Raw genomic sequence first — 144,179 nt, forward strand, 5'->3', positions numbered from 1 at the left:
TTTTAATAGTGTTTTTGTTATTCCTAAACATTCATTTACTCAAATGAAACTCAAAATCATTTTTATCAAATTTTGTGAAAATCCATTGAAAAAAATCATCTTACATTTATAGATTAATATAGGTATAATTTGCTTTTAGTAAGATTGAGGCTTCTCATTAAATAGTATGATAATTTGAAGATTGATTGAAGTCTTCTTTATAGCGTTGCTATGATTTAAGACCTGTCATATATTTATTGTTTGTTCATAATTTTAAATTTGTTGTTTTCCATTTTAAATGGAATACTTTTTCATGGTACCTTTTTTAAACTAGGTGTTATTATGTAGGAAAGCTGTGGTTTTAGTACACAGACTTTTAGAAATGAGCAACTTGTTTAACTTTTTTATTCATCTGTAGAGGTTTTTCTCTTGAGTTTTCCTGGTAAGAAAGAAAAGAATCTGAAAAGAGTGATAATTTTGCCTCTTTCTTCCCATCCCCACTTCATCACAGCTGTTCTGAAATACTTCTGCTTCACCTAGAGGCATGGCTTCCTAATGCTTCTCCCTTCTTCTGCTACTCTTCTCTGACTCTGGTCTGTCCTGCAGATTGCAGACAGATCCAACTACCTTTCTCTCTATTCCAAAATATCCAGGATGTTCCCTTTTTCATTTATTTGTCTATTGAGAAAATCCTTATGAAGCATCTGGTGTGTGCCCGGCAATGCCAGTAGTGAACAAAACTTCTGCCCTATGAGCTTCCTATAACATGGGAAAGTGACAGATTTTAAATACACCAACCAACCAACAAACATACTAATTGTAAACAGTAGTGAGCACTTTAATGGACAAGACCAGGCACTGTGAGCAGAGAATTCTAGGTCAGAGAAGCCTGTCAGAGGACATGACCTTTGGACTGCGACTGCCAGGATGAATAGGATTTGACCAGAGGAAGAGTAGGAGTCTTCCTGGAAGGTGGAAAGCAGGTACAAAGACCCCAAGGCAGAAAAGAGTGGCGCTTTTGAGAAATGGAGAAAGGCAGTGTTCTAGAACGTGGTGAGTTAGGAGAGGGGTGGTAAGAGGCTGGACTGATGAATCAAGCTTGATGTTGGTTACCTCAAAGCTTTTAAGTTTTAATTCTAAGTGAAAAGGAAACTTATGGAAAGTTTTAAGAGTGGGACTAATGTGCTGTAATTTGCACTTCAAAAAGGTCTCTCTGCTACTGAATTAATGTATCATTTAATCAGTCATAGATTAGTGTTTACAACTTATGCCCAGGATTGGTGGTCCTTCAGCAAATGTTCTATGTATCAGTTAGGGGTTAATACTTGTTTGTTAAAGATGTATTGACTTATGATCGGCTTCAAAAATTCACTGAACATTTATTGAGCCTAATCTTTGGCAAACATTATGATAGCTACTAGGGATATAAATATAAATATATATATAATATTAATATAAATATAAAAATATTTATATAAATATAAATATAAATTTATTTATAAATTTATAAATTTATTTATAAATGTATAAATTTAAATTTATAAATTTATAAATTTTTAAATTTAAATTTATAAATTTATAAATTTTTATATAAAAATAAATATAAAATTTATGTATAAATATAAATATAAATATATATATGTATGTATATATATATATATATATATATATATATATATATATATATATATATATAAAAGACAGGATCTCTCAGGGAGTTCATACCTAAAGCAGAGAGAGAGAGAAGTGAATGTATTTTGATACACACTCTAACAGAGTTACACAGTTTACGCTACAGAATCAGAAGAAGGGGGCCCTAACTCTGGAGTCCAGGGCACAGGGCAGAGAGAGGAGAGAGATCAGGGGTGGGACAGTGTTACAATGGAAATGATGCTGAAGTTGAATTTTGACACTTAAGTTCCTTAGGTATAAAATCAAGAGATAAGAGAACAGTATGTGCATTTCTCAGAGGCACGAAGGAAAGAATGATTCATTCAAGGCAATGATAACTACGTTAGTAAGGTAGACTTTAGAGAGCAAGTGGGAGAACAGAAGGAGATAAGGCTAAACATATTGGTAGGGGTATAAAGGAGAAAAGGGATTATATCATTGGAATGAAGTGCTTATCTGGGAGGAAGCGGCATCACTGAAGGATTCTAGGTAGGCAAGTGACATGATCAGATTTGTTTTCATAAAAGTGTAAATCTGGTGTTCACATAGGGATACCAGATCCTAAGATGAGTGAGAAATGGAGAGAGATAGTAGCAATGTCAGGTCTCTGGACAGATCTTAAGATGAGGGAAGTGAGGTAGAAAAAGGAACCAGAAGGTCTCCAAAGTAAATGGAGGGTTGGTTTGGGGGAGAAGAGGATGAGTTCATTTGGGAACATGTTTTAAGACAGAGTTTGGCAAACGTTTTATATAAACTACCAGATTGTAAATACTTTGGGCTTTGTTGGTCATGTAGTCTCTGTCACAACTGCTCAACTCTGCCTCTGAAGGGTAAAGGCAGCCATAGACAATATGCAAAGGTATGTGGCTGTGTTCCAGTAGAATGGGGTAGGAGTGTGGGTTGGATTTGGCCCACAGGCTATAGTTTACCAACACCTGGTTTAAGATATCTGGGGGACTTCTGTACAGATGGCTATTAGATATTCAAAAAAAAAAAAAATCTGAAACTTGGGAGAAGAGTTTACATTTAGAAAACAATGTTTTGGAAAAGTCAGTAGTTAGATCATAAATCACCCACTGGCACCCCAAATCCCAGCTGGTAGAGGTGATTTGTTGAACATAACTTTATACATGTGTATATATAAACTTAAACTTAAATTTGAATGCCTTTAGGCAGACAAAAACTCTTCATTTACCACAAGCCCCATAACTTCTTATTATATCCCATCTCTGGAACTCCTATTTTGTTATCTTTCCATTTTCTGTTCTCATTTGAGTTTTCAACCCATCATATTGATAGTGTTTGGTTTTGTGAGTAGAAAAGGAATATGGTCAAATACAAAACTTGAAGAATACCAACATTTAAAAGGGAAGGAGTAGAAGAATTTGCAAAGAGTGAGAAATAACAATCTTCATCTGAATCAGAAATAGCTTAAAGTGGAAGAATTTTCCATCTAAAATTGGTGAGCAATAAAATCCTTCAAGACCTAGGTCAAATATCACCTTTCTATAAAGTCTTTGGCAATTACCTGAAAGTTTCTGTTAATAAAAACTGTAGCCTTCACTGATGCATCCTTCTCCATAAAACTTAGTATTTGTCCTTGGTTACACTGCTTGATTGTATGCTCTCTTAAGAGTTTCTTGCTATATGTAACCCTTGGCTCCTCGATGAGTTTATAAATTCCTTGAAGTCTGAGACTCCTTATTTCTCACCTTTTAGTTTTTCTCACAAATCCTAACACAGTAATAAATGCATAGCAGACACCCAACAAATAAGTGTTGATTGGATATGACTTGCTTCCAAGGTATAAAAAGCTGATGCTTTAAGGAAATATCATGTTTGGTTTTATATTTAAGTTCCTGGAGCTTCAATTGTTTAGCCAGGTTTTCATCAATAGCCTGCCCATTCTTCTCCCCCCCACTGCCCGCCTCACAAATCTATTTTCCTTTGGCAATCCCATGTAACCCTAGAACCAATCCATCCTACCACACGTGGAGTTCCTGTCAAGTGTTCCACTTTCTATTCGACGACTTCTCTTATTTCATACTTATTTATCCTAATGCATTGTCCTTTTGACCCAAAGAATTATCTAATGGTTTTTACAGAAGGTGTGCATAAAAGTAGCCTTCCTCAATTTAACCACAGTGGTACTTAGTGTGTCTTCAAACCACTTTCCAGGCAATGAGTAATTCACTGCTTTTTAAAGAACCCCTGCTAAATAGTTAAGCAACTGAATCTCCACCAGGAAACTGGGGAGACTGAATCCATGGGTTAAGCATTGACCAACATCCCTGAGGAAGTCACTGCCTCAGACTCTGTGAAGGTTCCAAATGCTAAGCTCCTCCTGTCAGGCTCACATCATCCCTCAATGCCTGTAGCCATTTTGACTGATTCCATATTAGATACAAGACACAGTACAGGAGGAGTTGGTGCCAAGAGGCTTCTATTAGCAAGCTCTCAGTGGAATAATTCCCTCCATTTTCAATGGCAAATTTATCCTTACCAGAGTATAGAGGTGGCCCTTTCCTAATGAGCTCTCTTAGAAGTAGAATTTCATGTATCATGACATGAAAATTAGGGCACATGTCCAGAAGTTTACTTACCTTCCTATAATTGTTTAGTGATCTCCAGACATACAAATTTGAGAATAGAAAGCAATGATTGTTGCTTCATAGAGTTAACATGCTAACAAATCACTACTCCAAATTCTCCACCACTCAAGACCAGAAGCATCATCTTGCAGAATAAGGTACAGTTCACATGAAACACAGAGATAACTTTTTGGAACACAGAAGTCTATTCAAGATTTACCTAAAAATAAAGCTCTCACTTTGAATAATATGTAAATCTAAAATATAATGGAAAGAGAGTCATGTATTAAGAGACGTAAGCTAGCCTTTCAAATAAATTCATTTTACCATATACCCACAGCAGCTGGTAACCTTCTGACATTCTTATCTCCTAAACTTTTTGTTTTCTGTCCATCTGTTAAGTATTAAACAATGTCAATTCTTCCCTCCCAACTCTAGATCTACCCCCATCAAACTAGACTAAATAGAACTAAATTCAATTACTACATTAAGATATATTCTGCCTTACTGAAAAACAAAATATCTCCTTTTTACCTTAAATCAAAAGGCATGCTTGAGCTATATCTCTCCTGCTAACTGCAGCTTCTGAGATGGAAGAGGAAAAGCAGGAGGTATATGCCTTTATTCTTATGTACTTCCTATGAAATTTGCTCTTAGGAATTTAAATCCCTCCATCCAGGAGGTCATCAAAAGTAGCTTAAGACTCTCTTATCCTGGCCACATTTGCACCATGTGAAATCTAAGACAGAAAACTTGGGATGTGCTTGGACAGAGTTTGAAGGTCCCCAAGTAGACATTTTGGGAGAAAAAGCTTTGTTTCAGAAGAATGCCACTCTTCTGGCCAAAAAACCCCATTAGAGTTGATGCATATCCCAGAAGAAAGTAGGTAGAGTATATAGAGAGTGGATGAAAAGAATGGACATCTCTCTAGTGGGCACCCATCAAACACAAGAAGATGAGAATCCACCCGATATCTTAGCTCCAAAGGCAGCTAAGAAAGTGCTCTGCTCAAAAAGCTTCCATCCTATTCTACACAGCCTGCCATTGAACCATCAAAGTCATTCCTCCAAGACGAGGCCCTACTATGCCTATGTCATAAAAATCCTTAATAGGAATAAGCTACCATGGTTCATTAGCAATAGTAGTCTGCTAAATCCAGTTCATGCTGTTCAGGGGCCACCAAGCTGTGCCATTCCAAGTCATGACAGAAACTACAATGGGATGAGGGGAATTCACCTGTAAGCTAGCCTCTAGGGGCAGGGTGCTGGTTGGGGTGGGAATAAGTGACATTTTTAGACATTGCTGAAAGAAAGACAAGAAATACTTGCTTTCCACTCAAAGTATGGTATAGTGTTCTTGTAAATAATTCCTTTAAAATAAAAGATAAGGTTGTGCATGGCAATCTTGAAAAAATCATGGAAGTACTATATAAATTCCTGAAGTCTGAGGAAAATGATGTTCTGGAAGATGACATAATTTACCTTTACTCTCTTGCCAAATGATCTCCTCAAACCTTCCTCCAAGGCTGGCTTCCTGGCATTTGAGCGAGAAGCTGCAGCTCCTACTCATGTGGAAATCTGTGAGATGTCCACTTCCATTCACTCCCAATCCCAGCACGCTCCCAGGTGTAGGGCAGAAGAAAACAGGTGTCTCTTGAGCCATGGGACTCTGCCATGGTATGGCATGGTCCTCATGATAAGATCCCAAAGTTTCTCACAGAGAAAGTATGCTACAGTGGGAATTGTCTTATGTGTATATGCCCATGGATGGAAATTCCCAGCAAGGACTTTTATGAGGAGGCTAAGCCTCAAATCACAGACTGTGTTTTTCAGGCTCACGGGGTTACTCTCAGCTGGGGACTCCTGTCAGGGTGTATGTGAATCCAGGCTGGCTGCGGGAGGCATGAGCAGCAGGCACCCCCTGGGTTTCTGAATCACCAGCCTCCTGATGGTGATCAGAGCACCAAGAAGGGACTAATTTAAAAACCAAACAATGTGGTAATTGCCCCTGGTCACCAGGTTGCCTTGCTTTTGGAAGGCCGCTGTTTCCGATTAGTGGGGCCTGGATCTGATGAGGACTAACAAAGTGTAACGAATGATCAAAGCGACAGTTACAACAGTGCGAGTGCCCAGTGATTGATCTGGATGACATAATAATGATAACCAATGAGGTGAGGCAGGTGGTGGTCCCCTCCAGGTAAAGATGGAGGTGGGCCCCGGATAGGTCAAGACTTTTATCTGTTTAGGGAAAAAAAGGTCATAGGGTGGAAGTAGAGGCACATGGAAAGGAAAGAATGAAGCACTCACACCGGAAGCTTTTGGATGGAGAGAAAATGGGTCAGCCATGGCTGAGAATAAGATCGTAGTTCAGGGACAGAGATGAATATTCGCCAGTCCTGTTATATCACTAACCCAACTATTGGGGTATTGCGCAAAAGTTTTTATTGTGAAGAAACCTCAGCTCTCTGTAAATAGTTTTAAAAGGACTCATTTTCAAGTTACTTTTGAGGACTTGTCTTCTGAATAGCAGAGGAATTACCTCTTTAAAAAAACAATTAAAAGTAGGGTCTCAAAGGCAGGGTCTCAAAGAGATATTTGCATACCCAAGTTCATAGCAGCTCTGTTCCCAATAGCCAAGAGGTGGAAGCAAGCCAAGTGTCCATCAACAGATGAATGAATAAACCCAATGTGGTCTATAGGTACCACGGAGTATTATTCAACCTTAGAAAGGAGGGAAATACTGTCATGTACTACAACGTGGATGAATTTTGAGGACATTCTGCTAAGTGCAATTGCTAGTCATAAAAAGATACTGTAGGATTCCATTCTATGAAGTATCTAGAGTACTCAAATTCATAGAGGCAGAAAGTAGAATGGGGACTGCCAGGGGTTGGGAGAGCAAGGGAGGGGAGTGGTTTAATGAATATAGAGTTTCAGTTTTGCAAGATGAAAAAGTTCTGGAGATCTGTTTCAGCCAATGTGAATATATTGAACACTACTAAACTTTACACTTAGAAATGGTTAAGCTGGTAAATTTTATGTTATGTGTTTTTCACCTCAGTTAAAAAAAACAATAGAGCCTGACAGATTTATTATCATTTGTATAAAAATAAGTTTTTAATAACACAATACATTTCCTGTTTTCTCAAGTGGTGTGCACCGAATCTAATTTGACTCCAGCTTTGAAAATTCAAATATTGTACAGGCAGTAGGATAGTGTTGACTTTAAAGCCTTTCGAGGTATTCTTTGCCCCTAGACAGATGGCCCCAGAAATGATGAATATCTGTGGTTCTTACATCTGTGTCTTGTGTGTTCTATGCCACTTTTGTTGTCAGACTTTCAGCTCTTACTTTTTTCGCTGTGGGCCAGTTTCTTATCTCCTCCAAATGTGTCGAAATGAGGAAATGTCTTAGACATTAATTCAACTTGGACATTAATTTAAGTTTTATGGAAAATGAGGATAAAGAAATGCAGGATCAGGGACCTGAAGGTCCAGCTAGTCACATGAGCTTTGGTACCTGGTCTTGGGCATCCTGCTTTTCTCTTGCTGGAAGCCTTCTGTGCTTCCGATTGCCTGCCTGTCCATGGGGTTCTGCACAGGCACTGTTGGTATTGTCAACCTGATCCAAGAATCCTGTGCACAAATATTATTGAATCTAGGCTTCATCTCTGATCAAAATTGAGACTCTGTGACTAAACATAAGTTCAACTTCTCAGAAAAGACTGACCAGGTTTCTTCAGCACAGAATCAATGTTACTAATATTTCTAGTCTTTAATGCTACTTTGCTTCTTATTGAGAAAGGAAAAACATTCTATCCTTGGGGAAAAAATGGTATTTTTTAAAGGAGAGGCTATATGCTTAAGAACTCTTATAGTCTGAAGTGACGCTCTGTGGAGAAAAGTGGGATGCCTTCTCACTCTTGACCCAATCTACTGATGGATCTTCAGGCAGAGATTTTCTGTTTAATTTTATATTTTAGAAAGTTTATTCCGAAGCTCTGTTGAAACTGCCTCACCTAGTGTGAGCCCTAGGACCCCAAGTATCTCACACCATAGCTTTTTGATTCTTCCTCTGCTTCTGGGCTGAAGGCATGTCCCTCTTGCTCATTTCCATTTGGAGGCTGCAGGGGAAGGAAGGCAGGAAAAGAAATGGACAGCTGTGTCCTGATGGCAGGATGTTAGTCACAGTGTCACCTTCCCACCCCATTAGCTCACTGAGTAGCCCACACTCTTTTTTGGAGGCAGCCCAGCAGCCACACATGGTGTGCGGACAGGGACTGAGTGTGGTGGGTGGACCAGGTGTGAATCCTCACCCCACCACGTACCAGCTCTGTGATACTGTATGAGATCTTCCTCTTCTCCAAGGCCCTGTTTTCCCATCTTCGAAATGGCATTGCCTTCCTGCTTTCCCTGCAAGTTTACCATAAGGATCCACTAAACCATAGCTGTGAAAACACACTGCCAAGTGTTAGGTCCCTGCACAAATGTGAGGCCTTTTTGCTGACCACCATTTGGCAAATGCAAAGGCTGGTGCTGTTGACACAATTGTCCTTTATGGCACTTGGCAATTTGGACTTCGCTGACAAACAGGAGAGAGGTGTTACATTTGCCTCTAACTTCAGTTTTAAAACAAAGTTTAAAAGGTTTTTCACGAAACTTGCCACATGAATTTGTCTCAGGTTTTGCATATCTCTGGTTCTCACTGGCTCACTTACCCCAAGTGCCTTCTCAGGCTGCCCTGACCCTTCTCTGACCTCTCTTTCCATGCCAGCCTTCTTTCAAAACAAACTAATAGATAAGCCAGCAGAATTTCTCTTTTTAATAATCCAAAACAGTTTCCAGGAGACTGGTACATCTTGACAAAAGGACCTTTCATTCTGCAGCCCATCTCCCTGGAATCCCCATGTCTGGCCCGTCAGGGGCCACAGTGCTAGTGCCATACCTTAAACCAGGGTGATGCCGGGCTCACGGCAGTCACCCAGGTCTCCAGGCCATCTCCAATGGCAGTTTGGCATTCCCCTGAAGGGTCTTTCATTGTCACACTATTTTCCTGAAGGGTCTTGGAAAGTCATTAGCAGGCACAAAATATTTTCCAAGCTCTAAGATTTTTCTCCTCGGTGACTTTTAAACTTCCCTGAGTCTCCCTGTTCCATCAGTATCCACCCTTTGGAGCTCCAAGCATATTCGATTTAATTCTTTTTCATACTTTAACTGTTTAAATAGTTAACAGTAGAACTTAGACTTCGAACGCCCCCCGCCCCACAATTGCCTGTATGTCTGAGGTTGTCAGATCAAGATGGAAAAATACCTCTAATTGTTTCCAGACAATACACGACACTCTCACTCTGGGTGAAAATAAGTATAACTTACATTTTCACAAAGGATCTCGGGGAGGCCTATGGGAGATTCCTGCAAACTGGGCTTTTTTTACATTCTAGTCCACTGGAAAATAAAACCCAGTCTCAAAACTGAACCAGGAACTTTCAGTTCCCCTAGATTATTCCTAGATGAGTAGCTATAGCCAGTTTTATTTTTTCCAACAAACAGCATTTCTTTTCAGATCTTACTAGATTTTTATCTTGGCCTTGTATACCAGAAGGTAAATGCCTTGGCCCAGAGGAAGTGACAGCTCTACATTGGAGTATAGCAGACAGGAATTCTGCACTGCATTCAGGCCTAACAAACAATCTGCATGGTGTTCTTTTTCTATCTCTAGGAATCACTCCTTCCTCAAGAATTTCATGTCTGGGCCCGAAATTGCATCACTGAGAGATTCATTTATTTGTGTGTGGAGGATTTGTTAGTTTTCAGAACTTACACATTTGAGTACAGATACAATTATTGACAGTAACACCTTTAGTTTGACTCTGATTAACAAAATTTCCAAACTTTGTCAGAATGGGACTCTGGATTAGGATCTGGAAAAGGGAATCCTGGGGGATGAAGAGAAGAAATTGGAAAAGCAGGAGACAAACCTACACTGTACTCACACCCTGTGTGTGCCAGGCACTTTCTCAGGTTTATGTTATATAACGTTTGTTACAGTGTAGTGAGGAGGTATTACTGAGCCCATTTGAAAGATGAGAAGACTGGGAATCCAAAAAGCTGAGTAAATTAGAGTAAAATAGAGAGTACTTGCTTTGCTTTAACCCTGGTGATTTTTCTGTGAGTACATGCAGATTCACTTTCAAATATTTTTCTTTCAATCAGCTCACGTCTCTTGCATTAGCTATTAGTATCTTCGGGGTTTTTTGGTAATGAATATTTTTTTTAATGTTTGTTTATTTTTGAGAAAGAGAGATAGGGTATGAGCGGGAAAAGGGCAGAGAGAGAGGGAGACACGGAAGCCAAAGCAGGTTCCAGGCTCTGAGCTGTCAGCACAGAGACCAATGCGGGGCTCAAACCCATGACCCACGAGATCATGACCTGAGCCGAAGTCGGACACTTAACCGACTGAGCCACCCAGAGGCTCCTGGTAATGAATATTAAACTAATGTTTAGTTACTATGTATTAAAGACATTCTTATATATTGAATATTGTATGTTACATATTATGTTGAATATGTGTCATATACAATGAAGAAGGTTTGTCTGTTTGTCACCTCATCAGTTCATCTGCCATATTCCTGGGGACACCAACCATGATTTAGGAAGTAGCACCACACTAGAGAACAGCAGTTGTTGAGAGTAAGAAAGGGCCAAAAGCTCACTGGTGTGAGCCAGTGCTCCTGGGCATAGGAACGATTGGCCCATGGCTACTTCAGTCCCCTTTGGTGCCTACTAAGGGAGCTAGGGGGTGAGGGCAGTGAGAAGCTCAGTGGACAAGGGACATCAGCCATCATGACCTGGCCTTCACAGCTATCATCTTTGTTGTTTTCTTTGGAAGAGTTACTTGGTGGGAGAAGAGCCCATTTGTTTTTGAGTTGAGACTTGAGCAGTGGTCCTCCAAATAAGATTCTGACACAGGGCTCATCTCTGATGACACTTTCAGTGACCTGCAGTGAAAAAACATGGTGAAGTTTCCTTTTATTCTTCTTAGAGAAGATCCTCTTTATTCTTCCTGTAATTTTGTCTCTTAAAATATGTGATTGCCCTTTTATATTTTAGAAAATAATAGGGAGAGCAAATGGAAATTTGCCTTTTATTAAAACCCTTACTTGGAAAAAAGGGCAACTGTATACCTATCTCTGTACCTATGTGGAGGTACTTCTTACCCTGCACATAAATGGGTAAAAAAAGCACAGATAATCAAATGGAGTAGAGTCACATTATGAAATTAGGTACACCAGTTTAAAAAGAGTGAATAGAGCTGTAGTGATAGGGAAAAATCACCCAAGGTTAAGAAAAGAAAGAACCTGAATAAATGTAGAATAAATGTACTATTTGATGCCATCTATATAAATAAACCATGCAAAGTATATTCTTCTATATGGACTTACGTATGTATGTGAATATGGAAAGAAAATTCTGGAAGGAGGTATAGCAAACTGATAACAGTGGTTTCCTCTTTGGAAGACACTGAGATTAGATGGAGATCACCAGAGACTTTTGCTTTATCAATATTGTTTGACATTTTGTAATTAGGAAAACATGTTCAGCTATGGCTCATGCAATTAAAAAAATAAACGAAGAGTTTTAAAGTTCCATATTTTATGTCAGTTCCCTTTTACTATTATACCTGTCATACTTATTGTTGTTGTTGTTGTTGTTACTCATATTTAATACTACCAGTCTGTGAAAGTCAAAGTCTGGGCATCACTGGGCTAGAGTAGCATCAAGGCAAAGATTCAATGAACATGATAAAGTGCATAAAAAAGTCTTCTTTATTAATTATTTCCATAATAATCATGCAATTTAAAAGGGTAGTGTAAAAACTAGTTGTATTTTAAGTGCACTACCATGACTTTTATTCCCCTCATTTACACGAGTTAAGTTATAATTCTTTGAAATTCAGTATTGCAATATTTCATGTATAGTAAGGGTTTGCAAGCTGGTTTCTTTTTTACCACTGTCCCTCAAAGGTTCACAAGAGTACCTAAGGATATTATCCCATAGTTTGCATTTGGGGAAACCACGTTTTGCATTAGACACTGATTTGAACAGGATACCTATACTGCTCCTTGCAGCAGCACGTGCATTCAAGTTTGCAGGAACACACCTTAGAGAATCTGGCATATACTTAGTTTGACTTCTCCCCTCACCATCCACTCAGCCCCTCAGACCTCTAAAGCAAAGCCTTGCCCTCAGCTCTGCCACAGCCCCAAAAGGATCCAAGTTCACTTTTCATGCGTTTGTCTCTTACATCATCGTCAGCCCTGTACGTTAGACTTGGAATCAGCATCAAGGTAAGCCTTGGGGAGAGATCAGATTTGTGGAACTGGAAACTTCAGACCAATACGACAACGGTTCCTTGGACATTCAATCCAAAAGCCCTAGGTTGTGGGGGAGGAGGGAGTGAGGTGGTGGATCGGTGCCAGAGACCATCCTGCCTCTGGAGCTTTTCCAGGCCCTGATGCAACCAACAGCCATGGACTTTGGTAAAGGACAAATATCTCTGCTCTCGGTGTACATCAATCACTGAATTTCACCAGACCTGGACCAGAATTCTTGCACAGATGGGACAATCATTTCCTTTTCTTGCAGCCTTTGGAGTGCAGATGATTTGGGGGATCCTTTTGTTCCCTTGGACCTCAAACTCAGAGCCCCCTGAACTCTGTTTTCTCGTGTCCTAGAAATCTATTAAATTTTCACCCTTTTCGTTATTAACAAGTGTAAAACAGATGTTAGCTGGGTCTCTGATCCCATAGGGTCTAAAGGAGATCAGCTCAAATTATGGCTTGTGCTATTTCAAGTTATGTCTTATTTTTGTAGTAAGCATCCAAATACCACATAAGCAGGCAAGGGACTGATATTACTAAGGGAAACTATCTGAAGGCAGCAATTCCAAATAATCTTTTATTTTCTAAGTTGTGACCTGCAGTTAAAACCAGTCTTCCAACTCTTGCTAAATGTGGTGATAGTTCTCTGTGTAATAGTCAAAGGTTCAATTGAGTCAGATCATTACTTTCCTACATTAATGTCTTCTTGTATCTTTTGGATCTTAAACCATCACATTAAGGAGAAGAAGCCAATTACATATTTAATAAAGAAAAAAAGTCTCCAGATAAATTTAAAATTGCATCCCAAAAACTTTGTATGTATTCTCAGGGCACTTTATTAACTAAATATAATAACTGATAACAATAGTACTATTATGCACACATCAGTGGATAGTATTTTGCATTGAGACTATAACAGGTCTCAATTGTATTACTCAACGGCAGCTTGTTTAAAAGAAAAACAAAAACTTGAAAAAGAAGGAAAGGCCAGAGAATGTGAACTTGGTTTTGGAATTCCGCAAGTATAAAAAGACAAAATCACAAATACAAAATTCATTCTTCAACCATTAAACATTTTTGGTATATGCTATGGTAGAAAAAATGCTATAAGTGTAATGGTCTCAGCAAGTTGACTTCTTAGAACTCAGACCAATGGCTCTTGTACTTTGGCCATTAAAAATTGAGCTCACTGTCAAAGAAGAGTAGAGTAGAGAAAAGAAGAGATGAGATGAAAAGAGAAAAGGCCCCGTGGTTTCCCATGAGCATCATAAACAGAAGGACTCAGTTCCCACTTCTGCTTCCCGGCACGCTTCTGGGCCATGAGGTTAGCCAAGAAGCACCTGTTTGGAGAGGGTGTTGAGAGAACTTGAACCAGTGAAGATGTCCACATAAGGTTGTTTATGGTAGGACAGAGGTAGGATGGAAAGAAAAGGGGAGAGGTGTGAGATGGGATCACCCTCCAGCATAAAGCTCCAAGGAGTCCAGAATTTCTAAATTTAAACCAGGCTTTTTGGGTCTTTACAAAGGCAGCAAGATTGAACTTTTTACTTAACAGTTTTCATAACTTTTCAAGATGTAGACATGTGGTATGTGAGTCTCTATTCATACTCTTGCCTCAGACTGCACACAATTTAGGGGCAGGCCTGACACTGACCCCTTGATATATAACATTTAAAGACTTTCATACATGATGCCATCAAATTCTCCCAGCCACCCATTTCACAGAAAAAAACAACGTAGTCCCCAGAGGGGTTCAATGACACATCCAAAATCTTATGAACAGTAAGTACTGCTAGTTTATCTCTTCTAGGCAGGGAGAACTATGGATGTGAACTCAGTAAATCAAAATCATGAACTTTGGTCTCTCATTCAACCAGTGTAGTACAAGACTCTGGGAAGAGTCCCCTCCTTTTGAGATAGCCTGCCAGTGGATAGGGAAGAACGAGGGGGGCATGCAGAAGAGCTATGGAAGGCCTGTACAGGCGAAGGCCCAGGAACACTGAAGGAAGTCAAACTCTGAATATTAAATTCATTTCTTAACATCATTGTCCTTGGATTCCTAATCTTCTGTCACTTTAGCAAGTAGTTTAATGATTTCTTAGTTGATTATATTCAATATTTATACATTAGGTTTAAAATTATACCACGGGCCAGATACTAGGCTGAGTCTTAAGGTAGTCACTTAACTTCTTCTTGCCTGGGAAAATACAAAAGGTACAGTTTACTATACAGGGCCCCAAGCAAGTTCCTGATTACACCTGGGGCAGTTGTACATTCGTCAGTATCAGAACCACTGGAGCACCTGGTGGATTTGAGGTCATCAAAAGGAGTTATAGAAGAGAGATTGATGCTTTTTCATATGGGTCCAGTGAGTTTGGCGACCTTAGAGAACTAAATTTAAAACAAAGATGGCTTACAGGGTTCAAGAAAGAATAATGTTACTATTTAAAAATAAATCAATCAGCCCTTTAGAGATAAGAGTTTTTCTTTAGAAACTTTGGAACAAAAATTGACCTTGCTGAGCCAAGAAATGTCATAGACTTTAAAAGATTTCTCAAGATCAATGATATATTTTTAAATCACTTTCCTTAAGCAAATAAGTCCTATCTTATAACATGGCAGAAGGAAACCTATAGAAGTCATTCCAAAAAGCACCATTGTGAGTCAAGAATGAGATCATTGTGGAGAATCAAGCAAACTTTCATTTTGATCAAATTGAAGTCTGAGTATCCAGAGCAAGGATCTAGGTTGGACGCCTGTGACATCGTTTCCAGGTCCCACAATGTCTCACCTATGTGCTCTTGTTTAATGTTAAAATCTACTTCTAAGCATCACACACTTGAAACAAGATGATTTCAAGATGCTCATTGTGCTTTGCAACTGATTGAAATTGCTTAATCTAAGAGACTTGAGCAAGTTTTCTTTTTCAGTCTTATATTCAACTTTCTTCCTTGTATTAAATAGCTGCTTTGGTTTTTTAGGTTTCTTTCCTCTTTCCTTCTGTCTCTCACCCCTCTGCTTTCCATGTCATCTACTCTACTTTTGTTCACTTTGTCCAGGGCACTCTTGCCTTTTCTTTGACATTTCTAGCTCACCATGGAATTACCAAACCCTTCTTACCCCTGTCCCTTATTCCTCCCCATCTGGAGTTCAGTGTCAAAAGCTGTCTTACAGCCAGTGTTTGAAGATTTCTCTAGTCAGAATGACCCTTCCCAGGTACCTCCGTTTTGTGTTTGGAAAATCTCAACCCTAACTTACAGTCCTCTCAGGCCATGGCTGATGAAGCTCAAACCCTAAATTGTTATAAATTGGCATCTACTTTACATAGAGTCAAAGCTCTTTTTCTGAACTCTAAGAGCATTTATCATTTGCATTATTCTTTTTTTATTATTGAGGTGTAATTGACATATCATATATTAATTTCAGGTGTGCAGCATGATTCACTATTTGCATGCATTGCAAAACAGTCACCACAATAAGTCTAGTTACCATCTGTCACTGTGCAAAGTTAATACAATATTATTGACTATATTCTCCATGCTGTGCATTACATCCCTATGACCTACTTTACTGGAAGTTTGTACTTCTAAAGCCCCTTCACCCTTTTCACCCTCCCCTTACTCCCCTCCCCTCTGATAATGACCAATCTTTCCCCTGTATCTATAAGTCTGGGTTTTCTCTTGTTCTGTTTGTTTTGGTTTTTAGACTCTACAGATAAGTGAAATCATGTGGTATTTGTCTCTCTAACTTATTTCATTCACCATGATACCCTCAAGGCCCATCCATGGTGTTGCAAATGGCAAGATTTCATTCTTTTTTATGGCTGAATGATATCCCATTGTGTATATATACCACATCTTTATCCATTCATCCATTGATGGACAGTTAGGTTGTTTCCATATCTTGGATTTTGTAAATAATGCCACAGTAAACATAAGGGTGCATATATCTTTTCAAATTAGTATTTTTGTTTTCTTCAGGTGGATACCGAGCAGTGGAGTTGCTGCATCATATAGTAGCTTTATTTTTAATTTTGGTGGGAACCTTTATACTGTTTTTCATAGTGACCTTACCAGTTTGTGTTCCCACCAACAGTGTCCAAGAGTTCCCTTTTCTCCACATCCTTGCCAACACTTAATATTTCTTGTCTTTTTGATAATAGCTATTCTGACAGATATAAGGTGGTGCTTCATTGTGATTTTGATTTGCATTTCCCTGATGATTAGTGATGTTGAACATCTTTTCATGTGCCTGTTGCCTATCTGTAGGTCTTCTTTGGAAAAATGTCTATTAAGATACTCTGCCCATTTTTTAATTAGATTGTTTTATTATTCTGTCTCTTTATATATTTTGGAGATTAGTCCCTTATCAGATATAGGATTTGCAAATATCTTGCAAATATCTTCCATTTCATAGGTTGCCTTTTCATTTTGTTGACAGTTTCCTTCACTGTACAGAAGCTTTTTAGTTTGATGTAGTCCCATTTGTTTATTTTTGCTTTGTTTCCCTATTTTGGAGTCATACTCAAAAAAGATTGCTAAGACTCATGTCAAGGAGCTTTTTTTGGCTATGTTTTCTTCTAGGAGTTTTATGGTTTCAGGTCTTATGTTCAACTCTTTAATCCATTTTGAGTTAATTATTGTATATGGTGTGAGATAGTGTCCAGTTTCATTCTTTTGCATGTAGCTATCCAGTTCTCCCAACACCATTTGTTCGTGAGACTGTCCTTTCCCCATTGTATATTCTTGCCTCCTTTGGTATAAATTAGTTGACTATATTTGTGTGGGTTTATTTATGGACTCTCTAATCTTTTCCGTTGATCTGTGTATCTGTTTTTTATGCCTATATCATTCTGTTTTGATTACTATAGCTTTATGATACTGTTTGAAATCAGGAAGTATGCTTCCAGCTTTGTTCTTCTTCAAGATTGTTTTGGCCATTCACAGTCTTTTGTGGTTTTATATGAAGTTAAAATTATTTGTTCTAGTTCTATGTAAAATGCCATTGGAATTTTAATAGGGATTGCATCAAATCTGTAGATATGGGTAGTATGGGCATTTTAACAATACTAATCTTTCCAAGCTATGAGCATGAAATATCTTTCCATTTATGAATATCTTTCCATTCATGCTATGAGCATGAAATATCTTTCTATTTTATAGCTTCTTTCATCAGTGTCTTACAGTTTTCAGTGTACTAGTTTTTTACCTCCTTGAATAAAATTGTTTCTAGGTATTTTATTCTTTTTCATGCAATTGTAAATGGGATTTTATTTTCTTGATTTCTCTTCCTGATAGTTCGTTATTAGTATATAGAAATGCATCAGATTTTTGCATATTAGTTTTGTATCCTGCAACTTACTGAATCTGTTTATTAGTTCTAACAGTTTTTTTGTGGAGTCGTCAGGATTTTCTATATCTAGTAACATGTCTTCTACAAACAGTGACAGTTTTAATTTTTTCTTTCTGATTTGATGCTTTTTATTTCTTTTCCTGTCTAATTGCTGTGGCTAGGATTTCAGTACTATATTTTTAAAAAGTGGTGAAAGTGGTCATTCTTGTCTCATTCCTGATCTTGAGCAAAAGCTTTCAGCTTTTCACTGTTGTATATGAATCAGCTGGGGGTTTGTCATTTACGGTCTTTATTATGTTGAGGTGCATTCCTCCATAACCACTATGTTGACAGTTTTTATCATAAATGGATTTTGAATTTTGTCAAATGCTTTTTCTGCTCCTATTGAGATGAATATATGATTTTTTGCCTTTCATTTTGTTAATGTAGTATATCACATTGATTGATTTGCAGATGTTGAACCACTCTTGCATCCCTGGAATAAATCTCACTTGATCGTGGTGTATGATCCTTTTATTGTATTGTTAAATTCAGTTTGCTAATATTTTGTTGAGGATTTTTACATCTATATTCATTGGGGATATTGGCCTGTAACTTTTGGTGTCCTTGCCTGGTTTTCGATATCAGAGTAATGCTGGCCTCGTAAAATGAGTTTGGAAGCTTTTCCTACTCTTCAGTTTTTTGAAAAAGTTTGGAAAGGATAGGTTTTAAATCTTTGAATGTTTGATAGAATTCACCAGTGAAGCCATCTGGTCCTGGGCTTTTCTTTGTTGGAAAGTTTTGGGTTACTGATTCAATCCCCTTATTAGTAATCAGTCTATTTAGATTTTCTGTTTCTTCATATTAAGTATTAGAAGATTGTGAATTTCTAGGAATTTATCCATTTTTTCTAGGTTGTTCAATTTGTTGGTATATAATTAATTGTTCATAGTAGTCTTTTATGATTCTTTGTATTTCTGTGGTATCAGTTGTAACTTCTTTCATTTCTGATTTTAGTTATTTGAGCCCTCTCTCTTTTTTTCTTGGTGAGTCTCGCTTAAGGTTTGTCAGTTTTGCTTATCTTTTCAAAGAACAGATCTTAGTTTCATTGACCTTTTCTATTGTCTTTTTAGTCTCTATTTCACTGATTTCTGCTCTGATCTTTATTATTTCCTTCCTTCTACTAACTTTAGGCTTTGCTTGCTCTTTTTTTTCTAGGTCCTTTAGATGTAAAGTGCTTATTTGAGATTTCTCTTGTTTCTTGAGCTACACTTGCATTTCATGAAGTTCTCTTTTAGAACTACTTTTGTTGCATACTATAGATTTTGGTATGTATTATTTCTGTTTTCATTTGTCTCTAAGTATTATTTATTTCTTCTAAGATTTCTTCTATGACCCAGAAATTATTCAGTAACAAGTTGTTTAATCTGCATATATTTGTAGTTTTTCCAGTTTTCTTCTTCCTACATTTGATTTCTAGTTTTATATCATTGTGGTCAGAAAAGATGCTTTAAATGATTTCATGTTTTTAAATTTGAGACTTGTTCTGTGGCCAATATGTGATTTATCTTGGAGAATGTTCCATGCACACTTGGGAAGGATGTGTATTTTGCTTTTGGATAGAATGTTCTATATATATATATCTATTAATGTGTCATTTAAGACCAATGTTTCCTCATTGATTTTCTGTCTAGATGATCTATTCATTGAATGTAAGTAGAGTGTTAAAATCCCTTACTCTTATTGTTTTGCTGTCAATTTCTCTCTTTAGGTCTGTTAATATTTGCTTTATGTACTTTGATGCCCCTATATTGCATGCATATATATTTAGAAATATTATCCTCTTGCTGGATTAACCCCTTTATCATTATGTAGTACCCTCTTTGTCTCTTAATAGTCTTTGTTTTAAAGTCTATTTCATCTTGTATGAGTATAGCTACACCAGCTTTCTTTTCATTTCCACTTGCATGAAGTCTTTTTTTCATTACTTCACTTACAGTCTGTGCAAGTCCATACTTCTAAAATAAGTATCTTATTGGCAGCATATAGATGTGTCTTGTTTTTTTATCCATTCAGCCACTCTGTGTCTTTTGATTGGAGAATTTAGTCCATTTACATTTAAAGTAATTATCAATAGATATGTACTTATTGCCATTTTTTAAATCGTTAATTGTGATTTCATGACTTTCTCTAGTCATTTAGTGTTATGTTTAGATTCCTTTCTCATTTTCTTTTGTGTATTTCAGTAAGTTTTTACTTTGTGGTTACTATGAGGTTCACATATTTCATCCTTTGTATATACCAGTCTATTTTAAGTTGATAATTAACCTAATGCATTCCCAACTCTACATTTTTACTCCCCCCACCCCAACCCCAGCGTACATTTTATGTTTTTGATGTTACTTTTTACAGCTTTTTATTTTATGTATCCCTTAACTAATTATTGTTGTTTTAGATAATTTTGTTACTTTTGTCTTTTAACTTTCTTATAAGTGACTAAACCACTACTTTTACCATGTGTTTACTTTTTCCAGTGACATTTTTACTTTCGCATTTTTTCTTATTAATTAGTGCCATTTCTTTTCAGATTAAAGAAGATCCTTTAATATTTATTGTAAGGCTTCTTTAATACTGAACTTTTTCAGCTTTTGCTTGTCTGAAAAACTCTATTTTTTCTTAAAATCTGAATGATGATCTTGCTCGGTAAAGTATCCTTTTTAGAGGTTTTTGGGTTTTTTTTTTTTTTTCTTTTCAGTGTTTTGCATATATCATGTCACTCCCTTCTGGCTTGCAAATTTTCTAATGAGAAATCTGCTCATAGCCTTATGGGGTTTCCCTTATATGTAACAATTTGTTTTTCTCCTACTGCTTTTCAGATTGTTTCTTTATCTTTAATTTTGACATTTTAATGACTATGTTTCTTGGTGAGATTCCCTTTGGATTCATCTTATTTGGGACTTTTTCAGATCTGGATGTCTGTTTCCTTCCCAAGGTTAGGGAAATTTTCATCCATTATTTCTTTTAAATTTCTGCTTTTTCTCTCTCTTTTCCTTCTGACACCCCTATAATGTGAATGTTACTCTACTTGATGTTGCCCCAGAGGTCACTTAAGTTATTCTCATTATTTTTTTTTTTCTTTTTGCTGCTCTGGGGGAATGGCATTGCTTTATTTTCCAGCTTTCTCATCTATTCTGCTTTATCTGGCCTGCTGTTGAACTCCTCTAGTGTATTTTTCAGTTTAGTTATTGTATTCTTCAGCTCTGTGACTTCTGTTTGGTATTTATGTTTTCTGTCTATTTGTTGAAGTTCTCATCTATTCTCCCAAGTTCAGTGAGCATCTTTGTTACCATTACTTTGAATTCTTTATCAGATAGATAACTTATTTCCATATCATTAAGGTCTTTTTTCTGAGGTTTGTCTTGTTCTTTTGTTTGGAACATATTTCTCTGTTTCTTCATTTTGCTTGACTCTCTGTGTTGGTTTCTATGTAGTAGATGAACCAGCTATACTTCTCTCTGTCTTGGAAGAATGGCCTTGTGTAGATGATGATTCTAGCTCTTGATTATTTCTCAAACCTTTGTGATTGTCTAGACTGTCTGATTTATTATTGATATGGCCCTGTTGTTGAGAGTGTGCCAAGATCTGTCAGTGATACAAAGGGAAAATCTCATTAGCACCTACTTTCAAGGTGATTGGAAGCCAAACCCTCAGCAGCTTTTAGAATTATGCAAATGTTTACAGTTCATTGGGGCTGCAGTTGCAATCCCTGCTGGCCTCCAGACCAGGAGATCTGGAGGTAACCCACAGGCAACTGTTGCAAAAATGAGGGCTCCAGATGAGTGCATAAACTTCTTCCTGGGAAGTCTCATTGAGCTGTACCAAGGCCAAGGGGGTGTGCAAGGATGGTGTTTTCTTCCTTACCTTGGGAGCACCTCCTTAGCCTCTAGTTATATGGGAAGCCTGCACCCTCTCTCTCAGGCTGAAGCTTCAGCCTAAGTAAATAGGCCTTTATATCAGAAAACTGGGGTTGTGTTTGGAAGAAATTACGCTGAGTACTTTGAGTACTTTCCTAGATGTCAGGATTATGAACCTCAAACTAGCACAGGGATTTAGAAACTGTGGGAAGCCTGGGAAGAAAGGAAGTGATCCTGGAAAGAAAGCAGTTTTCCCAGTGCTGAGCTGAATTGAAGATTTTATGCCCCATTCTGCAATACAGAGTTGGGAAGGAAGACCAGGTGAGAGAGGACTCCTGGCCACTGAGCCTCTAGGGGCAGGCAACAAAGAAAATGTAAATCAGGCGCATACCTAACGCTCCAAAACTGCAACCGTTAGCTAATAAGAACAAACATTTCCTGGTAGCCTACTATATGCTGTGCTAAGTGCAGGTTATCTCATTTAGTCCTCACATTTATTAGCCCCAAGTTTCCAGGCATGGGAATCGAGGCTTAATTATTAATTTGCACAACGTGATAGTTGGGAGTTGGTGGAAGTAGGATTTGAACCCATTCGCTCTGACTCCAAAGTCTAAGCTGGTAATCACTAACATTACTTTCTTAAGATGGTTGAAACAGGTACTACATGTAGAATCTTCTACTCTGAGCAAGGGAGAAATGACAGCTCTTAGTGGAGCAGCTGGAGCCTAGGCAGGGAGGAATCCACGGCCTCCACAGGGGTTGGCTGTGGCAAAACAGAGAGCAGATGGGGAGCCAGAGCAGGGCCTGAGGCAGCAGTGGGGTGGAGTGTCTGGGGGAAGAGGTATACCGGTGGTGTTCCCAGCAGCAGCTGAGTCACCTGGGGAAAAAGAGGCTACACGTGTCCCCACACAAGAGGGGAGTGGGAACTAGCTGCCTTAGGGTGGCTGATGGCATATTTGGGAGCTTTAATAACTAAACTAGACAGGGATAGGACTCAGATGTCTTTATTCCTCATCTCTGAATGTTGACAGTATAGGTATCTTGTCTCCCCAGCTTTATTGTATACTCAGTGAGGGCATGAGCTTTCTACTTCTTTAGCTCTCTACAATGAAGACACCCAACATCAATTTATTTACTTAGAAATTATGCATTCACCCACATTTTGGAAAGAATGCAGCTCTGTACACTCATTATTTCTGCCTGCCAGGAACTGGTGCTTCAGAACAAAAGTAAGCAACTGTTTGAGAAACCCCCCCTTGAAGTATTATTCCAGGTGTGTATATATGTGTATCTAAGGAGAGAAACATGGTGTTTATTGTGCATCTACTATGAGCCAGGCACCATGCCAGACACATTACAAATGTTCTTTCATTTAATCCTTAAGTGGCTGGATAAAGTAGTGGAAATTATTAATATGCATTTTGTACAGATGCAAAAACTTAGAGACCCAAACTCATGTGAGTCACAAGTTAATGCATCACGTGAGCCCAAGTCATTCTGGCTCCAAAACCCATCTCCCCCACCCCAGCCCCATTTCACTGAGAAATTTGCCTCATAGAGAGCAGGTCTTTGTAGGATAAAATTTCCCTGCTCCTCTAAGTCCCTGTGGCCACTGGCTTTGGGCCTCCTTGAGTGGCTTTCCAAGCTCTGGCATTCCTACCCTGATGCCAAGGCTGCTGTCATTGGGACGGGGAGAAAATAAATCTTGGGCAACATGAAACTGGTCCAGACATACATACTGTGGATGAAATAGGACCAATGGTTCAGTTCCTCCTTTTCCGCATCAGAATAATTAACACTCTTAGAATATGTTTTAACATTAACTCTCCTCTCAATTCAGTAGATTTCCAAGACCCTTTTAACAGCTTGCTCCCCTTTACATAAAATGTATTTGATGACTCACCACACAACTCCTTCCATCCTGTGTTACTCCAAAGAGGGCTCCAAGCCATCTTCAGAGCCCAGCCCCATGTCATGCTACAGGATATCCTCAACATTCACAGAGGAGGGGAGTGGAACTTTCTGTCCATAAAATTAAATCATGGAAATAGAGCTTTCTCTGGAGCCCCTCAGCCTTGACCCCAAGTGCTATAGTAAGAAAAAAGGAAAATTTGGGCAATAAATAAACCAAGAGAAAGAGAGAGCTCTCTTCCTCTCATTCAGGAAAACTCTGAGGAGACATTAAACTGAGTTCGCTCAGCCTCTGTTTCTAACATCTTCACCAAAGAACTGTAGTCAGTGTGCCTAATGGAACTCAGGTTTTACAGCCAGCTGTGTTGCAGACAGTGATACTCAGAGAACCCAAGGTGAGACACTGCCAAATAGACTTTCCGTATGTGACAAGCGAGAGGATGAGTCGTCCTCAGTAAAGAAGAGCTGCAAGAGGTCACCCAGGCCAGCTATCTGCTTCCAAGCAGCCAAGGCCCACGTGACTTCTCTCCCCCCTTGTACCCTTCAGCACCAGGGTACCCATGACCCCTCGCAGTGACCTGCTCAGAGCTCCAGGAGCAGCACCAGCAGCTTCTGTGTAAAGGGATCACAATAGTTAGACCCTCAGTGTTCCTTGCCTTTTTCTTCCCTTTGCTTCCTCAAATTGGTTCTGAGCACCCTGGCTTTACAGTGTTTCCCTCCTTCAGCCCTCTGAAGTCAGTCCTGCCCTCTGAGGTGGGGGACACTTGGGCTTCCAGATAGAGATTTGGGTAAAACTGAGCAGGAGAAAAGGACCGCAGAAATTTAAGGGAGGTGTCAGGGAAGGGCCTGAGTGCTTCATAGAGCAGTTGTAGCTTGTGGGAGCAATAGATGGGGGGAAGAAGAAGGGAGAATGTGAGAAGTGTTGGGGCCTGTTTTCCGTTCACACAGGGCATTTGAGAAGTGCAAGTAGAGGACTTGATTTATTTTGAAATTGCTTCTGATTGCATGGGCTGTGTTCTTTCAGCCGTAACACTTCTCCAAGACGAAACCTCATGGGGCGTGACTTCATAAGCATTACGCTGGTGTTTCCAAGACCAGGTCTTGTGAGGTTGTGGGGAGTGTGAGGGGGCTCCGGGAGGGGGAGCAGAGCAAGGAGCACACAGCACAGCACGAGGAAGGCCCATGCCTCCCTTATCACCAAAACACCAAAGAGCTGTGTGGCTTTTCAGTGATTTCAGGGCAACCCAACACGTTCACATTTTCCTTGTGTTTGAGAAATGGGAAAGAGGTCATGGGAATCTCGGTGGTAGGGAGTGAAGAGAAGAGAATTAGAAGGTAAAGAAAAAGTGTGCGTAGTTGAAGTTACGCAGGCACTGTGTGTATTCCTTTTTGTGCAGACTCTCAGGTTCTAGAACTGAGAAGGACTTGAGAAATCAGCCGTCCAGCCCCATGACTTCAGGTACGGTAATCACTGTGCAGCAAACAGGCCGGTGGCAGACTGCACAGCTGCTGATGCTGTGTGCGAACTGGGACACCGGACCTGCTGCTGACACAGCGACGTGCCCCTCTTGTCGACAGGGGGCCTCAATTCTGCCCGCCATGCCCTGCTGGGGTCTCACCCTCACACACCCTGATCTAACTGGTCTGGCATGCAGCCTTGGCATCAGGACCGTAGAAAGCTCTGGAGGGTGATAAAGTCAGGCAGGAGAACACTGACCCGACTCTGACGCCCATTCCTGTGTACTTTCTGTGAGAGACGTGGCCACCTGGATGTTTGTGTCCTCCCTGCCAATTCCATAGGTTAAAACCCTGCCCCCTAAGGTGATAGTATTTGGAGGTGTGGTTTTGGGAAGTGATTAGGGCTATATGAAGTCATAAGGAAGGAGCCCTCGAGAATGGGATTAGTGACCCTGTAAGAAGAGTCCATAGAGCTTGTTTCCTCTCTGTGTCATTCAGCCATGTGAGGATACAAAGAGAAGAGCCCGCCATCTGCAGCCTGAAAGAGGGCTCTCACCGGAACTCAGCCACACACACTCTGACCTCGGATTGTCAGCCTCTGGCACTGTGAGCAGTAAACTGTCATTTTAGTCCTGCTGTCTGTGGGCATCCTGCTATAGCAGCACAAACGGACCAAGGTGGGGAACAACTGGTATGCACTGTCCCCCTCAGGAATCACACCCTCAGGCCCATATGCATCAAGGCACTGACAAGGGAGGCAGCAGGGGTGGTGGAAGGAGCTCTGAGTGAAGCGCCAGGGGGCCAGACCTCCGCTGTGGCTCAGACGGACTCCCTGCGTGACCTGGAGAAGGTGACAACTCCCTGGGACTCACAAATGCCTCCTCTGTAAAATGAGGGGGTGGAAATAGAAGACCTCTACTGTTGTTTCCAGCCTGCACATTCTGTAACTCCAAGTAACCCTTCCCGGCTCCAGGTTCCAGCTTCTTAAAACTTTAGATTTGCATGGCTTCATTTTTTCCCCTTTAATCACAGTTTCCCCTCTTTTCTCAGCTCCTGCTCCATTTTCTTCACCTCATTGACTAAGGCACTGCCTATATGAAAGCCAGTACCCCGCAGCTTGGCCATGCTGTAGGCACAAATAAGGTCATAGGAGCAGTTAAACCCACTGCTCAGTGGCAGAAGCCCCTGTATGCTCAAACAGGAAGTCCAGCCCCTGCAGACGCCCTAACAGATTTTGTTTCTGGGACCCCCACTCCCCCAGAAGCATCTTACAAACTCAGAGACCCCGCTGCTGGGAGCATCACAGCGGGCATCTGTTCTGTGCACTTTCTCCTGTGAAGGCTCCCTTCTTTTCAGGGACTAAGGAAGCCACCTGAGGAAGCTTTGCAGTTTTCACTACTGCCAGTACTAACTGTGAAAATAGTCGTGTCTAGGCAGGGATGCTGCCTGCCAAGGCAGCCTAAGCTGTCTGTCCTTAAGGGGCAAGTGGTTCTGTAGGAGGTTCCGTGCGGAGGTGGAGAAAATGACGCTCTCCTCCGCTCTGTTGCCTCGGCCTCCAGGCAGTGTTTCTTGTGCCCATAGAATTGCTAAGTCTGCCCTAAGGGCAACTCTTCCATCTTCTAGCCTCACTCTCTCCCTGCTGGAGCTCAAAACCAATCCCGGGTAAGTGGGGTGGGAGTAGAAGAGAGCAGAGTTTTCCTCCCCTCTCTCCTTTTCAGTACACACACGCACGCAGATATATACACTACATATACACTACATATATCTATATATGCATTTAGGATATACATATCTTTATAGATAAATCATGTAGAGATACATGTGTGTATATGTAGTGTATGTACCTATGTATACATCCACACTTGTGTGCACACGTGCACATATACACATAAGAGTCAGGGGGCTTTGGCCCACCAGTTGTGTAAGAAGCCATTTCAACCCCAGTTGGCTTCAGCCAGCATTCTTCATGTTGTGGTAAGAGCTCTCTCGCTCCATCCTTTTTAAAGAAAATAAATCCCTCATAATTTCAAAGCATAACCATCACTTCTCAAGAGTTCTTAAAAACACTTTTTTTAATCCAATAATTGTTTTTTTTTTAGAGAGAGAGAGAGTGCAAGTGAGTGAGGGACAGGGAGAGGGGAAGAGGGAGAAGGAGGGAGAGAGAGAGAGAGAGAGAGAGAGGATCCCATGCAGACTCTGCACTCTCAGTGTGGAGCCCAAAGCAGGCTCCAGCTCACCGGATGCGGGGCTTGAACTCATGAACTATGAGGTAATGACCTGAGCTGAAGTCGGATGCTTAACCGATTGAGCCACCCAGGCGCCCCTATTCCAATAATTCTATCCTAATGAAATACAAATGCAAAGACATTCATCATGATGTTTTAAAAAAGAAAGGAAGCTTAATCCTTAATTCCAATAAGTATATCCATACAATGGGATAAAATGTTAAAATAACATTTTTAGGCATTGCAAAAATAATATTTAATGACATGGGAAAATGTTTACAAAATGTATTATAAAATGCTTAGGGTATATAATAATGTGCCACTTTAATATTTCAAAACAAAATCATAGAAAAAAGACTGAAAAGAACTGTGTCAACATGTGAATAACCGTTATTTCTGGGTTGTAAATTAAAGGATATTCCTATCTGTTTCTACTCTCCCTTGAAAATCTCTAAAAGAGCCAGTCATTTTCTAATTGGCAAATAAAGGTCATATATTTTAATTTTTTTTTAATATGACAGTCTCAAAGCCGGTAGCATTTGTCCCTAAAAAGAACAAATTCATGCTGAGAAAACCAAAAGCTTTTCTGGCTGGCTCCTGGGTAGAGGAAGTTGCTTTGTGGGCTCTCTCCATCCCAATAGCAGCCAACATTTGTTGATCACATATGAATCAGTGCCTTGCAACCCAGAGTTGTAGTCTGTGCCTTGCTTATATTCACCACATGTCTTTGAAGTACCATTACAATGAGTCATCACCAGATGAAGAGCTCATGGTTTAGAGAGACAGAATTGTCTTGGTCACCAGGTACAGGGCCAGGGCCAAAGGTCCATATCCCAACTCCATGACTACACCAAGCTGCTAAATATTCCCCCCCAAGAGAAAAGAGTTGGCAATTAAGATCAAGAGGTACATCAAAGGTAAAACCAAACAACAAAGAGTAGACAGAGAATAGTGACTAGAGAATGCCCATCTCTCTGCTTGGCTCCTGGATCCCCAGTACAGGTGTTCCTAAAGTCCCTGGGTGGAGGTGCTGACTCCATTTGCTGATACTTATGGGTTGCTTTGCTTCTCCCACTCCTCAAATAAGAAACTAAGGGAGTTGGACAATTGCTTCCAGCCCCACATAAGCGGTAAGCACTAAAATTGGAAGTTCCTTTCCTTGAATCCTAAGTTCAAAACTGCAAGCCAAATCACTCAGTGTAGAGGGAGAATAAAAGGAGTCCCATCACCATTGCCAGCTGGAAGAGGCCCTGCATGCCCAAAGAGCACCATTTCTCTAACACATCCTCCTCCAATCAAGATGTCCCAGGGTTCCCTGCAGCTTGAACAGACAGAAGCACAATACCCTCCTTTCCAGACGTCTTGGGTTAATTTCTTTATTTTTTCTGGCCCACATTTTGAAGTCTTTCCAGACTGATGGACTAAAGTGGAAATTACAGTCCTATCAGCTCTGTCCAAAACAGATGCCACATAATCACAATCATATTAATAAAGCTGGCAAGAGTGAGTATGAAGAATGTGACGGAGGGGGGAGGGAGAAAAAAACCTAACAACTTCCAGAATGTCTCAACTGATTGAATGCTCCTGCCTTGAAACAGGTTTCCCTGAGAAATCTGAAGTTGGCTTTTCCCCATCTAAACTCCAAGTAATGCCTTTTATTTAATATATTTTACAGTTTGGATGAAGGGAGAGAAAAGGGGGGGGTGGGTATTTTCTCGAATCTTTTTGGACTTCACAACATTCGAGATCTTATTTATGCGTGAGTTTCCAGCTGTGCATGACATAAGTCATTGAAAACTGGCACATCTTTCCATCAGCAAGCACAGCACAACCACAAGCTTGGCAAGCAGTTCATGTTGCCAGATGCCTTCACTGTTTCTTAAACTATGTATTCAAGGCACTCCACTTTTTTCTTGCTGGAAATACTTTCAAAGAAGAACACAGTGTTTTGGGTTTCCTGGCCAAAGTTTAGCTGTACTTTTGCGTCTTTGCCAAACTTCCTGTTTTTAGCAAAACAATTTATTATCTTGCTGGTTCTTTAGACCCAAAAGGATTTGCAGGGCACAAATAACTACTTGGTTTCCATATCTTTTCAGAAAAGAAACTCGCTCACTTTCCCATAATTATCCTGTAGATGCATGAACAGAAACATATTTAACCTTTGGGAATGCTACCGAGGTGTGGAAAAGGTTTTAATTGATTAAAACCTCGACAGTCTGAATTTTAAAGAACTGACAATTATTTTTTGTGTGCAAGGAAAGTAATTCTTTTCAGGTGGTTTGGCAGGATCACAGATTTGCCACACGTGGTATTGGAGAAGCAAGTTTGGAGTGAGTTTGTGTTTGGAGGCCAAGGTTTGACTAACAACATTTGATTCATCAGCAGCAATCAAAGAAAGCATTCGACCAGACACTTTTATGAATAGTTCATCTCTGATTACTAAGCCACAGAGTCACCTTTTTCACTTCACAAAAAAAAAATGAAAGTAGAGCTAAACAGAAACTTCTCCATGCCTACTTAGCAGCCAACTAGCCTATCAACCGGTAAATAGATTAAGAAACTTAAATTCTCAACTTGATTAGATTGAAATGGCCATGTATAGTCTCAGTTTTCTTCTACAAAAATATCCTAGCTATAAATAGAACAGATGTTACCTTTGGCAAAACACACACACTCCACACACACGCACAAACACACAGTTGTTTAGGTAGGCTTCGGTAGTAATGACCTGTAGCAGAGCAACACTGGCAACACTGTGGTTAATTCTTCAGCAACATGCGTTCCTAGAGTAGAATGTATTTCTGCGTTCCTAGAGTAGAATGTATTTCGACTTAGATGGACGCAACCACAGTTTCTCCATGTCTTTCAAAAATTACTTCACACTACCTGCAAAAACCAAGGAACTGATAATGTCGGTTTCCTGTATGTTCGTGCTTCAAAGATCTGAGAATTCTTTGATGGTGACTTAGCAACCACTATAAGAATAATGGCTCCTTAAAACAGAGTGAGTCAAAGAGGAAGACACTTTAGAGGAAATGGTTAATATTAATGAGAGAGTGCCGTGTAGTCTGACAATAGACCAGCATCAGCGCTTTGGGAGGGATGCTTCTAGCAAGTAAGAGAGGGCCAACTTGTGTCTTTCCATTTGTGAACGGTTCTCCCCGAGTAAAGCAGAGAAAAAGACAGTATCTATTAGATGGAGATCGATAGATGGCTAGTGAAACAGGGTGCTGTCGAAAAAAACCACCAGACGCCGAATAGAAGCAAGGCAAGATTTTGTTCACGGCCGGGCCAAACCTGATCTCCTGATCTTAAGGAGAAAAGTGCAGAGAATGGCCCCGAACAAAGGTAGCAGTGAGCTTATATGGATTTTAGCAAGTCAGAGTACGTCATTATTTAGTTAACTAATTACAATTTATAGCATTTCATAGCAGCCAATTATATTGTGACACACAGACGTTAGTTTTGGCGGGAACCTATCAATTTAAAGTTCTTTGTCCTAAGAGGGTTTAAAATGACCAGTCATAGTTAGACACCTAAGATACCGTGGGGCAGTGAGTTCGAGACTTTTTACATGTTGGTCTTGCCTAGGCTGGATCTTGGTAGAAGGGGTGGGGGAGCTTTTTGCAACCTAAGTTATCTATTTATCAAGCAGGTGAGGTTACAGAAGCGAGATAGGGCGGTTAGTAATTTCTAATAACCCTAATAGGGAACTATATAAGCTTTTATCTCAATTATTCATGAAAGGTGAGTTTAAGCCAAACTTATATACCATAAGCTTTCTGATATCTTATAAGTTGACCTATTACAGCTAGATTGATAGATCGCTAGATTGACAGGTAGGGTGTGTGTGTGTGCACGCACGTGTGTGTTATCCATGGTGTATCTTTCTCCGTCTTCTTTTTTCCTTCTCTCTCTCTTTATTTCTCTCTTTTTTTCTTTCAGATGGATGCTTTGATTCTCTTCAGCAAAGACTGGGCCAAGAAAAGCCCATGTAGCAATTCAGTGGGCCTAAGCACATGCATTGAGGAGAGAGTCAGAAAGAAGATTTTCATTAACAAATTATCATTCAGTTCAAGCCCTATCAGACTTGTAGTTGAGTATGGCTACAGAAGGTGGCCCTAGATTTCTTATAAACCCTTCTAAAAGGTGAGAATGTGCCTTTATTAACCTTAGGGCATGTGGCTTTACAGAGTTATTTTTAACATTTGAACATAAACAATATCAGTACTAAATATAGGATCAAAGAAATACTGTTTCCATGTGGAGTTGCCAAAGCACAGAAGCATGGTTACAAAGTACAAGTTTCCTTTGAAGGGGATGTTGCTATCAATATTGCTTATTCAGCAGTCTAGTAATATCAAAATGAAGTGCACATATAGACATATATTCATTATATCCTGCCTGGTGTGAGAAAGGTTTCACTCCTTCAGTCTTTAAAAACAAAACCCAACATCCCAAACCAAACCCTTAAGGGCTCCTTCACTGGATTTTTTTTTCCTCCAAAATGAATACATTTAAAGTAATGTTTGAAGCCTGTGGTATCAGAATTTATTTCTACAAAGTTAACTCTATTTAATATCCTTGGCTCTAAGCTTAATTTGCTAAATCGTGCTGTTTTTGAAATTTATTGCAAAATTATTGTTCTCCAGGGAAATAATTACCATTCCTCTTACTTCTATGGTATTGCTTTCCTCTGCATGTGAATTTAAGTAAAGAGATTTAAAATGCAACTCTGTTTTGAGTAAGTATCAGTCAAGACAGGGTGACTCTGATGTTATATTTGAATTTAAGAGAACATTTTCTGTTCATTTGAATACCCGATTTTTCTGAATGAGAACAATAGGATATTAAAATTAGAAAAGAGTCCTAAGAAATGATTGCATGTATCTATTTATAGGCTACCTTGTTACAAAATAAGATTCTAGGGAGCTTAAGAACTATAGCTAGCTACGTAATATAAATTAGAAGTAGGCATAGAGCACAAAAGAAAACACAAGGGTAAGGATGTGAATGGAACCAGGACTGGATCTGATATAAGCTCATGGGCTTGAATAATGAAGCACAAATTTGACTCTTAGACTTTTAAATATCAGTGTGTAAACAAAAACCTGCTCAAGGTTATGAGACTCTTGAGTAACGTTTTCAGAACTTTATCACAGAAGTTTAAAATATTTTATAAATTATTTGTGAACCGAACACTAGTTTCTAGTCTTCTGTCTTGAATGTTGTAGTGACCATACTGCATCAATTTTTTAATGTTTTGGTAATGCATCCTGCTTCCCTTTGGGGGACTTGCCTTTCGCCTGTTTATGTGAAGGTGCTCTGTCCCTGTCCCTCCCACATATTTTAAAATGACTGCAGTACCAGGAGGGGGAATGGCTGTGGCTGATTCTTCCCCAGTGGTTGTGTGCTACCAAGAAAGTGACTGGTTTATGCTCATCCCCTGGTGCCAGTTCTTCTCAGGAAGTCTGGTTCTTCCACTTCCCGTCAGTTCTTTGAGCCACCCCAAAATTATCCAGTAAATTTCTTTGCTGCTTAAATTAGGGTCTGTTGCCTGCAAGTGCAGAACCCTAAATGAAATAGAGGCAATTCATATGCAGATGGATTAAATGATATGGCTAGGGCCTGTGGGTAATATTAAGCAAAGTTATGTGTGGAATCCTGAGAATCTAATGCCTAATTTACAAGCCATTGTGATCCTAGTCCGTGCAAACAGGATCCAAAGTAGAAATAGTCATTGGTGAAGAGCATTTCAGTGGAGAGCAATAATCTCTGCCCAAGAATACGTATCTTCTTTCATTTAACATTCTTAGAATCTTCTGTTGTGTAGGACGTGGATGTATGTAAGGAAAGGTCTTACTTGGAGCACTGTACTACTGTATACTCACTTTCAGGGTTGCATGTAAACATGGTTATTAATATTGCAACACCTTCTGTTTGCCCCAATAAATAATGACTACTTTCAGCATTGCTAAAACCCAACACAATGCTTCATGTGTTATACAGAGTTTTGTGCTGATGATGAGAGTTATTTCTCTCTTTAAGAGTTGTAAAGAGCTAACTAGTGGAACAAGAACTACCAAGTATAGGGCACCTGGCTGGCTCAGTCATTAAGCATCTGACTTTGGCTCAGGTCATGATCTCACAGTTCCTGAGTTCGATTCCCACAAAGAGTTAGCATGAGCCCCGCTTCTGGTGAGCTTGAGCCCCGCATGGGGTGAGCAGGAGCCCCACTTTGGATGAGCCCCAGGTGAGCCCTGCTTCTCTCTCTCTCTCCCTTTGTCTCTGCCCCTTGCTCACTTACATCATCTTTCTCTCCCTCTCTCCCTGTCTCTGTCTCTCTCAAGAAAACAAACAAACAAACAAACAAAACTACCAGGTATCCAGAACAGTCATAAAGGCCCATGAGGCCATGGAGCTATATGTAGTCCTGGTAAATGTTTCACAACTGACTCTCTTAAAAAGAAAGAGAGAGAGAGAGAGAGAGAGAGAGAGAGAGAGAGAGAGAGAGAGAGAGAGAGACAGACCAGCCCTGATTTGTGGTGCTTACAAATTCCTGTGGTATAAAGACTCCTACCATGGCCAGTTTCAAGCTATCAATATGATGTCACTGCCTGTGGAATTCGGAAGATATATGCACAAAGGGCTTTTGAAGCTGGTGCAAACAAGCTCCAGTGCATCCTTGGAAGGGTCCCTCCTCAATCCTTCTCCTCTAACTGAACCCAAGGAAGGGCCTTGGCAGACCCAGAATCCATTATTATTCTTGTGGCTTGTGTTCTTCTAGAAAGGAGCATTGGAAATCCCCAAAGTGAGGTTGATCTCTGTAAATCAGTCAACTAACCAATGGATTACAGGAGTCTCTCTTTGCTCTCATCTCAGAATTTTCCTCTGGAACATCTGAGGGAACAGAAACAATTTGTCATGAATAGATTTCCTACATGAAGAACATCTTAAGTTTCCTTTCAAGAGAAATTTTCCATTTAAAGGCAGAGTGATCTGCTTTGTCTCTAAAATTTTCCAAAAAAAAAAAGTGTTGAAGAAAGCCTATGCTGTCCTGCAGGGGGGGAAATCACAGCTCAAATGCAAAGTGTACTGAAGTGCGGCGCAAAACAGAGTAACGTGATGGTGTCGAACACACGTGCACATCCAGCTATCTGGATTTGAACACCGGCTCTGCTTTTTACCAGCCTCATCAGCCCTTGGACAAGTGATTTGAATTTTGAAACCTCAGGTTGCTTCTCTGCAAAAGGAAAGTGATGATGGGGTTTCCATGAGAACTTAGATACATGATGCACCTGAAGGACTTAGCATGAGGGCTGACTTGTGGTACGTGGTTCCTGTTACTACTTTTTGATTATCCATTCTGACTTTGTCATGTGCCTCAGTGTGTTTGGGTTTCCTTTTTTAAGATACAGCAGCAGCTAATAGAGTCCACTTACCCTAGAAAAGGTAATGGCAAATGGACTATTAGGAGAAAGCCAGCCCTGGCAGGGTGCTTCCAATGGGCAAAAGGACATGATGACAGGCGCCGACGAGGCATTCTGCCACACCTCGTGGGAAAGAGCACAAGCCTAAAACAGGTGCAGTCACAGGGCCCCAGGAGGGGATGGCCAAGAGGATGAAACTTCCATTATCAGGGTTTGGCTGAAAAAGATCGGAGCCACATTTCCAGTGGAACTTGTAACTGCTTACTCATCTCAAATAACTTAAAGCACGTCATCACCATTCTTGGCCACAGGAATGAATCCTGCCACAGAATGGAGATCTGTTTTCTTCCTTAAAGCCCACAGAGTGTTCTGCTTCAATTCCCTGTATGGGATGTAGATATATTAAATACCAAAAAAAAAATGACCATAAAGTGAACATTAAGGTTGAGAAATGAGGTCCAAGGTTGCCAAGAAATTCAACAGTAAGTGTTCCCCCAGCAGCTCTAATTCAGCCATCTTTGCAGTAATGCATCCTTTCCGATCTCTGAATCCTCAGTGGAATGCCCCTTTCATATGGACTCTGGATTCTTCAACTAAGCCAGGGGAGGGATGTTTGGGGTCTCTTCTGCTCCTTCTCACTTCCCCAGGTCGTGGGAAAATCCTGTCTAGGACCCTTCCACCAAGCTCTTGAATGAGGCCAGCCATGGCAAAGCACACTCAAGAGCCAGGGGTGTGGGGCGGGGGAGGGCAGCTCAGCCCCAGGAAGCTGGACCATTTCCCTTCCCTGGCCCCTCCCTGAGAGCCAGGAGGCTACTCCTGGCTCCACACAGCAAATATATCCATGCAGATATCCAGGATGCATTAGTGGTTCGACACAACTGATGTGCTCAGGCACCTCCGGGGTACATTAGTTGAAGTGGCTACAGCAGCTGGTGGCTCCTCTTCAGGCATAATTTATCTATTGCACTTTACTTAATGTGCAAAATTAAATTTATGCTGAATCCATGTGTCTTACCTACTGTGCATGAGCAGCATGAAATATACCATAAAGCAAATCAGCACAGAGCCATGCTCTTAATTGCTAATGGCTTTCAACACACTTCATTGTGGTCTAACCAAACTTGGAGTCTATTCTACACTGAGAATCCTGCTCATATCAAGGTTGAAAGTGCTTCTCCCCAGGACCTTCTGGAAAACTGAAGGATAAAATGAGAAATGCTTTTAAGTCAATCTTTTTAGAGCCTATGTTCTTTAGATCACAGATTCTGCACTTTTCATGAATATTGCAATCAATAGTTTCTACCAAGGGCATGATTTTCCTGAAAAATAAGCAAACCAGTGTGAATTTTTTTAAGTGCATTATAGAAAATAAGTCCCAAATGCAGTCAAACCAAGTGTTGTCACTGCCAGGCTGCGGGACCCACTCTGTGTTTCTGGTTCCATACATTAAAACAAAACAGTTAGAATCTTGATTTCTGCCCCTAACAGGAAAAAAAAAAAAAATCTATGCAATCAAGCATAATGAACTTTACAAAAACAAATCTCTCAAAAGAAGCCTTAAAAATGTGTTGTAAAATATACTTGCACACCCTCTCACACATCTATATTCACTCAAAGCAGAAATTAATTCAAATTTGAAAGCTGGTTGGAAAAATTAATTTGGTGGAGGAATCAGAAACAGAATAAATACACAGGTCATGCAGAAACTTAAATACAATTATATCTCCAACAGTAATTATTCAAAGTGTTCTCATTTTAAGGTATGCTTTGTAACAACTACAGATACCATTTCCCATGGAAAAAAAAGTTATTTGTTCTGCAGTTTACATTTGTCCTAGAAAGTACCCATCTGTGGAAATGTCACGTTGCTCCCTTGAAAATAATTTGTAATTTTCCCCACGTAAAGGACAGAGGAAAAATAAAACCACTGACTATATTACTTTTTAGATGTCATCTTTACATATTTTTTCAGTACATGACTATTAGTATAAAAATTTAGAAAATATACCAGCCTTTCAAAGCACAGTATTTTTATAAAACTAAGAAAAATCTTTTAGGAAGATACAAAGTAATAATTTTACTTATTCTACTCTTCCTTATTTTGTTTTTCATATAAAAATCATGATTTATTCACCAAGGATTAAGATTTTTTTTTTGTTAATGTTGATTTATTTGAGAGAGAGTGTGAGCAGGGGAAGGGCAGAGATGGAGGGAGACACAGAATCCGAAGTAGGCTCCAGGCTCTGAGCTGTCAGCACAGAGCCTGATGCAGGGCTCGAACCCATGAACTGTGAGATCATGACCCAAGCTGAAGTCGGATGCTTAACCAATTGAGCCACCCAGGTGCCCCAATTCACCAAGGATTTTAATATGATGTTTTAAATGTTTTACTTTTTTCTAGTGTTTCTTGATTTTGTTTGGTTTGTAGCAGAAAAACTAAAATGTAGACATGAATTGTCTAAATTCATATATATATATACATGTATGTATATATATGTATATATATATACATGTGCATTCATGTACATGCATTCTTGCAGTCACTATCCTGTTAAATATAAAGAATTGAATAAATATGCATTTAGCAATGGATTTTTGCATTACTTCTATTTTTGAATGTGTAAGTTATGTTGTCCTGCTGAATAGGCTTTTTATTTTAGAGAGAGCATGAGAGTGGGGGAGTAGGGCAGAGAGAGAGAGAGAGAGAGAGAGAGAGAGAGAATCTTAAGCAGGCTCCATACTCAGTGCAGATCCTGATGAGGGGTTCAATCCCATGACCCTGGGATCATAACCTGAGCCGAAATCAAGAGTTGGGTGCTCAACTGACTGAGCCACTCAGGAGCCCCCTGAATGGTCTAATAAATATACATCCAGAAGTAAAATCCACTAGTTAGCATCTGGATCTTATTCCTTTTCTGGAAAAGATGTGCTAAATCAAGTTCAACTCAGTAGTAAACATTAATTGAGCACCTATTAGGTGTAAGACTCAGATCTGAAAAAAAATAACTTGGCTCCCTATGGAAGCACACAATTAAGTGACAAACATGGACATACACACAAATAACTCTAATGCAAGGCAAATAGTAGTAAGTTTTACACAGCAGGTGAGTGGTGCTCTGAGGTTCTGGGAGGTATGGAGGCCACAGTAGAATAAGAGCTGAGTCTTGGAAAATGAGTAAAATTTTGGTTGGAAGACAATTGGAGAAAGCACAGTTAAGAGCACAGCAGAAAGAGGTAGGGGCTTGACGAATAACTTGGGTAAATGAAGGGAAAGTCAAAGCTTCAAACTGTGACTTTCTGTAACACACACCCATAACCTCTAGCTGGGGTTGCCGTTGGCTTAGAATGGGGCTTAAAAAAAAAAAAAAAAAAAAAAAGCAAAGCAATGATGTTTCCCTTTCCTAGCCATAGAGTCTTAAGCAGATCTTCATGGTCACAAGTTTGCTGGGCCCAGAAAGAAAAAACATTTCCTTCTTAATCCACAAAGAAGATAAGCTTTTACCCAGCAGCCTGTTCTTACCTTTGCTATTTTAGCTAGTTTAGCCGCAAGAGTGGTTTTAGGAAACAAGGACATTATGAAGCTCATTTTAAAATTCCATCTGTGGGGGCACCCGTGTGGGCTCAGTTGGTTGAGCTTCTGACTTTCGCTCAGGTCATGACCTCCAAGTTCGTGAGTTTGAGCCCCACATCGGGCTCGCTGCTGTCAGCCTATCAGCTCAGAGCCCACTTCAGGCCCTCTGTCTCCTTCTCTTTATTCCTCTCCCACTTGTGCTCTCCCAAAAATAAATAAATGTGTGTGTGTGTGTGTGTGTAACATATATATATAATTACATCTGTGATATTTTACTAGATACCTTTCAGAATAATGCTTTTCCTAGGTTAATGCTATGCTTTCAAAAAACAGAAATTCCTTTCCTTCCTCTTTCCCTTTTTCTCTCCCTTTTAACATCTAAGGATGAGGATGTGAGACACAGAATAAGTTTGGGAAATATCTTCTGTTAATTGAGTATTTGTATGATATGAGTCTTAATAATTAAAGAGGTTTATTGTCTTACAGCTTCTATGAAGTTATCCCATTTTTCTCTTCTCTGGGACACAAAGCATTATTTACCAAGTTGCCCCAGGCCTGGTCTTCCTGTATCATTCAACACCAAGGCTTTGTCAAAAAAGAGGTCAGTAGCCTCTTGGAATCTTTTGGAGATAGGTAGAGCCTGGTAATCGTTTCCCACAAAGGGGTTATCTGCTATCTGCCACGGTTGTTTTCCTAAATGATATCTGATCAAACCACACTGCAAAAAGTACCCACGGGGGTCTTCCCAGCCTTGTCTTCTTCCTCTGCTTTCTATCAATCAACCCAAGACAAGTTAATGCATGATCCAAATATTTTTAAGTGTCAACACAGACTATGGTGATTGGGTCTACATTTAGATAAAATCTCATTTATATTCTCTAATCCAGCTCATTATCCTAGATGGTTTTACTGATTTCTACCGTGTTGTCCCTACTATCAGGATCCAACAGTAAACCCAGCAAATTTGCATTCCTTCCTTCCTCTTTTTTTTTTTTTTTTTTTTGGCCCAAGCACAAAGTTCACGGAAATTCAAGTGATAAGCAAGGGAAAACGAACTACCTTGGAATTTGGTTGCTGCTCTGGATCTCTGACCCAGTACAGGAAAACATCAAACTCTAATTTCCAAAATGTAAAACCTTTGAAAACTAGAAGCAATAAAATAATACTAATTCCATAAGGAAAGATAAAGTACCACTACACAGTAAAATTGAAAGCCTGTGTCCATGAAGAGCATTATTCTCATACTTTCCATTCAGACTTTCTGATACTGTCCTTCTATAAAATTAAGAACTGCATTTTTTTTTCTTTCAGAATCATGAGCATTTCATGCCCAAAAACCTACATCTACATCTAATATTTGAAATTTTCCAGGTCCCACCTAAGCTGACTAAAATTAACCTATCAAATTCGTGTTCTCACTGGTCTTAGACAATGAGAAAGGTTAGGCAGGGGGCTAGGGCCCAATCCTTCTAAGTCTGACCTGAAATGAATGTCTCCAGGCATCAATCATGTTACTGGATGATACAGATCGCCACCAGCCATAAAGCTAACCTCTGGCTTTCCCACACAAGACCTATCCCGAGATCAGCAAGCACATGCCTGTCTAAACCCTACACTGCAAATAGCCACAGCTCCTTTCATCAAGTTAATTGCAGAATCAAGGGGGGGTGGAAGGGGAGCCCAAGACTTCATCTGTTCCATACCCTCAGCTTTCTGGCATGGCCAGAGTTAAATCATCCCAGACAGATGGAAATCTAGCTGTTTTTTAAAGACCTCCAGAGGAGGAGATTCCACAAGCCCGTCAGTCACCCACTCTGCTGTTTAACAGCCCCTGTCAGAGAATCCTTCTTTATCTCCAGCTTGAATCTCCCACACTGCACTCTGAGTCAGCCAGCCTCTCCTTGTTCTGTACATCAACTCTTCACATACCTGAAGATCATTATTAAGGCATCTCTCCAGCTTCTCTTCTCTGGGCTGATCGATCCCCATTCCTTCCACCTCTTCTTATAAATCTGATTTTCTAACTTTTAATCATCTCTCTGATTTTCCACTGAACTTTGGTATACTCAAAGAGTGACTGAAGATCTAGGTAGTCTTTTTCATCTTTAAGACAGTGCTTCTCAAACTTTTACCCCCAGGATCCTTTTTATACTCTTGAAATTGGGAACCCTGATGAATTTTTATTTATGTGGGTTATAGCTATGGGTATTTTCTATATTAGAAATTAAGACTGAGAAATCTTTAAGACTCCAGAATACAAGACATAGTCCATTATTCATCAGAGCAAAGGTGTCATCATGTCATGTGGCCTCTGGAAAACTCCATTGTATGTTCATAAGAGAATGAGAGTGAGAAGACAAATAATGCATCAGTATTATTATGAACATAACATAGATTCTGCACACCTCCTAAGTGTCTTGGGGCTCTCTGTGGTCCCTGGACCACACTCAGAGATCCTCTGCTTTGTGGGAAGCATGGTCCCATTCTCAGAGTAGACCCAGATACACAGGCAGTTGGCGAGGAGTCTAGTCTAGTCTAAAAATAGCTAACTCAAACCATGCTACAGTGTAAGACAAGTGAAAGCCTTTAACTGTCAAAGAATTAATGCTACCAACCTTAGAAAAATAACAGAAACTGATTTTGAGAAGAATAAGATGACTTTAGTTGATATTTTTATGGGAAAACTTGGTGGTGTCAGAGCAGAAAAGCAGAGAAAAGCACAAAGTTGATTGTGCTATAATAGCAAAAGCAGATTCTCTAACATGTAATCCTCTTAATCACACTCAAAACCATTCTGTTTATTTACTTTTGATCTGGGCACAAATAAGTTGTTTGCTGTGAAACAACAGAGCTCTTCAAATCCCTTGCTTACCACTGTTTTTACAACTGAAATTGGCCTGGTCTCCTGGATTCTACCTAGGTCTGCCTATCAATTTTAAAGACTCTGAGGTGTTGGTGGGACATAGGGAAGGGGAGGAGCCTGTACAGGCTACATTTTCATGTTCAATCCCAGAGCTAAGCCAGATGCTCAAATGACTTCCTTTGCTTTTCCCTCTCCCTTCCCCTATTTATTATTTCCTTTTGTACCAGAGAAACTGCTTCTTTTTCTCCACAAACTCAGGTTTTAAAACTGTTAGCCTAACTCTTGTTTAACATATTTATAAGGCATTACAGGTTTATCAATCAAGCAACAGATATCTATTACCTACTCTGTATTCAAAATTCTGCTAGATATAGGAGGTATACCATGGAGGCATATGTCTTATTTTCTATCTCTAGGGACTTACAGTTTAGTTGGAGACAAAAAGAAAATAAAACTCAAAACAACAGCTCATTGTAAGTGACAGAATAGAATTAATTTCTAAATTGCACAGTACAGACTAAGTATTATACAAATTTTCAGAAAGAGTATCTGTTAGAATATGAAACACACCACATGAATTAAAAAGTGGAAATATTTCAGTTGTGGCGTAAATGAATTTTGAGATGAAGCTTGAAATATATTTCTTCTGAAAACCTGTAGGTCATTCTCACAAGCAGGCGCTGTTTGTGGGGCCCAGAGTTAGAGTACAAATGCTTCCCACCTCCTACCTGGTACCCTAGCCCAATGCCTGGTGCCATCCTGGGCAGGGAAAGCCTCATATGCATGGATGGGGAACCCCAGCATGCAATACAAAGCCAGTCCACAATCACACCCCACAAAAAAGCATTCCCTGGTGAGCCCTGGGGAGGAAGAGGAAAGAGGTGCTATGGAAGAAGTGTGCTGGCCCCGGAAGCAGGTTCAGTCCCTCTGGGCAGGGAATTCTAGGTACCTGGGACCTGCGGTGTTCCTGCAGGGGGAACATCTTGGAAATGCTCCAAGTGGGCATCCACTGACTGCTCCCAGTTCTCTCCTTGAAGGGAGGAAAGCACTGAAACTGGGCCAAAGCAGGCTCTCTAACAGGTAGGATACAAGGCAGGGAGCCTGGGTGCCCGGGTCTAAGGAGGTAGCTTTAAGTAAAGGAATTCTGATATGAAAGACTCAAGATATAAATCCCTCATATGAAAGGTCTTTCATTATTTCTTCAACTTCTTAAGTCACACCTTTTCTTCTCTATTAAAGGACATTTGTGTTTTGGTTAGATTTTCAATTTTTTTTTAATTTTAAAATTCATAAATTTTATTTTACTTAAATTACTTAAATATACTTTTCAGTATTTAAAATGCACTTTCCCAGGAATTTTCAGATGTACCTTAATTTAAGAAAAAGATTCAGACCTAAAAAAGTAAAGTTTTCAAGTCAACTAATATTTTGAATGCACACTAAAGCTGGATGAAAGATTCCTTTTATAAAGTCAATTCTGAATTCTCATTCTATTTTTTTAATGGGGTTAGTCACCCACTAAATCAACTATTATGGTATATTTAATATTTATACATAACTTATATGATTTCTCGATAGGAGTCAGACTTCTACCTACATTTCTGTAAAAAACATCTTTTCACCTACAGTTTCGTTTGTGGCATCCTGACTCCATCCACCCGCTTCCGTTCATCATCTGAATTTAGTGAGATTTTTCTGTCCCTGCCGAAAAACAAAAAGGAGTATTCCTAGCATACAGACATGGAATATGGAACCAAGAAAAGATATATTAGAAGAAAATGACAAGATTTTTTTTTTTTTTTTGAGTTTCCCGTGTCCCATCACAGCATGGCCAGCATTCACAATAGTTGGAAAGAAATTTAATTTATTACTACAGCCTCTTGTGAAAGTACACTAGGGAGAGTGCAATCATAACACAGAGCAAAACTTCTTCAAAGCTTGACTTGAACTTGATACTTCAGATGACTTGAACAGACCCTTCACCAGACAGGATATATGGATGGTAAACAATACATGAAAAGTTGTTCAGTGTCACTAGCCAATAGAGAAATGCAAATTACAGCTACAAGGACATACACTACTACACGCCTATTAAAATGCCTGAAGTATAAATACCAACTCCTGGTGTGGATGAAGAACAACTGAGTCTTTTATTCTCTGCTGGTAGGAATGTAAAGTGGCAAAGTTACATTGGAAAATGGCTTGTCAGCTTCTTGCACAGTTAGACATGCGCTTATCATATGACCCAGCAGTCATATTTCTGCATGTTTCTGCTAAGGAAATAAAAACTTGTGTTTAGACAAAAACCTGTACATTAATGTCTACAGCAATTTTACTTATAATAACCCCAAAGTCCTTCCATGAGTGAATGGATAAACAAACAGCAGTACACCCACACAATGGAAAGTTACTCGGCAATATAAAGGAATGAACTACTGATACATGAACAATTTAGATAAATCTCAAGGGCATTATGCTGAGTAGAAAACCAATCTCAAGGGGTTACATACTGTATGATTCCATTGATGTAATGTTCTCAAGATGACAATCATAGTGATGGAGAATATATCAGGTTGGGGTTGAGTGGAGGGTAGGATTATTAAGGAGCAGCTTAAGGGAGTTTGTGGTGCTAGAAGAGTTCTGTATCCCACTATGGCAGCTGATAAGGTGGTAAAATCTGTTGCCAAAAAAGAATGCATCCAACACTGACCCATGCAGAGCTTTTCCCAAAGGGCAGTCATTACTTGATTACTTGCATTTTAGCATGTGTCTGCTTTTCAGTGTATTTATTTGCACTTTAATACAATACCAGTACAATGCCAGTGCTTCTCATTTACTCAGACAGGTAACCACCACTTAGGTGGTTATTGTAAAAGGCAGATGGAGAGTTCCAAGGCTGTTAGACCACCACGCCACCTCTCAGTAAGACCCCAGGCATGGAAGGTGGGGAAGTAAGTGACTGTGCTCAGAAGAACCATCTTTTAGTAGTAAAGATAATGATCCTGAGACCACTAGAATTGGCTCTTCCAGCTGGACCCTCATATTGTGACCAGAGTTTATCAGACTCTTAAAGGGAATTCATGGGTTGGACTTTTCATCTTTTCAACACTAAATGTATTCTAATTGCACTGGCATTTACAAAACTGACTCCTTCCTCAAGGGTAAGGACATAAACTCTTGCCAAACTGTAATTCACATTTATATTTTATCTTGATAGCTTTAGTTCATGTGGTATTTTCCTCCATTCCTACCTCATTTACCTTTAGTACAAATGAAAAGCAAAGCTATCAACAGATCCGGGTGGCCTCCAATAAAGGGTGCTTTTTCTTTGTCTATTTAAAGTGCCCTTGTTATTAAAAAAAATTACATTCTATTAATAACAGATGCTTGGTATCTTACTTCTGTAATATACTGTAATTAACAATGCAAATGTGAAATAAAAATCTCATTATTTATCAGATAGACATGAGCAGGTGATTATGTACTTAGAGGTATAAAATGCATAATGAAAATGCAAAGTGATAATTGTTCCAAAAGGGCTTCTACTTCTGGGCCACAGATAGAGTTTTTAAAGTTAAACACAAAGACTGTCTGTTCCTCTCCTTTTCTCTAGTCTAGCCCTGTGCATAATATCATTTCTTTCAGTACATCCAAGCTCAGTTTGAATAATTTAAATTTTATAGCATCTTGTTTAAACTCAAGGCCAACTGAGAAGAAGTGTAGAGAGCCTATACAAATGATACATTTCTGTTTTTCCAAAATACTCATATAACTCAGGAAAATTAGACAGACCAATTTTATTAACCATTTTTTAAAATTCTCTTTGAAAGGAAAGCACTCCTGGATGGAGAGCTTGTATATCAAATTTCAAACCTAAGTAAACTTTTATGGCTGAACTGTAAAAATAGTCATTTATAATGCAAACACTGCCAAATTTTTAACTATAATCCTGCCAGTGGGCGACTGTAATAATCCAACAATAATCATCGTCATTATAACAAATCACTTGAAAGAGATGCTGCTGCCCTTTGCGAATAGGCAAAACATTCTCTCCAACAGGGTGTGTTCCAACAGAGAACCTGACAGACAGCCAGGTACCCTTCCTTCCCAACACTGGCAAACTTTGGGAATAAATTAGTCGAGGAGACCACCCTGCTCCCATCCAGTAAATACCCCTTTTGCATCTGAGATGACCTAAAAGTGTAATTTATCAAAAGTGGTTGTGTTACTCCCTAACTGAATTATCTTCCTCTTTGTCCCATAACACCATAAAGCTTTAACGCTGAAATAAGCCCAGTTCACTTTTTAATGTTTGCAAATGTTCTGTGTAAAGGAAGGGACTCTCTCAGACCCAGCTTAACTCAAACCAGAACTGAATCTACTCCTGGCACTGCTGGGTCTCAGGTTAGCTTGAATGCACTTCTGTGCAAGCCAGTCTTAAAGGGCCAGCACCTCAGACTCCCGGGAGTAGGCCCTCCTTCGTCCTGGAACCTCTTTGTGCCTCAGCCAGTTTCATTAAGGAAGGGGTTGAAGTAGAAACTGACATCTCTAGGGGACAGGCAGCCCAGTGACAAAAACCACAAGAGATCTGTGGGTAGCCACATTTCTCCCCTGGTGTCACCAGCCTGGATTTGCTAATATGGTAAAGCATTCCTAATTCAGGCAGATGGGGCGTCTTTGTTGAATTCATTGCTGTCATAATCATGAGTCAGAGACTTTCTTAAAGAAACGTCTGCCTTTACTTCCAAGAGTGTACGGAACCTTGAACAAGTCTACTGTAGCATAGCCATGTAGACACTCCAGTGGAAATTTTCATAAATAAGAAATAATATGTAATTAATGTAGTCATTGTTCTGTATGTTATTAAAGTAAGTTTAAAAGTTTTTGAAAGTAGGCTTTTTCCTTCCTTAAATGATGAAAGAGTTTTTGAGCTAGTCAGTGTTCTTTATGGGATTTATTTTTGACATGTAAAAAAATGTCTCAGGGTGCTTGGGTGGCTCAGTCAGTTGAGCATCTCACTCTTAATTTCGGCTCAAGTCACGATCCTAAGGTAGTGGGATCGAGCCCCATGTTGGGCTCTGCAACTTAGCATGGAGCCTGTTTAAGATTCTCTCTCTCTCTCTCTCTCTCTCTCTCTCTCTCTCTCTCTTACCCCCTCCCTCACCCCTCTCCCTTTCTTGCGTGTTCTCTCTTTAAAAGAAAAAAATTTTTTTTCTCAATTATTGGCATGTAAATTCATGACATTTTACTTCTTTATATCATATGTTAAACTCAATAGGAATAGCTGTTTTCTTATATTTATTGTTGGGGAATTCTTTCTTTCTTTCTTTCTTTCTTTCTTTCTTTCTTTCTTTCTTTCTTTCTTTTTTAATGTGTATTTACTTGAGAGAGCACGCAAGCTGGAGAGGGACAGAGAGAGAGGGAGAGAGACAATCCCAAGCAGGCTCCGTGCTGTCAGCACAGCACCCCAGGGAACACTTACTTCTTAATCCTCATGTTTTCATATGAAGTATTTCCACAATTAGAATTGCTCTCTTATCATCCCTCTATTCCTTTCTCAGAATGGCAAGTTGGAAAAAAGGAACTAAGGAATGGTTGGCACTCGCTGTTTCTCTCTTAAGGAGTTCTCTACTTGCCAAGTGTACCTGCTTTGGACTTCTCATGCCTAGGCTCCCCTGGCCATGACCCAGTGAGTATGATTAATACAGAGCTAAAGTGTTTGTAAGCTCAGTTGTCCATAGACTTAAGCATCATTCTCCAATCTGATACTTTCTTTTTTTTTTTTTAAGCGAGAGAGCAAGTGGGCTGGGGAGGTGCAGAGAGAAAGAGAAAGAGAGAGAGAATCTTAAGCAGACTCCAAGCTCAGCATGGGCCCAATGCAGGCCTCGATCTTATGACCTGAGCTACAATCAAGAGTCAGACCCTTAACCGACTGAGCCACCCAGGCGCCCCTCAAAGCTGATACTTTAGTTTCCATCTGTCTGACTTCTACATCTCTCTTTCCATTGGTGCTAAACTGGAGCAGGAACAAAAAGGAAATATCTTTTTTTTTTTTTTTGGCTTTTCTTACTATAACATATATCTAGTGTGTGCATGTTATGGATTGAGGGAAATCCCACTCTGTGCCTGCACTCAGGTAGGAAACCCTTAAAGGGAGGTTTCATGATATTTGAGGTGTCGCTTCCTACACAAGAAATAAATAACTCTCTAGCAATTTACAAAGCCAGCCATTTTGTAGCCTGGGGAAATGTGGCAGAGAGCTATAAGGCTCAAGTGCTAAATGGGTACAATAGCATCCTTGGTAGCCTCCTAAAAATGCAGATTCCATAAGAGACCTGGGTTCTGGTTGTGCTCCCTTCACCACTCACACCTCCTATTGCCCACCAGGTGAGTTCTCACCCCATCTTGCTAACCCAGGCCCCAGGCTTCTCATCAGCTGTTTTCCTGAGGGTGTACTCTCTTACTCTCTTTTCCTCAGAATACTGAGATGTAAAGTTTTGGTTAAAAATTTTCTTGGGGCGCCTGGGTGGCTTGGTCGGTTAAGCGTCCGACTTCGGCTCAGGTCATGATCTCACGGTCCGTGAGTTCGAGCCCCGCGTCGGGCTCTGTGCTGACAGCTCAGAGCCTGGAGCCTGTTCCAGATTCTGTGTCTCCCTCTCTTTCTGCCCCTCCCTTGTTCATGCTCTGTCTCTCTCTGTTTCAAAAATAAATAAATGTTAAAAAAAATTAAAAAAAATTTCTTAATACAAAAATGAACTATTGGGACTTCATGAAGATAAAAAGCCTCTGCACTGCAAAGGAAACAATCAACAAAAGTAAAAGGCAACCGACAGAGTGGGAAAAGATATTTCCAAATGACATATCAGACAAAGGGCTAGTATCCAAAATCTATAAAGAGCTCACCAAACTCCACACCCAAAAAACAAATAATCCAGTGAAGAAATGAGCAGAAAACATGAATAGACACTTCTCTAAAGAAGACATCCAAGGGGCGCCTGGGTGGCTCAGTCGGTTAAGCGTCCGACTTCGGCTCAGGTCAGGATCTCACGGTCCGTGAGTTCGAGCTCCGCGTCGGGCTCTGTGCTGACAGCTCAGAACCTGGAGCCTGTTTCAGATTCTGTGTCTCCCTCTCTCTCTGCCCCTCCCCTGTTCGTGCTCTGTCTCTCTGTCTCAAAAATAAATAAACGTTAAAAAAAAGACATCCAGATGGCCAACAGGCACATGAAAAGATGCTCAACGTCACTCCTCATCAGGGAAGTACAAATCAAAACCACACTGAGTTAACACCTCATGCCAGTCAGAGTGGCCAAAATGAACAAATCAGGAGACTATAGATTCTGGAGAGGATGTGGAGAACGGGAACCCTTTTGCACTGTTGGTGGGAATGCAAACTGGTGTAGCCGCTCTGGAAAACATTGTGGAGATTCCTCAAAAAATTAAAAATAGATCTACCCTATGACCCAGCAATTGCACTACTAGGCATTTATCCAAGGGATACAGGAGTGCTGATGCATAGGGGCACTTGTGCCCCAATGTTTATAGCAGCAATTTCAACAATAACCAAATAATGGAAAGAGCCTAAATGCCCATCATCTGATGAATGGATAAAGAAATTGTGGTTTATATACACAATGGAATACTACTTGGCAATGAGAAAGAATGAAATATGGCCTTTTGTAGCAATATGGATGGAACTGGAGAGTGTTACGCTAACTGAAATAAGTCATACAGAGAAAGACAGATACCATATGTTTTCACTCTTATGTGGATCCTGAGAAACTTAACAGAAGACCAGGGGGGAGGGGAAGGAAAAAAAAAGAGAGGGAGGAGCCAAACCATAAGAGACTCTTAAAAACTGAGAATAGGGGCCCCTGGGTGGCTCAGTCAGTTAAGCGTCCAACTTCAGCTCAGGTCATGATCACACAGTCTGTGAGTTTGAGCCCCACATCAGGCTCTGTGCTGACAGCTCAGAGCCTGGAGCCTGCTTCAGATTCTGTGTCTCCCTGTTTCTCTGCCCCTCCCCTGCTCATGCTCTGTCTCTCTTTGTCTCAAAAATAAATAAAAACATTAAAAAAAAATTTTTTTTAACTGAGAATAAACTGAGGGTTGATGGGGGGTGAGAGGGAGGGGAAAGTGGGTGATGGGCATTGAGGAGGGCACCTGTTGGGATGAGCACTGGGTGTTGTATGGAAACCAATTTGACAATAAGTTTCATATTAAAAAAATAAATAAAATCATAAATAAATAAATAAATAAATAAATAAATAAATAAATAAATTCTTAAAGATAGGTGGTATTCCTTCCTTAGCCATTTTCAGAAGTAGCTAAATACACAGGGGTTCTTGAACCTCCATGTAATCTAAAATGTTTTATTATCATAAGCTCCTAGCAGGCAGTTACGAACAGAGACAATTCATTCGAAATCATTCGAAATCAAGTGAAAACCCAAGTTTTAGAAGAAATCACAAAATAAAAAGAATTTGCTTTCACTGAGAACAAGATGTGTTCAGATTCTAACCAACAAAATGTAACCAATGTTACAGAATTGAGTGTTTCAAAGACTATAAAAATTGTTCAACTTTCTGAGTGATGCTTGACATACAGAAATGATATAACAAAGAAAAAAAATGAGCCCTAGAGATGTCAATGCAGTACCAAGAAATGACAGTCTACAGGAGGTCTACTTTAATTTTCCCAGCGTAGATATTTCTTAACAAGCTTCTCTGAGGTCCACTTGACCTCAAGTCTTCCTCTCAGAGTATTTCCTGGTGTGAGCCCCTGGACAGGCTTAAAAATTTCAAGCTGGTGACAACACATTAGATAAGTGTTGGTCCCTTGTGCCTGCCTGTGTTGCACACCCACTGCAGCCAGCCCAGCCTCTGGAGCCATGTAGACTAGGGAGAGTATCTTTTTTTTTTTTTTTTTTCAAGGATGCCATAGCACTTTATGTTCACAACCACCCATCACGCTTTCAACATTCTTGGTGCCCATCCCTCTAGGAAGGTAAGCATTGTCTTTAGGCTCTCACAGGTAGGTAAGCTGAAACACACAGAGATTAAGCCAATGCTAGATCCTTCAGCTACAGATGGTAGAGCCTGTAGTGGATATCACAAGTCCCAGTTGCCACCAGAGCTGCCCGCAATCCTGTCCTATTTAGTAAACCATGGCAAGTACTACCAGTGTGTAAATAAACACTCTTGGTGCCGAGTCAGTTCTGCTTCATCTCTGGCACAGTTTTTTTTTTTTTACTAGAAACCATATCATCGCATGATGATGCGATCAGAGGAAAACCTGGATACAGAGCTCTACTTCCCTTTGCACAATGGGATACATCAATGGCCCTGTTAAATACCCTTTGCTGTGCCCTGGACCTGACATTATCACTGACAGTGAGGAAAGCCTCCTTCCAGAATCCAGTTATGCTCTGCAAGAGCCTCCTAGTCTAGGGATTAGCACAGCTAAAATTTCACTTTTCTCGAGGTATTTCTATTTCTCCATCTTGGTTTTTCTCATTTCTTTTTTTTTTCTTCTTCCCATTTCAACAGACACATGCACACACACACAAACACTGGCTTCTCTCAAAGCAAAAAGCTGAGCAGAAAACAGGCTTTAGTGTATAGCCAACAGTTTTTTTCTATTTGCCCCTAATTGTTAATAAACATCTTTAAGTGACCTACAAGCCTGAAATTAAGAATGAGGAAAGCATCCATTTAGGAGTAAGTCATTCTAACCTTGCTCACTTTGACTCCCCCTTTCCATGGCAATGCTATAGTCTTCCTGGTTCAGAAGCAATTATGAAGCCTTCTGTGGATGCAGGTGTATGAGGTTTAGTTCCATGAATGCACAGGTGTAAACAGGGACTGTTGTGGAGCAAAACCCCCCACCTCCATCTTCCTGCAGCCATTTCCACAGATGTGTATTTTACAGGGCATCACTCATCATCACTCAAGATTAGTGATGGGTAAATGGGGGGTTCCTTAGATTATTCTATTTTTGTGCATGTTTGAAATTTTCCATAGTAAAAATTAAAAAAACAAAAAACAAAAAAAAAACCCAAAGCTGACACAAGTGCATCAGTGCTGCTTTAGATTCCCAGATAGAAACAGCTTGTCGAGGCAACAGAAGAAAGCAGGAGAAAGCCTGTAGCTCTCCAGGTATCTCAGAACTACTGCAGCCTTTTTTCTGTCCTCAGGAGCAGGGAGCCCACCACTGTAGATGCAGATGAGCCTTCTCTCCCTCCCCAACTCCAGCTTCCCCTCACATTGACCAGCATTTGCAAGGCGGGAAGAATTTCATTGGAACTTATTCATCATCGACTAGCACCACCCCAATAGCATCTTCCATGTTTAGGTCTAAAGAAAATGAAAAAATGACAGAAGGGAGGAGAAGGAAATTACTCTGTTTTTGAGCTGTGCTGCTGGCCAGGCCCTACATGAATGAGGCACCCGGCCCACAATGTGTAAGTAATGTAGTTGGGGACAGGCGTCGGTCCTGCTCAGCACTGGGCAGTGAGGAGGAGGCTGGGAATGTCCCCATGGCTCACGTTCATGAGAGCTGCAAATTTTGACTTTTGATCTTCAAAGTAACTTGAATACATAGTCACTGTGTTTCTGTGTTTCACAACTACAAATTGTTAAATGTAAACATTGAAGTATACCATGGTTTTTAATCCATGTTTTGACCATGCTTGCTTTTTAATATACTCAGAGTATCCAAAGAAAAACAAAGACACAAACAAAAAAAACAACAAAAAAGGAACTGGCCTGGGCCTCACTCAACCTCTGAGGCCCTGCTCAAAGCAAATGGAGCTGACTTTCTCTGTAAATAGAGTTCACTAACATTTTCTTCTTTTTATATCTGCCGCCTCCTCCTGCTGCTTGTCATTTTTGTCGTCGTTTTCCTAGGGCTGCTGGACTCTTCCAAAATAAGTAACAGGAAAACATATGAAGTGACCAGTGAGGACGTGTTATAGGGAAAAAAAAAAAAAAAGGAAAAGAAATAAACAAAACCTACTTTGGGAAAACCGAGCAATGCCAGGAAAATAATTTTCAGAATTCCAGAGAAGAGCAAATGAATCTTAATAGCTCTAATATTTCCCAAATTTGACCAAAAAACAGAACTTGAGGAGGACGAGGCTTCCATAACTGCTTTACGCATGATCCATGACATGCTTATTTGTCAGCTGCCCTATACTCCTGCCCTTCAGGTGTATCCATATCCTGTCTTATGGACCTGCCTCCACTCCCTTCCTTTGCCCATACACTGCTTCCTATATTTCCAAAGTCTCTTGTAGTCTTCCTGGTAAAATTAGTCAATAAAAAATCTTATTTCCAATTACCACAGGTCAGTAGGGAAGGGTTTACAAAAGAAAAAAAAGCTCCACATATTATCAAATAAGTGACATTTCATTTTTGGTTTTAATTTTTCCTTCCATTCCAAGGCCTGTTTGATCACTAGTCAGTCTTGCTAGGAGGAATGGTGAATTTGGGGTAGACCCATTCATCCCCAAACTCGAATTGTACTGCTTTGCAAATCCCTGAAAGGGATACAGATGGTTTAGTATCAATCCCAGGGGTCCCATTCCTGAGACTGCATCCTGGAATGGTCTGTTCATCCTCAAATAGAGGAGTCAGCTGGGAAGTGGCTAGGAATGAGAAAGCAGCAAGAAACATCCATCAAGATGGTACACCTTCTTTGTGCAGAGGTGTGGGCTGTAAAGTCCATGGTCATCACTAGAGACACAGCCAAGCCAAGCCCCCAGCTTCTGGAGTATGATACTCTAGTCCCAGCAGAGACTGAGAATCAGACCTAAACTTAAAATTCTAAAGGGACTCCAAGCATCAGATTTGGTCTTCTTGGGTCTTACATATAATGATAAGGTGATAACAAAATTTTGTAAAGATAAATTCAAAGGCTAATAACATGTTCCTATATTATTTTTATTGACTTATAAAAGGTAAGACTGGAATTCAATTTTCAGTTTATTTGGCATAAAGCAAGATACACATACATCATAAATCATGTATCAACATATATTTTATATATGTATATACTAGCCTAAAACCCCTTGGAAATTTGACCATAAAGTGAAATCAAGGGAAAAACTGAATAACTGACACTAAGTCAAAAAATAATAATAATAATGAAATTCACTCTCTTCTAACTGCTGAGTTTTGGTCCTCATTATAGATTAGTAGTTTAATGAGTTGATGTGGAAATGTTCCTTATTATCACAGTTTTATTGCTTACCTCAGTACATCTGTTGCAAAATTCATATAGAAATGGCCAGACATTTCAATAAACCAGTATGTCTTGGAATTTTCATATAGTTCCCAGTGCACTAAAATCTGGATGGAAAGCTGGTACTTTGAAATTTACAATCGCACAGACTGAGCAACATCTGGATAGCTTTGCTCTATTGCTTTCCCTGTTCCTTTAGATTTAGACTCAGGTTATGATTTGCACGAAAGGCCAAAAAACCTTGTGTGTGGCAGGTGTGAGTTCAAGCTGACAAAAACTTAATACCATGTTCAATTCACTTTGATATAGCTTTTTACAAAACACATGGAACACTGCTTCCACCTTTTACCAAAAAAAAAAAAAAAAAAAAAAACAACCCAACGGGGAAGACGACAGGGGAGGAGAAAGATTTTCTTTCTGGAATGGAGCAGAAGACTGGGAAAAACACGTATTTGTTATCCCAGCTAAGGACCATGAATTCTCTCTTATCAAATCCCTATAGTCTATACAAGACTGTGTGTGTGTATATGTGTGTATGTTCACACAAGACCAATTTCTAACACAAGGAGAGAAACATCTAGAATTCCTAACTAAAGGACCCCTCAACAAATCATCAGCCTCCATGCCGAATCTTTGGAATCTCTGTCTTAACTGTCCATATTAATGGGAGACCAAGGGAGAAGAGAAGAGAGAAAGGACAAACAAGGAGAAGGGGGAAAGTGTACTTGAAATGACGTGTATGGGCAAATGTGATTTGAACTAAATACCTAGGACAACTTGGCAGTTCCTATGACTCTTTGTAACACTGGCTATAAAAGCTGCAGAAGCCTCTTCCCTCATGAAGCATGACTGAAAGTCATATTGGAACAGTCTTGCATTGGTGCTTCGCTTTAGGTTTGGTGTAGGTAAAGTGCTATTTTGTAAGAACAGGTTAGATCAATCTGAATTTTCGACCTGACCTTCCCCTCACCCCTAATAACTTCCTGGTTCCTCGGTCACAGAGTGATTTATGAGCAAGAACAAAGAATGATGTGTCTATCCCAGCAGCACGGGAAACTAGAAAACTTATTAAGGGGAGTGGGGGGAGCAAAAAGCAAGAAAAGAGAAGGAGCCAAAGAGAAAAACTAGTTTCAGAATGAAGTACCTCAGTTTCTAGGCCACTATAATTACCTAGTCGCTGAGGAAATAAAACGTGGAAATCCATTTTATAAAAAATCAATGTTTTAAACAATGTGAAGAGCTCTCATAATTTTAAATCTTGCTACAATGTCCGTGTGCAGAACCCTGATCACCTTTAAAGAGGAGAACTCTAATAATTTTAAATTGTTTTTCACTGAGAAAGCTCCAAACCTCCATCCTCTTCCAAATGGAAGCAATCTTGAAACTATGAAGCACATCAATAATTTTAAATAGCTCTCTCCTCCCATCCCTTGTCTCTTTATGCCCCTTCTTTGTCTTTTCTCAACTTTTTAGACAATGACATCCCCAGCTTTACATTTAAAAAGTTTTTAAATTTACAGTTGTGAATTCGCCCAAGTAACAACTGATCCTCTTGTGCCTTTCTCTCAAATAAGTAAACATGACTTTTTCTGAGATTAATGGTGACTGAAGTATAGGGCTTTATTTAGGAAACCCTCCTAAGAATGTTTTCTTTTTAGCACAAAATAATGCCCAAAAAATAATGTAAAATTAATGAATACGGATTTTATTATTTCTCATCTACAATTCCGTAAAGAATACAATTTTATATTGAATTCCAATCTCATTTATAAAGACCTTCTATAATTAAAATGCCTCAATCTTCTTCAAATTAGAAAAGCAAATTGTTACATATCCTAAGTAGGTGCTTTTCTGGTTAATGACAGTCACTCAGATGATTTATGACACACATTATTTTATATCAAAGTACAATGAAATAGGCATTACCAAAGGTAATCTCCGTAATGTCTGGAAAGGGATCAGAAACCTCACTGCAACAATGAACGCAGTATTTAAAATGCAAAACCCAAAGACATTATTATGGTTTTGATTTCTTATGGCACAGCTTCGCCTGATCAGTTATATTACCAGCACAGCACAAAGGGTGTTTGCGTATGAATGCCGCTAAGATAACAGACGGGAAAAATGAAATATAAAGTCAATTTTCATGCAGAAATTGTTATCAAAGGGATGATAAAGTAAAACTGTATAATCACAAGAAAAAACAATTGATGAAGAACAATCTAAAATAAAGTGAGGCCGCTACGTCTGATTCCAGCTTTTAAACCCTTGTCCTATTAAAATATGTAATAAAGTGTTAAGATAATGTATAAACAAATGCAAGTAGAGCACTATGTTGATTATTATTTAGACACTGCCTTCCAAGATCTCTCTTTGCAAATGAAATCAAGCAGCCGCTTAAGTGTGCACATCATGAATTGGGATGAGTTTTCATCAAGCTCAGACCTCTAACTTAAATGAAAAAGAAATGTGAGTTTTAAAACTCAGAGTTGCTTCAGTGTAGAATGAAATCAGTAGGCACCAAGGGAAGAGGAAACACGCATGCACGCACACACCCCAAAATTTTTTTACCCGTACAAGTGAAGTCATAATGTTGGAGAGAATGTGACCTTCCCCCAAACTTTCTCTTTCTGGAATAAGATGTAAATAATGCCCAAGCTTACCCTGCTTTGAAGGGTTACCCATTAGAATAAAGGCCTCTCCCCACCAGAATGCTGTTCACCACGCAGTTTGCAAGCAGAAAGGTGGCTCTTTCTAATTCTTTTTAAGACATTTTGCTTGGGGCTTCAGAAATTAAACAGAGAACAGCAGGGAAGGGGTTTACTATTTAATGCTCTTGGTTGTAATTTTTTAATTAGCCATTAGGAAGATGAAGGCAGGTTCAGACAGGGATGAAAAGAAAGACTTGGAAGAAATATAGCTTTCTGCAAAGAGCCCATGGAGATTACAGGAAAGACCTGGATCTCCAGAGGGGTTCCCAACACAGAACGCTCAGGCCACTTCTTTATGTTCCTAGGGCAAATCTAAACCGCATTGTGGGAAAGCTTGGGGTTTAACTGGATTTCCTAAAAGATGTCATGTCTCAGGCTCAGGTTCGTACAAATCAAAAAAGGAAATGACTGGAAAAAAGACAAAAATGCTGAGCGCATACATGCAGCCGATCTTGGGGTCTCAGGGCCTCTGGGTGTGTTTATACACACCTCCATGCTTTGGGAGGATTAAAGAGAAGCAGGTACATTGTACTTTGTGGACTAAAAAGCCTTGGCCTGTTCCTTATTTTCTAATGGCAAGACTGGTAGGATAGTGGAGACAGGCAGAGAGGGAAAACGCAAAAGAATCCGGGATGCTGGAAGGTCGAGCGTATGTACCTTTGTAAATAGTGAATCAGGTCAAGTTAATTCAAATGCAGACCTGCTGGAAACTCTGAATAGAGACATGTTCCTGGAAGATGGGGCCAGAGATTTGCATGATACTGTTTGTATAGAATTCAAGTCTTGTGGTGACTTTAAGTAATAAGAAATGTGACAATATTGGAATGACATGAACAGAGGAGACTCAAGTACTTTTAATACTTAGAATAACTGAAACTGTGAATCCAGTTTCCATGGTTCATATCTGCTCCATCTGTATTTCCCATCGCAGTAATGGCACCATTCTTTTATTCATTCAGTCACTCTCCCAGGAGTCACCTTCAACTTCACCTTCTCATCGAATCAGACATAGGTCTTGTCTAATAAACAACAAGATGCATCTCATGCCTACCTCCTCTCCCCACCTCCACTGCCAAGAGCCAACCCTTCATTGTCTCTGTCCTGCACAATTGCTTTGGCTTTCCAGATGGTCCCCCTGCCTGTTGCCCATCCCCCACCATCCCTCATTTCAGTTTCTGCATCTGATCCTATTACCCAGAAATCCTAATTCAGTAGATATGAGATAAGACCCAGGGTATATACACTTTATTTTTTTTAACTTATCGTTAAGAAAATTTTTAGGCACTCAAAGGTGGCAAATACAAGAAATCAATTCCCTTATACCTATCCATCCCCCAACTTCAGCAACCACCAACATTTCCCAGAACTCCACCCCACCTTCTTTTTTCATCCCAACTCTCTCTCCTTTTTTTCTGCTTATTTTGAGGCAAATCCCAGATATTGTATCATTCGATCCCTATATACTTATACATCTCAGAAAAAAGAAAAATTAAGGACTTTTTTTTTTGCAAAATTGCAAAGATAATGATAATTCCTTGACATAATACTCAGTCCATATTTACATTTCCTTAGCTACATAAAAAAAAAAATGTGTGTGTGTTTGGCTTGGAATAAGTATGCATCTAAAATTCATTCCAAGATTTCAGAAGTCTGGCCAGGTATGAGTGTCAGTGACCTGCAAAATAAAGCTGAAACTCTCCAGCAAGATACCACAGGCCCTAAGTGATCCAGAACCTGGCTCCTCCTACAGTCTCTTTTCTTAGGGCTCATCCATCTAGCCGGCTCCAGGCACTTCAGCCATTCTCATTGCCTTTCAATTCCCCAAAGGTTCCAGTGCCATTCTTCACATCTGAGCCCTTTTTTCACCACCCCCTCTGCCTACAACACCCTTCCCCTTTTGCTCAAAATATTTTCTTTGTGAAGTTTTTCTGTCCCCCAACCGAGTTGATTATCCCTTTCCTTATGTTCTACTCAACTTTGTTCTTTTAAAAAAAAAATTTTTTCATGTTTGTTTATTTTTGAGAGAATACAAGCAAGGGAGGGGCAGAGAGAAGGAAGCCAGAGGATCCAAAGCAGGCTCTGTGCTGATAGCAGCAAGCCCAATGTGGGGCTCAAACTCATGAACCCAGAGATCATGACCTGAGCCGAAGTCCGATGCACAACGACTGAGCCACCCAGGTGCCCCATACTCAACTTTGTTCTTTAGATAGTACGGCTCTCCTCACACTGGCTACCTGTCCCAAGCAAATGCCACTTTCAAATAGATGTTCCCTAAAGTAGCTGAAGATCAAGTGGCTGTGAGAGTGCCACCTCAACCAGAAGCCAGGTCTCTGTAGGTGGGAGGAGAGGTAGTGGAAAGTACAGAAAGGAAAAAATATATCTAGTCCCCCCTCAAAGTCATTTGGGAATATATTGATTAGCATATATAAGTTCTGCAAAATAGCTTGAATCCACTCATGGTGCACTTATGGATTCATAATCCCGGATCCTGGACTGATGCCCCTACAGATTCATAATCTTCTAACACAGAAGTCAGCAAACTGTGGCCCAGGGGTCAAATCAGATTCTCTACCTGTTTGTTTTTTGTTTTTTTTTTTTTTGTATGGCCCCCAAGCTAAGAGTATCTTTTGCATTTTTAACTGGCTGAAAAGAAAATCAAAAGAAGGATATGATTTCATGACATGTGAAAAGTGTATGAAAATCAAATTTCAGTGTCTAGAAATAAAGTTTTATTAAAACACAGCCACACTCCTTCATTTACATTTTACCCCAAGTTGCTTTTGCACTACCGATGCAGACTTCAGTAGTTGCCACCGTATTGTTCATGAGGCCCAAAATACTAACTGACCCCTCAGAGAAAGTTTTCTGGCTCTTGTTCGAAAGCCATGAACATTGCCCTGATTACCAGGGAAGGCGAAGTTTGAAGGTTGTCATGCATAGAAACCATCCTCAAATTGTTAATTGTTTTCCCCAGGGCTCACAAATGGTAAGCCCTCCAGTTCTTCCTCCTCCGCTGCATGGTTCTGAAAGTGTAATGATGTGCATTCTTATTCTAACATAACATTAAAATGTCTTTGTGTTAGGAACTGTATATTTTATGGAATTTGAATAGTATTAGTGTCAGATACACACTAGATTTCAATATAACAATATGAAAAGTGCACGTGTAATTTTACTTCTGTATCACATTCATACTAAGCTACAGGATGGCAATATTAAACTAATGTGACACAATAATGCCAGTGTAAGATGTAAAACTGCTAGTATCACAGCAAGTTATTAATGCCTTGCAATGGACTCCGAAGAACAGTGTGATTAAACTTTCTCCATCTTTTCCAGCCTCACTTGGAACTTGAGTGACAAAAGAGGATAAATTATCCTGGCAAATGTTTGTGCCAGTCTATAACAATTTTGGCCTTCTAGTTTTGGCTCTGGGCCTTTTCCAAGGAGCCAGAGGCACTCCAAGAAAAGAAAATCTATGACTAAATGAGAAGATCTGCCTTTGGTCTTGGTTTAGGCAACAATTAACTAGTTTATTTCTGAGATCTTGAACTCTGGTATCCTCCACAGTGACAGCAAATACCTGCCCTGCTGGTCACCACTCTTTTGCTCATGATTCCCACTTTTTGACCACCACGCAAAGCTTCCCTCCCATGTTGACATCCCTCTCTTGAAGCTTGAACCCGTCTTTCTCTTATCATCACTCTGGAATTCCGGGTCTTCTTGCTTTTCCATTGAACTTGTGCAGCACCCACAGCCTTTGAATACTCACCTCCTACATCTGGGACATGAACTACTGCTGGAGAAATCAAATCACCACTTGGATTGGTGCCACCACACAGCAATGGTCTTCAAACTCAGCTGTGCTCTTACATGGTCCCACAATTCCGTGAGTTCCTGTTCAGTCCTTCTCCTGGTCCTTGTGGCAGTTTTTTTTCTAACATTCCCTTTTCTCTTCAAACTCCTTGCACCATAGCTTTTCCCTTGTTCTCAGAAAATGCCTTGCTTCCTACTTCCCTGAGAAAAACAACTCCTTCAAACACAAAGCTCCCTCAACTTGATGAATCTTCAACTAAAGCTTGTCTTTACTGGCCTCCATCCTTTTCTGCTTCTCTTCTGTTTCCATGAAAGCATTGTCCCTAATCCTGTCCAAAACTTACACCTCCACCTGTGCCCTGGATTTTGCATTTTCCTACCTCCCCAGAAGGCATCTTGCTCCACCAGACCTCCTTTTTCTTGTTTCACTAACTTCTCTTTTCTGACTCAGTTCATCAATATGTCAAGTCTATTTTGTACTACACAAATAGTCCTTATCTGATCCCACATTCTCTTCATCCCTTTTTCTTTTATAACTGAAGTAAACTTGGTTTCTTCCTGTATTTTCCTTCTTCATGCTTCAATCTACTGTTGTCTTCATTTTTTTCTTACCATTTAGTGTAGATCTAAAGTAACCTTCATGCTCCACATTCAATGAATGGTTTTGTGCCCTTAGCTGTCTATGAACTTTCTTCTATACTTGACATTACTCATCACTCTCTTTACCTTGAATTTCCTCCCGTCTTGATTCCTAAGACTCAGTCTCCTACTTTTCTCTATATCTCTTCCATTTCTCCATCCATTCTTTCTTGGACACTTTCAGAAGCCCCTCTGCTCATTCACCTCTTACATATTGGTGTTCTCCAGACCACAGCATGGGTCATCTCTTCTCATCATTTACACTCACCTTGAAAGACACCAGCCAAACCCCTAGTCTCACTACCATTATTATCCTCCAGACTCTTAATCTATCATCCCAGATTCTTTGCTGAGCTCCGTAATTACATACCCAAATGCAATGGAACATCTTCACTTGAATTTCCCACAGATACCTCAAATTCAGCTTACACGAAAGTGAGCCTCTCAATTTCTAGTCCCAAATCTATGTTTCCAAGTTTCTTTCTAAACACCCAAATCAGAAATTTTGCTGGACTCCAGCAGCTCCTGTGTGCCCCACTCCCCCAAAGTCACCAGGTTCTTTCTACCTTCCTTATCTGTATGTTTCCTTTCTATTTCTGCCTCTATTACCTTAGTTCAGGTACTCCTGATGAGTTCTAGCCTTGACCGTACTCAAAGCCTCTTAACTAGCCTTCCTCTAGCCTTTTTTGTACCTCAAATTTATCTTCTGTTGCATTGTTGCATGGGTGATATTATAGAGCTGATGACAGATTTGATCAGACATGACTCATCTGGTTCAATCCTTTAGTAACTTACAGTGGCTTTCAAGAGACAATTTGACTCACTTTGGCACACCCAGCCTTTTGCAATTCACCTCTCTCTCTCTATCCCAGTATCATGCATATATCTTGCAGAACATTTGATAGTTTCTTCTGATTGCAAAGACCTGAGACTCACTGAAGTTACCTCTAAGAAAAGAGGAGTTAATAAGTTGTTTACCCATAGAACTGTACTAGACATATAAAATGTTCAGGAACTGAGGTTCTGTGTGTGTGTGTGTGTGTGTGTGTGTGTGTGTGTGCGCGCGCGCGCGCGCACGCACGCACATCCCATTTTCCTCTCTAACCATTTGGCTTCCTCAAAACTTCATAATTTCATTTTTCACTTGAGACCATAATGCCTGCCCTACCTGTGATTCTTCTCAATCCTTTTTCCTCTCAGTCTCTTGGTTAACTAACCCTGATCTTTGGTTGCCAATTTCATAATTCCTTGATGGCCTTACTTTGATGGACCAATTCATCCCCTCAAATGCATATATCATAAGACATTGGCTGGTTGAGAGATGCTCCACCTGGGCCAGCTGCCCACCACCCCTTATCTGATCAGCTATGGCCAGAAGGCCTATTAATATTAACAATAACAACTAATATTTATATAATTCAAGTGCTGCACATTATAAGCATTTATATGCATTAATATCCATTCAATATAACTGTAAGAAGTTGGTTCTGTTACTGCTGAACATCATTTTTCTGTTGGAAAAAATAAATCAGAGAGAGATAAGTGACCTAAGATTGCCAGACTCTCTGTGCTCTTACCTGCCAGCTTATACTGCCATGTGCAGACTCCCTTAGATGGGGGGATGTGATGGGAGTTGACCAGGTAACAATTGGCACCTCTTATTCTCCAATGCGTCAGGCTGGTTCCCACCTTCATGCTTTTACATATGACTGTTCTTTCTACTTGGAATTCCTTTCTGTCTCTAAATGTGCAGATATTTGGGAATGAATTAACAAGTACATTAGCTGCATAGCCTTGAGCTCATCACTTCTCTCTGGGTCTCAATTTCCTCATCTATAAAATGAAGGGGCTGAACTGCATTCTTCAAATTCTACAATTGTGTGACTTTAAGAAAAGAACAAAGGCAGCTCAGAAATCAGAGGTGACTACAGTACCATTTTGATATTCCTGTCATCTTACAGCAGTTGCATTCTCTGTTGTTAAACTTAAAGGGAATGTGTGCATTTTAGTGAATCCATAAATGTGTAATTGTCTGGGCCACTCCTGAAGCGCAGTACCCTAGCAAGTGTCAACCACTTGCTCACATGATGGGACACTGAGTGGGTTCTGATCCCCTTTCCACAGTAGATCTCTAGTTTGTCTCTAAGCCTGAAGGATCTCCTTTTAACTCTGTAACTTCAGAATTCTAATGAGGCCAAACAGCAAAGCTATTCAATCGAGACGTGTATTTTCCTTGTTGAATATCACTCAAGGCTGCCAACACCATCTATGTGGTGTGTGGAAAGCCAACTTCTACATGAAATTAAATGAAAGTTTACAGGGGCTAAGGCCTTAACTGTAGATTCTCTTTTGTGGCTTTTCTTTTAGTGTATTATTTGTCAGATTTTTATAAGAACATTATTGCTTTAAGAAAAAAAAAAATTAAACCCTGAGAAATTACTCTCAGTCTAACGAGTTCTTTTCACTGACTTCAGACATCATTAGGGGAGGCTATAGCCTAGGGCTGTGCATGAACTTTTTCTTCTAACTGTACACTTTATGTATAATTTAGCTTTCTTGCCTAAATTATTCAAGCAAATAGTGAGTGAAAATAATGGAGTTCACTGAAACCTTCCAGAGTATTAAAATAAAACAGTTTTTTATGTTGGTTTGAATTTTTAAGCTTTTTAATCATGGATTTCAAATGGAATACACATGTCTGGCTTTTCTTCACTTATCTCCTGCATCTTTTTCAGGAGGAGAGAAGAAAAGAAACTAAGTTTAGTAAATAATCCATTAATTAATCACTGGTGCTGATAACAGCTCAAAGTTGAAGTAACAGTATTTGGAAACAACATATTGACCAGCCAAAGATATGATTGGCACATTTTTTTGAAAGGTAGATACTTCTTTCCCCATCTCCTATGATCAGGGCAGGGCTAAAATTGGTTATGTTTAAGAGGGAGAGCTAATCTGTTTACTTTAAATAGGAAATTACAGTAGTAGGATTTGTATTCAAATTACTCCAATTTATTTATTTTAAAGAACCAAATACATCTTCTAAATAATAATATTTCATCTTAAAGGTGCGTGGTCTGGAAACCTTATCTTTATTATAGGAAACTCTGCAGTAAATTTGGAAATCATTGCAAGAATGTGATTTTCTGGCATATATAATATACTTCCCCAAACCGGGAATGTGGCCCAGGATTAGGAATCTGATAGGACATTTTGGTGTTCCCAAACATTATATTTTGTCAGAGAACAAAAGCAGCATCTCTTTCCACGAAATAAAAGGAAATAGTTATCATGGCATATTGTCTTTGGAAACAACAAAGGCAATAATATCAACCAGGGGTGTGGAAAGGAAGTCATCAGTGTGCAGCAAAGAGGTTCAGATGTTACATTCAGAATAGGCAAATGAAAGCTTGAGAATAATATATGGAAAGGGGCAATGGCAAAAGCTCTTTGTAGGGGGAAAAATGACCTGGAATAACAGACCTATAAGTTTAATTTATTGAACTGATTAGACACAGGAAAGAATCATCACAAAATCAATTTTTCAATACATAGACTAGAACAGGGTATTAGGTAATAAGCACTATGATGTTATAAAGACTATTAAAGTCTCCTATGAAGGTATAAAATACAGTAAACTGAAGGAAATTAAGAAATGCAGTCCATATTGGGTTTGCTAACATGTTTGATTATCTCCAACATGACATTTTAAACAAGTATCTGGAAAAAAATTCTATTTAGAAATCCCGTTATTTTAAACATTGAGCCGAGAGTTATGAGACCTAAGTTCAAAGCTTAGCTCTACCACTGAGGAATCCCAGGCAAGTTACTTTACCTCTCTGGGCACTGGATTCCTGATCTGTACTATGAGGGAGTTGGTCATCTCTAAGGCCTGAGATTATTTGACTATTCAGCTAGAAATTTCACATTCTGCATGTGTTTATACAAGGAAAAAGTTACTTAACTCTCTAAGACTCAATTTCCTTATCCAAAAATACAATGATAATACTCTCAGGGCCTAAAGTTGTTAACAAGTATTGAATTAGATAATCTTCTGAAGCCCATTGCCCAGTCCCAGTGAGCCCTCTTCAGTAGATATCAGTCTTGGCTGCCTAACATCAGGAGTCTGGACACTTGAGTTCCAATGTCAAGTCGGCCCCTGACTGACTAGCCTTAGATACATCCTTTGACCTCTTTAAGCTATTATCCTTCATCAGGCAAAATAGTTTGACCTACACAGTCACCATGTGTGACTTTTTTTTTCTTTTCTTTTTCTTTTTTTTTTTTTTTTTTGAGGTCTTTCTAATCCATTCTTCGGCTCTCCTTTTGGTCTCCACTCCATTACCAAACCTGTAGCTCTCACACCCAGATTTGAAGAGTAGCCTGCCATCCCAACATGGATGAAATTCATTCTCATAAACAAGCCTTTTCTTCTGCTAGTTTTTCCATTAGTAGTAAATGCAGCCTCTATCTACCCACTGCTCTCTCTTAACCACAGTTGATCTATTGACTCTAAATCCAAAATATACCCTGAATCAGTCCACCTTCTCTGCTGTTTCCTTATTCCACATCCCGTCTTCTCTCGCCTGGTTGACTACAACAGCCTCCTAACTAGTCTTCCTGATTCCACTCCTGCACACTTTTGCAAGTCAGCCTGAGTGAGCCTCTTAAAACATAACAAAAGTCATGTCTCTCCTTTTGCTGAAAACTCTCCAATAGCTTCCCCTTGTACTTAGGGGGAAAAAAGCTCAAACCCTTTTGTCAGTAACAAGATTTTACACAATGTGTCCAGTGATTATTTCTCCTATCTAATCTCGTATACCTCTCCTATTACTTTCTACACTTCAGCTCACCAGCACTGACAACTCTCACAGTCAAAAACTAATAAAGACGAAGGAGGAAAAATCATTTGGAGCCAAGGTCTCCCCATCCTTTCAGATCTCTGTAAAATTAACTTCAGCCACACATCCTGTGTTCTGTGGAGGACCACACCCTAAGAGTTCTGTGAAATTACAGGATCTGGAAATTCACATGTTCACCCATTCTCGGTGCCAGTCTCCTGCTTACACTGAATTCTTGATCTCATTCGAGTCTGCCTTCTCTTGAATGTCCTCCAAGTCATCCAGACCACCCTCAGCCCTTTTAATTCCCCTCAAGGTGTAATCACATAGATTGTAGTGTGTATTTTACACTTCACTGAAGGTTTGAGTCCACAGAGGGGCTTTACATTACAGAAAGCATACCCACTGGAACTGGATGTCAGATGTCTCCATTCTTAAGAATGCTTTATGCCTTCCCGTCCTGGTCCACATTGTCCCAAGATCTTTTATGGCCCTCTTTTGCTGCTCAACACACTTGCAAATGCCTCTTCACTTCTTACAGAGCACTGAGCTATGTTTTTTGTCTCCTTCCACCCCATCATCAGGGTCTCACTTTGTATTTCATATAATTTATTGAGGAAGTCTTCATTTTTGTATTTTCATTTCTTCATTTTTTGTGTCTTCTCTTTTCATTTTAACTGTCATTTCTTGCTGTTGACATGGTGCTTACCTCCAACATTCATCCATTACCCTCTAATTTTCTGATTCTATGCTAATGTTGCAAAGAAACTGTAGGTAAATCAATTCAAATTTTGTCTATGACAAATAAATAAACCTCGTAATGGCTTCAGGAATTTCACTGTTGGTACTTGGTGATATCTTTTGAGCCTGCTTGATCCCTGGTTCTTGGGTGGGTTCCATATGTGCAAATCCCTCAAGTATTTTTCATGAAACAGCAATTCTGAGGCACATTTATACAGACTACATAAAAAAGGGGGCCTATGGACAAATAAATTTAGGAAATTCCAGAGAAAGTGCAGTTAAAGGGAGTTTTGCAGAATTTCTCAGGGCTATGGTATGCCACTTTCACAGTGTATCCCTAACAGGGGCATATAGAGAGTGTAAGGTTTCCAACGGTTGTGATAATCCAAAGACCATGTCCCAGATGACCTGTTTATTAAATATCATTCTACATTGTTAATGAGAGCCAGCCCATTGATTTGCTAATATATGATAGGTTGTCATAGGATAATAATACTTCTGCATACCACTTGGAACAGCATATTAGCAGAGAAATGAGAGCATAGATTCTAGCACCAGACCACCTGAGTTAGATTCTCAACACCTCCATTTGCCGCCTGTGAAAACCTGGGCAAGTTGCTTAATCTATCTGTGTTATCACATCTGTAAAATGAAGCTGTTAATCGGTGGAATTATTGAAAAGATTAAATGATATTAACATATGTAACACATTAGAAGAGTACCTGGCACTAAGTAAATGCTTTGCAAGTATAAGCTGTACTTTTTTAAAAGTGAGGTATAATTGACATAATTTAATAGTATACAAATTTCAGGTATACAGCATAATAATTTGATTTTTGTATATACTGTGAAATGTTTGCCACTGTAAGTCTAGTTACCGACCATCACCATACAAAGTTAGAAAAGTTACAAAGTTATTTTTCTTGTGATGAGAACTTTTAAGATTTACTCTCTTAGCAACTTTCAAACATCCAATACAGTATTGACAATAATCACCATAAGAAAACAATCTAAGTATCCAGTAACAGGTGAATGGATATAGAAGATAATGGTATGCATATACAATGGAATACTACTCAGCCATAAAAAAAGAATGAAATCTTGCTGTGTGTGACAACATGGATGGACCTTGAGGGTATTATGCTAAGTGAAATAAGTCCGAGAAAGAGAAAGGCCATATGATGCACTTATATGTGAAATCCAAAAAGCAAAACAAATGAACAAACAAAACTCATAGATACAGAGAACAAATTGGTGGCTGCCAGAAGGAAGAAGGGTGATAGGTGAAATGGGTGAAGAGGATCAAGAGGTAAGCTCTACTTTTATAGTAGTTTATAATAGTTATTGCTCCAAAACCCAGCTTCTTAGAAAAAAAGGCATTATGACTGGTCCTCCCATTCCCTTCCCGGAGAAGATGCTATGAGGCCTCGTCCAACCAAACAAGCTCTCAGGAGGTTCTTCAAGAGAAGTGAGAACTTATTTGGGTTCTTATTTGACCCTCTCCCTGCTTCCAGTCTTACCTCCCAGCTTTCTATTTCTTTCGTGCTGGTTTTCCCAGTCCCTTCCTGCTTCTCTTCCCATCCTGTCACTGTCCCTCTACAGAGTTCCTGCCACCCATCTTCACTCTAGATCGCACTGGAACAAGGTCCTTCCTGGGAACCACATGACAGCTCTCCATCTTCAGTTTTTCCTCTAAGTTCAGTTTTTTCTTCTCCACTTCCTCACCTTAACTGAGCCCTGACTGCACCAGTTCCTGGACAAACCTTTCCAGTGTGAAAAGCTGTTTCTCCTCCTTCTTCAGGCCCACAGGCTGAGAACAGGCGTTAGAATACACTCAGCCCCCTCCTGCCACTTCCAGACCCTTTGGACTCTGTCCCTTAACAAAACTTGGTCTCAAAGATCCATGTGATCTATTTCTAATTTTCCTCAATTTTACGTATCATTTTTTATACTTGCAGTTCATTCCTTTAGCAGGTATTTATTAAATACCCACCACATGCCAGGTACATAGACTTCAGCAGCAGGTGTGCAGCCTTCCTTTCTAGTTCATCTCCTGTTTTCATCCCCGTGACTTCAACATCCAAGTGCAAGGCTCTAGAAGTGCCTTCACCTCCTCTGCTACATCAGTCATTTCTCTTATGTTGGAAATGTATAGGCCATAATGACTGTCTCATTCATGCTCAGAAATGTTGCAACTTGCAAAGCACCAACATCTTTTCTCTCTTCCTTTCTCACAACAGCTGTATCTGCCCTTCAATCTCATCTTTACCCTTATCTCATCCTTCTCCTCTTATGTGTCTTCTTACTCAGCTTGCACTGAGTGCTCAATGCTTCTGTCTTAGTTACATAGTCATCTTTTCTTTTGCCATGGCACCTAGAGCAAAGTCTTCCATTTAGTGGGTATTCTGTAAATACTTGTTTAATTGAAGTTGGAAAAAGAAATCCAATAATAGGCACAACTAGTGGGATACCAACTATGAAGCACAGCATCTAACAGTCCCTCTTTATTGTGTTATTTGGACTACGCCTGGAGTGCTTTATTTTGCCCATTTTTTAGTTTTACATTTTAAGAGATGCATTGATCAGTTCTGGGGTGACTAAGAGTCTGTTTTAAATACTTTGTATTAGTTCCATTTTCCTTCTCTCTCCCCCCACCTCTATTTTCTTTCTCCCCACCCCCATCTCTATCCTTTCTCTCTCTCTCACAAATAAGAATAAGAAACTTCCATATGTTTTTTTTCCATTTAACATTACAACATGAGAATTTTACTACATCATTAAATATTCTCTGATGATATAATTTTAATGATCACATGGAGTTGGCAGTATAGAGCTATTACATGAAATTGCTTTAAAGGATACAGTCATTTTTAAAAGATTATTTACAATTTTTCAATGGACACACTTATACAAATGTGAGTTAAGGGGGTCTAACCATTTGATCATTTACATAGACTATCATATATAAATACTGGGTGAGAAAGTATAGTTTTTATGGTTCTCGATTCATATGGAAAGATAGTTTGCAAAACCCCTGAGAAGCAGGATTTAAGAATCACTGTTTCACTATATCTTCACTATATCTTTCACTATATGTCTCCACACTGGCTATTATCTTTTTATTATTATTATTGCTCATTTGATTCACTCAAAGCAGTATATTTCATAGGATATTTTTAGAGGAACACCTTTGTTGAAATAAAATTCATATGCTGAAAAAGTCACCATTTTAAAGTACAATTAAGTTGTTTTTACTATATTCAGAGTTGTGCAGCCATTACCACTGTTTAATTTCAGAACATTTTTATTATCCCTCCTCCCCTAAAAATGAATCCTGACCCATTAAGGGTCCCTCTCCAAACCGTTTTCTCTCTATCCTGATAGTTACAAAACTACTTGCTAACTGTAGAGATTTTCCTTTGGGGGATAGTTCATATAAATGGAATTATACAATAGTTACTCTTCTGTGTCTGGCTTCTTTTACTTAGCATCATGTTTTCAAGACTCATCCATACTGTTACCTGTATCAGTACTTCATTTCTTTTTATGGCTGAGTATATTTCATTGTATGGGTGTGCCATATTTTGTTCATTCCTCATTGGATGGAGATCTGCGTTTCTGCACTTTGGTTATTATGCATAATGCTACTATGAACATTTTTGCACAAGATGTTGTGTGGGCACATGTTTTTAGTTATCTTGTGTATATACTCAGGAGTGGAATTGCTGGGTCATATGGTAACTCTATGTTTAACTTTTTGAGGAAATGCCAGACTGTTTTCCAAAGTGCATCATTTTACGTTCTCACAGCAGTGTCCAAATTTATCCACATCCTCACTAGTACTTGTTATTTTTAATCTTTATACAATACTATATTTTTTACTTTATAACCATCCTAGTGGGTCTGAAGTGGATCTCGTTGTGGGTTTGACTGACATTTCCCTAACAAAGCATGTGGAGCGTCTTTTATGCATTTATTGCCCATTTGTATATATTCTTTGAGAAAGGTCTGTTCAAACCCTTTGCCATTTTTTAATTGGATTGTTGTTTTTCTGTTGATTTGTATAAATCTTTTATTTATTCTTGATAGAAGTTTCTGGCAAATGTTTTCTCCCATTCTGTGGATTGTCTTCTCCTTTATGATTATGTCTTTTAAAGCATAAAAAGCTTAAGTTTTTGTGAAGTCCAATTTATTTGTGTCATATTTTTAAAACTGTTATGTAATCCAAGGTCATGAAGATATATGCCTATATTTTCTTCTAAGAGTCTTATAGTTTTATCTCTTACATTTATGCCTGTGAATTATTTTTTAGGAAATTTTTAAAAATTTGACTATAGTTGGCAACCAATGGTACATTAGTTTCAGATGTACAACATAGTGACTCAACTTCTCTATATGTTCTGCTGGTGAGATAGCTACACTACCATCTATCATCCTACAACACTGTTACAGTATCATTGACTATATCCCCTATGATGTGCCCTTTATTGCTGTGACTTATTCATTCCATAACCAGAAACCTGTATCTCCCACTCCCCCTCACTTGTTTTGCCCATCCCCATAACCACCTTACCTCTGGCAGCCATCAGTTTGTTCTCTGATTTATTGGTCTGATTCTGCATTTTGTTTTATTCATTTGTTTTGGTTTTTAGATTCCACATATAAGTGACATCATATGATATTTGTCTTTGTCGGTCTTACTTATTTCACTGGGCATAACACCCTCTGTATCCATCCATGTTGTTACAAATGGCATGACCTCATCTTTTTTATGGCCGCATAATATTTGTGTGTGTGTGTGTGTGTGTGTGTGTGTGTGTGTGTGTGTGTTTGTACACCACATCTTCCACATTCATTCATCTATCGATGGACACTTAGGTTGCCTCCGTATCTTGGCTATTATAAATAATGCCACAGTAAACTTGGGGGTGCATATGTCTTTTCAAATTAGTGTTTTCATTTTCCTTGGGTAAATACTCAATAGTGGAATTATTGAGTCATATGGTATATCTATTTTTTAGTTTTTGGAGAAACCTCCATACTGTTTTCCAGAGTGGTTGCATCAATTTACATTCCCACCAACATAGCAGGAGGGCTCCTTTTCCTCCACATCCTTGCCAACACTTACTATTTCTTGTCTTTTTGATTTTAGCCATTCTGACAGGTGTAGGGTGATATCTCATTGTGGTTTTTATTTGCATTTTTAAAACATTTTCATTGAAATACAGTATACATACAGAAACTGCACACGAGTATTCAAGTTGATCAATTTTCACAAACTGAACATTCTCATATAACTAGCACCCAAAACAAGAAGCATCACCAGCACCCCAGAATTGTTGCTTCTCGCTTAGTCACCTCCTCACACACATGCAGTTTCCAGGGGTATCCTGACTTCTAAAAGGATAGCTTAGTTTTACCTGTTTTTACACTATGTATGAATGTAGCCATACTGTATATTCTCATTACTGTCAATTTTCTTTAGTTTGACCTTATGTTTATGGGATTTATCCATATTGTTATATGTAGTCATGAATTATTTATTTTCATTGCAGTGTAGTATACAATTTTGTGATTACACCATAAATTAATTTATCTATTCTATTACAGATGGACATTTGGAAAGTTTCCAGTTAGGGGCTATTATGAATAATGACATTCTAGTTCATGTCATTTGGTGAATGTATGTATGCATTTCTGCTATGTTTATATACAGGAGTTGAAATGCTAGGTCATAGGGTATGATATATACACAGCTTTAGTGGATGCTGATAAACAATTTTCAAAAGAGGTTGTACCAGTTGATATTTTATAGCTATCAGAGTAAGAGGTGGTGGCAGTTAAGTTAGAGTTGTAGCAGTGCAGGTGGGGAAAACGGGGTCACAGCACAGGCATGGTCAATAGGATTTGCTGATGTGGGTGTGAGAAAAGAGAAATAAAGGATTATTCTTAGGTCTGTGGTAAGAGAAACTGGGTGACTGGCAGTGCCGTTTACTGACATACAGAGGGGGAGGGCATTCATATCTGGTGGGACAGGAATTAATAACTCTGTTTTAGACACATTAAGGGTTAAATTCTATTGAATATCAAGTGTGACTGTCTAAGAGGCAATTGTTGGAGGACCAAGGTACACATATGCATTTGAGAGTCATCAAGATACAGACTTGTATTCAAAGCAATTAAATTGAATGAAGTTGATCAAAAAAACCCCATAGATAAGAAAGGAGAACAATATATAGTGATCAGGAATAGAGAAAAAGGAAATTGAAAAATACTGGTCAGTTTAGTGTGGTGGACAAAAAGCCAGGTGAGTGGGATTTTCATAAAGATAAAGTAAATAATTGAGAAGAGCCAAATGTACACTGTGGAATGAACTCAATAAAACTAACAAATCATTAGCTAATAGGCTGCAACTACAAATATACGATTATAACTGTGGTTTGCACTAGGTTAGTTCTATTATTAACTCCACTTCTCTCCTAACCAGGCTATTAATAAAGCATAGGGATGAGTGGTCCTGGGCTGTTGCTCTCCTTTCTCTCTTCTGCTTTGCCCAATTCTTTTCATTCCAAGTGGCTTTTTCAGCCTAAGTGGGTTCATAACAAGTGAGTCACTTCTAAGAATTAGAACTGATAAAATCCTTGTACAGAGCTTTCCAGCCATTTAAAAGCAACTGTTCCCCATTTGGCCTCTAAAAAAAAAAAGAGATGCTAACTTCATCATTTCAGATGTTCTAGCCATCTCCTTCTCTTGTATTTCTGCATTGAAATTGAACATGAATCTTTTAGGGATAACTTGCTACTTGGATTAGGATACTTCAGTACATGTGCACTAATCAGGAGTTGACTTCCGTTTAACCTATGGTATTAACTGCTGGAAATTTTATTTTTGATGATTTTATTCTTTATGTTTTAGACAGTAACGATGTGAGCAGATTAAAAAGATAAACTGAGTGGGTGATTAGGTGAAATGGGAGACACAACTATAATGAAATGAAATTTATTCCAACAGTTCCTCCTACAATCCTTTATTCAGTTCAGTGGTTTTTAGTTTAATCACATGTACAGTCATCATCACTGTCTAATTTCAGAACATTTCATCACCCCAAAAAGAAACCTGTGTACATTAGCAGTCACTCTCCCACTCCTTAGGATGGTGTCCTTTGAAATTCAGTTTTTAATTTTGATGAAGTCCAGTTTATCTATGTTTTTCTCTTGGTGCTTCTGTTTTTGGTGTTAAAGCCAAGAAACCATTGTTTAATCCAAGGTCATAAAGACTTAAGCCTGTATTTTCTTCCAAGAGTTTTATAATTTGAGCTCTTATATTTAAGACTCATAAATTTTTGTTGGTGAACATTTAGATTATATAATGTAGGAAATCTGGAACTTGGATTCCATCATCTTCAATTAATTGTCATGGTTATTTGTTGTTGCTGTGTTTTTAGCGGCTTTTATGAACACATTCTGTAAAGTCTGTATTCTTGGGGTGCCTGGGTGTCTCAATGATTCAGCATCCGACTCTTGATTTCACCTCAGGTCATGATCCCAGGGATCATGGGGTTGTGGGATTGAGCCCCACATTGGGCTCCACACTGAGCATGGAGTCTGCTTAAGATTCTCTCTCTCTCTCTCTCTCTCTCTCTCTCTCTCTCTCTCTCTCTCTCTCTCTCTCTCTTTCTCTGCCCTTTTCCCCCACTCATGCTCTCTCTCTCTCAAATTAAATTAAATTAAATTAAATTAAAATAGTCTGTATTCTTTGTTATGTATAGCTACTGAAGTCTCAGCTTGATTATCTTAGTGGTCAGTTAATGATCAGGCAAACATTTCTCAAATGCCTTTAAATAGTTAAGTCCTCCAGCCATTGTCAAGAGGTTTTTTGTGCATGCTGAGGCACACCTACAACACTCAGGCAGTTGACACTCTGCCTTGGCCTTTACTTCCTCTTTACTTCTGGCCTCAAGGTCAGCCAGAAGTGAAAGATTAGGATCTCTTGAGGTCTTTTTTCAGCATGCACACACCTTTCCTATGCATGTCACCATCCTGATTCCCAAGAATATGCTGAAGCTTTTCAAATCTTCTGTGGACATGGATGTCCTGCCCTCCAGTTTTTACTTTTAAGTTTTTAGCCTTACCTTTAAGTTTTTAAAATTGCTGTCTTCAGTAGTTATTCCTGCCACAGGAAGTTGTAGTGTTAAACAATTGCTGCTGATAACTTTTGACAAATGTCCCAAGGCAAAGGCTATTCACACAGAGCTGGTTCTGAGCAGGTTTTTAAGACCACTCAGGTAAAGTTCTAAAAAAGTTAATTTTGACAATGTTCTTTACATACAGAAGCTGTTAAATTTTCATAGTCAACACCATCAATCTTTTCCAGTGTGATTTAATAGACAAAAATTCTTTTCTATCCCAAATTCAGATATTTGTCTTTCTCTAGCTGTCATGTAATGTCATAGTTACATTTAGTTTTTAATCAGATTATCATTTATTTTGTAATGCTTTTTCAAATAATCAACTCTCAGAGAAACCTTCGCAAAAGGGTATTTTCTTTCTCTACTAATTTGAAATGTCATCTTTCTTAAATATAATTTCCTTCCAGAGATTCATTTCTCAATTTGTGTACTGGTATTATATTGCACAGTATTAGAATATTTTAATTTTACAATAATAAAATTCTCTTATACCATTGCTTTCTGTTTTTCAAAATTTCTTGAGGATTTTTATCCATTTGCTATTCCAGATAAATTTTAGTTTCATTTTGTCAACTCTTGCCTCCAAAATGAGAATTATAATCTTGACTCTTGTTAATTACATTAAACATATGTTACTTTAGGGAAATTGAAAGTTTGTAATATTGAATCAGCAAATATATGGATATACTAATACCACTTCATTTAGTCACATTTCTTTTATAACGCTCAGTGAAGTTTTGTAGGTTTTTTTTCTCCCAAACACATCAGAAATTATCCTGCAAATTTATTCCTAGACAGTTTAATTGGTATTATTGTGAATATAATCTTTTTTTGCTCTATATTTTCTAAGTATTTTTCTATTATTAGTGCATTTTTGCTTAATGTATATTTTGAACTTGTTTATTTGTTCTTGGTAGACATTTCTGTAATGTGCAAATAATGATACCTCTTATGCTTCTTTCCAATAAGTGCATTCATTATTTATCATCAATTTCATTTGTCAGAAATTTCAGAATAATAGTAAATACAATTGGTGATAGAAAGCCTCTTTCCTTGTTCCCAACTTTAATAAGAATGTCTTTCTTATCCTGCCTTCACAATTTGCATTGTCTCTTGGTTTGAATTAGATTTTCTACACAAAATGAAGGAAAATTCCCTTTATTCTTTGGAATTGAGGGTTCTGAAGAATCATTAACAAATATTCAATCTTAGCTTTTCATAATCTGTAGGAATTGTCATTTTTTTTCTTTTTTGACCTATTAGGTTTCCTATAGTAAAACATTTTTAATTTGCTTAATAAGCTCTATTTTTTCATAGTGAATCATTCTTTAATACACTACTTGAGGGGCGCCTGGGTGGCTCAGTCGGTTGAGCGGCCGACTTCGGCCCAGGTCATGATCTTGCGGTCTGTGAGTTCGGGCCCCGCATCAGGCTCTGTGCTGACAGCTCAGAGCCTGAAGCCTGTTTCAGATTCTGTGTCTTCCTCTCTCTGACCCTCCCCCGTTCATGCTTTGTCTCTCTCTGTCTCAAAAATAAATAAATGCTAAAAAAAAAAAAAAAAAAATTAAAAAAAAAATACACTACTTGATTCAATTTGTGTTTTATTTAGAAATATTCTCAGTATGCATGAGTGAGAGTGATTTGTGATTTTTTTAATGCCATTTTTGTCAAGTTTCTGTATCAGAAATATGTTGGTTTTGAAAAATCAATTACAATGGTTTTCTTCTTTTGCTTTCCAACATATTATATGTAATGGGAATTTTCATTAAAACTTTGAAAAATATCACTTGGAATGATAATCTGGGCTCAAGCCTCTTTCAAAAGTAATTCTTTAACAGCATTTTGAACTTACTCCTCATTTGTTGCTCTATTTTGGTTACTGCTCTTCATGAGTCAATTTTGGTTATTTGTATTTTCAAAGAATAAGAGGAATCATAGGATAATCTCTTTCCAGGAATAAGATTTTACCAGTAAAATCCCCCTTTCTGATAGACCCCAAAATAACATGAATCAGTGGAACTCATAAAATGATTTAATCAGCTTGCCTTTTATGTTGGTTAGGATGACAGATTGCTGTGCAACTGTTTAAAGTCTTCTGTCTCTGGGTCTGTGTTTCACTGCTCTTCATGGTGGCTCAGGAAAGAATACAAAAATGATTCTAGAGCACTTTGTAAATGCACTGACCTAAACAACTACCTCATCCTAAATAATGCATGTGTAGCAAAGAATACAGTACATTTTCTTATCCAGAAAAAAGTCATTGACATAACAAAGCAGCAAATCCAGGTGTGTAGTATGAGGTAAAGAAAGCAAAACACAGCAAACACTTGCCTGGCTTAGCTCACATTATCTTCAGCACTCCCTTGCGCAGTCCCAACCTTCCTAGAGATTCACTCAAATGAAATATTAAAGGTTCTATTGAATTTCCGACAAGTACAAATTCTCCATACCCAAGTATGGCTCTAGGCAACAAGGAAACAAATAACAACAATAAACTCTGTTTTCCCACACAGGCTAGAATGTTCATTAGGGAGGGGGAATACTCTGCCGCTGGGTTGGTCAGAGAGTCACTTCAAGGTTCAGACACTCATCCGAGCGGTTTGCTTTGTTCAAACCTTTGTCCTTTCTTCCTACTTTTCAACTTCAGCTTTTTAGAAGGTCCAGGCCCTTTATTCTCTGTTTCAGTGAAGATGTTGAAGTCTCTCATCTCTGTCTGCTCTTTTTTGTTTTTTTTTCAGCAAATAATGAGGACAGATGTCATAGACACTTGAGGGAAACGGGTTGAAAGACTGAGATTCCAGCATTGAGTCTGCAGTAACCAGTTCGGAGAGTTTGCACATGTGGTTTAAACTCTATGAGCCTCAGTTTCCACATTTGTAAAACTGAAGGTTGTTCTTCACAAAGTATGTTTTGGAGTCCTTCCCCGATTTGTAATTAGATCCAAGAGAAAAAAGCTCCGTTTAGAGTTTCAGTCATGGCCAAGTGTAAAGTCTACAATCTGGAGCGCTCATCTAAGGCCTGATGGAAGCCACCTTCAAAGTGTGATTATTCAATAGCCTTAACTTCCCTTGACCCTCCTCTTGGGGTTAAATCAGCTATAAAAGTAATCCACCTGAGTTTACCAACGAGCACAAACTTGTAAGTTTTGCCTGCAAGTATTCACATAAACTGCCTGGAAGCATTTCTTCCTTTTTAAGAAGCTTGTTTGCTCTGAAGAGCTCAAGGGTTAACAAAAGGTGAGTGAATGTTTGATAGATCTAGGCTGGCTCCTGAGGGGACAGGTGGAAGACATGGAGGGTGGGAGAGAAAACAATGCCTGCTTTTCAGCCCCCGCCCCCAGCCAAGTGACCTGGGATGGAGTTCAGTTTGGGGGAAGGGGAGCCTTTCCCAAATCTCTCTGCCTGCAGTCAATCAGGGAGAAAAAGAAAAGCAGGTGTGCTCTCCCCAGCCTCCAGGGCAGCAAAAGGGGAAGGGCTGTTAGAAGCAGCCCTCTCCCAGAACTCCCTCCAGAACTATGCTATGCCAATAGCCATGAGTTTCTAGATTTTTTTTTTTTATTACAGTTGCAATCAATTATTTCTTTTAAGGGGAACTCAATAGTTAAAAATTCTTAAATGGACAGGAGGGGAGACTATTTGGATCAGACTTGGTAAAGGCAGGTAACATTCATTCATTCACTGAATCAGTCAAGTGTTTATTGTAAGGCTTACTGTGTGCCAGACTCTGTTGTAGGTTCTGAGAACACAGAGGCAATCAAGACAACATCCCTGACATGATACCCATATTACAACAAAGAGATAAATTAAAATGACTTAAGATTGCCTTATATGTTACATTGGAAATAAAACCAGGTAACAGGGTAGAAGGTAGAATGGTGTCAGAGGGGAGACAAAGTGCAGTGATTGCTCAGAAAAGGCCTCTTTTAATAACGATAGCTAACTTTTTTGAACACTCATTAGATGCCAGTTGTGTGACATTTGTTATTTCATATTTGCACATCTTCATGAGACAGGGACTGTGGTCTCCATTTACAGATTAAAAAACTGAGGTCCAAGGTCACCAGCTATTAGGCAGCAGAACCAGGATTCAAACCCAGATGTGTCTCATTCCAAAGCCTTGTGCTCTTAACCATATGGGAAGAAGCTGCCTGTTGTATCAGGACAGTGGCTCTGAGCCTGTCTGAACACGGGAATCATCTAGAGGTGGCAGTGGGAGTTAGAAGATGATGATGCCTGAACCAAACCCCCCAGCAATTACTATTTAATTGGAATATAGTGTGGAAATCTTGATATTTAAAGTCTTCCCAGGGGAGCTAAATTGGGAACCTAGAGGAAGCTCCTGAAGATGGAGGTTCATCCTGTATGATGGTCCACACTGGGGCCCCAGCCAGTCAATTATTTTAGTCCAAGAAAGTACCATAAGAAAGATTTCCGAGAAAAAAATCTATTTCTGCTCTTCCTTCAGACCTGCCATGCATGGCCCTGAGGCTACAGGGGATATGTGGTCATATTATCTATCAGTCAGTTGCTAACACTCCCTGGTAGTTAGGCACTGATGCTTATCCCCATATCACAGACAAGAAAACCTGGTACAGATAGACTAAGTAATCTTCCCCAAATCGTACTGCTCCACTGTAATTGGCACAATGGGATATAAATCCAGAACCATCTTTCCCCACTCTTAACCACTAGCTTCACCTTCCTCCCTTGAGTTCAGTCCGCTGGTTGAAACTCAGAGGTGATGAAGATCTAGAGAGCTAGTTGGAATACAGCCCGAGTCCCCTCCAATAAGATGCCCGTACAACAGGCCCTGTGGCACTTGTGTAGCCCCCTGCTTACCTTCTCCCAGAGGAAAATCTCAGTTTTCAACTTCCTCCAAAGGCTGCCCACTCCACCAGAGGATGTATTTTTCTGTCTTCAGATTTATGACACCGTTTTTCTTAAACTGTTAGCTCAAAAACCACTTCTCCTTCCCAACCTACATTTGCATGTAAAGAATAATCACTTTGAACCTGTAATCCTTTGTGACACTCTCTTAGGAGATGACAAGTAGACATCAGTGTCACGGAAGATGAAGCTCTGAGCTTCTATTGCACATGGCATGGCATTTAACAGTTTGGGAAGCGTTTTTCATCCATTCTTTCATTGAGGTCTCCAAAATGCTAGAGGTAGGCAGAACTGATGATCCACATTTTATTTTATTTTATTATTTTTTTAACGTTTATTTATTTTTTGAGAGAGAGAGAGAGAGAGAGACCGAACATGAGTGGGGGAGGGGCAGAGAGAGAGGGAGACAGAATCTGAAGCAGGCTTCAAGCTCCGAGCTGTCAACACAGAGCCTGATGCAGGGCTGGAACTCTCGAACCACGAGATCATGACGAGAGCCAAAGTCAAATGCTCAACCAGCTGAGCCACCCAGGTGCCCCTGATGATCCACATTTTACAGAGAAGAAAACTGAGGTGCATAAAGACCACGTAATGGAAGGAGTCAAGGTTCCAACCCAAGTTTTCTATCTCAAGATCAGCTTCCCTTTTCCTCTGTAAAAAAAAAATTAGTGCTAGTTTGATTAAGGGGTTCACATTCTGCTAATTAGATCAAAAACCAATGATTTCAGTGGCACTTTATACTTTAAAGTACTTCCACCATCATTACTTCACCTTATCCTCATGGAAATATGGGGAGCCAGGCAGGATTGTCTGCATTTTAGAATGGGATCCTAAGACTCAGGGTATCTAACTTATTTTTCCACAAATCACCATCTTGGGAAATCACAGGCAGAATTTGGTCTTCTGTCTTCAACTTCTATACTCTCACTAAACTAAAGATTTACAATGTAAATTATTTCATATATTGTATATGAGCATAGAGGTAATTATTTAATAAATTTATATAATTTATTTATAAATTTATATATTCATATATATATGAAAATATATATATATTCATATATATATTCATATATATAAATTTATAAATATATATAATTTATTTATATAATTACCTCTATGCTCAAATACAATATAACTATAACAATAAAAGTATATATGTTTTAATTCCTTGCCCTACACATAGAATAAATAGGATACTGTGGTAGTATATATTATTGTCCAGTAAATAATCACTCCCTCCCACCTCTCTATCCCTATTCCCTACCCTGTGACTTGCTTTGATCTTATGATGAGTGGAGTTATATCCATGTAACTTTGGGATTGACAATGTGCTTCCTTGGCCAGCAGTATATTAATATTATAATATTATAATATCATAAAGTTATATTATAAAATATTATAAAATTATAATATTATATTAATCTGACTCTAAGCACAGATATGAAGTATGCTTCACGGTTGGACTGTGTGTTTTGGGCAACCACTGAACCAAGGTATATTAGAAACATGTGGAGCATACCTAGATCCAATCAGGAGCTTGAAGCATACCCAGCCACAGCCAGCGTGAATCACATCAATGTGAGCGCATACACAGATGCATGAGTGAGAATAAATGCGAATTGTTGCGTTATCTATGACTGATATAGTTACTTTGACTGCTTAGTGCTTTTTACTGAAGACTATTTAAATATAGTGCTAGAAACTGTAAATATTAGTAAATATTGATTGATTTAAAATAGCTTTCACCATGATAGAGCTCATGAATAATCCTTAGTATTTCTGGGCCTTCCTCAGTCTGTGCAACTTCTGGAAGAGAAGATTCTCTTTCCATAGGGAGCAGTGTTACACAAGCTTTGGGCGGTACCGGCCATAGATCAAAGCCTGGTTACTCCTTCAGAGAAACAGGAATCAGGAAAAGACATTCCAAAATCAAATTCATTCCAATCTAACTTACAAGCTAACCCTTGGTTTTAAAGGATACCAGATGGGATTTGGGAGTGCAGAGAGGTTGTTCAACATGTAATGTGGTATAATATGGTTCTATGAGTCTTGCCCCACCTTTCTTCCATGTCATTCATTTTTAACAGTTATTGAGTAATTCCTCATCATTAGGCTGTCTTGAAAAAATTTTTTCTAGGATTTCAAATCCCATAGGGAAAGGCCCAAGTAATATGGCTTTTGTCCAGATGGGAAGGAGGCGATTGCTGTGGCTTACGTAGGAATTCCCACAAAACCCAGTCATTCAGGCTTCACCTGGATGACTACTAGAACTTGGCTCTGTGTTTTTTTTCCCCATAGGTAAAAGCAGTCAGAAGAGAATACAATCAGAAACACAGGCCACTTTGCAGCCTCAACTTTGAATTATCTAAGAAGGGAGTTGACCCAATAATACCTTGAGGGTTCTCGCCTCCTATTTTCCAGAATTCAAGAGAAGCAGAAAGCCAAGTTCTCTCCTAGAAGCCTGAAGCAATGGCTTGGGTAAGGAGGTACACTCCATGCAAAAAAAAAAAAAGACAATTTAAATTGAGTTGGATTATTAATTACATAAGTTATAATTATATTAAAGCCTATAATTAATTGCATTAAATTGCATAGCACAATGAAAATTTACTAAAAGAGTAGAGGCATTTAAGTCATTCTCCCATCAGGTGGTGAAATGAAACCCTAATTCACTAGAAGGCAACCTGAAAGATCTGTGAGAGAGGAATATCTTTTCTTTGGTAGGTCCCAAAATATTGACAGCTCAGTTAGGATTTTATAGCTCTCTTGCCTCCCTTTTTCATGTAATAATAGCTACTATATACTAACCCCTTTTGTGTCATGCACAGCACTAAATGCTCTATGTGTATTGTATCATTAAATCCCCATGACAAAACTATGAGATCATCCCATTTCACAGAAGGAAAGACTGAGGTCTAAAGAGATTAAGGAATTTCTCTGAGGTCAGTCCAAATCGTGCCTTCCATTCATGGCTTTACCACCACACACGGGACTCTGCAGGCAGGAGGGAGGGGTAAGGCAGGCAAAGCCAGAGAAAGATTGACTCTGGGAGTTGAGGACTGTCCTTTGGTGTCCTATTTGACTGACGAAAGTTCCCCTTGGTTCCTGGAGAGGAAAGGGAAAATAACATTAGTTAGGTATCCTGTATAAGCCAGGTGCTTTCTTTTAGGCTATCCCATTCCATTCTTATTTCAACTGTGCAAAGTTGGGATAATTAGCCTCATTTACAGATGAAGGAGCTACAAGTGCCTAGTCCAGGATCACATGGAAGGAAAAGGTTGGGCTCAGGTTTGAAACCTCTTTTCTCTGAGCTCTTATACTTCTTCCACACCAGTGTGATTCCAGTAGGGAATCAACATATAGTTACCACATACTAAGTATGCCATTAAGGGGGAAAAGATTCTAACAAAGGAAAATAATGTTTATTGTCTCTAAGTTTTTTGTACTGAACCCCCTGCCCTGTGCTTTACCTTGAAACAATACTATGTAAGTCTCCAAGAAAACTGAACATCCACTGGTCCTGCATGCACCCACTAACTGTCAGGTACTAAGGGGAGCATTGGGGGCAATGGGCTGCAGCACTTGCCTTGAAGGGACTCCTCACCTGTGTGTGGTGGGGACAGGAACAGCACACACACATACACTAAACCAAGTAGGCACCAGGCCTGAGGCAGGAGTGGTTCACAGCACTATGGAGACACAGAGCAGGGAGTAACTCTGGCCAAGAAGGGTTGCCCCCAGTGGGTGAGAGAACTGGGTCTGGAACTGGACTTGGAAAAACTATTCCAGCTCTAATATATGTGCTGCAAGAGTGATCTACAGAGCACAGAAAGGGGTGGAGCACCTTCCTGACAGCGGGAAAGTTACCAGCAAGGGGCCTAGGCAGAGGGGACAAAAGTAAATGATAAATTATGATAAGGGGTGTGGAACCTGAAGGTGGAAATAAGCAGCCAGCATTTCTAAACAAGGGAATGACATGACTGGATGTGTGTCTAGAAAACTCCTCTGGCTGTAGCAGGGTGTCTGATTGGAAGAAGGAAGCTAGGGAGGCATGGGAAAGCCCAGGTGGAGGATGATGAGGGACCCACCTGACCTTGGGCAGTGCTGTGGAAACAGGAAGAAAAGCCAGTCTCTGCAGCCTTGCTTCCCCCACATGGCTATGTGTCCAAATACCTCAGAGCATCATCAAAACACAGATGCCCAGCCCCACCCTAGATGTAGTGAATCACAGTCTCCAGGGTGGAGCATGGCAAGTTTGTTTCAGAAGCCCCAAGGTTTCTCATGATGGTGAAGAGGAAGAATCAGCACAATATAGTGAAGGAGTAGACCCGTGTGCAAGAATGACTGGGGGGCAGGGGGCAGGAGGTGACAGAAATGATGCTAAAATTCGTAACTGGGTCTCCTGAGGGGAGGGTGAGGATGTTCCATGAGTGAGGACCTCCAATGCAGGAGGGGAAAGGCCAAGTCCAGGCAAGAATGGGAAATTCCCGTCTTCCCAGACATCCAGAGTTGTGCATGTTCAGTAGTTAGAGAGAAGTGAGGTCAGAGCTGGAAACAAAAATATGACTGAAACCATGGACTGGGGGCTGTTGAAAAAGATTGCCTTTGGGTGACTGGGTGGCTCAGTCCGTTGAGCGTCCGACTTCAGCTCAGATCATGATCTCACAGTCCATGAGTTTGAGCCCCGCATCAGGCTCTGTGCTGACAGCTCAGAGCCTGGAGCCTGCTTGGGATTCTGTGTCTCCCTCTGTCTCTGCCCCTCCCCTGCTCATGCTCTGCCTCTCTCTGTCTCAAAAATAAATACAGAAAAAGAAAAAGATTGCCTTTGAGAATGTGTAGAGCCAGAGTCAGAGCCAGAAAGCAGCCAAGATTGACCAGTTAATAAAAGAAGAGAGAAAGACTGAGAGAGAAGTTGGAAGCAACCCAGCAAGGAGAGAAACCAATGTGGGGGGAGCTCTAGGATGGTGTACTCTACAGAGTCTAGAATTTCAAAGAAGTCAGGGGTCAGGATTAAGCAGGCTGTGGAGCTGTTAGGAAGCATCAATGGACTGGCTGGGTGTCAAAAACCAACTACACTGGATTACAGAGAGTACGGGAGGCAAAGGAGAGAAGGAAGGGTTTTACCCTCTTGTCTCAAGTCCCAGAGTTGATGTCACCTGTTTCAGAGCCAGTGAAAAAAACCCAGAAAGGATGTGTATGAATTCAGAAATACTTATGCTTGTTATGCTTGCATTGGGGGTTGGGAGGGGTTTGCGGGCCAAGGGAACGACTTTACGTAAAGTAATGCTTTCCAGAGAAGCAGAAATAAAATGCATTGTGATTGTAGGAGAGGAAAGAGAAGGGACAATATGAAATTGTCAGAACAAAAGTCTCCAATTGTTTGTTTGTTTGTTTGTTTGTTTTTAATATCTGGAATTCTAGCTGTGGTGTCTAGGAGAGGTGTTATCTTCAATCCACTGCTATCAGGAAATATTAAGATTTACAAGACTGACTTAATATTTCTCATAGGAATCCATGCTAGATGTCAACCTAGTGTGTGCACCATTATCTTTAAATGCTTTCCCATAATTTTCTGGTAAATGTTAAAAAGCAGCTTTTATCTCTTGGGAAGATCAACTGCTCCTGTTGGGACTAATTGCAGAGGACTTGTGTGTGACAAAGGGTGCTACTAGAGGGGTTAAGGAGAGAGGCTTAATGAATCACAAAGGTACGTCATTTATCGAGTAAAAAGATTATGACAGTTCAGAGTAAATTCCATGGGAAATGCATACACTGTGTTTTGATGAATCAGGCACTGAGAATATTTCTTTAGAAACCAAGTCCGTATTTTCATTAAAAAAGAGAGAGAGAACACACATGAGTGAGAGAGAGAGAGAAAGGCTATGAGATTCAAGTGCACCAGTGAATTAACATCTTGTGGTAAAAATGCTGCCTGAGAAATTAAAATGATATTTGAAACATAAATCCAGTGTGCTAACAACTCTCGTTATAAGCACCCGCCAGAGTCAACAGACAGAGTTTGTTTGCTAGGAGGTTGTTTCTGGAGGCCAATTCTTGAGTTCTCAAAAAACATCTGTGCAAATGCAGAGGGAAAAGCCACAGCAATAGAAGCCATCAGTGGTTAGGTGTGTTATAAATACATTATTACTTCATTGTAATGGCACACGGGCCTTGGCTAGACTGGGGAATGACCTCACCAGCTGTCAGCCCTTGAGTTACTCTCCTTGAATGAGCATTCAAGATACAGCAGTGACTCCGAGGCAGCAGTGTAAACACAGAGGTAATCGTAAGAGAGGAACCAGTCACAAATTCATCAACATCCCACAAAGAAGCGGGGAGCCTTGGCCAAAACCAGAAAGACTGAGGGATTCTTCTGTCACACAAAACCACTGTTCAAGCCAGCCCTGAAGAGCCTTTTTCATGGAACCTCAGAGCCAGCTATCCCCTGGGCTTTCTCACTCTGTCTCCTCTCTCAGAAACAGGGCCTCATGGCCCAAAAGAAGCAAGTCTCCTTCCAAGGAATCTATTCCCATAGTGGAAACTCGGAAATGCAGGCTGAGGCTGGGTGGCAATGGTCCGAAAGCAGCTGGGCTCCTGGCACAGGTTCTCAGTGCGCACAGAAAACCAAGAACTTTATTTGGGGGTAGGCTTCCCTCTGTGAGGCAAAAGAAAACACTTTGAAGATAAGAAGGCTGCCCACAACTAAATGGAAAATGATGGGTGGCCAAGATGTGTCAGAAACCATGGAAAAAAATGTGAAAAGAAGACAAGGAGCACTTGGAGGTGGGCTGTCCTCACTTAGCTCAAGTTTCTGACTGAGCCCTGGGCATCCTGAGAGGTGGCTAAAGCAGCTCAGATTTTAGCCAGAGATGGTGCACAGCATGTGCACAGGCCTGGGAGTCAGGATGTCTGATGTGGGTTTGGGGTCCTTCCACAACAGTTTAAGTGTGAACCTCCCCTTCGGTGTCCTTGGCTGGGGAAGAGAGAACAAAGGGGAGGGAGACTTCCTTCTAATGAACTTGGACATACATCAGGAGTAGCTATTGGAGATTGGAGTAGTTCCGTGGATCAGTGTTATTACTAAAACTGCTAAAATTGGGGTGGTGGGGAGAGGAAAAAGTGGGATTTTACTTTCTTAATGCAAAAGACAAAAGGAACCTGATCCTCACTTTCTGACTGACAGAAGCCCAGAAATTTCATCATATCTTGTGCCCAAAATTCTGAAGGACACAACTAAATAGTAACCCAATTAGAGAGCATTTTGGGGGTTTTGATAATCAGTGTCCCCCCAGTTCCTAGTGGAGGCTTCAACATACACAGCATATGTAAGTAGTAGTATTTGTTGAATGATTGAATGAATGACCACAACAATCATGAGTGTCCCATGTTTTAGGCCACATACACAGCTAGCTTAAGTTACCAAAGTTACCACTGGCAGTTTATGTTGGTCTGATTTTAGGTTTAAAGCCTTGTTGCAAACTCAGGCATGATTTTTCCAAGATGACTGCCTTTGTATTGTAATTACTTGGGAAAGGGGGAAGCATTCTATTCAATTAAAACTTTTTGCTAATGATTTGGGAATAAAGGGTAAAAGTTTTTCAGTAAAATAAAATATTTCATTTATTCATCCATTTACTCATTCAAGAAATACTGAACAACCAGAAAGCTTTTAACAAAGTGGCAATATTAAGTCCATACCTATCAGTAATTATTTTAAATGTAAATGGACTAAATTCCTCAGTCAAAAGACAGGGTGGCTGAATGGATAAGAAAACAAGACCCATACATATTCTGCCTACAAGAGACTCACTTCATCTTTAAAGATACACATAGACTAAAAATGAAGGGATTGAAAAAGACATTCCATGCAAATGGAAACAGTAAGCAGAGGTAGCTGTACTTATATCAGACAAAATACACTTTAATCCAAAGACTGTAGCAGGAGACAAAGAAGGAATGCAATGATAGAAAGTCAATTCATCAAAGGATGTAACATTAGTAAATACTTGTGCACCCACCATAGGAATATGCATATATATAAAGCAAATATTAACAGACCCAAAGGGAGAAATAGAAATACAATAGTGTTGGAGGACTTTAATACCCCCACTTTCAACAATGGATAGATGATCCAGACAGAAAATCAATAAGGAAACATTGGACTTAAACTACTTGTTAGATCAGATGGACCAAACAGATATTTATAAAATAATCCATCTAACCAGCAGAGTACACATTATTCTCAAACACACATGGAACAGTCTCTAGGGTAGATCATATGTTAGACCACAAAACAAATCTGAATAAATTTAAGAAGATTGAAATCATATCAAACATCTTTTCTGACCACAATGGTATGAAACTAAAAATCAATTATAAGAAGAAACTAGAAAATACAAAAATATGTGTATATTAAACAACATGCTGCTGAACAACAAAAGGTCAAAGAAAATATTCAAAAGAGAAAAAAAATCTTGAGACAAATGAAAATAGAAACACAACATACTAAAAATTATGGGATGCAGCAGAAGTAATTCTAAGAGAGAAGTTTATTGTAATAAATGCCTATATTAAGAAAGAGAAATATCTTAAATAAATAACCTAGCTTTATACATCAAAAATCTACAAAAGGAAGAACTAAGTCCAAAGTTAGTTAAAGGAAGAATTAACAAAGATCAGAGTGGAAATAAATGAAATAGAGACAAAAAAGACAATGTAAAGTATCAATGAAACTAAAATCTGGGTTTTTTTAAAAGTTAAACTACACAAATCTTTAGCTAAACTTGCCAAGAAAAAAGAGGACTCAAATAAATAAAATTAGAAATGAAAGAAGAGATGTACAACTGATATCACACAAATACAAAGGATCATAAGAGGTTACTTTGAACAATTTTAGTCAACAAATTGGAGAATATGAAAGAAATGGATAAATTTCTAAAACAGACACCATACCAAGATTGGATCATGAAGAAATAGAAAATCTGAACAAACTAGTTATTGGCTAGGAGATTGAATCAGTAATCAAAAATCTCCCAACAAAGAAAGTCCAGGACCAGATGGCTTCACTGATGAATTCTACCAAACATTAAAGAAGAATTAACACCAATCCTTCTTAAACTCTTATAAAAAATAGAAGAGGAGGGAACGCTTCCAAACTCATTTTCCTGATACCAAAGTCAGACAAGGACACTACAAGAAAAGAAAAAACTACAAACCAACATCCCTGATGAACATAGATACAAAAATTCTCAACAAAATATTAGCGAACTGAATACAACAATACATTAAAAGATTCATATACCACATTCAACTGGGACTTATTCCAGGGTTGCGAATATGGTTCAATGTCTACAAATTAATCAATGTGATATAACACATTAACAAAATGAAGGATAAAAACCATAAAATCATTTCAACAGGTGCAGAAGAAGCATCTATTGGAAAAAACTCAATATACTTTCATGAAAAAAACTCTCAACCAACTAGATATAGAGGGAATATATCTCAACAAAGTAAAGGCATAGATGACAAGCCCACAGCAAACATCATAGTCAACAGTGTATGTTGATCTAAGAACAAGTCAAGAATGCCTACTCTTGCCACTTCTATTCACCATAGCACTGGAAGTCCTAGCCAGAACAATTAGGCAAGAAAAAGAAATAAAAGACATCCAAATTAGAAAGGAAGAAGTAAGATTGTCTTTATTTGCAGATGACATGATATTATATAGCGAAAGTCCCAAAGACCCCACTCCAAATCTGTTAGAACTAATAAATTCAGCAAAGTTGCAGGACACAAAATCAATGCGCAGAAACCAGCTGTGTTTCTATACACTAACAATGAACTATCAGAAAGAGAAATTAAGAAAGTAGTCCCATTTACAATAGCATCAAAAAGAATAGCATACTTAGAAATAAACTTAACCAATCTGAAAATCCTTTTAGAATTCAAGGCACTTCTTGGAAGCCTTACCATCATGATTATGATTTTGAATTTAAATAAGACATTAGCACCTGTACATACAAAGATGTTTGTCATTGTTACCAGAAGTCTTAGTCTTGGCAAACATTTAATGCAAAGCAGTGTAAGTATGGAAGATCTGGATTGAAGGACTTTGATGTGGTGCCTTATGGGCTGGAGCTGTTGATATTCCTAATGGCCAGTGTACTTCAATAGGAAGAATCCAAAGGCAAATAGTTCCCCTGTTTTCCCACAATCAGCACAGCAGGGGAGCTACGAGGAGCAATGGGCTCTAAGATAGACATGACTGAGGGAAATGATGGCAGGACTCTCATCTGCCTGATACTTAGCATTACATGAACAAAGCACAATGGTAAAGGTGCATCTCATAGGCCTAGTGTCTCCTGGACAGTGTGGTGCCAGTGTAGTCTTGGGTTTCAAAAGAAAACTGGAATCCATGTCTATATGGCATCAGTCACTGAAATAAAGCCCCTTATACAGAAGAATTGTGACCAAATGTGGGTGGCCTTCAAAATCTTGGATATTTAAAAAATTCTCCACAGACCTTTATAGGTAGGTAATCATTTCTGATTTTAAAGCCTGTCTTACAAAAGGAATAACAGGGCACAGAGAATTAAGGAAAACTATGGTTTTCCTCCATGCTTAGAATTTACAGCTACCATCAGTAAGTTTTTGGGTGTTCACTTAATCTAATGTTATTTCTCAAAATCGACATCTGTTATTTAATTTGAACTATAGAAAACTAAATGGCAGTAGTAATGCAGGTGTTACTATCTCCATTTTTTGGGGTGAATTAGCTTAGGGGGAAGAAGATTGACAGTGGTGCTAAGACCAGAAACATAATATTTGACTCTTCATTGAATGTATTAGAATTCTTCCATAGTGCTGGACCAAGAGTGCTTGGGCACACTTGAAATTATCACTGCCAAAACTCTAGTATTGCACTGTCCAAGACAGTAGCCATGGGCCACATGTGGCTGATAAGCACTTGAAATGTGGCTAGTCCAAACTGAGATGTGAAAAGTGTAAAATATATGCCAGAGTTTGAGACTTAGTACGAGAGAGAGAGAGAGAGAGAGAGAGAGAGAAGAATGTAAAATAGCTCATTAATATTTTATGTTGAAAAAAAAATTTTATGTTGATTATTTATTGAAGTGATGATATTTTAGATACATTAGGCTAGATAAAATTAAAATTAATTTCACTTGTTTCTCTTTACTTTATTGAATGTGGCTACTAGAAAACTTAGTCACAAAGTATGGCTCACAGTATATTTCTAATGAATAGTGCTCATCTAGGCACAGTAGCTTGTCTCTTTTTTGGAGGTATTAAGATAAAACCATCCACTTTCTGTTGCAGTGAAACTTCCCTAGCAATTGTACACCTTCCTCTCCAGCTTTCTTTCTGTTCTGAAACAGCTATAAGCAGGAACATCATGGCATACGTTTTCACATGCACCTATGACCTTGCCTGTTGGAAGAAATAATAGGCAAGGAGCTATGGTTACATTTTATTTGAAGAAAGTAGATGAAAATTATGGAAACACTAGCTCCATATTGTTTCTCCTTCCTTTGGTGTCTATATTTAAACAATCTAGGAATTTTCATCTCAGTTCATGACCAGATACTGTTCTAGAATGTTTTCCCACTTAATTTATTTTTCCCCTTAAACAAGAGCATGAATCCCCACTGCCTGTCCCTTGGCCACTCTTGACCTTCCCAGGGCAACATACTGGAAGACATCCATCACATAGGCACACAGAATTGAGAATAAGGGGGACCTCTGGATGTTCAGATTTTAGGGACTGACTCTAAGCTCTGGTTTGTAACAGGCAGTGGTCTAACAGGGTATTTACAGCTTAAGGGGGGGGGGGGGGGCGGAGAAAGAAAGAAAGAAAGAAAAAGCAAGCAAGCAAGCAAGCAAGCAGATTGCTTCCAGAAGCTGTGCATCTGCTGCCCGGTAAGCCTGCTGGTTTGACGCGCTCAGCAAAGTGCATGAAGAACTCTCAAATGTCACAGTGATTTGGTTAATTGGGTAAAGATAAGGGTTTCTGAATAGCAGAGTCAGTTTGCCATATTGGCCTGGCACTGAGGGACATGTGATGAAAAAACAGCTCGGCTGTCTGGATGCATCTGAATGCTCAGTTATTTCATAAAGCCTGCACTGTGTGTTTGGAATGCACATTTGCTCTTATGAATAACAGTAATTGTTTGGCTTGGCCTGCCTTTGTGTGACCGCCAGCTGGCAATGACTGGAACCGTGACACATGACACTCCAGCTGTGTCCACATGTTTCTGCCTTGCAGTATCCACTTATATAATTTGCTTTTTTGATCAACAGTTGAGCCATTTAAGGGAACTCATCATATTACACATGCCAACTACTTCTGTGCAAATACTTCCATTGCAATTTCAAAAGAAGATTTTCATTATTCCTTGCTTATTATGGTGATGTTGCGACTTCATTAAACATAGTGCAGTAAAAGATACATTCCTAATTGAACTTGAGTATTTTTCCCTTGAATACACATAATTACAAGACAATAGCTTAGCATTTAATCAAATGAACCATTAAAATAGTAACTAATGATGGTCTTACTATGACTGACAGACCTGACCCACTATGTTTAACTTTCTCCCCATTTTATTAGGCTTGCTATATTACTTGTTGAATCTAATTAGGTTTGTATTAGGGAACTGATAACTACCTGGGTTGTGGTAAAGAATCTTATCTGCTTGGGTGTTAAACTTTCTGTTATGCTACAATCTATTTTCTTCAGAGAGATTTGGAAGATCCAAGCAGAAATTGAACCTGACCCAAAATATACTTGTATTTTTATTACCTTTTCCTGTGAAACTGAAAACATTCACTTAATCCCTCCTTCCTGATACTCAAAAGTAGGGAACACACGCAGTTCTTTCAGCTCTTGGGAAAATTCTGAATTATGCAACCTTGGTAGCTTATGGCCCAGCCAGTGAAACTAGGATATTGTTGTTGCCTAAAACTCTTCAACTTCTTCTCTTACTATAGCTTGGACTTCATCAAATTGCTGAGTTGATTAAACATGATGAAATGTCAGAATAACTGACCAGAGAACCACACGTTGACAGTCTTTACAGCCCAGATAGAAAGGTACCTTACAAATACAATTCACTCTGGCTGCTTAGAGACCTACCTGGAGAAGGGAGGAATTTATTTCATCAATTTTTTTAGTACTCAGATACTCCTGGCTGACTTAAGAAGGAAGAACATTAGCAATATTGGGGGAATTAATACAGTAGCTATAAAAAAACTCAATGAGGGGAGAGGGGCATGGAAATGCCAAAGATCTATTAAATTAGTTGTCAGGGTCTAGTTCAGGGTCTGCCACTAACTAGCTGTGATGCCTTGGGCAAATAAATATCTTATTTCTGAGTGCATCAGGTGTCTGATTCTTAGACTGAGAATGGAAAGTCTTGTTCTTCCTAATAAATAGAGTCATTATGATGATCCAGTAAAGCAATAATCATGAAAAGACTTGAAAAGTATAAAATATTCTATAAATTCAAGATATTATTAATGTAGAAAGTATAATGGACATGGAAGTCAAAATAAAGAGATGTGTAAGTCTTATTTGGGAATATACTTCATCCAAAGCTGGAGAAAAGTGAGAAGTGTTAGCTGAATGGATATTGTTTCCTGAGTGGATATTGTGGACATTTGAGAGAGAAAAACAAGTTGGGAGTAGCTTGAAAATTACTCTCTGCCGACTTAGTATCAATAAATTTGGGAACTGGAAGAAACCAGAAACCTTATAGCTAACCCTTTTCATTTTACCAACAAGGAAATCACAGCAAAGGAAACTGAATTGCCCAGGGTCACACAGCCAGATGAAGGCACAGAGAGGAAAACCAGGTCTCTGGACACACAATGACTCCAGCCTTCACTAATGAACCTTGGAAAAAAGCATTATGTCAAAAGAAATGAACAAGAATTAAGAAAGTTCCAAAAAAATCTCTGTATTGCTGTGGGAAAATAAGAAGAGGTGAATGGATAAAGTGCCAGACATTGGCACATGAGATCACAAGACAATAAAAACCAGGATTAACAACCAGGAACAAAAGCTTGTCACATCTCTGGTGGGCTCTGATGAGAGACATGCTGGGACTTAGCAACCGGCTGTTGGGGACTGGGAAGAAGTGGTAAAAGACAGGACTGGTGTTGGAAGCTTTACCCGATCTGAAGAGTTAGTCCCATGGGGGGGAGGCCACAAAAAAGTATAGTAAACAGTCTCCCACTGGACACTTGCTAACATTTGGGGAGATTTGGAACTGGAGGGCATGGCACAGCGGTCGTAGCATCTAGGCAGCAGTTGATGCCTGAAGTCAGGAAGCCGACAATGTCATGGTTCTGGGTGGTCCATCTGCTTTGGAATAAGACCCCAGCCAGCAGCTGGAGTCACCAAAAACAGGGTCCAGCTCTTAGGGGAAGAAGTTTGCAAGAACTAGAATTGTCTCTGGCATATGTTGGGTGCAATAATGAGGAACAAGGTAAGATATCCATCTTGGAGCCAAGTGAGCTAGGACTCAGGGCAGACTTTAGTCTCAGAAGAATGGCTGGGGTGCAGATCATGTGAACTGGGAACAGAGTGCATAGGAGAAGGCATAGGAGGACTGAGATTGTCCCCAGTCCCACTCAGGATTCCAGGTTTAGGACTGGAGACTAGTTCTACTACTGTGGTTTAAAGCACTAGTACCTTAGGTCAGTCTGATTGGCTGAAAGACTACAACTGGAAAATCTACAGAGACTGCTACTGAAATATGACGAATTCAAGGCCTAAGGTAACTGGTCACTTTTTCTCAATTATGCAAAGGCCTAATTTCGGGTTATTCTCTAGTCTCTAAATACTGTGAGATCAGAGACTATGTCTATTTGTTTATCATGATATGCCAGGAACCCTGCACAAGGCCAGATACATAGTAGTCATTCAGTAAACATTTGTGGGGAAAAACTGAGTAAATATCCAGACTATTCCCTTCCTCTATTGGCCACTCCAGTATTATTTCTCTAGCATTAAGACATGACCAAACACTGATGATAGGCACCCTGCATGCTTTTTGAGAGTTCTCCAAGTCTGTAGCTAGAGCAGACTCAGAACTATGGTTTCAACAGAGAATCTTAACTGAAGTGACCATGTGATTGGGAGGAGAGGCTGTATGTCTTTCCTTCACCATCTTTTTGTCTTTTTCTTACTAAAAGATTTCATGGAGTTTAAAGGAAACTGTAGGAGAATGTAAATTTGTACCAAGGAGAATAGAATACCAAATGGTTGAACAAGTACATATTTTCTCTTTAGTGTTATCAAGAGGGAGGTATCAGGAGAGAAGAAATATTTCAGATTTGAAAAGCATCCAAAATCTCAGTGCCTTATTCAATGTGGCTGAATGTCTTAGGAAGCAAAATTTATTTATTTATTTATTTATTCATTCATTCATTCATTCATTCATTCCGTATGCTTCAATTTCTCCACTGCAGAATCAGGATAAAAATCATAACTATTTCCTAGGGTTGTTGTAATGATTAAAAGAGCTTATAAATGGGGCGCCTGGGTGGCTCAGTCAGTTGGGCGGCGGACTTCGGCTCGGGTCATGATCTTGCGGTCCGTGGGTTCTAGCCCCGCGTCGGGCTTTGTGCTGACAGCTTGGAGCCTGGAGCCTGCTTCATATTCTGTGTCTCCCTCTCTCTGACCCTCCCCTGTTCATGCTCTGTCTCTCCCTGTCTCGAAAATAAATAAACGTTAAAAAAAAATTTTTTTTTAATAAAAGAGCTTATAAATAACAAAACATTACAAGGAGTTCCTGGCACATAGTAAGTCCTCAATAAAGGTTAGCTATGTTCATCATTTCCATCATCACCACCATCACCATCACAAATGACTCACTTGCACAGAGAATAACATACCTGAAGACTGTGAGCTCAAAGTGGGTGCTCAAGAAATGTCTGTTGGTTAGCAAAGAATGTATGCATAAAGTCCAGCTGAGCCTTGATGGATAAAAAAAGGGTGGGGGGAGAAAGCCAGTGGCAATATGGAAAAGCATTCTGAATAAATGGAAACCAGTTAGGAAAGATGCAGGAAGGGTGTATTTATGGAAGGCCTCCTGTATATTCCTGAACATTCCTGCAGAGGACTGGAATAATATGGAGCCATGAAGTGTGGTTAGTGGTTGGGTAAGGAGATCTTTGAAAGCCAGGCTAAGATAGTTGGACTTTGTTCACAATTCCTTCCCACACCTGAGAAACAATAAACACTTCACAAATGGCAGCCAATCTGTGTCTAAGAAATTATACAACAGTTGCAGTTTGAGTGAACACTCCATGTATTTAAAAATGTTTTTGCTTTAAAATTCATGATTATTATTCATTAGAAGAGTAGTATGCAAATATTCTACAAATTTATAAAATAGGGTCTTCCTCCTATTTGGTATGTGGAAAAGCAGAACAATTGTTACTCTGCTATATTAACAGGAAAAAGATAGATAATCTACAAATCATAACTTTTCTTGAACCTATGCCAGAGCTGAGGTTGCAGGACAAGCATGTAAGGAAAGACAGGTGCTTCCAGTGAAAAAGAGGGTTACAAGCACTGACTTACCTGTACAGAGCACAGGAGTAAGACAGGATAATCATATAAATGGGTAGTAAGATTTTAGCTAATATTTTTAACGAATTGATAAAAGCTGAATGTGGGCTACTATGAAAACATAAAATTACCATGAGCCACAGAATACAAGAGTAATTCACACCCAATCTCAGGATCCTCCCAATCAATTTTACCCAGGAACTTGCCCAGGTGCTCATGAGAAAGAATGAGAACAGGGCAAGAAAGCAAAGAGAGCCTCCATTCTAGTGCAGGCTGGTGGAAAGGAGCAAAATTCACTGTGAGATAGGCACCAGGCCCTGCCCAGATCTCTCTCCCCTAAGGAAAAAACCTTTCAACTTTCCTATGATGTAAGAAGGAAACGTCGATCCTTAAAAAGAATTACAGAGTGATGGAAATGCTTACAATGAAAGTAATAATACAATTTACTTTTTTCTAATCTTTAAATGCTCTAAAATAAACTAAGTCAAGTATAGGAGCGATTATAGAAGTATAAAATAGTAGTAATGTAACCAAAACAAGGTAGTATTGGTAAAACCTAGACACCTAGGTCAATAGAACAGAACAGAGAATCCAGAAATATATCCATATATATATGGCCACTTAATTTTTGAACAAGCTACAAAGGCAATTCAATGGTAATGTAAGCTCACCACAAATTCTCACCTAAGATTATTATAATAGCACCATACCTAGGTTTATCTTAGTAAAACTGCTGAAAACCAAAGCCAAAAAGAAGAAACCTGGAAAGGAGCTGGAAGTAGAAAAAAAAGACACATCTTTAAAAGGGCAACAATAAGATTTGTGACTGACTTTGAAACAAAAAAAAATTTGGAAAAGAGAAGATACTGACATCTTTAAGTGTGCAAATAATTGGAAATCTGGAATCTATATGCACATAAAATATTTTTCAAAAAATAAATACAAGATGCTTTTTATTTTGTTTAGGATCTAGAAGGACTCAAAAGATTGTTGTTCCCACAGTAACACTAAGAATAACACAGATGCAATAAAAATCATGTTTTTATTATTTTACCCAGCTAACAAATAATACTACAAACAAGGAATCATTGATAAACCTGAGCTCTAGTGGGAAATTATTTCTTCATAACTGAGCAGAAATCCATGGAAGTTCCCATATGTAAATTGGGACCATTCTGGGGACAAGTGGATAGAAGAACCCGCCTCTCCTAATCAGAGAGACTTTGCATGGATGAGGAAAAATAAGATGAACTTTAGAATACTATTTAAGTTGGCAAGACATACTGGAATCTAGAAAACCCTCAAATGCAAAAACAAATTTGGTAAACCTTATAAATAATTCCCCTTACCACGTCCCTGAATTTTTGCCAAGAAAGCAACAGTGGAGGGGGTTTGGAAATCTAATATTGCTCATTTTCATAATAATTGGATTCTTGGGCCCTTGAATCCAAAGGTAAATCAAATTTATCTTGAATGTCAGCATAAATCCATTTCAGTGCCAATACTGAAAAGATTAAAAAAAAAAAAAAAAAAAAAAAAAAAAAAAAGCCTGCTAAGGAAATTAGAAGTTGAGCTATTCACAAGTGAACTCAATGTAATTAAAGCTGCTATTCAGTTTAGTGCTAGGAAGACTCCAAATAATCAACCCTTAACCCTAACTGCCAAACAGAGAAAAGGGATTTCAGTCTCTGGTAAATAAACAAAACAAAATAATATACTTTTGTCACCACTGTTCTTTTGTTCACATATCTAGAATGAAATTGTAAAAGTATAAAGCTTGCAAAAAAAAGAAGGAAAATGTAACAATAATTAAAAGAAAACATAGTCAATAAAAGCAGAACAATGGATGACATAATTACTGAAATTAGTAGATAAGAACTTTTAAGACATATATATGTTAAAGAATTTACAGGAAAAGATGGATACAATGGGTGAAGCGATACAGTATTTCAGAAAAGCATTATAAAAATGTAAATATTTTAACTGAAAAGTACAATTTCTGGGTTAAAAGATCCCTCGAATAGGCTCATAGCAGACTGGACACTGGGTAGTATAGATAGAGTAAACTTGAGGGCAGGTCAGTAGAAGTTATCCAAACTGAAAAAACATAGGATAAAAGATTATAAAAAGGGACAGAGCAATTATCAATAATAATTCATATTATCTTTGAGGTAATATCAAGCAATTTAGTGTACATATAGTGGAAAACCCAGAAGAAGAGGAAAGAAAGAATAAGGAAGAAAAATGTATTTGAAGAAATAATTACCAAAATTTTTAAGTTTAGTAAGAAAGAAGAAAAAAAAATAACAGCTTCCAGATCCAAGAATTCCAATGAACTCTGTGCAGGATGAATAAAAACAAACAAAAACCATACCTATACATATCATTATCAAATTACTGAAAACCAAAGATAAATAAAAAGTTGCAAAATCAGCTAGAGGATTCTGAATTATATACTGGAAAACAAGGGTAAGAAAAATGATTGACGTCATATCAGAAATAACACAAACCAAAAGACATCTCCAAAATACTAAAAAAAAAAAAACAAAACAAAAACATACCAAACTAGAATTATATATTCAGTGAAAATATTTTTTTCAAAAACAGAAATTGAATAAAGTAACTGTCAAATAAACAAAAACAGAGAATTTGTCACCTGAAATCCCATCCTACAAAAAAATGAGTTACATACAAGAAAAATGTATAATTTAATATACAAAATATACAAATTAGATAAAATTATACATGTATGTAACTTGATATGTATGAAAGCAAAATATGATAAAACAGCCTGAAAAATGGAAAGGTAGTAAATGGATGTATATTGATACAAAGTTATTATAGTTGGAGTGGTATGACATTAGTTCAAGGTAAGACTGATAATTTAAGAATATGTATTTAATTCCTACAGAAATCATTTTAGAAATTGAAACAAAGATGTATAGTCAAAAGAAGACAGAAAACAAGGAATAGAGGAATAAGGAATAGGTAAAGCTAATAGGAAAATATTGCAAGATGATAGACTCAACCAAATCAACAATTATAATAAATGTAAATGGAATACACACTGCAATTAATAAGTAGAAATTTTTAGACTTACAAAAAGGCAAATCTCAACTATATGTTTTTTGAAAGAAATGCACTTTAAATACAATGGTATGGATTTTTTTAAGTAAAAGGGTAGAAAAAGTCTATCATGCAAATACTATCACAAAAAACCTGGGATGACTATCATTATCAGACAAAATAGACTTCAGGGGAAAAAAAAGAGTATTACCAAATACAAAGAAATATATTTAATAATGATAAATGGTTTAATTCATCTGGAAGCTATAGATAAGTATGCTCCTAATAACAAAGCTTCAAATTACAGAAGTCAGAAATTGATAGAAAATAAGTGACAAATAGATATATCCACTGTTGAGTTGGGGATGTTTTTAAATTTTTTTTTAATGTTTATTTACTTTTGAGAGAGAGAGAAGGACAGAGCAGGAGAGACAGAGCATGAGTGGGAGAGACAGAGACACAGAATCTGAAGCAGGCTCCAGGCTCTGAGCTATCAGCAGAGAGCCTGACACAGGGCTTGAACTCATGAACCAAGAGATCATAACCTGAGCCAAAGTCAGATGCTCAACTGACTGAGCCATCCAGGTGTCCAGAGTTGGGGATTTTAACACGCCTCTTTCAGTACTTAATAGAACAAGTAAAAAAGTAATCTGTAAGGATATAAAAGACTTGTACAACACTATGAACCAATCTGACCTGATGTTAACTTGTCACGTTAACCTGATAAAACACTACAACCCATAATTACAGAATCCACATTTTTTTTCAAATGTAAATAGAAACAACAGTCTCCTGGGCTAAAAAATAAGTCTCAATGAATTTCCAAGAATTAATATCACAAGAAATGTGTTCTCTGACTATAATGTCATTGAATTAAATGTAGAGAAAATAAGATATCTAAAATATTCCTACATATTTGGAATTCAATAAACTTCTAAGTAAAGTATAGATAGAAGAAACCATAGTAAAACTTATAACATATTTTAACTTGAATAATAATGAAAATAGAACATATTAATATGTGTAGGAATACTGAGGGAAAGTCATAGGTTTAAATACTTATTTTAGAAAAGAAAAATAAGTTTTGTATCACTGACCCAAACTTCCCATGTAAGAAGAGCCAATTAAGCCAAATATAAGCACAAAAAAGGAGATAATATAAATAGATAATAGGAGAAATTAATAACATAAAAAGCAAAGAATAGCAAAAATCAACAAAACCAAAAATTAGCTCCTTAAAGGATCAACAAAATTGATGTATCTCTAGTCAAAATAAAATAAGAAATAGAACAAAATAAGAAAATAGAATAAAATTTAAAATAGAGAAAACATAAGTTTTCAATTTTGAGAATGAAAGAAAGAACATTGCCACAAATCTTACAGACATTAAAAAAATAACTAGGAAATATGAAAAATGTTTGCCAATGAATAGAGCCAACTTAGATGACATGATCAAATTCCTTAAAAATACAATTTATGAAAATTGGCTCAATAGCCTTGATTTGTCCCACTTCTGTTAAAAGAATTGAATTTGAAATTAAAAAGCTTCTCACCACCAGCAACACCAACACCACCACCAACAAAAGACCCAGACCCAGATGGCTTAATTAAGTTCTATCAAAAATGTAAATAAGAAGTAATATCAAACTTTCTAAATTTTTTCAGAAAAAAAAAGAGGAAAAACAATTCTAAATTTATTTTATGAACCCAGTATGAACCTGACACCAAAGGATGATGAAAGCATTACAACCAAAAATTGAAGGCTAATATTTCTTAAGAATATAGGTTTAAAAATATTTTTAAATATTAGCAAAATGAATTGCATAATATATAAAAAGAATAATATATTATAACCAAATGAGGTTTATTTCAAGAATTCAAGGTTGGCCTAACATTAAAAAAACAATCACTGTAATTTATCATATTAATAGTATAAAGGAGAAAAATGTGTTAATTTCAATAGATGTAGAAAAAGTATTTGACAAGATTCAACATCTATTCATAATAATACCTCTCAGAAAATAAGGATTAGAAGGAACCTTCTTCAGTATAATAAAGACTTTGTGGTGTGTGTTGTGTGTTTAAAACCAAAGCTAGCATCATGATTAATGATAAAACATTGAAAATATTTTCCATAAGAGAGAACAAGGTAAGAAAGTCTCTTCTCATCACTGCAAACTAATTCATTACTTAGTTAATTTTAAAAATAACAAAAAATAAAACATTAAAATTGAGATGTAAAAAGTAAAGCTATCTTTTTCACAGATTACAAATTTATGAAGAAAATCCAAAGGAATTTTTAACCTGCTAGAACTAAGAATTAAATTTAGCAGTGCCATAGGGTACAAGGTCAGTATGTGAAAATCAATTGTATTTATATTTACTGGCAAAAAATATTTGGAAAATGAAATTTAAAGAACAATGCCATAATCAAATTTTTAAAAACATATGAAATTATTTAGGAATAAATTTAACAAAGGGAGTGTAAGCCATTTACTTTGAAAGCCATAAACATTGCTGAACGTTATTAAAGAAGACCTAAGTAAGTGGCCTAAAATTAAAAAATAACAGGAGAATGAACAAATAACTTATGGTATTTATACAATGGAATACTACACAGCCATTGAAAGGAATAAATTGCTGCCACATGTCATAGCAAGAAACACAAGATCACACTAAAGAAGCTAGACACTAAAGAGTGTATGTGTAAATGTTTTGTATATAAAGTTCAAAAAAGGCAAAATTAAATTATGATGATAGACTTCATTAGAATGGCTACTTTGGGGGGTAATGACTGGAATGGGGCATGGGGGGGGTTGTGTTTGCTGGTAATGTTCTATAACTTGATCTTGATCTTGAACTAGATACACAGTAAATACAGTTTTTTCACTTTGTAAAACTTCATGTAACTGTGACATTCAAGATTTGTGCACTTCAGTTATGCATGTTGTTCTTAAACTAAAAACTTAGAAAGGAAATACCATCTCTAGGCAATGAGCCCATGCAGAGAGCCCACATGGGGAGGCCACAGCCCAGCTGAGGTCCCACTGACAGATAGCATCCATTGCCGGACAAATGAGTGGAAATGTCTCTAGAGGATTCCATGCCTCAGCCTTCATGCAACGAAGGCAAACTGTTGCTGAGTTCTGCCCAAATACATGACCTACAGAAACCATGAGAGATAATAAAATGGTTGTTGTGGAGTGATTGTTTTGCAACAAAACTAATTGTAGGAACATCAGCTGGCAGTGCCACTAGCAGTGGTGAAAATGACTATTTCACTGTCACCTGTCCCTACAGCCAAAGTCACCATCTTCAAAAGTCTTTGCTGATTTGGTCACAGAAAAATAGTGCCTTACTTTATTCTATTTTGTTAAAGTTGAACTTTTCCTACATATAAATTAATTAATGGTGTTTTTCTTTGGGATTTCTAATAATTTATATCCATTGTCCATTTACCTTTTGGGAACTCTGTGCTTTAATTGACAATTTATGTGAATTCCTTCTGTAATAAAAAATTGAAAGGCCTTTTGTTTTTTTTTCAGACGGCAAAAAGTTGAAGAATCAGACACAAATTCTCTATGAGACTCAGAACACTGAACATTTGGCCAATTGCAGTAGAGTAGCTTGTTTTCTCCTTCACTGATTTGCTGAATGGTGTTCAGCCCTTGATGTGGCCTTGGTTTAAAGCAGTAGACATGTCCCCAAGAGGATATTAAGCTAATGATAGGAGGCTCTGCGATTCTTAGAAATGAGAATAAGATGCTTTGCAGAGTATTTGGTGAACTCAGTAAATGACTTGAGCATAGGGAAAACTACTCAGTTGAGACTTTGACTTGATATTAAAATAGTATTCAGTGTTTCTTCATAAATTCCATTTAGGGCAGAGGAAAGCAAATGTGTGATAGAATCAGGAGCAGAGCTTTTTCTGTGAAATCTTAGGTTTCATCCTTAGAATTCATGCAAAGTTTGTATTCCATTTTTTCATGTTTGTATTAATATGAAACAAATATTTTTTTTGCCCCAAATCATTGAGAAAATTAGAAGCTAAAGGGAGAAGTGTCATGCTTATTTATATTAAGCTTTTGGCATCCCAAGCACATTGCCATATCCACCTGAAGATACTTGTACCACAGTTTGAGAAGCACAGAATGGTTATGCTACACATCATAAATAGTACTATAATATGATTATATCTATTTTTTTATTCAGATATGTTATTGCAGTTATTAGCCTAAGAATAGCAAAACTGGACCCTCTTGCTTTTTGTTCACGTAATCTTTGTTCATTTATTCATTAATTGCTTTATTCAACAAGTATTTATTGTCCCCTCTGGACCAAGCACTGCTGTCATTGCCAAGATATGTAAATGGACTAATCAGATAAAAAGTCCCTCTTCTTGTGGAGTTTACATTCTAGTGGAGAAAGACGATAAGCAATAAACATAATAAATAAGCAAATGTTAGTCATAGTGGAAACAAACAAAAAAAAAGAGTAGAGTGAAGCTATTGGAAGTTTGGGATGTGTGTGCCCTGGATGGAGGGGAGGTAGAATACAGTGATGAGGTGATTTGAGCAAATACTTGAAAGTCCTGAAGGAGAATGAGTGAGAGAAAAAGAGTAAAATAGGAAGCCAAAGGTATTTGGGGCCAGATCACATAAATCAATGTAAGGACTTTCACTCTGAGTGAAATAGGAAGCCGTTTTAGGGTTTTGAGCAGAAGAGTGACATGGTCTGATTTAACATTTCAGGAAGACTACACTGACTGCTGTGTCAGGGAGACATGTGCAGGAGCAGGAAAACCTGTCAGGAGTGTATTGAAATATTCCAAGCAAGAAATTATGGTAGCGTAGAACAAGATGGTGGGGAAGGGTCAGATTCTGGATATATATAAAGGTAGGTCAGACAAGATTTGCTTACAGATTTCATGTTGGAGAGAGAGAGAGAGAGAAGTCAAAAATGAGTTCAAGTTTTTTGGCCTGAGCAACTGGAAGATCAGCTAAGATGGGGAAGACAAAGGTGCTAGGGTAGGATCAGGAGTTCAGTTTTTAACATGTTGAGTTCAGGATGTCTATTAGACATCCTAGAAGAAATATGAAGTATAGAATTGGGTATACATGTCTGAAGTTTGAGGGGTCTGTACTTAAGATGTAATTTTGAAGTCACCTGAACATGCAAAGTCTTTAAAACCAGTAGACTGGAGTAAATTACCAAGGGAGTAAGTATAGAGAGAGGAGAAAACCAAGGACTAAATCCTGGGGCACTCCAAACAGGAGAATGTTGGGAATAACAGGAAAAACTAACAAGGGAAAGTAAGAAAGAAAAAAATAGTGAGGTAGAGGGAAAATCAAGAGAAAGTGTTGTATTGGAAGTTAAACAAAGGAAGTTTCAAGAAAGAGGAAGTGAGTCCTTGAATGAGACCCAACAGCACTGTTTTATCTGTGAATTAAACATGGCCTCCAACTCCTTGTTTATCCTCCTTTCCTCTCCCCTATCCAGGTAAGAAGCACAGAGGTGAGCAAAATCATCTCAGTGGGATCCATCTAAAGGTAAGACAACCCAAGAAAATTTGGCCATACAAAAGAGATAGGATCCTAGCCTTCAGAATTTATTGCAAAATTTGGGGTTTATTTTATGGAAATCAAAAATAATTAAGTTGTGTGGAGAGATCATGCTACAGTCTTTTTAAGGCTACCCCTACTCTCTTAAGCATTTCTCTCATGTATGTGGTGTGAAAAAGTACAGAAGCCTACAAGGTCTTTCTTGAGGGAACAGAGGTAGTTAGATTAAGTAGAAACATTCTTCCATACCTGGTAGACCTACTTACTGAAAAGAGACTCCATGTGGGCCTTGTTTCCCACAAACACCTGTCTCCTGCAGTGTCAGGGAAGTGTGTAAAGCAAAACAATTTTTACTGTGTTCAAAGAAAATTTCTACACAACTCTGGATATGACTTGAGAAGGAGCCCTATTATCCAGGTGTGAACTTCATCTCCTTGGAGGAAAAATCCCTGGAGCTGGGATCAAAGGCTGAGTCTTATAGGGAACAATGAATTGTAGATGGCCTTACTCAGACCATTTAGCTTTGGTGAGCTCATGAGAGCAGGATGTGGAACAGCAGCAGTGGTGGTGATTTGGAATTCTTTCCCATACAGTGGGCTGAACTAGAGTCCTAGAGCACGACGGTCAGTTCTGGGAACCACACGAAATGAGGGAGAGTGGCAAACTAGGACAGCTTTGGAGTACCACTGACCATGGCAGCAACCCACATTGCTGAAGAATGATTGGAGGAATAGTCATGGGTTATTAATCTGGAATACACAGACATAAACTAAGTAAGGTGTCTATTTTATAGCTAGGTGCACATGTGCATTTTTCTGATTACCCACCAAAAAAAAAACCACCCAAAAACAAAAAAACAATGTACACCAAACAAAGGGTGTACTTGAGATACTTATCCAACTTAAGATAGAGATGTTGACAAGATTCCAGAAATCCTCTTCAAATATTGGAGAGTAACACCATATAAAAGGATTAGACTTAACTTGGGCAGTGTGTTCTAGCAGGGCAAAACAGATTTGGGTTCAAATGCTAGCTTTGCCACTAATTATGTGTCTTTTCACACTTAATTTAATCTCCCTGGTTGTCTATTTATTTGTTTGTTTGTTTGTTTGTTTAAACTGGAAGATAATATTTATCTTTAGAGGGGTCATGACAATTGAAAGTAAAGTTTGTAAGACTTGGGGCATAGTAAACATTTGTGAAGTGGTAACTAATAATATTACCCTGTGTAACACCTGATACCTGAGTCAGGACCAATGGTTAAAAGCCATGAAGACACAGATTTGAACTCACATTTTGTTTTAATATAATTTGAACTATTTTTTAAATGGAATAAACTGTTATACATGGAACATCGTTCACAGTAGATCACATACTGGAACACAAATCAGCCCTCAACAAGTACAGATCAATATCATACTGTTCATATTTTCAGACCACAACACTGTGAAACTCAAAATCAATAACAAGAAAAAATTTGCAAAGACAGAAAATACTTTGAGATTAAAGAACATCCTACTAAAGAATGAATGGGTTAACCAAGAAATTAAAGAGGAAATTAAAAATTTCATGGAAGCCAATGAAAATAATAACATGACAGCCCAAAACCTCTGAGATGCAGCAAAGGCAGTTATAAGAGGGAAGCACATAGCAATCCATGCCTTCCTAAAGAAAGAAGAAAGATCTCACGTACACAACCTAACCTTACAGCTTAAAGAGCAGGAGAAAGAAGAGCAAATAAAACCCAAAGCCAGCAGAAGATGGGAAATAATAAAGATTAGAGCGGGAATCAATGATATCAAAATAAAAAAACAAAAAAACAAAAAAAACAGTAGAACAGTTCAGTGAAACCAGGGGCTGGTTCTTTGTAAGAATTAGCAAAATTGATAAACCCCTAGGCAGATTGATCAAAAAGAAGGAAAGGACCCAAATAAATAAAATCAAGAATGAAAGAGGAGAGATCACAACCAACACTGCAGAAATACAAACAATAATAAGAGAATATTATGAACAATTGTATGTCAAAAAATTGGGCAATCTGGAAGAAATGGACAAATTCCTAGAAATGTATACACTATCAAACTGAAACAAGAAGAAATAGAAAATTTGAACAGACCCATAACCAGTAAAGAAATTGAATTAGTAATCAAAAATCTCCTAAAAAGAGTCCAGGGCCAGATGGCCTTCCAGGGGACTTCTGCCAAACATTTATACAAGAGTTAACACCTACTCTTTTGACGCTGTTTCAAAAAATGAAAATGGGAGGAAAGGTTCCAAACTCATTCTATGACGTCAGCATTACCTTGATTCCAAAACAAGACAAAGACCCCACTAAATAGGAGAACTATAGACCAATTTCTCTGATGAACATTCCCTACCAAATTTGATGGAACCAGAAAAGACCCCAAATAGCCAAAGCAATTCTGAAAAAGAAAGCCAAGGCTGGAGGCATCACAATTCCAGACTTCAAGCTGTATTACAAAGCTGTAATCATCAAGACAGTATGGTACTGGCCCAAAAACGGACACACAGATCAATGGAACAGAATAGAGAACCCAGAAATGGACTCACAAACATATGGCCAACTAATCTTTGACAAAGCAGGAAAGACTATCAAATGGAATAAACACAGTCACTTCAGCAAATGGTGTTGGGAAAACTGCATAGCGAGCAACATGAAGAACAATGAATCTGGACCACTTTCTTACACCATACAAAAAAATAAACTCAAAATGAATGAAAGACCTCAATGTAAAACAGGAAGTCATCAAAGTCCTAGAGAGAGAGCAGGCAAAAACCTCTTTGATCTTGGCCACAGCAACTTCGTAAACATGTATCTGGAAGCAAGGGGAACAAAAGCAAAAATGAACTATTGGGACCTCATCAAATTGAAAGCTTCTGCATGGCAAAGGAAACAGTCAGCAAAACTAAAAGGCATCTGATGGAATGGTAAAGATATTTGCAAATGACATATCAGATAAAGGGTTAGTATCTAAAACCTATAAAGAACTTATCAAACTCAATACCCAAAAAGCAAATAATCCAGTGAAGAAATGGGCAAAAGACATGAATAGACACTTCTCCAAAGAAGACATCCAGATGGCCAACCGACACATGAAAAAAAAATGTTCAACATCACTCATCATCAGGGAAATACAAATAAAAACCACAATGAGATACCACCTTACACCTGTCAGAATGGCTAATATTAACATCTCAGGCAACAACAGATGTTGGTGAGGATGCGGAGAAGGAGGATCTCTTTTGCATTGCTGATGGGAATGCAAGCTTGTGCAGCCACTCTGGAAAACAGTATGGAGGTTCCTCAAAAAATTAAAAATAGAACTACCCTACAACCCGGAAATTTGCACTACTAGGTATTTATCCAAGGGATACAGGTATGCTGTTTAGAAGGGACATATGCACCCCAATGTTTATAGAAGCACTAGCAACAATAGCCAAAGTATGGAAAGATCCCAGATGTCCATCGATGGATGATGAATGGATAAAGAAGATGTGGTGTATGTGTGTGTATACACACACACACACACACACACACACACACACACACACAATAGAATATTGCTCGGCAATCAAAAAGAATGAAATCTTGTCATTTGCAACAATGTGATTGGAACTAGAGTGTATTATGCTAAGCAAAAGTAGTCAAAGACAAATATCATATGACTTCACTCATATGTGGAATTTAAGATACAAAACAGATGAACATAAGGGAAGGAAGCAAAAATAATAAAACAGGGAGGGGAATAAAACATAAGAGACTTTTTTAATGTTTATTTATTTTTGACAGAGAGAGACAGAGCATGAGCAGGGGAGGGACAGAGAGAGAGGGAGGCACAGAATTTGAAGCAGGCTCCAGGCTGTGAGTGGTCAGCACAGAGCCTGATGCGGGGCTTGAACTCGCTGACCATGAGATCATGACCTGAGCCGAAGTCTGAGGCTTAATCAACTGAGCCACCCAGGCATCCTAAATCATAAGAAATTCTTAAATACAGAGAAAAAACTGATGGTTGCTGATGGGGTGTTGGGTGGATGGATGGGCTAAATGGGCAAGGGGCATTGAGGAAGGCACTTGTTGGGATGAGCACTGGGTGTTGTATGTAGGTGATGAATCACTGGATGCTACTTCTGAAATCATTATTGCACTATATGCTAACTAATTTGGATGTAAATTAAAATAGATAGATAGATAGATAGATAGATAGATAGATAGATAGATAGATAGAATAAACTGTTTTATGAGATTCAAAGCAACCATCTCTAAGATATTCATGTACAGACTAGATATCTACAGTTTTCAGAGATATTGTAAAATAATCATTGTTACTGCTAGGGCTGGAGTGGTTTAACTAAATGGTTTAGAGGTCTTTTCCAAAAGTAAAAATGCTATTGTAGGCTTCAGCCTCTGATACATGCCTCTTGTATTTATGATCAATGTTTCTTGCACTTCTATGTGCCACTTATACCCTAGAAATATCCTCATATTCTTCCGAAGACTGAAGTGATCATAAAGTGTTTCTAAACCATAAAGCATCATCTACATATAGGGGATTATTTTCTGAATTTAAACCCAGCAGTCCATATAATCTCTTACACTAGGTCTTCACTTCCTCCTGCAGATCCATATCCCTTCTTTTCAGTTAGAGAATTGGGAGCCACCCAAGCACAGATTATCTCAATAGGGCTTGTTTTGCATATTTAAAGTGTTCAACTCCATAAACTGAAGAGGTGAAATCATGGCTGTCTGTTGTGTCTGATTCATCCAGAGGCATTTTTTTTCTGTCTGCATCATTTAAATGGAAAATCTTTATTGACCAATTGTACCAAGTGAGTGCCAAGTCATTCTGCTTTGCCTCAGATCCCTGTCCTACTCATGAGATGGGTCTGAATGTATAATTTAGATTCTATCATAAAGAGGAGCAAATAGCCCAGATGAGAATAACCAGAGAGAATTAAATTAAGAGGGTATTAGAGATCCAAGCCTGGATGAACGGCCACTGATTTTTGTTGGATAATTAAGTAGACCAGTCAGCTAGGAAAATACTTTGATTCTAACTATTTGTGTAACCGATATGTAAGCCAATAGCCAGGACCATAGCTGAGTGGTATGGATAATCTCAGCAGCCCAGGCCTGCTCTGAGTGGCCCAGCTCTGACATGGCTAAGCATCTCTACAGTCTTGGCTTTGCTTCTCCAACTTCTGTGCCCTTCAGGGTCTTCAGCTGAAAAATGAAGATTGGAAAAGATGAATTAAAGGCACCTTCAATCTTCAATGCATGTTGTCTAGTTATTTCTACTCAAATTCCTGGATCTGATCTGAGCTATTGAAACATGCTAATCTAACCTTCTTATGATAAACAATCATAGAATATGGGCAGTCGCCTCAGGCTTCAAACATTGGGGACCCCATATAAGGCAGTGGCTCAGAAAGACAGTCCTTAGCAAAAAGGAGAGCCATCTATATGCTATCACTTGAAGCTCTTCTAACTTCAGCCTGAGATCACTCTCTCCTTTTCCTCTGGTCCCCAAGGCAAAGCAGATGGACTAGTTCCCCTCTTCTAATTTTATGTGCTTGTCCTGTGTGTGATCTTCATACACCGCAGGTTTGCTTTCAAGCCTGTCTTTGATTTATAAGAAAGTCTTCTGGGTGGTAGTATGGAAATAAGGGACACATAATATGACTTGCTCTAAGCTCTACATGCCCCAGAGATAGCTCCAAATACCCAACTCTTAGAGACAATCAATCTTAGAAACAGTTCTCTTTTTCTAGGTATCACTTACTACCTCCTGACATTACATTATATATTTATTTGTCTATTTTCTGTCTCCCCCACTAGGATGTTAACTCCTTAAAGTCGTGGATGTTATCTCTCTTATTCACCAATACATATCCAGGGCTAAGAAATTATACAAAAAAATTGTTACAGATTATAGGAGTATAGGATCCAAGGCCCTCTGTTTTCTCACTTTCTTTCGTCTGTCTTCCAAGTACTCCATGGAATACTAAAAACTGCCCACAGGTGTATCTTGTTCCTTCACAGAGAAGAAAACTTAAAACCAGAAATTTTTAGTGTTTGTCTAAGGCCACAAAGTCAGTTTATGGCAGACGCTGGAGGCTCTGCTCTTGGTATGCTTTCCACTCTGCCAAACCACCAAGAAGCTTTTACAAGCAGATAAATCCATTCCTCAGGGACGCTTCCTATTTGTTTATGCATCAAACAGGAAATTCATTTCTTTGTAACATTTTTGTCACTGGTGCCCAGCCCAGAGCTCCAGATGTCCATCATTTCCAGTCTCATTTAAAGATCTGAGGTCACATGCCTTTCCTGAGTCCCCACCCAGGGCCATTTATTCCCCCAAAGGAGCTGGAGACCAACTGTTCCACTCTCTGCCCTCCCCTCATTGCCTCTGGCTCTCTTTGAGCCACCAGGGGACAGGGTGGATGATGGGGCAGAGCCTGAGGCAGTCCTGCTGATGAAGAAATCTCCCAGATTGCAAGTCCAGCTGTTAACACGAATGACAGTCAACCAGAAGGAATTCCAGAAACAGATGCCTCAAGCTCCCAGTTATAGTGACTAGGAAGGGGGTTCAGTGCCAGGACCCACAATTCAGTCTTTCCTTTGTTGAGGAAGCCTATAGCCTAAAGATCTGTCAAGAGTAGAGATCTTCATATCGTAAAAGTGCCAAAGACCCAAAAAGACCCCTTAAGAAGAGATGGCTTTCGACTGGGAGGAAGTGAGAGGGATGAAAGAAAGAGGATTGCTGGGTTTTTACCAAGCAAGCTGGTTCCTATTTAAAATATAAAAGATGAGAAATGTGGGCATGACAACAATGACTGTTGTGACTGTTTTAATTAGAGAAAAATCAATAATATGTGCCATGGATGAAAGATGGTTTGGCTGTGTTTACTTCCACCGCCTGTTGCTCGTAAACGTGCATGCACAGCCCTGTCAGTTCATCTCATGCAACCTCCATGTCCTTTGCTGATAGACCAACCAGGGTGGGAAGCAAGGAGACTGTCACAAGGAGCACTCTGGAGGGAAGAAGTAGAATGCCTCTCCTGCCACCCACTGGGAACCCTCCTCCCAATTTCCACTTTAAAGAGGTGATATACAGAGAAGAACTGTGAGTGAGGGGTAGGAAATGCAGAAGGAAAAAAGAAATCTTGGGAACAGAAAAAAATGAGAACAGTCAAAAAAGAACAAAACAACAGACTCACAGGCATTGCAGTGAGACTGCCACACACAATGGCTTGCTACTGCTTAGACATTTTGGAGCTCAAAATAAGTATATGTTGGTCAAAAGAGATAATTGGGTTACTTATGGATGTGGTATTATGGTTGATTTTTATTTTCATCTTTATACTTTTTCTCCATTTTCCATTTTTTTCTATAATCAGCATGTATTATATTAGTCCCCCAAAATGGCTCTGCCACATATCAGCTGTGCTTTCTTGAGCAATGGTCTTAACCTCTTTGTGCCTTAGTTTTCTCATCTGCAGGATGTGCATTAATATACCATCCTAGTTTTTGTAATACCTATAAAGAGCTAACCACAATTTTAAGCATAGAGTAAATACTTAACAAATGGCCACTGTTGTCATAAAAAGGCATCTTATTTTTCAGTAAGCTAGGGAGAAGACTTAAGTTCACCAGAAGACCAAGCATGTCATCAGAAAGGCCTCCCTATCACTTTAGTCTTCCTTCCAACCTTTGCCACTGTATCAAACTTTACTTCCTAGGTGGTTTTTCTGAAAAGAATCAAAAGAAGCACCAGCTACCCATCCCTCACTCAGCATTGCTGAGTTTGGAAAGTGGGTCTGAATCTTCCAACGTACTGGCCCTGTGCTCGCAGTTGGAGAGTCTCCCCTTCACCACACACAGCTTTTCCCAGGCAAACCTCTACTAAGGTTTAGATCAGCCATCTCATTGTAGGCATTTGAATTCTTCAGTGCTCCCTCTGAACTTACGTCTTTTTTTGATCGGTGTCTCATTGAGAACATTGTCTCTTAGCCAGATAGACCAGTTCCCTGGGCCTCTTTTCTCCAAACAACACCAAGGGTTGGATGATGTAACATTACTTCCTCCTGGAATATTCTATGTAGTGGTCAAAGTTATTCTGTTTTTCTCTGAAAGCCAACATACTACTTCCCTCAAGTAGTGTTTTACACCTGTATTTTAAGGCTGATTTTTTACTATGTAAGATGCTGTATATATTTGTGAGTAATTTCATACATCATCAACATATGAGAGATGAAATGTTGGTCCTCATTGCCTTTCTAGGTGGGAGTATGTGAAGTCTGAAGACACAAAGACCTGACAGAAATAAAGCCAAGACCCCCTTCAGGTATGTCCGTGCAAAGTCAAGTGGAGATCCAGAACACAGAGGCATATGTATGTCACATTTCCTACAGGACTTGTTGTGACATATAGCCAGGAACCTTTTATTAAGCTCAGCATAGAAACTGAGATATACCCAATTTGTCTGACCGTAGGCAAAGCAGAAGGTTGTATTATAGTAAAAATATTACAACATAGTTCATTCTCCAAACAGCCCTCAGAATCTTTGCAAGCTCCTAGTGCCCAACACTGTAATGTTTCTTTGAAGCTATTCAGGGAAGCAACCTGAATGTGGTGATAGAAAAAAATTGGAGCGTGTATTTTTCAAATAACAGAAAGCCAACTGCTCTCAAAATCAAGCTACTTCTTGATAAATACCACTTTAGAATTAGAACACAAGAAGTATTGCTAGTGAGGAAATAGTGGTTAGTTGTAAAATTTTAGAGGGTGAAGGGCATTTTTAATGATATAATAAAGATAATGTGTTTGGAGGTGTATCCAAGTTTTAGGTCTAAAGTCTCTGCCAGGAAATAGAGAAGCCAGTGAAAGGTCTGGGCCTGAATTATAGGCTCATTATGATATACTCATCAAGGGGGCAAGTAGAAAGTTGAAGGACTCACACTTTGCCATTTCAAAACCTATTATAAAGCTATGGTGGTCAAAAAAGTGTGGTACTGGCACAAAGATAGACATATAGACCAATGGGATAGAATTGAGATTCTGTACATCTGTGGCCAGTTGATTTTTCAACAAGAGTGCCAAACCATTCAATAGGGAACTAGAATTTTCAACAAAGAGTGCTGGGACAGCTAGATATCCACATGCCATAAAATGAAGCTGGACCCCTACCTCAAATCATATACAAAATTTAACTCAAAAGGCATCAAAAATCTCAATAGAAGAGCTAAAATTATCAAACCCATAGAAGAATCATAGAGATAAATTTTAATGATGTTGGATAAGTCACTGGATTCTTATGACACCTCCAAAGCAGGAGCAAAAATAGATTGGACTTATTCAATATTAAAATTTTGTGTATCAAAAGATATCAAGAAAGTGGAAAGAAAACCATATGCAAGAAAATACGTGTATATCATGTATCTGATAAGGGTCCAGTATCCAGAATGTAAAAGTACATATAACTCTTAGAACCCAACAACAAAAAGACAAGCAATTCTATTCAAAAATGGGCAAAGCACTTGAATATCTCTTTCTCCAGAGAAGATATACAAATGGCCAACAAGCACATGAAAGGATGTTCCAACATCACTAGTCGTTAGGAAGATGCAAATCAAACCACACTGAGATTCACACTCTCTAGGATGGTTGTAATAAAAAAGAAAATAAAAAAGAGCAATTGTGCACTGCCTGTGGGAATATAAGATGGTTCAGCCATTATGGAAAACAGTAGGGCAGTTCATCCAAAAGTGAAACAGAATTACCATAGTGGCCTAGCCATTCTACTCTTAGGTATATCCCCCAACGAACTGAATACACCGATTTTCAATTTGTTCTCAAACAAGTACTTGTGTATGAATGTTGATAGCAACACTATTCACAATAGCCAACCCAAATGTTCATAACAGATGAAGGGATAAATGTATTATGGTATATGCATACAATGGAATATTAATTCAACTATAAAAAGAAATGAAATACTGATACAAGCTACAATGTAGATGAACCTCAAAAAAAACATTATACCAAATGAAAAAAGCCAGACACAAACGGTTACATGGTGTATGAGTCTATTTATAGGACGTATCCAAAATAAGTGAATCCATAGAAGTAAAAAGTGGATTGGTCGTTTCCAGAGACTGGGGAGAGGAGGAAATGAGGATTAACTGCTTAATGGAAACAAAGTTTTATTCTGGGGTGATGAAAACGTTTTGGAACCAGGTAGAGGTGGTAGTTACACAACGTTGTGAATTGTTGACTCTAAAATGTTAATTTCATATTGTGCAGATTTCACCTCAATAAAAAAATAAAAATCCATTTGCAAGCAATAAAAACAAAAAACAAACAAACAAAAAAGAGGGCTGGTAGAATATGGCAGACTCAAGCCCCCAAGTACCAATTCACATGGGTGGAGCTGTTCTTTGCCTGTCTTTCATTTGAGACAACCTCTGCTCTAGGCAGTTCCCACAAGGCCTCCCCTCCCAGCCAGCCAGACAGCAACTTTAAAGCTTGTCCCCTCCCCTCCATCCCCCCCCCCCCCACTCCAACTCTCCACCCTGCCTTTAGGCTCCTAAAAACAAATATGCAGTCTCTGGGAGAGAGGGAGTGAGGTGGATCATTTTCTCATAATAGACCAAACCACCAGGGCCAGTGATACTGATGTAAAAAATACTAAGGTTATAGGTTAAGGAACTGAGTGCTAGATATTTTTGTAATTGTGATGATTACAGGGCTGGCATTTTAAAAACAATTATTCCTTTTTTTTTTTTTTTTAAGAAGCAAACCCACACACCTGACACTCATGTTCAGTTTTATATAACCCTTTCATCTCCCACCCCACTTGCTTCTCATGCCGTATATGGGAATGTGTCTGCTTGACAACATGTGCATAAATAATGTAAGGTCCGGATCTTGAGGTGCGCAAAAGTTTCCACAGCCCAGTCTTACTGCTCAGCTTGTTAATAATGTCGGCTAGTCGGGCCTTCCTACTGTTCCAAAAATTTCACTCCTGTGGCTTCTTGGCTGGGTCTGAGGAATCACTCTACGAGGTGAGTGAACTCACTGGTGTGTTGGTATTTGAACTGTGGTCAGACGGTGAAAAAAAAATGGAGGGGTTAGTTCATAAAAGATATTCACTAATGATGCTCTTTTCCCTGTCTTCCTGAGTAGGGTATAAAACAAATCTGTTAACGTCCAAAATAAAAACAGAGGTGCTGAGGATTATTATTTTTACATGTCTTGCCTTAGGAAGATATAAAAAGATACATGAAATGAAAGGATGCTTAAGACAATGTGGTGATTTTGTTCCAGAGAAACATTTGGGCCCTTTCCCTGGGAAAGGGGGTTAAAAGGTTGTCAGTGCTTTCTCCAGGGGCTTCGTCTGACAGTGAACATGTGTTTCCTCCCTTTAATCGACTCGCCAGTAGCCAGAAAGCTGCTTGTTTTCTGCAGAGGTTGTCAAAAATGATTTCAGTCTGGAGACGGTGAATGATAAAAGAGGTTTTCAAACACGGTTTTGCACTGTAGCATTCGCAGCCCCAGAGAGGAAAGATTGTATTACAATCGCGGTGCAAAGGGCCATGTTCCCCTGGCAAGAAAACAGAGCCTCCTTCAACCTGTTTGATGCGTCCCGGTATCTCAGGGAGCTGGAAGGTACAGGGCAGGACTCCCTTTAAGAGGATGGTCTGGAAAAGCGGGGCTGTGGAGCATCACGTGGAAGAGAAAAATCCAGAGCCTCTCCCCTCCCAGAGCTCCTTTCCACTGTCCCCATGTGTCTGCTGCAGTTTGAGAGCTGCTTTCAGAGCCAAGTGCAGGACAGACTTGCAAGAAGGGAGCAGCAGCAGGAGGAGAACGGCGGCCTCTCAACAGCGACAGGCTCTGCCATGGAAGCAGGCAGGGCGCCTGGGTGCCATCCGTATTTCCCACCCTGGATTTATGGGCATCGTAAGCCGGTATTGATGGGGTTTATGTTTAGAAAACTCAAGAGGTTAGTTATGCCTTTCCAAAACACATGACGCAACCTAAGCATGCAAAGAAAAACGAGGCCTGCCATTCTCTGACATTTCCATTTTCTCAAGCGGGGAAAAAATTAAAAGCTGTGGTCAGTTCAGCAGTCCCCTTTTCAAGTGCCCTCCTCGTTTCTATTTGATGCTTCTGGTACTCCACTTTTGGAAAGCCCAGTATGGTGAACTTGGAACTTAACAGATGGATGATAAACGCAGCCATGATTATTTGCATTTCAGGCATAAGATTCCATCCTTCACTTTACACACACAGAAGGATTCAGTGCAGAGTTACTTTGGCCAAAAGAAGCTTCCTGGAGCATGTATGATATTCAGTTTACAAAAATAAGATTTGATTTATCTGCACCTTTTCAGAAACGCATCAGTGATATAAATCAAAGTGTTGGGTACAACTACTCTTAACTTCCTGCTGAAGTCCCACACTGAAAAGGAAAAGCCTAGACCACAGTTCCCTAGAACCTGAGTCTGACAACCTGTTTCACCCAGGAGGTTTTCATTATTGTCTTCTTAATGAAATACATGGGCGTGATTTACATCTTTCCCCTCTGCCTGCATAGCCAGATTCCATAACATCTCCTGAGCAGTAGCTTGTCTTCTTTATTATTTCTGACATTATTTAAAATATTTTTAGCTCACCAGTGGCAAATATCCTTGCCACTGCAAAAAGATCAGGCTGATAGGTGGCTACTATATCTGGTAGCCCAGAAAACCAGAGAAAGGAGATGTGGGCAAGCTGAGTGCTGAACTGGCATTTTCATCTGATTCTGACTCTTTTCTAGCTATACAGTTTTATCACCACACAACTCATTCTCTGAATGTAATCAGGAAAGGAGTGTGGGTGGGGAGGGTCAGAGGCACCGCACAACAGGTGCTTGGAAAGAGCTGGGTAACACCTTTCAAACAGTCCTTCCAGGCTCCAATCATAAATACATTGCGGGTGCCAGCTTTCACCATCTGAACTAACGGCATATGCCATGAACTGAGTGGTGTGACAGTCACAGGGAAGGACAAACTTTCAATGAGTAACATCCTCTGCAAAGTCTGAGCTGATGATCTTCCCGGTGCCAGCATATTTGGCCAATGTCAGAGCAATTTGGCTAAGTGGGCTCAATCCACTGCTTTCAGTCTATTGTGGTTCATAATCCCTATTCAGGATGGAGTGTGCTGCAGCCTAATGAATGTGGTAATGGAATCCTTGTGTATGTTTTTCCACAGCAGGGCGCAGATTAGCATAAGTGTCATATTCTGTGGGCTTGCCCACTCTTACTTCTCAGGCGTTGCGTATGCTGGGAATTTTTCAACTGGATAATAATAAGATGAATATGGCCCACATATGCAGGGAGAGCACACCATTTTTAGAAAGCAATCGGTAATAAATCTCACCTGGAGGTGCACTATGATAGATTAACTTTGCACTGTTGCTAAAAAATGTAATATTTTACACCAAGGATCCTGTAATCGGAGAAAGGAAGAATTAGATTGAATTTCATGCGGAGTTTTAAAGAATGTTGTCGTTTTTGAGCATGGCGTTGGGGAATACTTTATAGTTCTCCCAGTTTCCCATACTCGGAGCAAGTTCAAAGCTCTATCTGCACGTCACAGTTACTCAGAGTTGATGTTTTGTTCTCAGAGATGCCAAGTGGGAGAAAAAGACACTCTTGATGGGAAAATTTCATGGAAAGAAACAGGAGAGGGGGTGGGGAGATTGAAAAAGCGAGCTCACTTGCTTGTTCTACTTTAAAGATTAGAAGCTAAATGGAAAGGCAAGCTCCAAGGAAAATTTTCAAAAGGCGTTTTCTTCCTATAGTCCTTTGAAGGGTATGCCTCAGTAAATACAAATGAGATTATTTAGAAGTTCCCTTAAGATAGGAATTAGACCTCATAGTGTTCATACCATTTCTAGAAAACCATTGTCAAACTTTCTGACTTTAAACAGTAAGTCATGGTCCCAGTAGTCTGTGACTTCAATAAAACTTCAGTAAAGCTTAAGATAAATGTAGAAGCTCCCAGCCTTCATCTCCCTTTCTGCTATCAGTGCAAAGGTGGTTTATTTAGACTGAGTCGTTGGCCTCATCAGACCACGTGGATGAAATTCCAGATTTCTTATTCCAGTTGCTCTATGATTTGAGGCAGACAGCCAGTAGGTTAAGGAGAGAATGCCAAGTTAAGGATAAGAGAACTTCCAGTGAACCGAACCCCTTCATACCTCCTCGGGGAAGGGGGTGCTGCTTCTGAGAGTTCCCAAATTTATGACTTGTCCATGGCGTGCACACCACTTAAGTGGTGGTTTAGTATGACTAATCAGAGTGGTTTTCCTGGCACCCAGTTAGTATCAATATATATAGGCTGGGATAGCAAAGCATGTCTTGATGCTTTTAAGCATGGCGGCAGAGGACCAGCCTGAGCCTATTAATCAGCCTAAGGTAAGTGCTGCTTCCATCTCATATTTTAATCTCCTCCTTTCTGCTGTGTTAAAGAAATTATATCTGTGGCTTAAATAACATTTAGAAACGAAATTGTTTGCCAAGTGAATGAGACAATCAAACCAGTCGTTTAGAGTTGGGGATTAAATATGAATCTCATTTACCTTTATTATCCGTGCATTTCTCGCTAATCATCATAACTCAGACTATTTAAACTTCATTGAAAATGTAGCCAGTAATGGAGTGCCATTAATATTTGTTTGTAATGATTCCAGCCTGAGCTGAACAAACCTTAAGAAAGCCAGCCCATCTTCTCTTGTGTTTGGGAAGCAGGGAGAAACCAAGTTGGAGGATCTGGCCTGCCCTGCTTCAGTGGCTTCATGCACATTCAGATTACAATTGCCAACTTTCTTCCCAAGCATCTCTTCCTTGCAAAAGGGTATCAGTAGAACGAAGCTTTCCAAGAGAAAAATGCTCCGATGCCTGCCTCCATGTTGAAGTATCTTTAAGAGTCAGCTTTCCAGCAATAAATGCCACCAAGCTAGTTAACTGAGACCACCAACTGCAGAAGGATTTCCAGTTGGAAATTTCATGGAGGCAGACTCCTCCCGCCCCCACCTTGAGCCCTTTTAATCTCATCACCCATTCCCTCCAATGTGGTAGGAAGAGACTGGGTGGCAAGTGTATTTAAGACTCCAAGGAAAAGGGCTGTAAAGTCAACCTTGGTAACTTAACTGAAACAGTATATGTGTAAATCCATCGAAAATCCCTGGCCTTTTACAACTCCTGTCCCAATGGAAATCAGATCATAGGACTGTTTACAAGAGACCACGATTCATTTGGATAAAGACCCATGACACCACAGCCCAGGATTATTTGAAATTTTAGTAACCTAAGCTTTAAAAATATTCTAAAAGCAAAATAATGAGGGGCAGGTAATTGCCACGAGCTAATTACTTATGATATTTCATATATATAATCGGCGAACAATCTCCATAAATGTCAGCTCATGGCACTTTGGCAATCACTTGTAATTTTTATTGTTTAAAGAAATGTCAACATTTCCATTTTCCCCAACTTCAGTTAACCTGGGCCCTACCCACGGTTAAATGGGCCCCCGGAAGAGTGCTTCACCCGGCCGTTTCAGAGTGTTCCACAGTTTCATAGCTGAGCCAGTCCCTGGTTTACCTACAGTTTTGCTACTAAAAGAAAACAAAAACAAAAACAAAAAAACCAAGCATGAAATGTGTACAGAGGAGTTTAAATGTTAAAATGCAAGATGATAGATGCGTTCCTGATTTTCTGAACAAACAGATTTTATTCACATTTCAGTTAGTCATTTCATAAGCGTGGGAGAAATTTTCAGGAGATTCACAAATTTCTTTTGTTGATTTGTTCTTTTTTCAGTTCTTTTTTAGCCACTTGGAAATCATTACTCTGAACAAAGGAACTCCACCAAAAGACTCCTTAACAGTCCAAAGAGAAGAAAGAGGGCAGAAGGTTATGGTCAGGGTGGACAAGACCAGACCCCAAGTGGATCTGAAGCCCACCAGCACAGCCAAGGTGTTTCCCATTGCTCACTGCCTTCTCTGCACTCCGCCTCCAGCACCAGGGGCACAGGGGCCTCCTAAAGAGTCACCAAGTCCATTTATACTTTATGAATCAACTGGCATCAGTCCTGAGACCCTTACTAAAAACAGCTGCACCTAAGCAAGGTGTGTTTCCAACACCAGAAAGAGGCTTAAAAAAGTTGACACGAGAAAACAAGGGCTGCACTTCCCAACTCTGAGCCCAGGGTAAGCAAGGCTGTAGTGAGGGTGGGATCTGAGAAGCAAGAGATGTGGAGGAGGGATCTGAATTCTCAGGGATTAAAGGAATCAGTGGGTAGAGAGAAGCAAAGGAGGATGGGCACAACACAGGCAGCAGTAGCAGCCTCCCTTTGCAGGGTAAGGCGGGGCAACTGTGGTCTGAACAGTGGAAAAGAGGCCTGTTGGGAAAGTGGACAGCAGGACTGCTCCCTGAGTTGGGCTGTCTCCAAATACAGCCAGAATGGAGATCAAAATCCCTGCTTTCCAGAGCCTATTTACTCTGCCTGGTTTACCCCACCCTCTTTTCCTTGACTTTTCCAATTTAGGGAACCTCATTGTTGGGGTCTTCTCCATTGTTGTTCTCTAATCAAAACAGATTTCATCTTTGAATCAAAAGGGTTTTGGTATGGAGCTTCAAAGCAGATAAAAGGATAGCAGATGGGGGCAGTGTGAAAAGAGAAGAGATAAAAAAAATATATAAAAAGACCGTCAGTGAATGAGAGTGAAAAAAAATTCTCACCTGCTAGCAATTCAATGAGGGGGAAGAAAGATTATTTGAGAAAGAGAAGACATCAACACTTACTTGGCTAAATCCAACCAAAAACAGAAATATTACTGGGGTGCCTGGGTGGTTCAGTCGGTTAAGTGTCTGACTTAGGCTCAGGTCATGATCTCACAGTTCGTGGGTTTGAGCCCCACATCGGGCTCTTTGCTGTCAATGCGGAGCCTGCTTCGGATCCTCTGTCTCCCTCTTCGTCTGTCCCTTCCCCACTTGGCTCTCTCTGTCTCAAAAGTAAACATTAAAAAAAATTTTTTTTTATTGAAGCTTAAAGGGGGAATAAATTGAAATGTGCTCTAAGATTAATTTGGTACCATGTTTAGATTATTTTGGGTGTTCTGAATTTAAAGTAATAGTCTATAGGGGCGCCTGGGTGGCTCAGTCAGTTAGGTGGCTGACTTCGGCTCAGGTCATGATCTCACGGTCCGTGAGTTCGAGCCCCACATCGGGCTCTGTGCTGACTGCTCAGAGCCTGGAGCCTGTTTCAGATTCTGTGTCTCCCTCTCTCTCTGACCCTCCCTCGTTCATGCTCTCTGTCTCAAAAATAAATAAATGTTAAAAAAAAATTAAAAAAAAAATAAAGTAATAGTCTATAAAAACCTTACTTACACTTTTAAAAATCAGGTGTAGCTTTTGAAGGGAATTTTGCAGGGTTTTTATTTTCTTGTTTTTGTTTTTGGGTTTTTTTTTTTTTTTTTGAAAGTTGAAAATAAATTCCTTAACATTATTTTGTCTTTGTAAGGTGGGATTTCCTGTCTGCCACCCCTCACTCTTTAGAACTATTATTCACTGTATTTAGAGAAGCACAGATTTGAGCAGTTTCATTCAGGTCTGAAAGAATAGAAGCATCATGAGAAAACAGTCTCCTTGTGTCCCTGTTCGGAATGAAGGCCATAAGATGAAAATTCTCTAGACGGACATCATTAGCCCCCTCGTTAAGATTAACATTGTATCCCTCTTCCATAGCCTGTGATGACAGAATGAGCCAAGGAAAGAAAGGCATTTAAAATGAGTGATAGAATGAATGAAACTTACTAGTAACAAAGAGCTTAGTAATGGAGGGGCAAATGAATTTTCACTGAGGCATGAACCAATAGTCCATGGGTTGCTTCTTAAGTTCGTGTTTAGCCCCACATGGGGCTCTGTGCTGACAGCTCAGAGCCTGAAGCCTACTTCAGATTCTGTGTCTCCCTCTGTCTCTCTGCCCCTCCCCTGCTAGTGCTCTGTCTCTCTCTCTTCTCTCTCTCTCTCTCAAAAATAAATAAACATTATGGGGCGCCTGGGTGGCGCAGTCGGTTAAGCGTCCGACTTCAGCCAGGTCACGATCTCGCGGTCCGTGAGTTCGAGCCCCGCGTCAGGCTCTGGGCTGATGGCTCGGAGCCTGGAGCCTGTTTCCGATTCTGTGTCTCCCTCTCTCTCTGCCCCTCCGTCATTCATGCTCTGTCTCTCTCTGTCCCAAAAATAAATAAAAAACGTTGAAAAAAAAATTAAAAGAAAAATAAATAAACATTAAAAAAAATTTAAGTTCGTGTTTGTTTGGAGAAGATATGACACTTGGATCCTGAACTGGGGTAGTACCAAATTTTGAAAGCAAATGGTACTTTCTATTTTAGACAGACATTATCTCAAAACTTCTTTTTATTAGTAAAACACAGCATGTCTGTATTCTACTCTGGTAACAGTTTTTAGTCTTCCTGTATCAATGCTTTCAGTCTTAAACCACTCTATTCCTTTTTGGAGTGCAACTGAAACATAAGTACTAATTTATAAAATCATTGAAAGAACATGCTAGTGAAGTTCAAGAAACAGAAAAGATGTATTCTAGAATATTATATATGTTTTCGGATCAACTTGTAATTTTCTGAAATATTGCCACAGGCTTTTAGTGGATCAAACAACAAACATAAATGGCAGTTCAGTAAATGTACATGTTAGTTGAAAAACATTTTTTCATCAAGCCACAATATATTTGGCATTTTTCAACTCTTTGTGAACACAGTTATGATACATCTATCTCTTTTCATCTCTCTTATCCTAGAATGTTATTCTGGTTTTATTATATTTTTACCACTATTATAATGATATGACATCAACCCTAGATTGTGTGCTCTGATTATTTTACATACGTTTGCTGTCAGGATAGGGCACTTTTAACTTCAGTAACAAATGATTGCCAATCTCAGTGGTTTGACACAGGTTTATTTCTTGCTCATGCTGCATTTCCAATGTAGGTTGGTAGGGAAGCTTAGCTTCCTCTAATCACCCAGGAACTCGGGCTGTTAGAGACCCCATCTCAAAACCTGTTTTGGGGAAAATTATGCACTGGCTCTTTAAGCTTTGCCCAAGACCTAATATATATCACTAGCATGCACATTTCATGGGCAAAGCAAGTCACATGAGCACCTAACTTCAAAGGGCCAGGGAAATGAAACCCCTTCCATATACCTAAAAGACAAACTGGATAATTTGCAAACAGTATTAATATCTATCCTCTTTCTTCTTCTTCTTACCCCCAACTAGATTAAACTTTTCTGAAAGCCAAAGACCAAGACATACTTCACCTGAAATTTGTGTAGCACAGTGCTTCACAAGACACATATTATTCATTAACTATTATAATGTGAATAAAAAGCAAAAGGCATGATAATTTTGAAGATCAAAGCACTATAGCCACCATATAAATCATTGTATGTTTATTAGGTGCTTACTGAGCACAATAACAGCTATAATTTTCCAAGCCCCTGATACAGAGAGGATACTAAACTAGTCGCGTTACGTACATTTTCCCTAACATACACATACTATATAAGTACACAACTACAAAAGGGAATTTTTCTTACTCCAGTTGAAGACTGCGTTATTGAGAGATTAACTTGCCCAAAGACACTGAAGAGGGTAGCAGAGGTGTGATAAGAACCTGTGTGTGCCAGACTGCTATGGCCCTGCTTTAGCCACTCTGGTACTCTCAAGAGTGGAACATTAGCTTCGTTGCATCCCATCAATCTGCTACCCCTGGGTCTATGCACTTCCTGTTACCTCTACCTGGAAATCTGATCTCCCCATAGGGCCTTTTCCCTGTATTTTCAAGTCTTTGCTCAAATCCTAGGCCCTGTCTGACCACCTTACCTAAGTGTTCAGAACTACTCCCCCTAGCCAAACCCTGCGTTTCCTGTCCCTGTCTCCTGCCTTATTCTGCTCCAAAGTCTTGTCACCATCTGGCAGTCTATATATTTTTACTTACTCATTTTGTTCTCCATCACTTTCCTCGACTGGAACTTAACAAGAACAGGGATTTTGGTCTGTTTTATTAGCTGCTGTATGCCTGACTCTCTGTACACATAGCACATACTCAATAAACACCAAATGGATGGGTTAAGTGAATGATACAATCACACCTCGTACTATACAAGATGGTTTTAGATGAAATAGAAGCATTTATAATTTATAGTAATTTATAGTGTGTGTTAGAGAAACTTGAACTAGCACATCAAACCATACTTTTGAAGATATTGTTAGTGGAGATATCAAGTTATCTTTTTAAAGAGATATTTAAATGCTGTATATCTTAGCTTGGCTAGAGGTTATAGAGTGAAATTAATTCATTCATTGAGCAGTACACTTAGGATCAGTTCATTTTACTTTATGTTATTACTAAATTTAAAAATAGGAGCATTCAAAACAACAACAAATCTGTAAGCAAAGAAAGCCAAAATAAAAATATCAAGTATTTGATACTTTGGGCAGTAGTCAGATATAACAAAAATCACAGTGATAGACTTTGGTAACCGCATTGCTAGATCTTGCTGTGTCTCAGCAAGGGACTCCCAATTTTGAAGGGAAGGGGAAATAGACAAATAATATATTGTCACACAAGACGTTTGTCATTTGAGTGATTCTCACAGAGCTATGTGATCTCAGAGGAGGAGAAGAATCTTGTAGAGTGCGTGGGTGACAGGAGTTGGTCCTCAAAGACTGGGCAAGGCACAGAGAGTAGTCACCACCAAGGGAGCATTTCCTTATTGGTCCTCAAGTCGAATGCTGAGGTAGACCTGGGAAGTCACTGTTTCAGAACCAGCTCTTACATTCAACTCTTAAGCCTGTGCCTTAGCAGGCTCCCAGAGGAAATGGAGAATAACAGCTCCTTTCTTCTTCTCGCCGAATACCTGAAATCTGGTTGCCATGTGTCCCACCTTCTCTGTTCTGAAGCTGGGGCCATGGGCAGCACTTTCTTCCTGGGGGGAACCTCCCTTTGGACAGTGAAGTTTGTGGAGCCTTCACCTGCCTGCTAGCAAGGCAGCTCAGGGAAGAACACTCTGGTTGCCAGCACCATTTCTGGCCTCTAGTTCCTGCAGAGAAAGCCACAGGACATAGGACAGTCACTAAGGCAAAACAGACATTGCACCTTAACAAGGAACACAAAGTAAATTCCTCCTCCCGTGACTGTTTCCCTTCTAACGAGCAGCACCTCCTGGTTCACCAACTGTGGGGCCCAGAGGGCTGCAGGGGGAAACTGATTGGGAAAGACACATTTTTGCCATGCAGAGCCATTCACCGGGGAATTGGCCTCAGCACAAACACCCCCTTCTACACAGATCCATCAAAGGCTCCAGAGCCAACATCTTCACATTTAATTTGCACAACCCTGGCAAGTTATTGACAAAATCATCATCATCATCATCATCATCATCATCATCATCATCATCAAGTATTTCCCTGGAGAATGTCTTAGTTTGTGTCCAATTCAAACTACATACTCAGATTTGGCGACTGGCTCGATCCTCCAAATGGCTTTGTGCTTCTTGGCTGACTTGTCACCAGGGGAGGAAACCGCTGGCAGGGCAAGTGAAGAGCATCATGACTCACCCTCCGAGGTCAGCCCTTTGAAGCCAACTCCCTCCACCACCTACCCACATGCACCTTCTGCCACACTGGTCTCCTTTCATCTTGGTTCAAATCTCGAAGAGGAGAAAGAGCAACCTTCAAATATGTTTATGGAGAAAATACAAGCTCATTAAGAAAAAGGAGGGAGGGAAATCTTGTTACCCTTGCAGCCACCTGCAAGTTACTCAGGTTTAATCATTTGGAGGGAAAGAAAACAATTTAGAGGGAAAAAAAGAAAAAAGACAAAGGACAAGGCCAGCATTTTGCCTTCTCTGTTTTAGGATGAAATTCCTTCATTCTGATGCAAGCCAATAACCCTTGGACTGTACTTCTTAAAATTACCGATGCATTAAGCTCTCTGGCAAGATTTTCAACCTTGTCTCACATTCTGTTTACATACATCCAAGGAAGCCTATCATAACTGACCTGAAAGGCCCAAGTTTGCTAGAACATGTGTCTTTCCAGGGAGGTTTTGTTGCCCTGGGCACCAGAAAGTGTTCTTTATCACACTTCCTCCATAAAGTCTGCCTCAGAGCCAGAACAGTACAAGACCCCCAAGTGTATCTGTTTCTCCCCAACAGAAGACACCTTGAGGACAAAGACAACACTGTTGTGTCCATTATGGGCTCAGCATCAACCAGTGATAAGACCTCATGGAAGGGCCATTTTATAGATTCAAAGGATGATGGTACATCATGGCTCTGATGGATTTTTATGAAGCGCATCCACTCAGCCCTCCTGTTGAACCAGTCCTTGCATACAAGGCCATTTAACAGAACCAGGGAATGCCAAGTCCAGCAGTCACCTCAGATTTTAAAACTCAGTACAGACCTGCCAACAGTGAATTCCCTCTACCTCTCTTTCACCATTAAGCACCAGAATTACCTTCAAGAAATTTCTAAAAACCCATTTTCCCTCAGAAGCTCACCCTCATTAACCTTACCTCCTATCTTCACTTTTTCTCTAAGCCCCAGGTTACTTTGCACATTTTGGCATTATTCTTTGTAATTATTCTCTAGTCATTTCACGACATTAAGTGAGATGATCCATATTAAAATGCTGTGTAAACCATAATACACTCTCTAAAGGCATATTACTTTTATGATTGAGCCTTGAATTAAAGGAGTATGCCTTCATTATTAGAATTAAAACAGTGCCCCACACAGAGCAGGATTATAGAAAACACTCGCATACTAACTAGCCAATCTTGGGCAGTGGAGACAAGCCAGCATACAAACGACCCGAGCAGCTGTACCTGGGGTCAGACTTGTGATTCAGTTAGTAAAGACGTCTCTGAGGTCAGCCAACATGGGTATAAATTCTGGAGCTATCCCTTCCTGCTTAGTGAACTTAAGACAAGTTATTTAATATTTCTAAGCCTCGGTTTACTCATCTGTGAAATGGGAGTAACGACAATGTCTACCTCATGGAACATTGTGAGGAGTTAGTGTAAAGAACCTGATGAATAGTAGGCACTCAGAAATGAAATCATAACTATTCCCATGATTACTAGAGACAAATATCACATGCCTCAGGTGCCCTACTGCCTTTTCTGCAGATTTTCATACCATCAGTCACCTTTGCTAGAAGCTAAGGAAAATTATAAGTATGCCTGAGTACCTCTGAAAAAAGTGGGACACACACCCCCTGTATGCACACTGAAGGCAGAAGGTAAGCCTCTCTTGCTGCTCTCTGAGCCAGGTGTCGACAGCTCTGCACTCACCATGGCAAAATGAAACATTATAGATACAGAAGAAAGGCCAGAGTGCCGTCAGTTAAAATATTAATGGAGGTCACTTCTGAGTAAAGAAATTATGAGAGTACTTGTCTGGATTCTAAGTTGCAGGCAAGGGGCGACCGGATGGCTCAGTCAATTAAGCATCCGACTTCGGCTCAGGTCATGATTCCCCTGTTCGTGAGTTTGAGCCCCGTGTCAGGCTCTGTGCTGACAGCTCAGAGCCTGGAACCTGCTTCGGATCCTATGTCTCCCTCTCTCTGCCCCTCCCCTGCTTGTGCTCTGTCTCTGTTTCTGTGTCTCTCAAAAGTAAAATAAACATTAAAAAAACAACAACATTAAAAAAAAAAACAAAAAAAAAAAACAAAAAAAAAAAACTAACCGGCAAGCAACAAAAACCTTCTTTGCTTAAGTAGAAAAAGAATTTACTGAATTAGGGAGTCCACTGGGGAGCCCACGGAAACAATGGGGAGTCTGAGGAACAAGCCTGAGAAACAGACAGACACAAGGGAATCTCACAGCAGCCAGGACCACAGCCTAAGTCCTACCACAGGATCACAGGGTGAGAACCTCACTGCCCCGTTGCTCCAGGGACCAGAGAACAGACCTGTCGGCTCCCACCCGGATCAGTTCCTTACTGTGGTGGCTTCAGTGTCACTTGGTTCAGATTCAGACACCTGACCAGGATATGCATCTACTGGCACCATGGGTATACGCCTCATCCCCACTGGGCTCTTGAAGAGACTCACACTGTGAAGCAGCTTCCAAAAAATGACTTCAAAACCTGGGCAAAGAGTGGCAAGTATTTTCTATAGTACAAGTGCTCTTTAAGGTTCTTTTCCTCTCTATTTACCATGTGTATGTACACATATGTATTTTACATACAGTAGCAATGCACTTTGTTTTTAAAGATACAACTTGCATTTTTCGGGTATTTTTAAGTCTTTCCACACATCATTCAAAATCTGTGAAACTTTCAAAGGATAAAGGAGAAACAGTCAAAGGAGCAGCTGAGAGGCCAGTGAGTGGGGCACTCGGGGCGTATGTATATTTGGATTTTAAGATGTAGCGAGAATGAAATGATCAAGAGACCAAATTGAAAAACTATGTTTGACACCTTTTTTCCTTCCCCTGCTCTGAAAGCAGGGGGATATCTAATTGCTTCTGTTTCCTCCAATAATAATCCCATAAATAACAAAAAGGCCTAGTGTGGCTCTATTCCCTCAGTATCAGATAACTATCTTGACTGTTTATGCAGTCGACGCATTAATTTTAGTGCGGGTTGGCTTTTTACTTCTTTGAAAGGAGCCTCGGACAAATCCTCTTTGAGCTTTGCATTGAGCTCGGCTTTGCAGCCAAAATAAATTAGTAAAGTCTAGAACTTTGTTTTCAGAGTTTGTCAAGTTCTTTCCAGTGAAGTCTTTCCTCCTGTTCCAGATGTTGCGGTTTTCTTGACTTCAGCTTCTATTTTCCTGCCACATGAAAATGCCAACGTCTCATTTGGGAGATCTCACGGAGAGCCAGAGAATGGTGGACGCAGCTCATCTCCTCAAACATGACCAGGAATGATTTAAATACAGGTACTGCTTCAGCACTTGGGGCTGAATTCTTACATAGGTACATTAACTTCTCAGAACCCTTTCTTCTGATAACGGTCCTTACGTAAACTTGGTTTATTTTATGTTCTGCAGGGGCAGAGTGAGGTGAAGAATTGGGGGCAAATTGGGAATTATTCTATTACAATAAAAATATTCCAGATCGTTGGACAAATGATAGTTTGAGGCTTGAGCTATTCAGGGAATGGTCTCAGTTTTCCACTTCTCTGTGTATCAGTAACACGGACAAAAGCATGTGCACAGCCAGTAAGATCAGAACCAACTCAGCCAACCCAGTGACGTGTTTTAGCTACAAGACTGGTTTGTGGTGTGTAATCAGAGACACAGTCTTACTGCCTCAAAGTATGGTCACTATGTCCTTACATTAATATGACCAGTTAACCAAGAGCATATAAAGAAATTTGGATTTCTCTGTGCTCCCTTGAAAATGTCAGACATGATCTTGTTTTCCACTGGGACATATACAAAATGTAACTTGAGAAGAAGTAAATTATTGAATGAGCATTGGTGAATTTGTTCAAAGAGCAAATTTCTTTGAAGTCTGGCTTTTTCTAGTTTGATATTCTGTGACTTTTAAATTTGATTTACTTTCCATATATCTATAAACTTATTCCATAAATGTATTTTATAAATTTATATTTACATATAGATACATACACATATATGTCTGTCTTTGACCTTTGTAGAATTGTTCGTGAACCATCTGTGCTTTGATATCCTGAATGTACTCATGTCAGCCTTATTTTTATCATTAAGCTAGATTATTAGAGTTTTTAATCCTCTTCAAGGATTGAGGATTGTGTTTTGAAGACCACCACCTGCAAGCCTTTTAGGAGGTGCCATTGGTACTCTTTCTGACATTTTAATAAATAGGAAAATAAATGCTGCCCACCAAATTGTCTAATGTCAACACTTACCTCATCCAAAATGAGTGAGTCAGTTTTAATAGATTTACAGTATGTGCTGAGTACCTACAATTTTTTCAGCACGAACATATGCAACTTCTTTTCTCACCAGACTTCAGTCTTCAAAACTATAACTCACCTCATTTCTCTGTGCCTCAGCTTCCTTATCTGTACTGTAAGGAAGGTAAATTTAATGATGCTAAAATTATCTTTCAGTTACAAGTTTCTATGATCAGGAATTTCTCTGAATTTTAGTTTCTTCATCTGTAAAAGAAGAAGGTCGATTCCACGTGTGATTGATACCATGCAGTATTTGTCTTTCTGTGTCTGGCTTATCTCACTTAGCACAGTGCCCTCCAGGTCCATCCAAGTTGTCACATATGGCAATATTTCCTTCTTTCTCGTGGATGAATAATATTCCTATGTGTGTTTGTGTGTGTATATGTGTGTGTGTTTATACATCTTTGTTCATTCCTTAGTTGATGGACAAACGCTGCATGGTGTCACTTATGTGTAGAATCTGAAGAAAGAAAAAGTGAAACTTACAAACAGTACAAAGGTAGTTTCCAGGGGCTGGAGGTGGGAGTGGAGGAAATAGGGAGCGTTTGGTAAAAGGGTACAAACTTTCAGCTTTATAATGAATAAGGTCTGAGGATCTAATGTAAAACATGAGGACTACAGTTTATAATGCTATATTATATCATTGAAAATTACTAGACCAGTGGTGGGTAGATGGGAGAAATCCTTTCACCATGAATACATGTATCTAGTCATCATGATGTACACTTTAAATATCTTGCAATATTATTTGTCAAACGTCAATAAATCTAACAGAAAAATGAGTATATTTTTAGAAACTTTTAAAGCAGGAAGTTGAACTATGTGGGGATTTGGTTTTCTTTGAATTATTATGAAAGTAATATGTGCTTGTTTTAAAAACTCAAAGAGCACAATATTTCGTGAAATAAATGGTAGTTTCCCTCATTTCTCCTACTTTATCCACCTCCCAACCTACGCCCCAGAGATAACCACTGTTCAAAAAAATTTTTTATCATTCCAAACATTGCTTGGGCTTAGTCAAACATTTTATATTATACTTTAAAAAGGAAATGAAATTTTATAGTACCGTTTCTGACTTTTTTAAAACAAGGTATGATGAACCCTTTGTCTTGACAATACATGTAGGCATACCTTTTTAATAGCTATATAGTGTTCCATTAAATGGCTGTGTATAATTTTAATTCATCTTCTATTGAAAATATTTAAATTGTTGCTATGGTCTGAATGTCTGTGTGCCCCCAAATTTATATGTTGAAAACCTAAATGCCCAAGGCGATGGTATTAGGAGGTGGGGAGCCTCCTTGGGGAAGTGATTAGGTCATAAGAGAACCCTTATGGATGGGATTCATGCTTTTTTAAAAAAAGACCTCAGAGATGAGGATACGATGAGTACAGTTAGAAGTCTGTGACCCAGAGGAGGTCCCTCCTTCAACCATGCTGACACTGTGATCTTGAACTTCCAGCCTCCAGAACTATAAGAAATAAATTTATATTGTTTATAAGCCACTCAATCTGTGATCTTTTGCCATAGCAGCCCAGTCAGGTTAAAACAATTGTTTATCTATTTTGTACTTGAAATTGAAGATTTCTAAAATTCCTTTCAGTGTTAAGATTCTGTAGTCACATACCTATTGATTAGTTTCCTTCATTTCCTGCATTTATTCAACAAATATTTATGAGGATATATCATGTGGCAGGAACTAGTTTTCACAACTCTACATGAATGAATTACGAACAACCAATTTGAACATTCTGGGTTTAGTGTATTTCCTATATAAGCAGGCTCAAGTTCCAGTAGATGCCTTCTTAGCAGTAGCCAGTGAAGAAAAAAATAGACAGTGGATAACAGCGAGATACCCAGAAGTCACAACCACTCTTGGTCTACCCTGGATGGGTGGGCATTTATTGTTTCTTAAAGAAATTGTAGAGGACCTTCTGTAATCTTCCATCTAGTGTCTAAACATCTTAACTCTCCTTACCAAAATAGTTCAAAATCTTAATTTTGCCACTGAATCTCCTTGAGGAAAAGTAAATTCTGTGGAGTAATGCTATGTGTATTCAAAGAGCACATCTGCTAGATTATTTACTTTATTCTTGGCAACATGTCCGTAGAAGGTGGTACTACTGTTGGGATATCCTTATCATTAACAAGACTAAGATACTTATAATTCTAATTACTAATAAGAATGAGACCTATCTATTACAGAGTTGTTGCTCACGATGTAGCGGTACCAAGTGCTTTACATGTGTTTTCTCTAATCCTTATAACTCCTGCAATAGATACCATTGTTCCCATTGTTCAAAGTAGGAGAAAGTAGGGAAGCCAGTATTCCTCCATCATCCATTTTCTCCTCACTGGGTTGTCCCAAAGCTGCTTCAAGTGTACCAAACAAACACAAACTTTCTGTAAAGCCTTAGCCAGAGATAAAAACAGGAAACCCGAAGGGCTTTAGATAGGGAGCAACCTCAGAAAAGATCCATGGTTGGATTAATATTTCATATTCTTTGAAAACTATTAAACGACCACCAACTCCTCCCTCCAGCCTCAAGCCCTTGGAGAACCTCGGGTGGAGATGTTCTCACTTGCTGCTTTAGCACGTGATTCGAAATGTTGGCCTTCAGGCTGCTGGCTTTCAGGCTGCTAGTTTTGCTTTGCGTTCATGGAGCAACTCCTTGCTGTTAAGAAGTGAAGAGGTTCCCTCTACCAACCTGATTATAGAACAGCATCCCACGCCATCCTCTGCCGTAAATGCATTTCCCTAAAGTGCCAGTCAACACTCAATTATCCACACGAGGATTAGCCATGTCAGAATTGTCTCCTGCTAATTCTTAATCCCCAAATGAATTTCTCCTGCTGCCCAGGGTGGCCTTTCCTGCCAGCCATGAGTGTCTGTTCAGAAAGTGAAGCTAATATTGACAATAACTTGCGTAGGATCTAATTAAAGGGCGTGAATCTGCTGCCAAAATTTTTTTAAAATTAAAAAATATGATACCTCCCCAGGCCAAACAACAATGATTTGGGGATTATCTGTTGCGTAGGGTTTTCTGTACTACCACTCCCTCCCACTGGCATGTAGAATTGAGAACTGGCTGCCCAACATGTTTTCCATGTCTGTGTTAAGACTGAAGCTGTTGATTAGCAAAGGACTGTTGTCAAAGCACATGTCAAACTTGGGAATTATCATATTTTCTTACAACAAGTTCTACAGCTGCTCTTCTATGGCTCATTTGTCTCTAAAACTTGGGAAATAATTGCTTTCAGTCAGGAGTTTACAAGGGCAAAACTAACTATTGGAGTCCGAATGATTAGATACTTTGCATTTTCTAGACGATAATCAATTCATGACCTGAAGGGAATGTTAGGTCTTCTAAAGCCATAGCCAACCCTTCTTTTATGAACACATTATATAACTAATGGAACCAGATCCTTCGATGCTAAATTGCCCCAAACCCTCCTCAGGAGAATGTTCTGGTGAAGACAGAAATTGTCAACATAGTGCCCGCCAAAATTCCCCAGATCTGAACCCTTGCATTTTCTAAGGCAAAACAAACAAACAAAACAACAAAAACAAAACCAAAAATAAAAAACATGAACTGTTCTAGCTCAAGAAGAAATTCTCAGGTCCCCGAGAGTGATAATAAGTTCCCGGGGCAAAGAGTGCCTTGCAGTGCTGCCAGGCCTTCCTAACGAAGAGAGAGGTTCCAGTCCTTGTGAAAGCAAGTAGTCCAGTGCAAGGAGAAGATGCCGAGCTTCATTTCCATCTCTTGTGCGATCTTTAGGACCAAAATTTGTATTCTACTTTTATAGCAAGTAGTGTTTATGTTAACTGGAAATTGCTTTTGCTCTTAAATTTTTCACTTAAAGTGATGCCCTGAGGTGATTCACAACATTTATCCTATAGTTTCCCATACCACCTGGAGTACAGCCTCACTTATCCCCTGGGGGTCTGAGGACCCAAAGTCATGAAGCAGAACTCTTAAAAAAAAGAAAAAAGAAAAAAAACCCTTTCTGATGATGAGTTCACACATCAACTTGGGCAGCGGAGATGATATCGCTAAACCCCAAGGCAGGCACGGACATGGGTGCCAGCATCCTGATTTCCTGGCTCTCAGCTATAGAGAAGGCAAGATTTCTTTTTCTTTTTTTAAAGTTTATTTTAAGAGAGAGAGAGAGAGTGGGGGAGGGGCAGAGAGAGGGAGAAAGAGAATCCCAAGTGGGCCCGACCCTAGGACAGTGAGATCACGACCTGAGCGACATCAAGAGTTGGACGTTTAACTGAGCCACCCAGGCACCCCTGGGAGGCAAGATTTCTGATTGTTTCTTTTACTGAAGACTGTCTAGGGTACCAAAAGATTATTTTGCCCATCCTACTTATAGACTCTAAGACCCCCTATAGACTTATAGACTTTGAGACTTATAGACTCAAAGAGGTGGTAGCTGCCCAAGGTAATAGCATTAACTTGTAGCAAACTAGGACCAGACTGCCCACCTAGCACTGCTTCAAGGGAAGAGGAACATGTGTGAAACCCTCATTCTGATCCTCAGATACATGATAGTCCAACATCCTTGGATTCTTTCTATTTGTCTGCTTCTTTTGATAGCGTTGGGCCAGAGCCTACATCGTCCTCCCTCTTTTGGCATATCTGCCAGCAAGGCCAGCCGTCATAAGACTGGGGTTCAAAGCATTCAGACAAATGAGGGGCAGGATATTCTTTGCAGTAGACCCAGAATTGCCCCTGTTTCTCCAAGCCATTTCTACAGATGTTGTTTACAGATTAATTAAGATTTTCAGGTCACCTTCTGAACCTCTGTGGTATTCCTTCCACATATTTTACTTGTCATAGAATACTGTTGCCTTCTCAGGCCTTTCTTTATATCCTATCCCTCTAGAAAATTTAACAAGATCCATGGGTCCAACTGTCATCTACAGACAAATGTCTCCCAGAGATCTACATCCAGCCCAAATCCCCCACTGTGCTCCTAGAATCACCTTCCCAATTACCACCTGGATGCCTCCCTCATACCTTGAGCACAATGCATCTCCATCCTGTCTCTTCTGCTCAAGTCTGCTCCTGCCTCTGACTTGTTCGTTCTCTAAATAATCATTCCTTAGCTATATAGAGCAAAGAAAACCAAGGTCTTGTCATATCCAATTTTTTTTTTTATCACCAGCAGTCAACATGGTGCCTGACACATAGTAAGTACTCAATAAATATATTTAAGTGAATTAACACACATATTTAAATGTACATACCCCCTCCCAAAGAGAAAAATTTTAAAGACATTATAGAAGGAGTAATTAAGGGTACATACTTGGAAGTTTTAACAACTAATCCATCAATTTAACTAAATACCTACTAGCTCTCTACTGAGCGTCTCCTATTCATCCAGATCTACAGGAAGTAGAAGCTCTGGGTGAAGTGTGATCTCTGCCTTTAAGAATCTAGGTGGGGAGAAGGGTGCCTGGTGGCTTAGTAGGTTAAGCATCTGACTCTTGATTTTGGCTCAGGTCATGATCTCACTGTTCGTGAGGGTGAGACCCGAGCTGGGCTCTGCACTGACAGCAAGGAGCCTGCTTAGGATTCTCTTTCTCCCCCTCTCTGTCTCTCTCTGTCTGTCTCTGTCTCTCTTTCTCTTTCTCTCTCTCATAAATAAATAAACATTTATAAAAAAGAAGAAGAAGAAGAAAAAGCAGCAGCAGCAGCAGCAGCAGCTAGGTGGGGAAAAAAACTATACGCTTGAAACACCCTTGATCAATACAAGCTATAATGTGCCTAAGCGCTGAATCTTGTGGTACAAACTCTAAGCACAGAGAAGAGATGGGCTTCAGAAACCCCAGCGGGGAACAGAAAGCTTTAATAAACAATAGAAGGCAGCTTCATGGATGGTGTGAAAATTTAAAGAATGGACAGAAGGTAAGACTAAGAAAAAGGAGTAAGAAGGCATTCCAAAAGAGGAACTACGGATAAAAACAGGGCTCAAAAATGCAGACACAGGCATGGGCGTGGAGGTAGCAAATGGGGAGAGGTTTCCAGGACTTAAGAAACCAGCTAAACAAGTCCATCTCAGCTAAGTCATCCCATTGGTAGTAGTATAGGATAAGCCTCCTTGGACTGAACCCTGAACATATATCCTCTTAATAAAACTGTAAAATTCTTCTGTAAAGGGAAAACATAGACTGTAGATATCTTAGTTCTCTCAGTTAATACCAGGCATTTTAGGCATTTTGGAGTGTGTATCATGTGTCGGGCTAGCCCGAAAATATTGCCAAAATGTGTCAAGTGACATTATAGTGACCTGAATATTAGAGAACCAACAAGGAGTGATTTTATTTGAGAAATTGATTTAATATTATTTGCAAAAGTGCAAAATAAGACAAAAGGGGTTTATATTGTTTCCATTGCCCCAAATCAAATCAAATCAATCAAACTGCTGATACTGCTAATATACTTGCAACATGAGTTTTGTTTTCTCTTGCAAGTGTAAAAAATGGGGTATAACTTAGATGGATTCTTGGAAACGGGTTATGATGTTATTGGTTCAATTGTATATTTCCCTTGTATTTTTTCCACATCACGTTTGACTAGGGGACAGCTTTGACATTAAAAACAATTACTCTTCGGGGCACCTGGGTGGCTCAGTCGGTTAAGCATCCGACTTCAGCTCAGGTCATGATCTCACAGTTCGTGGGTTCGAGCCCCACATTGGGCTCTGTGCTGACAGCTCAGAGCCTGGAGCCTGTTTCAGATTCTGTGTCTCCCTCTCTCTGCCCCTCCCCCACTGTGCTCTGTCTCCCTCTGTCTCAAAAATAAGTAAACATTAAAAAAAAATTTTAAAAAACAAACACAATTACTCTTCCAGTCTCTCTATTTGTTATTTTGGAATGATTTATATTTTCCCCAGCCACTCCCTCTTTGTCTCAGCTACGATGATTTCCATTCAGTTGGTCCAGTCTCTGAACAAAGCCCAGCCCAACTGGGCTGAGTTAGTTAGGATATATGTTTGAGTGCTGAACTAGAGCCAGTGGCTTAAATGAGAGAGAAGTTTGTTTCATTTTCATGGTTGATTTGTCATTATCACAGTGTTGAAAACTCAGGCACCCTCTCTCTTGAAGCTCTGCCATCCCCAGGGGTCCATTTTGTTCACACGGACAGTAGTGCCATCATCGTCTCTTTCATAAGGACATGGAGTAACTACTGTCATTAGCTCTAAGCGCTCACAGAAGTAGTGGAGCTCTATACTGGACTCAGGTGATGGGGTGGGACAGCTGGTAAGATAGTGCACACTTAAGCACCACTTGTAAGCACCACAGTTTGATTTGTCTACACAAGCCATGGCTTACAGCCAGTAGAAGACATTGTGGGGAGAGAAGAGAATCTGTGCTCATTCCTTTCAATGTGATTAAGAAATGATACACATCACTTCTATGAATACGTAATTAGCTAGGACATCACACTTAGCTGCAAGGGAGGCTAGAAAATGTAGGGTTTAACTGGATGGCCACATTTTCCCTAAATCTTACCTTCATGGAAGTAGATGATCAGGGAAATAACTTCCATAGAAGATATGGAGAGAATAATTTCCTGATTATCTAGTCATATACTTCTCTGTTTAAAGTGGATTGATTACATACATTTCACAAGATAAAATAAAGTAAGCCCAAAAAAGAAACAAATGAGTTAAAAGTAAAATGTGATTTCAAAATGTGATTACCCAGAAGAATTACCAAACCATGCTCTTTCCATTGGAGTAAACTTGAGACTGGCATTCAAGGAGTCCTGGGAAAGTGAGACCTGAAAGAGAAGGCTGTTTTCTGGGGCATACAACTGAGGGCAAAGAGAACAGGAGAACTAACCGGAGAGGGGCCAGCAGTGAAGGCCATGGCTGATGGAATTAGGGGGTTGAGATCCAGGTTATTTAGGAGTCTGATATCTAGGTTAGGTTTTCCTTTCTTGTTTTATAATTCCTTTCAGTCATCTTCAACTTGCTATCCTTGGTACTTGAGGGATGAAGGGTGGGAGAAAGTCATATTTTTGAAGCAACAAGAAGAAATAATTACTAGTGGAGGAGTTGTATGTGGGGAACAAGCTTAGAGCAGTGGCTCTGCTGCAGGGATGGTATGCAACTGCTGGGAGAATGCAGCACTCTTTGGAAAAGCCAAGAAAAATGTTTGGGAAAGAACGTTTTCCAAGTTATACAGGAGGGAGAACTGGGATTTTTGTTACTTGTGTACAGAGTAACAGAAGGTGGAATTGGGGGGGGGGGATCAAATTACACAAAACAGTGGAAAAAATATATACACTTACTAGAAATGGATGACCAATTTGGCATCATCCCTTGGGCAGGGCTGCCAGTCCTTTTCTGTCTCCCCTGTCATCCTGTGCTCTGGTTGTTTCATGCTCTGGTATGAGCTGAGTCTGATCTGAAGCCACTGAAGCCACCTCTTCCATATAGAGTGGATGCTGCAGTACCCCACCTAGATCCCTTTGACTATGAGCTGTGCCCATCCCACAGTTGCCCTCTTCTATGGAGAATTGTGGATGAATGGGAGCTCTCTCACCTGGAAGGTTATCTTCCCCCTTCATGCTAACAATCAATGCATGACTAGTACAGAGTACAAAATATGAGGTCCTTTGCCTCAAGAGAGAACCTATTATGTGGGGGCAATTTCTCCTCCAGACCTGCCTGCAGACTGAAGCTACTGTCTACTTGAGACTGTATCCTTGCTTTGCTCTCTTCCTCTGGTCTCTCCTATTTCTCTCACATCCCTTCCCATAAGAGTACTTTCCCACTAAAATCACTTATCTAATAATTCCTGTCTCAAGTTCTGCTTCTAAGGAACCCACTTGAAGACACCATGGAACACAGGACATAGCAGGAAGAAAATTGATTCTGGGTAGGTATGTAGGCAACAGGGGAGAAGCAAGAGAAACCATGAAGTTTGTAAGTGGCAGATGATAAGAGAAGCACAGGGACCAGATAGGGGGGGTGGTCACGCTAGCATGAGGGCTGCAAGACAGTGACAGCAGTGATGCAGAAGGAGGGGACAAGTGAAGTCAGCAGCAACAGAGACACCATGACAGAAAAGCTATTTCCTCTCTGACCCAGGCCTCCTCTAGGGACACACCCTGTCCAGTACCTGGCAGGTGTTGTGTTCTTAGCTCCCACAGAACCAGACATTTCAGGGACTATTCCTGCTTGAACTTGCCCATTCTGTCATGGTAAGAGGTCTCCGGTTGATGCATTTGTTAATCCCCAAGATTAAGCTCACACAAAGAGTGAAAACCCCACTAGGCGAGAATTCCTACAGTTTCCTGCTTGCAAACAAGATTTGACTGCAACTAACTAATGGGCATGCCCAGCTCTGATAACTACTGTAAACCCTGGGTAAGGTTTGGATGGGGTGGGAGGGAGGGATCAAAAGAGAAGAGTGAAAAACCGTGAGAGGGGGTGAAGAGGGACGAGACAGAGGAGAGATGGGAACAGGGGAAGGGTCTCCATCTCTCTCCTACAGCAGTCACTGGATTGCTTTCTGTCTGCACTGAACATAAAAGGGGAGTATTTTTTTATCTTAATCTTTTAGCATCATTAACAGAGAATGGAGAGGAATGCTAGGCCCTCTTGATAATATTTTGAGCAGAAGTAGTTTGAGGAAGCAGGGGGAGTCTTCTTGCCATCTATTTACTACTTGGATCATCATCCTCCATGCCCTTGAGATAGGAAAAATCATGGGGGGAAAATAATCACTTTTATTAGGTTAAAATTCTCATTAACAGTCATCCTTGGTTTTGCTTATACATTAATGTATCCCTTCATGACCTTTTAAAAGGGATCTCAAAATCAGCACTGAAATTCTGAGGGAGGTTCTGCATGAAGTGCCCTACTGTTTGAGGGGATTGGGTGAGAGAGTGTTAGTGAATTTTGGAGACCACTGGAATATGTAATATGCCTTATTGCAAGTTCAAGCCAAGTTAAGCACGTTAGGTGGCTAGAATGCATTCATTCATTTAACAACTGTTTATCAAGCATCTTCTATAATCACTCATTGTACTGGTACATAGAGCTTGAAGCTCTATGTCTATCCTAGATCTGGTCACACAAGTTTCATGGGCTTTCTAGGAATGTGGCTGGAATAATCTAGGAGTACAGGAGAAGGTAAACTCCAGGTGTTTGTGACTGGAACATCTAGCAATGTGGTTAGAGGTAAATCTAGCTCTATATTGTTCCATGACAGCCTGATTCATCCCACCCTGAAGTTCCTGCTCTCCCAGTGTTACCACAGTAGGGACTCAACCAGAAGAAGACACAGCAGGACTAGAGAGCCCAGTTCATCCCATGTGTTTAATGACTTCCCTTTCCCAGTGGTGATGATGAGAGAAACAGACTCTGATAGTTGGAAGTGATTATAAATTATCAAATCCATCCTCTCCTCTCCCATCTTTTATGTCATCCCACCTGTGGCTTGAATGCTACTTTACAGTATCCTCACCTGGGAATATTTATGTGAGCACTTTCAGAAATGAAGATCTCAGCATTATCAAAAGTAGCATCAAACCATTTTTTATTAAAATCAGTGTTTTATTTTTTACTCCTTTAAAAAAAATTTTTTAATGTTAATTTATTTTTGAGAGAGAGAGGGAGAGAGAGAAAGTATAAGTGGAGGGGCAGAGAGAGAGGGAGATCCAGAATCCAAAGCAGGCTCCAGGCTCTGAGCTGTTAGCACAGAGCCTGACTTGGGGCTCGAACTCACAAACTGTGAGATCATGACCTGAGCTGAAGTCAGATACTTAACTGACTGAGCCATCCAGGCACCCCAAAATCAGTGTTTTGAAAGGATAATTTAAATTCATGTGAAATCTGTGGAAATTTCCTCATCAGTTTATTCATTATGATCATCTTTCCCTTTAAGTCCTTGAATATATTCATAATACTCTTTTTGAAATCCTTGCCTGAGCATACCAACATAGGAATCATCTCATGGTCTCTTTCTATTGCTCTTTTCCCCTTTGATTGTGGGTCATATTATCCTTCTTTACATGTTTAAGAATGTTTAATTATGTATTAGATAATTTGGAAGATATGTTATATCTGAAATTATATCATCTTCTTTTTAAACGTATTGGGTTTGTCTTTTGTTTTTTAATGTTTATTTATTTTTGAGAGAGAGACAGAGTGCAGGTGGCGGAGGGGCAGAGGGAGAGGGAGACACAGAATCCAAAGCAGGCTCCAGGCTCTGAGCTGTCAGCACAGAGCCTGATGTGGGGCTCAAACTCACAGACTGCAAGATCATGACCTGAGCTGAAGTTGGACACTCAACCGACTGAGCTACCCAGGCCCCCCTCATGTTGGGTTTGTCTTATCAAATTATTGGTAGAGTTTATTGATCCTTTTATGTTTAGTTTTATTTTTTAATAGAGTGGGCTATTTTTGTTAGTTTTTGTTTGTTTGTTTGTTTGTTTACTTATTTCTAGTGCAGGCACTCTAGGGCATAGTTTTCATTCCTTTATAAAATAAGGCCTTTATGGAGTCTCACCTGAATACCCAAAATCTTTGTTTCTTCAATGGCGAGAATTCCAACATCTTCCCAAAGTGCTTGGCCTCTGTTATTACTATTCATTTTTTATCCCCACAGCAGTTTATCTGTGTCATGTCTCTTGGAATTTCAACCTTTATCTGCATAGCCCAGCCCTCAGCCAAGGAATTTTCATAAATGTACATGCCCTTGTGCACAGCTCTCCTCTTCTCCAGTACCCTACCCAGGAAATTCCAGCTACTTCAGGAGCCTAGAACTCTGATCTCTGCTTCCTCAGCTCAGCAGAGCTATTGTTCTGTTTGATTCCATTTCCTTGTACTACAACAAGAAAGTGCTACCAGGCAAAAAAGCATGGCTAGTCTTGTGTATTTCCCTTCTCTTGAGGATCATAGTCCCCTGCCTGTTATCCAGTACTTGAAAGGAATTGCCTTATTTATTTGTCAAGTTTTATAGTTGTTTTCAGTGAGAGGGCAAGTTTGACACTAGTTACTGTATAATGGTTAACGGCCGAAGTCAACATGCTTTCTTAAAAAAATTACAGAAGTGGGGGCGCCTGGGTGGCTCAGTCCATTAAGCGTCCGACTTCGGCTCAGGTCTTGATCTCACAGTTTGTGAATTCGAGCCCTGCGCCGGGCTCTGTGCTGACAACTCAGAGCCTGGAGTCTGCTTCGGATTCTGTGTCTCCTTCTCTGTCTGCCCCTCCCCAATTTGTGCTGTCTCTCTATGTCTCTCAAAAAATAAATAAAAACATGAAAAAAGAAATTACAGAAGTGCCGGGGCACCTGGGTAGCTCGGTTAAGTGTCCGACTTCAGCTCAGGTCATGACCTCATGGTTTGTGAGTTCAAGTCCCACATCAGGCTCTGTGCTGGCAGCTTGGAGCCTGGATCCTGCTTCAGATCTATGTCTCCCTCTCTCTCTGCCCTTCCCCTACTCACACTCTGTCTCTCAAAAATGAATAAATGTTAAAAAAAATTACAGAAGTGCCACCCCATGTTGAGGAGCTAGGGCCAAGCCACATCCTATGACATGGCAGAATAGAGAGAAGAAAGGAACCCATGTCCTTAAGTGTATTTGCCAACTCTGTATCTCTCATCTTCAAACTTCTTGTTACATGAGATTGTAAATATCCTATTGCTTAAGCCACTTTTGGTTAGATTTTCAGTTATTTGCAGCAACTATCAGTTACTTGAAGTAACGGATACAAATCATTGTGTCTGAGTGTTTTCTCAAGGCCAAATAACCCTAGATCCTTTAGGTAGTTGCCACCTAATACTGCATGACTTCAGGACTCTCAAATGTCTTGTCTTAATGATGATAGTACTCTATAAACTGAGAAATGTGATTAATTCAAACCCCTGTCCTGAGATCATGGTGTGTGTGTGTGTGTGTGTGTGTGTGTGTGTGTGTATGTAAGAGAGAGAGAGAAGTTGAACTCAATCATTGTAACAAATTCACTCAGACAATGGAATCATACAGCATTTTACTTGGAAAGACCAAAGTAAGAGGTCATTTAGTTCTGGGTTCTCAGCCTGGGATTCACTGAGATCAAAGGATGATGGGCTTGGGGTGAAATTGGATGTAACACATTTGTATGTGTGCTTTGCTAAGAAGGAGAGCCATAGCTTGCATGGTTTTTTTTCATGGTTCTATGACCCCTATCCCCAATAATTAGAAGCCATTGATCTAGACCAAACTTTTTACTTTCTAGATAAAGAAAGGTTATCTGAATAAGCTGTGACTTTGAAAAAGACGTTGCCAGAATTGAGACTTTAATCAAGGGTGCCTACCTCTTTCTAAGTTATATTCAGACAAATCTCATTTACTGATACAGTCTTTTCTTTCCCACTTGTTTGAGGGGTGGTAGATGAATATAAGCTCTCAAGTCAGCCTGAATCTGATAGTATTTGTTTGACTTTATACAATGTATTTGTTTCTCTAAGCTTGGGCTTCCAAATCCATAAAATGGAATTAAAAATAACATCCTG

The 144,179-nt window shown here is 39.3% G+C and overlaps 1 long non-coding RNA gene across 1 annotated transcript; it reads left to right on the top strand.

The window, feature by feature from the left end:
• The first annotated feature begins 46,954 nt into the window (after positions 1 to 46,954).
• On the top strand, positions 46,955 to 112,978 carry LOC128773424 (uncharacterized). The gene is made up of 3 exons (XR_008417650.1): positions 46,955 to 47,012; positions 104,551 to 104,600; positions 112,915 to 112,978. It is a non-coding gene; the product is annotated as an uncharacterized LOC128773424 (long non-coding RNA).
• Positions 112,979 to 144,179: the final 31,201 nt, after the last annotated feature.

This window comes from Panthera pardus, unplaced genomic scaffold (assembly GCF_024362965.1).
Source record: "Panthera pardus isolate Hobbes unplaced genomic scaffold, ASM2436296v1 HiC_scaffold_25, whole genome shotgun sequence".
NCBI lineage: Eukaryota > Metazoa > Chordata > Mammalia > Carnivora > Felidae > Panthera > Panthera pardus.